Source organism: Corythoichthys intestinalis, chromosome 18, assembly GCF_030265065.1.
Source record: "Corythoichthys intestinalis isolate RoL2023-P3 chromosome 18, ASM3026506v1, whole genome shotgun sequence".
Lineage (NCBI taxonomy): Eukaryota > Metazoa > Chordata > Actinopteri > Syngnathiformes > Syngnathidae > Corythoichthys > Corythoichthys intestinalis.
The window spans coordinates 946,588-1,090,766 of NC_080412.1; positions in this window are offsets into that span (position 1 = coordinate 946,588).

A 144,179-nucleotide genomic window follows, 5' to 3' on the forward strand; every position below is an offset into this window, starting at 1 on the left:
TGAGATCTATGCGATATGGCCGAGAAATGTAATTTTGATGTTAACTCCCAAACCGCTGCGCAGAAGTCAACCAAACTTCACCCATTAGTGTATTGTATCACAATCTAGTAGTTACATGTGGAAATTTGGTTCTAGGACATTTGATTTGAGCGCAATCCTCAAACTTAGGTCAAAAAAGCCATTTAAGCCTTTTCACAGTGAGATCTATGCGATATGGCCGAGAAATGTAATTTTGATGTTAACTCCCAAACCGCTGCGCAGAAGTCAACCAAACTTCACCCAATAGTGTATTGTATCACATTCTAGTAGTTACATTTGAAAATTTCGTTCTAGGACATTTGGTTTGAGCGCAATCATTAAACTTAGGTCAAAAAAGCCATTTAAGCCTTTTCACAGTGAGATCTATGCGATATGGCCGAGAAATGTAATTTTGATGTTAACTCCCAAACCGCTGCGCAGAAGTCAACTAAACTTCACCCAATAGTGTATTATATCACATTCTAGTAGTTACATTTGAAAATTTCGTTCTAGGACATTTGGTTTGAGCGCAATCATTAAACTTAATTAAAAAAGTCATTTAAGCCTTTTCACAGTGAGATCTATGCGATATGGCCGAGAAATTTAATTTTGATGTTAACTCCCAAACCGCTGCGCAGAAGTCAACCAAACTTCACCCATTAGTGTATTGTATCACAATCTAGTAATTACATGTGGAAATTTTGTTCTAGGACATTTGATTTGAGCGCAATCCTCAAACTTAGGTCAAAAAAGCCATTTAAGCCTTTTCACAGTGAGATCTATTCGATATGGCCGAGAAATGTAATTTTGATGTTAACTCCCAAACCGCTGCGCAGAAGTCAACCAAACTTCACCCAATAGTGTATTGTATCACAATCTAGTAGTTACATTTGAAAATTTTGTTCTAGGACATTTTGTTTGAGCGCAATCATCAAACTTAATTAAAAAAGTCATTTAAGCCTTTTCACAGTGAGATCTATGCGATATGGCCGAGAAATGTAATTTTGATGTTAACTCCCAAACCGCTGCGCAGAAGTCAACCAAACTTCACCCATTAGTGTATTGTATCACAATCTAGTAGTTACATGTGGAAATTTGGTTCTAGGACATTTGATTTGAGCGCAATCCTCAAACTTAGGTCAAAAAAGCCATTTAAGCCTTTTCACAGTGAGATCTATGCGATATGGCCGAGAAATGTAATTTTGATGTTAACTCCCAAACCGCTGCGCAGAAGTCAACCAAACTTCACCCAATAGTGTATTGTATCACATTCTAGTAGTTACATTTGAAAATTTTGTTCTAGGACATTTGGTTTGAGCGCAATCATTAAACTTAGGTCAAAAAAGCCATTTAAGCCTTTTCACAGTGAGATCTATGCGATATGGCCGAGAAATGTAATTTTGATGTTAACTCCCAAACCGCTGCGCAGAAGTCAACTAAACTTCACCCATTAGTGTATTGTATCACAATCTAGTAGTTACATTTGAAAATTTTGTTCTATGACATTTTGTTTGAACGCAATCAAACTTAATTAAAAAAGTCATTTAAGCCTTTTCACAGTGAGATCTATGCGATATGGCCGAGAAATGTAATTTTGATGTTAACTCCCAAACCGCTGCGCAGAAGTCAACCAAACTTCACCCATTAGTGTATTGTATCACAATCTAGTAGTTACATGTGGAAATTTGGTTATTGGACATTTGATTTGAGCGCAATCCTCAAACTTAGGTCAAAAAAGCCATTTAAGCCTTTTCACAGTGAGATCTATGCGATATGGCCGAGAAATGTAATTTTGATGTTAACTCCCAAACCGCTGCGCAGAAGTCAACCAAACTTCACCCATTAGTGTATTGTATCACAATCTAGTAGTTACATGTGGAAATTTGGTTCTAGGACATTTGATTTGAGCGCAATCCTCAAACTTAGGTCAAAAAAGCCATTTAAGCCTTTTCACAGTGAGATCTATGCGATATGGCCGAGAAATGTAATTTTGATGTTAACTCCCAAACCGCTGCGCAGAAGTCAACCAAACTTCACCCAATAGTGTATTGTATCACATTCTAGTAGTTACATTTGAAAATTTCGTTCTAGGACATTTGGTTTGAGCGCAATCATTAAACTTAGGTCAAAAAAGCCATTTAAGCCTTTTCACAGTGAGATCTATGCGATATGGCCGAGAAATGTAATTTTGATGTTAACTCCCAAACCGCTGCGCAGAAGTCAACTAAACTTCACCCAATAGTGTATTATATCACATTCTAGTAGTTACATTTGAAAATTTCGTTCTAGGACATTTGGTTTGAGCGCAATCATTAAACTTAATTAAAAAAGTCATTTAAGCCTTTTCACAGTGAGATCTATGCGATATGGCCGAGAAATGTAATTTTGATGTTAACTCCCAAACCGCTGCGCAGAAGTCAACCAAACTTCACCCATTAGTGTATTGTATCACAATCTAGTAATTACATGTGGAAATTTGGTTCTAGGACATTTGATTTGAGCGCAATCCTCAAACTTAGGTCAAAAAAGCCATTTAAGCCTTTTCACAGTGAGATCTATGCGATATGGCCGAGAAATGTAATTTTGATGTTAACTCCCAAACCGCTGCGCAGAAGTCAACCAAACTTCACCCAATAGTGTATTGTATCACAATCTAGTAGTTACATTTGAAAATTTTGTTCTATGACATTTTGTTTGAACGCAATCATCAAACTTAATTAAAAAAGTCATTTAAGCCTTTTCACAGTGAGATCTATGCGATATGGCCGAGAAATGTAATTTTGATGTTAACTCCCAAACCGCTGCGCAGAAGTCAACCAAACTTCACCCATTAGTGTATTGTATCACAATCTAGTAGTTACATGTGGAAATTTGGTTATTGGACATTTGGTTTGAGCGCAATCATTAAACTTAGGTCAAAAAAGCCATTTAAGCCTTTTCACAGTGAGATCTATGCGATATGGCCGAGAAATGTAATTTTGATGTTAACTCCCAAACCGCTGCGCAGAAGTCAACCAAACTTCACCCAATAGTGTATTGTATCACAATCTAGTAGTTACATTTGAAAATTTTGTTCTAGGAAATTTTGTTTGAGCGCAATCATCAAACTTAATTAAAAAAGTCATTTAAGCCTTTTCACAGTGAGATCTATGCGATATGGCCGAGAAATGTAATTTTGATGTTAACTCCCAAACCGCTGCGCAGAAGTCAACCAAACTTCACCCATTAGTGTATTGTATCACAATCTAGTAGTTAAATGTGGAAATTTGGTTCTAGGACATTTGATTTGAGCGCAATCCTCAAACTTAGGTCAAAAAAGCCATTTAAGCCTTTTCACAGTGAGATCTATGCGATATGGCCGAGAAATGTAATTTTGATGTTAACTCCCAAACCGCTGCGCAGAAGTCAACCAAACTTCACCCAATAGTGTATTGTATCACATTCTAGTAGTTACATTTGAAAATTTCGTTCTAGGACATTTGGTTTGAGCGCAATCTTTAAACTTAGGTCAAAAAAGCCATTTAAGCCTTTTCACAGTGAGATCTATGCGATATGGCCGAGAAATGTAATTTTGATGTTAACTCCCAAACCGCTGCGCAGAAGTCAACCAAACTTCACCCAATAGTGTATTGTATCACAATCTAGTAGTTACATTTGGAAATTTGGTTCTTGGACATTTGATTTGAGCGCAATCCTCAAACTTAGGTCAAAAAAGCCATTTAAGCCTTTTCACAGTGAGATCTATGCGATATGGCCGAGAAATGTAATTTTGATGTTAACTCCCAAACCGCTGCGCAGAAGTCAACCAAACTTCACCCAATAGTGTATTGTATCACAATCTAGTAGTTACATTTGAAAATTTTGTTCTAGGACATTTTGTTTGAACGCAATCATCAAACTTAATTAAAAAAGTCATTTAAGCCTTTTCACAGTGAGATCTATGCGATATGGCCGAGAAATGTAATTTTGATGTTAACTCCCAAACCGCTGCGCAGAAGTCAACCAAACTTCACTCAATAGTGTATTTTATCACAATCTAGTAGTTACATTTGGAAATTTAGTTCTAGGACATTTGATTTGAGCGCAATCTTCAAACTTAATTAAAAAAAGTCATTTAAGCCTTTTCACAGTGAGATCTATGCGATATGGACGAGAAATGTAATTTTGATGTTCACTCCCAAACCGCTGCGCAGAAGTCAACCAAACTTCAACCATTAGTGTATTGTATCACAATCAAGTAGTTACATTTGAAAATTTTGTTCTAGGACATTTGATTTGAGCGCAATCATCAAACTTAATTAAAAAAGTCATTTAAGCCTTTTCACAGTGAGATCTATGCGATATGGCCGAGAAATGTAATTTTGATGTTAACTCCCAAACCGCTGCGCAGAAGTCAACCAAACTTCACCCATTAGTGTATTGTATCACAATCTAGTAGTTACATGTGGAAATTTGGTTCTAGGACATTTGATTTGAGCGCAATCCTCAAACTTAGGTCAAAAAAGCCATTTAAGCCTTTTCACAGTGAGATCTATGCGATATGGCCGAGAAATGTAATTTTGATGTTAACTCCCAAACCGCTGCGCAGAAGTCAACCAAACTTCACCCAATAGTGTATTGTATCACATTCTAGTAGTTACATTTGAAAATTTTGTTCTAGGACATTTGGTTTGAGCCCAATCATTAAACTTAGGTCAAAAAAGCCATTTAAGCCTTTTCACAGTGAGATCTATGCGATATGGCCGAGAAATGTAATTTTGATGTTAACTCCCAAACCGCTGCGCAGAAGTCAACCAAACTTCACCCAATAGTGTATTGTATCACATTCTAGTAGTTACATTTGAAAATTTCGTTCTAGGACATTTGGTTTGAGCGCAATCATTAAACTTAGGTCAAAAAAGCCATTTAAGCCTTTTCACAGTGAGATCTATGCGATATGGCCGAGAAATGTAATTTTGATGTTAACTCCCAAACCGCTGCGCAGAAGTCAACCAAACTTCACCCAATAGTGTATTGTATCACAATCTAGTAGTTACATTTGAAAATTTTGTTCTAGGAAATTTTGTTTGAGCGCAATCATTAAACTTAATTAAAAAAGTCATTTAAGCCTTTTCACAGTGAGATCTATGCGATATGGCCGAGAAATGTAATTTTGATGTTAACTCCCAAACCGCTGCGCAGAAGTCAACCAAACTTCACCCATTAGTGTATTGTATCACAATCTAGTAGTTACATGTGAAAATTTTGTTCTATGACATTTTGTTTGAACGCAATCATCAAACTTAATTAAAAAAGTCATTTAAGCCTTTTCACAGTGAGATCTATGCGATATGGCCGAGAAATGTAATTTTGATGTTAACTCCCAAACCGCTGCGCAGAAGTCAACCAAACTTCACCCATTAGTGTATTGTATCACAATCTAGTAGTTACATGTGGAAATTTGGTTATTGGACATTTGATTTGAGCGCAATCCTCAAACTTAGGTCAAAAAAGCCATTTAAGCCTTTTCACAGTGAGATCTATGCGATATGGCCGAGAAATGTAATTTTGATGTTAACTCCCAAACCGCTGCGCAGAAGTCAACCAAACTTCACCCATTAGTGTATTGTATCACAATCTAGTAGTTACATGTGGAAATTTTGTTCTAGGACATTTGATTTGAGCGCAATCCTCAAACTTAGGTCAAAAAAGCCATTTAAGCCTTTTCACAGTGAGATCTATGCGATATGGCCGAGAAATGTAATTTTGATGTTAACTCCCAAACCGCTGCGCAGAAGTCAACCAAACTTCACCCAATAGTGTATTGTATCACAATCTAGTAGTTACATTTGAAAATTTTGTTCTAGGAAATTTTGTTTGAGCGCAATCATCAAACTTAATTAAAAAAGTCATTTAAGCCTTTTCACAGTGAGATCTATGCGATATGGCCGAGAAATGTAATTTTGATGTTAACTCCCAAACCGCTGCGCAGAAGTCAACCAAACTTCACCCATTAGTGTATTGTATCACAATCTAGTAGTTACATGTGGAAATTTGGTTCTAGGACATTTGATTTGAGCGCAATCCTCAAACTTAGGTCAAAAAAGCCATTTAGGCCTTTTCACAGTGAGATCTATGCGATATGGCCGAGAAATGTAATTTTGATGTTAACTCCCAAACCGCTGCGCAGAAGTCAACCAAACTTCACCCAATAGTGTATTGTATCACATTCTAGTAGTTACATTTGAAAATTTCGTTCTAGGACATTTGGTTTGAGCGCAATCTTTAAACTTAGGTCAAAAAAGCCATTTAAGCCTTTTCACAGTGAGATCTATGCGATATGGCCGAGAAATGTAATTTTGATGTTAACTCCCAAACCGCTGCGCAGAAGTCAACCAAACTTCACCCAATAGTGTATTGTATCACAATCTAGTAGTTACATTTGGAAATTTGGTTCTTGGACATTTGATTTGAGCGCAATCCTCAAACTTAGGTCAAAAAAGCCATTTAAGCCTTTTCACAGTGAGATCTATGCGATATGGCCGAGAAATGTAATTTTGATGTTAACTCCCAAACCGCTGCGCAGAAGTCAACCAAACTTCACCCAATAGTGTATTGTATCACAATCTAGTAGTTACATTTGAAAATTTTGTTCTAGGACATTTTGTTTGAACGCAATCATCAAACTTAATTAAAAAAGTCATTTAAGCCTTTTCACAGTGAGATCTATGCGATATGGCCGAGAAATGTAATTTTGATGTTAACTCCCAAACCGCTGCGCAGAAGTCAACCAAACTTCACTCAATAGTGTATTTTATCACAATCTAGTAGTTACATTTGGAAATTTAGTTCTAGGACATTTGATTTGAGCGCAATCTTCAAACTTAATTAAAAAAAGTCATTTAAGCCTTTTCACAGTGAGATCTATGCGATATGGCCGAGAAATGTAATTTTGATGTTCACTCCCAAACCGCTGCGCAGAAGTCAACCAAACTTCAACCATTAGTGTATTGTATCACAATCTAGTAGTTACATGTGGAAATTTGGTTCTAGGACATTTGATTTGAGCGCAATCCTCAAACTTAGGTCAAAAAAGCCATTTAAGCCTTTTCACAGTGAGATCTATGCGATATGGCCGAGAAATGTAATTTTGATGTTAACTCCCAAACCGCTGCGCAGAAGTCAACCAAACTTCACCCAATAGTGTATTGTATCACAATCTAGTAGTTACATTTGAAAATTTTGTTCTATGACATTTTGTTTGAACGCAATCATCAAACTTAATTAAAAAAGTCATTTAAGCCTTTTCACAGTGAGATCTATGCGATATGGCCGAGAAATGTAATTTTGATGTTAACTCCCAAACCGCTGCGCAGAAGTCAACCAAACTTCACCCAATAGTGTATTGTATCAGAATCTAGTAGTTACATTTGAAAATTTTGTTCTAGGACATTTTGTTTGAGCGCAATCATCAAACTTAATTAAAAAAGTCATTTAAGCCTTTTCACAGTGAGATCTATGCGATATGGCCGAGAAATGTAATTTTGATGTTAACTCCCAAACCGCTGCGCAGAAGTCAACCAAACTTCACCCATTAGTGTATTGTATCACAATCTAGTAGTTACATGTGGAAATTTGGTTCTAGGACATTTGATTTGAGCGCAATCATTAAACTTAGGTCAAAAAAGCCATTTAAGCCTTTTCACAGTGAGATCTATGCGATATGGCCGAGAAATGTAATTTTGATGTTAACTCCCAAACCGCTGCGCAGAAGTCAACCAAACTTCACCCAATAGTGTATTGTATCACATTCTAGTAGTTACATTTGAAAATTTCGTTCTAGGACATTTGGTTTGAGCGCAATCATTAAACTTAGGTCAAAAAAGCCATTTAAGCCTTTTCACAGTGAGATCTATGCGATATGGCCGAGAAATGTAATTTTGATGTTAACTCCCAAACCGCTGCGCAGAAGTCAACCAAACTTCACCCAATAGTGTATTGTATCACAATCTAGTAGTTACATTTGAAAATTTTGTTCTAGGAAATTTTGTTTGAGCGCAATCATTAAACTTAATTAAAAAAGTCATTTAAGCCTTTTCACAGTGAGATCTATGCGATATGGCCGAGAAATGTAATTTTGATGTTAACTCCCAAACCGCTGCGCAGAAGTCAACCAAACTTCACCCATTAGTGTATTGTATCACAATCTAGTAGTTACATGTGAAAATTTTGTTCTATGACATTTTGTTTGAACGCAATCATCAAACTTAATTAAAAAAGTCATTTAAGCCTTTTCACAGTGAGATCTATGCGATATGGCCGAGAAATGTAATTTTGATGTTAACTCCCAAACCGCTGCGCAGAAGTCAACCAAACTTCACCCATTAGTGTATTGTATCACAATCTAGTAGTTACATGTGGAAATTTGGTTATTGGACATTTGATTTGAGCGCAATCCTCAAACTTAGGTCAAAAAAGCCATTTAAGCCTTTTCACAGTGAGATCTATGCGATATGGCCGAGAAATGTAATTTTGATGTTAACTCCCAAACCGCTGCGCAGAAGTCAACCAAACTTCACCCATTAGTGTATTGTATCACAATCTAGTAGTTACATGTGGAAATTTTGTTCTAGGACATTTGATTTGAGCGCAATCCTCAAACTTAGGTCAAAAAAGCCATTTAAGCCTTTTCACAGTGAGATCTATGCGATATGGCCGAGAAATGTAATTTTGATGTTAACTCCCAAACCGCTGCGCAGAAGTCAACCAAACTTCACCCAATAGTGTATTGTATCACAATCTAGTAGTTACATTTGAAAATTTTGTTCTAGGAAATTTTGTTTGAGCGCAATCATCAAACTTAATTAAAAAAGTCATTTAAGCCTTTTCACAGTGAGATCTATGCGATATGGCCGAGAAATGTAATTTTGATGTTAACTCCCAAACCGCTGCGCAGAAGTCAACCAAACTTCACCCATTAGTGTATTGTATCACAATCTAGTAGTTACATGTGGAAATTTGGTTCTAGGACATTTGATTTGAGCGCAATCCTCAAACTTAGGTCAAAAAAGCCATTTAGGCCTTTTCACAGTGAGATCTATGCGATATGGCCGAGAAATGTAATTTTGATGTTAACTCCCAAACCGCTGCGCAGAAGTCAACCAAACTTCACCCAATAGTGTATTGTATCACATTCTAGTAGTTACATTTGAAAATTTCGTTCTAGGACATTTGGTTTGAGCGCAATCTTTAAACTTAGGTCAAAAAAGCCATTTAAGCCTTTTCACAGTGAGATCTATGCGATATGGCCGAGAAATGTAATTTTGATGTTAACTCCCAAACCGCTGCGCAGAAGTCAACCAAACTTCACCCAATAGTGTATTGTATCACAATCTAGTAGTTACATTTGGAAATTTGGTTCTTGGACATTTGATTTGAGCGCAATCCTCAAACTTAGGTCAAAAAAGCCATTTAAGCCTTTTCACAGTGAGATCTATGCGATATGGCCGAGAAATGTAATTTTGATGTTAACTCCCAAACCGCTGCGCAGAAGTCAACCAAACTTCACCCAATAGTGTATTGTATCACAATCTAGTAGTTACATTTGAAAATTTTGTTCTAGGACATTTTGTTTGAACGCAATCATCAAACTTAATTAAAAAAGTCATTTAAGCCTTTTCACAGTGAGATCTATGCGATATGGCCGAGAAATGTAATTTTGATGTTAACTCCCAAACCGCTGCGCAGAAGTCAACCAAACTTCACTCAATAGTGTATTTTATCACAATCTAGTAGTTACATTTGGAAATTTAGTTCTAGGACATTTGATTTGAGCGCAATCTTCAAACTTAATTAAAAAAAGTCATTTAAGCCTTTTCACAGTGAGATCTATGCGATATGGCCGAGAAATGTAATTTTGATGTTCACTCCCAAACCGCTGCGCAGAAGTCAACCAAACTTCAACCATTAGTGTATTGTATCACAATCTAGTAGTTACATGTGGAAATTTGGTTCTAGGACATTTGATTTGAGCGCAATCCTCAAACTTAGGTCAAAAAAGCCATTTAAGCCTTTTCACAGTGAGATCTATGCGATATGGCCGAGAAATGTAATTTTGATGTTAACTCCCAAACCGCTGCGCAGAAGTCAACCAAACTTCACCCAATAGTGTATTGTATCACAATCTAGTAGTTACATTTGAAAATTTTGTTCTATGACATTTTGTTTGAACGCAATCATCAAACTTAATTAAAAAAGTCATTTAAGCCTTTTCACAGTGAGATCTATGCGATATGGCCGAGAAATGTAATTTTGATGTTAACTCCCAAACCGCTGCGCAGAAGTCAACCAAACTTCACCCAATAGTGTATTGTATCAGAATCTAGTAGTTACATTTGAAAATTTTGTTCTAGGACATTTTGTTTGAGCGCAATCATCAAACTTAATTAAAAAAGTCATTTAAGCCTTTTCACAGTGAGATCTATGCGATATGGCCGAGAAATGTAATTTTGATGTTAACTCCCAAACCGCTGCGCAGAAGTCAACCAAACTTCACCCATTAGTGTATTGTATCACAATCTAGTAGTTACATGTGGAAATTTGGTTCTAGGACATTTGATTTGAGCGCAATCCTCAAACTTAGGTCAAAAAAGCCATTTAAGCCTTTTCACAGTGAGATCTATGCGATATGGCCGAGAAATGTAATTTTGATGTTAACTCCCAAACCGCTGCGCAGAAGTCAACCAAACTTCACCCAATAGTGTATTGTATCACATTCTAGTAGTTACATTTGAAAATTTTGTTCTAGGACATTTGGTTTGAGCGCAATCATTAAACTTAGCTCAAAAAAGCCATTTAAGCCTTTTCACAGTGAGATCTATGCGATATGGCCGAGAAATGTAATTTTGATGTTAACTCCCAAACCGCTGCGCAGAAGTCAACTAAACTTCAACCAATAGTGTATTGTATCACATTCTAGTAGTTACATTTGAAAATTTTGTTCTAGGACATTTGGTTTGAGCGCAATCATTAAACTTAATTAAAAAAGTCATTTAAGCCTTTTCACAGTGAGATCTATGCGATATGGCCGAGAAATGTAATTTTGATGTTAACTCCCAAACCGCTGCGCAGAAGTCAACTAAACTTCACCCAATAGTGTATTGTATCACATTCTAGTAGTTACATTTGAAAATTTTGTTCTAGGACATTTGGTTTGAGCGCAATCATTAAACTTAATTAAAAAAGTCATTTAAGCCTTTTCACAGTGAGATCTATGCGATATGGCCGAGAAATGTAATTTTGATGTTAACTCCCAAACCGCTGCGCAGAAGTCAACCAAACTTCACCCATTAGTGTATTGTATCACAATCTAGTAATTACATGTGAAAATTTGGTTCAAGGACATTTGATTTGAGCGCAATCCTCAAACTTAGGTCAAAAAAGCCATTTAAGCCTTTTCACAGTGAGATCTATGCGATATGGCCGAGAAATGTAATTTTGATGTTAACTCCCAAACCGCTGCGCAGAAGTCAACCAAACTTCACCCAATAGTGTATTGTATCACAATCTAGTAGTTACATTTGAAAATTTTGTTCTATGACATTTTGTTTGAACGCAATCATCAAACTTAATTAAAAAAGTCATTTAAGCCTTTTCACAGTGAGATCTATGCGATATGGCCGAGAAATGTAATTTTGATGTTAACTCCCAAACCGCTATGCAAGAAGTCAACCAAACTTCACCCATTAGTGTATTGTATCACAATCTAGTAGTTACATGTGGAAATTTGGTTATTGGACATTTGATTTGAGCGCAATCCTCAAACTTAGGTCAAAAAAGCCATTTAAGCCTTTTCACAGTGAGATCTATGCGATATGGCCGAGAAATGTAATTTTGATGTTAACTCCCAAACCGCTGCGCAGAAGTCAACCAAACTTCACCCATTAGTGTATTGTATCACAATCTAGTAGTTACATGTGGAAATTTGGTTCTAGGACATTTGATTTGAGCGCAATCCTCAAACTTAGGTCAAAAAAGCCATCAAGCCTTTTCACAGTGAGATCTATGCGATATGGCCGAGAAATGTAATTTTGATGTTAACTCCCAAACCGCTGCGCAGAAGTCAACCAAACTTCACCCAATAGTGTATTGTATCACATTCTAGTAGTTACATTTGAAAATTTCGTTCTAGGACATTTGGTTTGAGCGCAATCATTAAACTTAGGTCAAAAAAGCCATTTAAGCCTTTTCACAGTGAGATCTATGCGATATGGCCGAGAAATGTAATTTTGATGTTAACTCCCAAACCGCTGCGCAGAAGTCAACCAAACTTCACCCAATAGTGTATTGTATCACAATCTAGTAGTTACATTTGAAAATTTTGTTGTAGGAAATTTTGTTTGAGCGCAATCATCAAACTTAATTAAAAAAGTCATTTAAGCCTTTTCACAGTGAGATCTATGCGATATGGCCGAGAAATGTAATTTTGATGTTAACTCCCAAACCGCTGCGCAGAAGTCAACCAAACTTCACCCATTAGTGTATTGTATCACAATCTAGTAGTTACATGTGGAAATTTGGTTATTGGACATTTGATTTGAGCGCAATCCTCAAACTTAGGTCAAAAAAGCCATTTAAGCCTTTTCACAGTGAGATCTATGCGATATGGCCGAGAAATGTAATTTTGATGTTAACTCCCAAACCGCTGCGCAGAAGTCAACCAAACTTCACCCATTAGTGTATTGTATCACAATCTAGTAGTTACATGTGGAAATTTGGTTCTAGGACATTTGATTTGAGCGCAATCCTCAAACTTAGGTCAAAAAAGCCATTTAAGCCTTTTCACAGTGAGATCTATGCGATATGGCCGAGAAATGTAATTTTGATGTTAACTCCCAAACCGCTGCACAGAAGTCAACTAAACTTCAACCAATAGTGTATTGTATCACATTCTAGTAGTTACATTTGAAAATTTTGTTCTAGGACATTTGGTTTGAGCGCAATCATTAAACTTAATTAAAAAAGTCATTTAAGCCTTTTCACAGTGAGATCTATGCGATATGGCCGAGAAATGTAATTTTGATGTTAACTCCCAAACCGCTGCGCAGAAGTCAACTAAACTTCACCCAATAGTGTATTGTATCACATTCTAGTAGTTACATTTGAAAATTTTGTTCTAGGACATTTGGTTTGAGCGCAATCATTAAACTTAATTAAAAAAGTCATTTAAGCCTTTTCACAGTGAGATCTATGCGATATGGCCGAGAAATGTAATTTTGATGTTAACTCCCAAACGGCTGCGCAGAAGTCAACCAAACTTCACCCATTAGTGTATTGTATCACAATCTAGTAATTACATGTGGAAATTTGGTTCAAGGACATTTGATTTGAGCGCAATCCTCAAACTTAGGTCAAAAAAGCCATTTAAGCCTTTTCACAGTGAGATCTATGCGATATGGCCGAGAAATGTAATTTTGATGTTAACTCCCAAACCGCTGCGCAGAAGTCAACTAAACTTCACCCAATAGTGTATTGTATCACAATCTAGTAGTTACATTTGAAAATTTTGTTCTATGACATTTTGTTTGAACGCAATCATCAAACTTAATTAAAAAAGTCATTTAAGCCTTTTCACAGTGAGATCTATGCGATATGGCCGAGAAATGTAATTTTGATGTTAACTCCCAAACCGCTGCGCAGAAGTCAACCAAACTTCACCCATTAGTGTATTGTATCACAATCTAGTAGTTACATGTGGAAATTTGGTTATTGGACATTTGATTTGAGCGCAATCCTCAAACTTAGGTCAAAAAAGCCATCAAGCCTTTTCACAGTGAGATCTATGCGATATGGCCGAGAAATGTAATTTTGATGTTAACTCCCAAACCGCTGCGCAGAAGTCAACCAAACTTCACCCAATAGTGTATTGTATCACATTCTAGTAGTTACATTTTAAAATTTCGTTCTAGGACATTTGGTTTGAGCGCAATCATTAAACTTAGGTCAAAAAAGCCATTTAAGCCTTTTCACAGTGAGATCTATGCGATATGGCCGAGAAATGTAATTTTGATGTTAACTCCCAAACCGCTGCGCAGAAGTCAACCAAACTTCACCCAATAGTGTATTGTATCACAATCTAGTAGTTACATTTGAAAATTTTGTTCTAGGAAATTTTGTTTGAGCGCAATCATCAAACTTAATTAAAAAAGTCATTTAAGCCTTTTCACAGTGAGATCTATGCGATATGGCCGAGAAATGTAATTTTGATGTTAACTCCCAAACCGCTGCGCAGAAGTCAACCAAACTTCAACCATTAGTGTATTGTATCACAATCTAGTAGTTACATGTGGAAATTTGGTTCTAGGACATTTGATTTAAGCGCAATCCTCAAACTTAGGTCAAAAAAGCCATTTAAGCCTTTTCACAGTGAGATCTATGCGATATGGCCGAGAAATGTAATTTTGATGTTAACTCCCAAACCGCTGCGCAGAAGTCAACCAAACTTCACCCAATAGTGTATTGTATCACAATCTAGTAGTTACATTTGAAAATTTTGTTCTAGGACATTTTGTTTGAGCGCAATCATCAAACTTAATTAAAAAAGTCATTTAAGCCTTTTCACAGTGAGATCTATGCGATATGGCCGAGAAATGTAATTTTGATGTTAACTCCCAAACCGCTGCGCAGAAGTCAACCAAACTTCACCCATTAGTGTATTGTATCACAATCTATAGTTACATGTGGAAATTTGGTTATTGGACATTTGGTATGAGCGCAATCATTAAACTTAGGTCAAAAAAGCCATTTAAGCCTTTTCACAGTGAGATCTATGCGATATGGCCGAGAAATGTAATTTTGATGTTAACTCCCAAACCGCTGCGCAGAAGTCAACCAAACTTCACCCAATAGTGTATTGTATCACAATCTAGTAGTTACATTTGAAAATTTTGTTCTAGGAAATTTTGTTTGAGCGCAATCATTAAACTAAATTAAAAAAGTCATTTAAGCCTTTTCACAGTGAGATCTATGCGATATGGCCGAGAAATGTAATTTTGATGTTAACTCCCAAACCGCTGCGCAGAAGTCAACCAAACTTCACCCATTAGTGTATTGTATCACAATCTAGTAGTTACATGTGGAAATTTGGTTATTGGACATTTGATTTGAGCGCAATCCTCAAACTTAGGTCAAAAAAGCCATTTAAGCCTTTTCACAGTGAGATCTATGCGATATGGCCGAGAAATGTAATTTTGATGTTAACTCCCAAACCGCTGCGCAGAAGTCAACCAAACTTCACCCAATAGTGTATTGTATCACATTCTAGTAGTTACATTTGAAAATTTCGTTCTAGGACATTTGGTTTGAGCGCAATCATTAAACTTAGGTCAAAAAAGCCATTTAAGCCTTTTCACAGTGAGATCTATGCGATATGGCCGAGAAATGTAATTTTGATGTTAACTCCCAAACCGCTGCGCAGAAGTCAACCAAACTTCAACCATTAGTGTATTGTATCACAATCTAGTAGTTACATGTGGTAATTTGGTTCTAGGACATTTGATTTGAGCGCAATCCTCAAACTTAGGTCAAAAAAGCCATTTAAGCCTTTTCACAGTGAGATCTATGCGATATGGCCGAGAAATGTAATTTTGATGTTAACTCCCAAACCGCTGCGCAGAAGTCAACCAAACTTCACCCAATAGTGTATTGTATCAGAATCTAGTAGTTACATTTGAAAATTTTGTTCTAGGACATTTTGTTTGAGCGCAATCATCAAACTTAATTAAAAAAGTCATTTAAGCCTTTTCACAGTGAGATCTATGCGATATGGCCGAGAAATGTAATTTTGATGTTAACTCCCAAACCGCTGCGCAGAAGTCAACCAAACTTCACCCATTAGTGTATTGTATCACAATCTAGTAGTTACATGTGGAAATTTGGTTCTAGGACATTTGATTTGAGCGCAATCCTCAAACTTAGGTCAAAAAAGCCATTTAAGCCTTTTCACAGTGAGATCTATGCGATATGGCCGAGAAATGTAATTTTGATGTTAACTCCCAAACCGCTGCGCAGAAGTCAACCAAACTTCACCCAATAGTGTATTGTATCACATTCTAGTAGTTACATTTGAAAATTTTGTTCTAGGACATTTGGTTTGAGCGCAATCATTAAACTTAGCTCAAAAAAGCCATTTAAGCCTTTTCACAGTGAGATCTATGCGATATGGCCGAGAAATGTAATTTTGATGTTAACTCCCAAACCGCTGCGCAGAAGTCAACTAAACTTCAACCAATAGTGTATTGTATCACATTCTAGTAGTTACATTTGAAAATTTTGTTCTAGGACATTTGGTTTGAGCGCAATCATTAAACTTAATTAAAAAAGTCATTTAAGCCTTTTCACAGTGAGATCTATGCGATATGGCCGAGAAATGTAATTTTGATGTTAACTCCCAAACCGCTGCGCAGAAGTCAACTAAACTTCACCCAATAGTGTATTGTATCACATTCTAGTAGTTACATTTGAAAATTTTGTTCTAGGACATTTGGTTTGAGCGCAATCATTAAACTTAATTAAAAAAGTCATTTAAGCCTTTTCACAGTGAGATCTATGCGATATGGCCGAGAAATGTAATTTTGATGTTAACTCCCAAACCGCTGCGCAGAAGTCAACCAAACTTCACCCATTAGTGTATTGTATCACAATCTAGTAATTACATGTGGAAATTTGGTTCAAGGACATTTGATTTGAGCGCAATCCTCAAACTTAGGTCAAAAAAGCCATTTAAGCCTTTTCACAGTGAGATCTATGCGATATGGCCGAGAAATGTAATTTTGATGTTAACTCCCAAACCGCTGCGCAGAAGTCAACCAAACTTCACCCAATAGTGTATTGTATCACAATCTAGTAGTTACATTTGAAAATTTTGTTCTATGACATTTTGTTTGAACGCAATCATCAAACCTAATTAAAAAAGTCATTTAAGCCTTTTCACAGTGAGATCTATGCGATATGGCCGAGAAATGTAATTTTGATGTTAACTCCCAAACCGCTATGCAAGAAGTCAACCAAACTTCACCCATTAGTGTATTGTATCACAATCTAGTAGTTACATGTGGAAATTTGGTTATTGGACATTTGATTTGAGCGCAATCCTCAAACTTAGGTCAAAAAAGCCATTTAAGCCTTTTCACAGTGAGATCTATGCGATATGGCCGAGAAATGTAATTTTGATGTTAACTCCCAAACCGCTGCGCAGAAGTCAACCAAACTTCACCCATTAGTGTATTGTATCACAATCTAGTAGTTACATGTGGAAATTTGGTTCTAGGACATTTGATTTGAGCGCAATCCTCAAACTTAGGTCAAAAAAGCCATCAAGCCTTTTCACAGTGAGATCTATGCGATATGGCCGAGAAATGTAATTTTGATGTTAACTCCCAAACCGCTGCGCAGAAGTCAACCAAACTTCACCCAATAGTGTATTGTATCACATTCTAGTAGTTACATTTGAAAATTTCGTTCTAGGACATTTGGTTTGAGCGCAATCATTAAACTTAGGTCAAAAAAGCCATTTAAGCCTTTTCACAGTGAGATCTATGCGATATGGCCGAGAAATGTAATTTTGATGTTAACTCCCAAACCGCTGCGCAGAAGTCAACCAAACTTCACCCAATAGTGTATTGTATCACAATCTAGTAGTTACATTTGAAAATTTTGTTGTAGGAAATTTTGTTTGAGCGCAATCATCAAACTTAATTAAAAAAGTCATTTAAGCCTTTTCACAGTGAGATCTATGCGATATGGCCGAGAAATGTAATTTTGATGTTAACTCCCAAACCGCTGCGCAGAAGTCAACCAAACTTCACCCATTAGTGTATTGTATCACAATCTAGTAGTTACATGTGGAAATTTGGTTATTGGACATTTGATTTGAGCGCAATCCTCAAACTTAGGTCAAAAAAGCCATTTAAGCCTTTTCACAGTGAGATCTATGCGATATGGCCGAGAAATGTAATTTTGATGTTAACTCCCAAACCGCTGCGCAGAAGTCAACCAAACTTCACCCATTAGTGTATTGTATCACAATCTAGTAGTTACATGTGGAAATTTGGTTCTAGGACATTTGATTTGAGCGCAATCCTCAAACTTAGGTCAAAAAAGCCATTTAAGCCTTTTCACAGTGAGATCTATGCGATATGGCCGAGAAATGTAATTTTGATGTTAACTCCCAAACCGCTGCGCAGAAGTCAACTAAACTTCAACCAATAGTGTATTGTATCACATTCTAGTAGTTACATTTGAAAATTTTGTTCTAGGACATTTGGTTTGAGCGCAATCATTAAACTTAATTAAAAAAGTCATTTAAGCCTTTTCACAGTGAGATCTATGCGATATGGCCGAGAAATGTAATTTTGATGTTAACTCCCAAACCGCTGCGCAGAAGTCAACTAAACTTCACCCAATAGTGTATTGTATCACATTCTAGTAGTTACATTTGAAAATTTTGTTCTAGGACATTTGGTTTGAGCGCAATCATTAAACTTAATTAAAAAAGTCATTTAAGCCTTTTCACAGTGAGATCTATGCGATATGGCCGAGAAATGTAATTTTGATGTTAACTCCCAAACGGCTGCGCAGAAGTCAACCAAACTTCACCCATTAGTGTATTGTATCACAATCTAGTAATTACATGTGGAAATTTGGTTCAAGGACATTTGATTTGAGCGCAATCCTCAAACTTAGGTCAAAAAAGCCATTTAAGCCTTTTCACAGTGAGATCTATGCGATATGGCCGAGAAATGTAATTTTGATGTTAACTCCCAAACCGCTGCGCAGAAGTCAACTAAACTTCACCCAATAGTGTATTGTATCACAATCTAGTAGTTACATTTGAAAATTTTGTTCTATGACATTTTGTTTGAACGCAATCATCAAACTTAATTAAAAAAGTCATTTAAGCCTTTTCACAGTGAGATCTATGCGATATGGCCGAGAAATGTAATTTTGATGTTAACTCCCAAACCGCTGCGCAGAAGTCAACCAAACTTCACCCATTAGTGTATTGTATCACAATCTAGTAGTTACATGTGGAAATTTGGTTATTGGACATTTGATTTGAGCGCAATCCTCAAACTTAGGTCAAAAAAGCCATCAAGCCTTTTCACAGTGAGATCTATGCGATATGGCCGAGAAATGTAATTTTGATGTTAACTCCCAAACCGCTGCGCAGAAGTCAACCAAACTTCACCCAATAGTGTATTGTATCACATTCTAGTAGTTACATTTTAAAATTTCGTTCTAGGACATTTGGTTTGAGCGCAATCATTAAACTTAGGTCAAAAAAGCCATTTAAGCCTTTTCACAGTGAGATCTATGCGATATGGCCGAGAAATGTAATTTTGATGTTAACTCCCAAACCGCTGCGCAGAAGTCAACCAAACTTCACCCAATAGTGTATTGTATCACAATCTAGTAGTTACATTTGAAAATTTTGTTCTAGGAAATTTTGTTTGAGCGCAATCATCAAACTTAATTAAAAAAGTCATTTAAGCCTTTTCACAGTGAGATCTATGCGATATGGCCGAGAAATGTAATTTTGATGTTAACTCCCAAACCGCTGCGCAGAAGTCAACCAAACTTCAACCATTAGTGTATTGTATCACAATCTAGTAGTTACATGTGGAAATTTGGTTCTAGGACATTTGATTTGAGCGCAATCCTCAAACTTAGGTCAAAAAAGCCATTTAAGCCTTTTCACAGTGAGATCTATGCGATATGGCCGAGAAATGTAATTTTGATGTTAACTCCCAAACCGCTGCGCAGAAGTCAACCAAACTTCACCCAATAGTGTATTGTATCACAATCTAGTAGTTACATTTGAAAATTTTGTTCTAGGACATTTTGTTTGAGCGCAATCATCAAACTTAATTAAAAAAGTCATTTAAGCCTTTTCACAGTGAGATCTATGCGATATGGCCGAGAAATGTAATTTTGATGTTAACTCCCAAACCGCTGCGCAGAAGTCAACCAAACTTCACCCATTAGTGTATTGTATCACAATCTAGTAGTTACATGTGGAAATTTGGTTATTGGACATTTGGTATGAGCGCAATCATTAAACTTAGGTCAAAAAAGCCATTTAAGCCTTTTCACAGTGAGATCTATGCGATATGGCCGAGAAATGTAATTTTGATGTTAACTCCCAAACCGCTGCGCAGAAGTCAACCAAACTTCACCCAATAGTGTATTGTATCACAATCTAGTAGTTACATTTGAAAATTTTGTTCTAGGAAATTTTGTTTGAGCGCAATCATTAAACTAAATTAAAAAAGTCATTTAAGCCTTTTCACAGTGAGATCTATGCGATATGGCCGAGAAATGTAATTTTGATGTTAACTCCCAAACCGCTGCGCAGAAGTCAACCAAACTTCACCCATTAGTGTATTGTATCACAATCTAGTAATTACATGTGGAAATTTGGTTCTAGGACATTTGATTTGAGCGCAATCCTCAAACTTAGGTCAAAAAAGCCATTTAAGCCTTTTCACAGTGAGATCTATGCGATATGGCCGAGAAATGTAATTTTGATGTTAACTCCCAAACCGCTGCGCAGAAGTCAACCAAACTTCACCCATTAGTGTATTGTATCACAATCTAGTAGTTACATGTGGAAATTTGGTTTTTGGACATTTGGTTTGAGCGCAATCATTAAACTTAGGTCAAAAAAGCCATTTAAGCCTTTTCACAGTGAGATCTATGCGATATGGCCGAGAAATGTAATTTTGATGTTAACTCCCAAACCGCTGCGCAGAAGTCAACCAAACTTCACCCAATAGTGTATTGTATCACAATCTAATAGTTACATTTGAAAATTTTGTTCTAGGAAATTTTGTTTGAGCGCAATCATCAAACTTAATTAAAAAAGTCATTTAAGCCTTTTCACAGTGAGATCTATGCGATATGGCCGAGAAATGTAATTTTGATGTTAACTCCCAAACCTCTGCGCAGAGGTCAACCAAACTTCACCCATTAGTGTATTGTATCACAATCTAGTAGTTACATGTGGAAATTTGGTTCTAGGACATTTGATTTGAGCGCAATCCTCAAACTTAGGTCAAAAAAGCCATTTAAGCCTTTTCACAGTGAGATCTATGCGATATGGCCGAGAAATGTAATTTTGATGTTAACTCCCAAACCGCTGCGCAGAAGTCAACCAAACTTCACCCAATAGTGTATTGTATCACAATCTAGTAGTTACATTTGAAAATTTTGTTCTAGGACATTTTGTTTAAACGCAATCATCAAACTTAATTAAAAAAGTCATTTAAGCCTTTTCACAGTGAGATCTATGCGATATGGCCGAGAAATGTAATTTTGATGTTAACTCCCAAACCGCTGCGCAGAAGTCAACCAAACTTCACCCAATAGTGTATTGTATCACATTCTAGTAGTTACATTTGAAAATTTCGTTCTAGGACATTTGGTTTGAGCGCAATCATTAAACTTAGGTCAAAAAAGCCATTTAAGCCTTTTCACAGTGAGATCTATGCGATATGGCCGAGAAATGTAATTTTGATGTTAACTCCCAAACCGCTGCGCAGAAGTCAACCAAACTTCACCCAATAGTGTATTGTATCACAATCTAGTAGTTACATTAGAAAATTTTGTTCTAGGAAATTTTGTTTGAGCGCAATCATCAAACTTAATTAAAAAAGTCATTTAAGCCTTTTCACAGTGAGATCTATACGATATGGCCGAGAAATGTAATTTTGATTTTAACTCCCAAACCGCTGCGCAGAAGTCAACCAAACTTCACCCATTAGTGTATTGTATCACAATCTAGTAGTTACATGTGGAAATTTGGTTATTGGACATTTGGTTTGAGCGCAATCATTAAACTTAGGTCAAAAAAGCCATTTAAGCCTTTTCACAGTGAGATCTATGCGATGTGGCCGAGAAATGTAATTTTGATGTTAACTCCCAAACCGCTGCGCAGAAGTCAACCAAACTTCACCCAATAGTGTATTGTATCACAATCTAGTAGTTACATTTGAAAATTTTGTTCTAGGAAATTTTGTTTGAGCGCAATCATTAAACTTAATTAAAAAAGTCATTTAAGCCTTTTCACAGTGAGATCTATGCGATATGGCCGAGAAATGTAATTTTGATGTTAACTCCCAAACCGCTGCGCAGAAGTCAACCAAACTTCACCCATTAGTGTATTGTATCACAATCTAGTAATTACATGTGGAAATTTGGTTCTAGGACATTTGATTTGAGCGCAATCATCAAACTTAGGTCAAAAAAGCCATTTAAGCCTTTTCACAGTGAGATCTATGCGATATGGCCGAGAAATGTAATTTTGATGTTAACTCCCAAACCGCTGCGCAGAAGTCAACCAAACTTCACCCATTAGTGTATTGTATCACAATCTAGTAGTTACATGTGGAAATTTGGTTTTTGGACATTTGGTTTGAGCGCAATCATTAAACTTAGGTCAAAAAAGCCATTTAAGCCTTTTCACAGTGAGATCTATGCGATATGGCCGAGAAATGTAATTTTGATGTTAACTCCCAAACCGCTGCGCAGAAGTCCACCAAACTTCACCCAATAGTGTATTGTATCACAATCAGTTACATTTGAAAATTTTGTTCTAGGAAATTTTGTTTGAGCGCAATCATTAAACTTAATTAAAAAAGTCATTTAAGCCTTTTCACAGTGAGATCTATGCGATATGGCCGAGAAATGTAATTTTGATGTTAACTCCCAAACCGCTGCGCAGAAGTCAACCAAACTTCACCCATTAGTGTATTGTATCACAATCTAGTAATTACATGTGGAAATTTGGTTCTAGGACATTTGATTTGAGCGCAATCCTCAAACTTAGGTCAAAAAAGCCATTTAAGCCTTTTCACAGTGAGATCTATGCGATATGGCCGAGAAATGTAATTTTGATGTTAACTCCCAAACCGCTGCGCAGAAGTCAACCAAACTTCACCCATTAGTGTATTGTATCACAATCTAGTAGTTACATGTGGAAATTTGGTTTTTGGACATTTGGTTTGAGCGCAATCATTAAACTTAGGTCAAAAAAGCCATTTAAGCCTTTTCACAGTGAGATCTATGCGATATGGCCGAGAAATGTAATTTTGATGTTAACTCCCAAACCGCTGCGCAGAAGTCAACCAAACTTCACCCAATAGTGTATTGTATCACAATCTAATAGTTACATTTGAAAATTTTGTTCTAGGAAATTTTGTTTGAGCGCAATCATCAAACTTAATTAAAAAAGTCATTTAAGCCTTTTCACAGTGAGATCTATGCGATATGGCCGAGAAATGTAATTTTGATGTTAACTCCCAAACCTCTGCGCAGAAGTCAACCAAACTTCACCCATTAGTGTATTGTATCACAATCTAGTAGTTACATGTGGAAATTTGGTTCTAGGACATTTGATTTGAGCGCAATCCTCAAACTTAGGTCAAAAAAGCCATTTAAGCCTTTTCACAGTGAGATCTATGCGATATGGCCGAGAAATGTAATTTTGATGTTAACTCCCAAACCGCTGCGCAGAAGTCAACCAAACTTCACCCAATAGTGTATTGTATCACATTCTAGTAGTTACATTTGAAAATTTCGTTCTAGGACATTTGGTTTGAGCGCAATCTTTAAACTTAGGTCAAAAAAGCCATTTAAGCCTTTTCACAGTGAGATCTATGCGATATGGCCGAGAAATGTAATTTTGATGTTAACTCCCAAACCGCTGCGCAGAAGTCAACCAAACTTCACCCAATAGTGTATTGTATCACAATCTAGTAGTTACATTTGAAAATTTTGTTCTAGGACATTTTGTTTGAACGCAATCATCAAACTTAATTAAAAAAGTCATTTAAGCCTTTTCACAGTGAGATCTATGCGATATGGCCGAGAAATGTAATTTTGATGTTAACTCCCAAACCGCTGCGCAGAAGTCAACCAAACTTCACCCAATAGTGTATTGTATCACAATCTAGTAGTTACATTTGAAAATTTTGTTCTAGGACATTTTGTTTGAACGCAATCATCAAACTTAATTAAAAAAGTCATTTAAGCCTTTTCACGGTGAGATCTATGCGATATGGCCGAGAAATGTAATTTTGATGTTAACTCCCAAACCGCTGCGCAGAAGTCAACCAAACTTCACCCATTAGTGTATTGTATCACAATCTAGTAGTTACATGTGGAAATTTGGTTATTGGACATTTGGTATGAGCGCAATCATTAAACTTAGGTCAAAAAAGCCATTTAAGCCTTTTCACAGTGAGATCTATGCGATATGGCCGAGAAATGTAATTTTGATGTTAACTCCCAAACCGCTGCGCAGAAGTCAACCAAACTTCACCCAATAGTGTATTGTATCACAATCTAGTAGTTACATTTGAAAATTTTGTTCTAGGAAATTTTGTTTGAGCGCAATCATTAAACTAAATTAAAAAAGTCATTTAAGCCTTTTCACAGTGAGATCTATGCGATATGGCCGAGAAATGTAATTTTGATGTTAACTCCCAAACCGCTGCGCAGAAGTCAACCAAACTTCACCCATTAGTGTATTGTATCACAATCTAGTAATTACATGTGGAAATTTGGTTCTAGGACATTTGATTTGAGCGCAATCCTCAAACTTAGGTCAAAAAAGCCATTTAAGCCTTTTCACAGTGAGATCTATGCGATATGGCCGAGAAATGTAATTTTGATGTTAACTCCCAAACCGCTGCGCAGAAGTCAACCAAACTTCACCCATTAGTGTATTGTATCACAATCTAGTAGTTACATGTGGAAATTTGGTTTTTGGACATTTGGTTTGAGCGCAATCATTAAACTTAGGTCAAAAAAGCCATTTAAGCCTTTTCACAGTGAGATCTATGCGATATGGCCGAGAAATGTAATTTTGATGTTAACTCCCAAACCGCTGCGCAGAAGTCAACCAAACTTCACCCAATAGTGTATTGTATCACAATCTAATAGTTACATTTGAAAATTTTGTTCTAGGAAATTTTGTTTGAGCGCAATCATCAAACTTAATTAAAAAAGTCATTTAAGCCTTTTCACAGTGAGATCTATGCGATATGGCCGAGAAATGTAATTTTGATGTTAACTCCCAAACCTCTGCGCAGAGGTCAACCAAACTTCACCCATTAGTGTATTGTATCACAATCTAGTAGTTACATGTGGAAATTTGGTTCTAGGACATTTGATTTGAGCGCAATCCTCAAACTTAGGTCAAAAAAGCCATTTAAGCCTTTTCACAGTGAGATCTATGCGATATGGCCGAGAAATGTAATTTTGATGTTAACTCCCAAACCGCTGCGCAGAAGTCAACCAAACTTCACCCAATAGTGTATTGTATCACAATCTAGTAGTTACATTTGAAAATTTTGTTCTAGGACATTTTGTTTAAACGCAATCATCAAACTTAATTAAAAAAGTCATTTAAGCCTTTTCACAGTGAGATCTATGCGATATGGCCGAGAAATGTAATTTTGATGTTAACTCCCAAACCGCTGCGCAGAAGTCAACCAAACTTCACCCAATAGTGTATTGTATCACATTCTAGTAGTTACATTTGAAAATTTCGTTCTAGGACATTTGGTTTGAGCGCAATCATTAAACTTAGGTCAAAAAAGCCATTTAAGCCTTTTCACAGTGAGATCTATGCGATATGGCCGAGAAATGTAATTTTGATGTTAACTCCCAAACCGCTGCGCAGAAGTCAACCAAACTTCACCCAATAGTGTATTGTATCACAATCTAGTAGTTACATTAGAAAATTTTGTTCTAGGAAATTTTGTTTGAGCGCAATCATCAAACTTAATTAAAAAAGTCATTTAAGCCTTTTCACAGTGAGATCTATACGATATGGCCGAGAAATGTAATTTTGATTTTAACTCCCAAACCGCTGCGCAGAAGTCAACCAAACTTCACCCATTAGTGTATTGTATCACAATCTAGTAGTTACATGTGGAAATTTGGTTATTGGACATTTGGTTTGAGCGCAATCATTAAACTTAGGTCAAAAAAGCCATTTAAGCCTTTTCACAGTGAGATCTATGCGATGTGGCCGAGAAATGTAATTTTGATGTTAACTCCCAAACCGCTGCGCAGAAGTCAACCAAACTTCACCCAATAGTGTATTGTATCACAATCTAGTAGTTACATTTGAAAATTTTGTTCTAGGAAATTTTGTTTGAGCGCAATCATTAAACTTAATTAAAAAAGTCATTTAAGCCTTTTCACAGTGAGATCTATGCGATATGGCCGAGAAATGTAATTTTGATGTTAACTCCCAAACCGCTGCGCAGAAGTCAACCAAACTTCACCCATTAGTGTATTGTATCACAATCTAGTAATTACATGTGGAAATTTGGTTCTAGGACATTTGATTTGAGCGCAATCATCAAACTTAGGTCAAAAAAGCCATTTAAGCCTTTTCACAGTGAGATCTATGCGATATGGCCGAGAAATGTAATTTTGATGTTAACTCCCAAACCGCTGCGCAGAAGTCAACCAAACTTCACCCATTAGTGTATTGTATCACAATCTAGTAGTTACATGTGGAAATTTGGTTTTTGGACATTTGGTTTGAGCGCAATCATTAAACTTAGGTCAAAAAAGCCATTTAAGCCTTTTCACAGTGAGATCTATGCGATATGGCCGAGAAATGTAATTTTGATGTTAACTCCCAAACCGCTGCGCAGAAGTCCACCAAACTTCACCCAATAGTGTATTGTATCACAATCAGTTACATTTGAAAATTTTGTTCTAGGAAATTTTGTTTGAGCGCAATCATTAAACTTAATTAAAAAAGTCATTTAAGCCTTTTCACAGTGAGATCTATGCGATATGGCCGAGAAATGTAATTTTGATGTTAACTCCCAAACCGCTGCGCAGAAGTCAACCAAACTTCACCCATTAGTGTATTGTATCACAATCTAGTAATTACATGTGGAAATTTGGTTCTAGGACATTTGATTTGAGCGCAATCCTCAAACTTAGGTCAAAAAAGCCATTTAAGCCTTTTCACAGTGAGATCTATGCGATATGGCCGAGAAATGTAATTTTGATGTTAACTCCCAAACCGCTGCGCAGAAGTCAACCAAACTTCACCCATTAGTGTATTGTATCACAATCTAATAGTTACATTTGAAAATTTTGTTCTAGGAAATTTTGTTTGAGCGCAATCATCAAACTTAATTAAAAAAGTCATTTAAGCCTTTTCACAGTGAGATCTATGCGATATGGCCGAGAAATGTAATTTTGATGTTAACTCCCAAACCTCTGCGCAGAAGTCAACCAAACTTCACCCATTAGTGTATTGTATCACAATCTAGTAGTTACATGTGGAAATTTGGTTCTAGGACATTTGATTTGAGCGCAATCCTCAAACTTAGGTCAAAAAAGCCATTTAAGCCTTTTCACAGTGAGATCTATGCGATATGGCCGAGAAATGTAATTTTGATGTTAACTCCCAAACCGCTGCGCAGAAGTCAACCAAACTTCACCCAATAGTGTATTGTATCACATTCTAGTAGTTACATTTGAAAATTTCGTTCTAGGACATTTGGTTTGAGCGCAATCTTTAAACTTAGGTCAAAAAAGCCATTTAAGCCTTTTCACAGTGAGATCTATGCGATATGGCCGAGAAATGTAATTTTGATGTTAACTCCCAAACCGCTGCGCAGAAGTCAACCAAACTTCACCCAATAGTGTATTGTATCACAATCTAGTAGTTACATTTGAAAATTTTGTTCTAGGACATTTTGTTTGAACGCAATCATCAAACTTAATTAAAAAAGTCATTTAAGCCTTTTCACAGTGAGATCTATGCGATATGGCCGAGAAATGTAATTTTGATGTTAACTCCCAAACCGCTGCGCAGAAGTCAACCAAACTTCACCCAATAGTGTATTGTATCACAATCTAGTAGTTACATTTGAAAATTTTGTTCTAGGACATTTTGTTTGAACGCAATCATCAAACTTAATTAAAAAAGTCATTTAAGCCTTTTCACGGTGAGATCTATGCGATATGGCCGAGAAATGTAATTTTGATGTTAACTCCCAAACCGCTGCGCAGAAGTCAACCAAACTTCACCCAATAGTGTATTGTATCACAATCTAGTAGTTACATTTGAAAATTTTGTTCTAGGACATTTTGTTTGAACGCAATCATCAAACTTAATTAAAAAAGTCATTTAAGCCTTTTCACAGTGAGATCTATGCGATATGGCCGAGAAATGTAATTTTGATGTTAACTCCCAAACCGCTGCGCAGAAGTCAACCAAACTTCAACCATTAGTGTATTGTATCACAATCTAGTAGTTACATGTGGAAATTTGGTTCTAGGACATTTGATTTGAGCGCAGTCCTCAAACTTAGGTCAAAAAAGCCATTTAAGCCTTTTCACAGTGAGATCTATGCGATATGGCCGAGAAATGTAATTTTGATGTTAACTCCCAAACCGCTGCGCAGAAGTCAACCAAACTTCACCCAATAGTGTATTGTATCACAATCTAGTAGTTACATTTGAAAATTTTGTTTTGGACATTTTGTTTGAGCGCAATCATCAAACTTAATTAAAAAAGTCATTTAAGCCTTTTCACAGTGAGATCTATGCGATATGGCCGAGAAATGTAATTTTGATGTTAACTCCCAAACCGCTGCGCAGAAGTCAACCAAACTTCACCCATTAGTGTATTGTATCACAATCTAGTAGTTACATGTGGAAATTTGGTTATTGGACATTTGGTTTGAGCGCAATCATTAAACTTAGGTCAAAAAAGCCATTTAAGCCTTTTCACAGTGAGATCTATGCGATATGGCCGAGAAATGTAATTTTGATGTTAACTCCCAAACCGCTGCGCAGAAGTCAACAAAACTTCACCCAATAGTGTATTGTATCACAATCTAGTAGTTACATTTGAAAATTTTGTTCTAGGAAATTTTGTTTGAGCGCAATCATTAAACTTAATTAAAAAAGTCATTTAAGCCTTTTCACAGTGAGATCTATGCGATATGGCCGAGAAATGTAATTTTGATGTTAACTCCCAAACCGCTGCGCAGAAGTCAACCAAACTTCACCCATTAGTGTATTGTATCACAATCTAGTAATTACATGTGGAAATTTGGTTCTAGGACATTTGATTTGAGCGCAATCCTCAAACTTAGGTCAAAAAAGCCATTTAAGCCTTTTCACAGTGAGATCTATGCGAAATGGTCGAGAAATGTAATTTTGATGTTAACTCCCAAACCGCTGCGCAGAAGTCAACCAAACTTCACCCATTAGTGTATTGTATCACAATCTAGTAGTTACATGTGGAAATTTGGTTTTTGGACATTTGGTTTGAGCGCAATCATTAAACTTAGGTCAAAAAAGCCATTTAAGCCTTTTCACAGTGAGATCTATGCGATATGGCCGAGAAATGTAATTTTGATGTTAACTCCCAAACCGCTGCGCAGAAGTCAACCAAACTTCACCCAATAGTGTATTGTATCACAATCTAATAGTTACATTTGAAAATTTTGTTCTAGGAAATTTTGTTTGAGCGCAATCATCAAACTTAATTAAAAAAGTCATTTAAGCCTTTTCACAGTGAGATCTATGCGATATGGCCGAGAAATGTAATTTTGATGTTAACTCCCAAACCTCTGCGCAGAAGTCAACCAAACTTCACCCATTAGTGTATTGTATCACAATCTAGTAGTTACATGTGGAAATTTGGTTCTAGGACATTTGATTTGAGCGCAATCCTCAAACTTAGGTCAAAAAAGCCATTTAAGCCTTTTCACAGTGAGATCTATGCGATATGGCCGAGAAATGTAATTTTGATGTTAACTCCCAAACCGCTGCGCAGAAGTCAACCAAACTTCACCCAATAGTGTATTGTATCACATTCTAGTAGTTACATTTGAAAATTTCGTTCTAGGACATTTGGTTTGAGCGCAATCTTTAAACTTAGGTCAAAAAAGCCATTTAAGCCTTTTCACAGTGAGATCTATGCGATATGGCCGAGAAATGTAATTTTGATGTTAACTCCCAAACCGCTGCGCAGAAGTCAACCAAACTTCACCCAATAGTGTATTGTATCACAATCTAGTAGTTACATTTGAAAATTTTGTTCTAGGACATTTTGTTTGAACGCAATCATCAAACTTAATTAAAAAAGTCATTTAAGCCTTTTCACAGTGAGATCTATGCGATATGGCCGAGAAATGTAATTTTGATGTTAACTCCCAAACCGCTGCGCAGAAGTCAACCAAACTTCACCCAATAGTGTATTGTATCACAATCTAGTAGTTACATTTGAAAATTTTGTTCTAGGACATTTTGTTTGAACGCAATCATCAAACTTAATTAAAAAAGTCATTTAAGCCTTTTCACGGTGAGATCTATGCGATATGGCCGAGAAATGTAATTTTGATGTTAACTCCCAAACCTCTGCGCAGAAGTCAACCAAACTTCACCCATTAGTGTATTGTATCACAATCTAGTAGTTACATGTGGAAATTTGGTTCTAGGACATTTGATTTGAGCGCAATCCTCAAACTTAGGTCAAAAAAGCCATTTAAGCCTTTTCACAGTGAGATCTATGCGATATGGCCGAGAAATGTAATTTTGATGTTAACTCCCAAACCGCTGCGCAGAAGTCAACCAAACTTCACCCATTAGTGTATTGTATCACAATCTTGTAGTTACATGTGGAAATTTGGTTATTGGACATTTGGTTTGAGCGCAATCATTAAACTTAGGTCAAAAAAGCCATTTAAGCCTTTTCACAGTGAGATCTATGCGATATGGCCGAGAAATGTAATTTTGATGTTAACTCCCAAACCGCTGCGCAGAAGTCAACCAAACTTCACCCAATAGTGTATTGTATCACAATCTAGTAGTTACATTTAAAAATTTTGTTCTAGGAAATTTTGTTTGAGCGCAATCATCAAACTTAATTAAAAAAGTCATTTAAGCCTTTTCACAGTGAGATCTATGCGATATGGCCGAGAAATGTAATTTTGATGTTAACTCCCAAACCGCTGCGCAGAAGTCAACCAAACTTCACCCATTAGTGTATTGTATCACAATCTTGTAGTTACATGTGGAAATTTGGTTATTGGACATTTGGTTTGAGCGCAATCATTAAACTTAGGTCAAAAAAGTCATTTAAGCCTTTTCACAGTGAGATCTATGCGATATGGCCGAGAAATGTAATTTTGATGTTAACTCCCAAACCGCTGCGCAGAAGTCAACCAAACTTCACCCAATAGTGTATTGTATCACAATCTAGTAGTTACATTTAAAAATTTTGTTCTAGGAAATTTTGTTTGAGCGCAATCATCAAACTTAATTAAAAAAGTCATTTAAGCCTTTTCACAGTGAGATCTATGCGATATGGCCGAGAAATGTAATTTTGATGTTAACTCCCAAACCTCTGCGCAGAAGTCAACCAAACTTCACCCAATAGTGTATTGTATCACAATCTAGTAGTTACATGTGGAAATTTGGTTCTAGGACATTTGATTTGAGAGCAATCTTTAAACTTAGGTCAAAAAAGCCATTTAAGCCTTTTCACAGTGAGATCTATGCGATATGGCCGAGAAATGTAATTTTGATGTTAACTCCCAAACCGCTGCGCAGAAGTCAACCAAACTTCACCCAATAGTGTATTGTATCACAATCTAGTAGTTACATTTGAAAATTTTGTTCTAGGACATTTTGTTTGAACGCAATCATCAAACTTAATTAAAAAAGTCATTTAAGCCTTTTCACAGTGAGATCTATGCGATATGGCCGAGAAATGTAATTTTGATGTTAACTCCCAAACCGCTGCGCAGAAGTCAACCAAAATTCACCCAATAGTGTATTGTATCACAATCTAGTAGTTACATTTGGAAATTTTGTTCTTGGACATTTGATTTGAGTGCAATCCTCAAACTTAGGTCAAAAAAGCCATTTAAGCCTTTTCACAGTGAGATCTATGCGATATGGCCGAGAAATGTAATTTTGATGTTAACTCCCAAACCGCTGCGCAGAAGTCAACCAAACTTCACCCAATAGTGTATTGTATCACAATCTAGTAGTTACATTTGAAAATTTTGTTCTAGGACATTTTGTTTGAACGCAATCATCAAACTTAATTAAAAAAGTCATTTAAGCCTTTTCACAGTGAGATCTATGCGATATGGCCGAGAAATGTAATTTTGATGTTAACTCCCAAACCGCTGCGCAGAAGTCAACCAAACTTCACCCAATAGTGTATTGTATCACAATCTAGTAGTTACATTTGAAAATTTTGTTCTATGACATTTTGTTTGAACGCAATCATCAAACTTAATTAAAAAAGTCATTTAAGCCTTTTCACAGTGAGATCTATGCGATATGGCCGAGAAATGTAATTTTGATGTTAACTCCCAAACCGCCTCGCAGAAGTCAACCAAACTTCACCCATTAGTGTATTGTATCACAATCTAGTAGTTACATGTGGAAATTTGGTTATTGGACATTTGGTTTGAGCGCAATCATTAAACTTAGGTCAAAACAGTCATTTAAGCCTTTTCACAGTGAGATCTATGCGATATGGCCGAGAAATGTAATTTTGATGTTAACTCCCAAACCGCTGCGCAGAAGTCAACCAAACTTCACCCAATAGTGTATTGTATCACATTCTAGTAGTTACATTTGAAAATTTCGTTCTAGGACATTTGGTTTGAGCGCAATCATTAAATTTAGGTCAAAAAAGCCATTTAAGCCTTTTCACAGTGAGATCTATGCGATATGGCCGAGAAATGTAATTTTGATGTTAACTCCCAAACCGCTGCGCAGAAGTCAACTAAACTTCACCCAATAGTGTATTGTATCACATTCTAGTAGTTACATTTGAAAATTTCGTTCTAGGACATTTGGTTTGAGCGCAATCATTAAACTTAATTAAAAAAGTCATTTAAGCCTTTTCACAGTGAGATCTATGCGATATGGCCGAGAAATGTAATTTTGATGTTAACTCCCAAACCGCTGCGCAGAAGTCAACCAAACTTCACCCATTAGTGTATTGTATCACAATCTAGTAATTACATGTGGAAATTTGGTTCTAGGACATTTGATTTGAGCGCAATCCTCAAACTTAGGTCAAAAAAGCCATTTAAGCCTTTTCACAGTGAGATCTATGCGATATGGCCGAGAAATGTAATTTTGATGTTAACTCCCAAACCGCTGCGCAGAAGTCAACCAAACTTCACCCAATAGTGTATTGTATCACAATCTAGTAGTTACATTTGAAAATTTTGTTCTATGACATTTTGTTTGAACGCAATCATCAAACTTAATTAAAAAAGTCATTTAAGCCTTTTCACAGTGAGATCTATGCGATATGGCCGAGAAATGTAATTTTGATGTTAACTCCCAAACCGCCTCCCAGAAGTCAACCAAACTTCACCCATTAGTGTATTGTATCACAATCTAGTAGTTACATGTGGAAATTTGGTTATTGGACATTTGGTTTGAGCGCAATCATTAAACTTAGGTCAAAACAGTCATTTAAGCCTTTTCACAGTGAGATCTATGCGATATGGCCGAGAAATGTAATTTTGATGTTAACTCCCAAACCGCTGCGCAGAAGTCAACCAAACTTCACCCAATAGTGTATTGTATCACATTCTAGTAGTTACATTTGAAAATTTCGTTCTAGGACATTTGGTTTGAGCGCAATCATTAAATTTAGGTCAAAAAAGCCATTTAAGCCTTTTCACAGTGAGATCTATGCGATATGGCCGAGAAATGTAATTTTGATGTTAACTCCCAAACCGCTGCGCAGAAGTCAACTAAACTTCACCCAATAGTGTATTGTATCACATTCTAGTAGTTACATTTGAAAATTTCGTTCTAGGACATTTGGTTTGAGCGCAATCATTAAACTTAATTAAAAAAGTCATTTAAGCCTTTTCACAGTGAGATCTATGCGATATGGCCGAGAAATGTAATTTTGATGTTAACTCCCAAACCGCTGCGCAGAAGTCAACCAAACTTCACCCATTAGTGTATTGTATCACAATCTAGTAATTACATGTGGAAATTTGGTTCTAGGACATTTGATTTGAGCGCAATCCTCAAACTTAGGTCAAAAAAGCCATTTAAGCCTTTTCACAGTGAGATCTATGCGATATGGCCGAGAAATGTAATTTTGATGTTAACTCCCAAACCGCTGCGCAGAAGTCAACCAAACTTCACCCAATAGTGTATTGTATCACAATCTAGTAGTTACATTTGAAAATTTTGTTCTATGACATTTTGTTTGAACGCAATCATCAAACTTAATTAAAAAAGTCATTTAAGCCTTTTCACAGTGAGATCTATGCGATATGGCCAAGAAATGTAATTTTGATGTTAACTCCCAAACCGCTGCGCAGAAGTCAACCAAACTTCACCCATTAGTGTATTGTATCACAATCTAGTAGTTACATGTGGAAATTTGGTTATTGGACATTTGGTTTGAGCGCAATCATTAAACTTAGGTCAAAAAAGCCATTTAAGCCTTTTCACAGTGAGATCTATGCGATATGGCCGAGAAATGTAATTTTTATGTTAACTCCAAAACCGCTGCGCAGAAGTCAACCAAACTTCACCCAATAGTGTATTGTATCACAATCTAGTAGTTACATTTGAAAATTTTTTTCTAGGAAATTTTGTTTGAGCGCAATCATCAAACTTAATTAAAAAAGTCATTTAAGCCTTTTCACAGTGAGATCTATGCGATATGGCCGAGAAATGTAATTTTGATGTTAACTCCCAAACCTCTGCGCAGAAGTCAACCAAACTTCACCCATTAGTGTATTGTATCACAATCTAGTAGTTACATGTGGAAATTTGGTTCTAGGACATTTGATTTGAGCGCAATCCTCAAACTTAGGTCAAAAAAGCCATTTAAGCCTTTTCACAGTGAGATCTATGCGATATGGCCGAGAAATGTAATTTTGATGTTAACTCCCAAACCGCTGCGCAGAAGTCAACCAAACTTCACCCAATAGTGTATTGTATCACAATCTAGTAGTTACATTTGAAAATTTTGTTCTATGACATTTTGTTTGAACGCAATCATCAAACTTAATTAAAAAAGTCATTTAAGCCTTTTCACAGTGAGATCTATGCGATATGGCCAAGAAATGTAATTTTGATGTTAACTCCCAAACCGCCTCGCAGAAGTCAACCAAACTTCACCCATTAGTGTATTGTATCACAATCTAGTAGTTACATGTGGAAATTTGGTTATTGGACATTTGGTTTGAGCGCAATCATTAAACTTAGGTCAAAAAAGCCATTTAAGCCTTTTCACAGTGAGATCTATGCGATATGGCCGAGAAATGTAATTTTGATGTTAACTCCCAAACCGCTGCGCAGAAGTCAACCAAACTTCACCCATTAGTGTATTGTATCACAATCTAGTAATTACATGTGGAAATTTGGTTCTAGGACATTTGATTTGAGCGCAATCATCAAACTTAGGTCAAAAAAGCCATTTAAGCCTTTTCACAGTGAGATCTATGCGATATGGCCGAGAAATGTAATTTTGATGTTAACTCCCAAACCGCTGCGCAGAAGTCAACCAAACTTCACCCATTAGTGTATTGTATCACAATCTAGTAGTTACATGTGGAAATTTGGTTTTTGGACATTTGGTTTGAGCGCAATCATTAAACTTAGGTCAAAAAAGCCATTTAAGCCTTTTCACAGTGAGATCTATGCGATATGGCCGAGAAATGTAATTTTGATGTTAACTCCCAAACCGCTGCGCAGAAGTCCACCAAACTTCACCCAATAGTGTATTGTATCACAATCAGTTACATTTGAAAATTTTGTTCTAGGAAATTTTGTTTGAGCGCAATCATTAAACTTAATTAAAAAAGTCATTTAAGCCTTTTCACAGTGAGATCTATGCGATATGGCCGAGAAATGTAATTTTGATGTTAACTCCCAAACCGCTGCGCAGAAGTCAACCAAACTTCACCCATTAGTGTATTGTATCACAATCTAGTAATTACATGTGGAAATTTGGTTCTAGGACATTTGATTTGAGCGCAATCCTCAAACTTAGGTCAAAAAAGCCATTTAAGCCTTTTCACAGTGAGATCTATGCGATATGGCCGAGAAATGTAATTTTGATGTTAACTCCCAAACCGCTGCGCAGAAGTCAACCAAACTTCACCCATTAGTGTATTGTATCACAATCTAATAGTTACATTTGAAAATTTTGTTCTAGGAAATTTTGTTTGAGCGCAATCATCAAACTTAATTAAAAAAGTCATTTAAGCCTTTTCACAGTGAGATCTATGCGATATGGCCGAGAAATGTAATTTTGATGTTAACTCCCAAACCTCTGCGCAGAAGTCAACCAAACTTCACCCATTAGTGTATTGTATCACAATCTAGTAGTTACATGTGGAAATTTGGTTCTAGGACATTTGATTTGAGCGCAATCCTCAAACTTAGGTCAAAAAAGCCATTTAAGCCTTTTCACAGTGAGATCTATGCGATATGGCCGAGAAATGTAATTTTGATGTTAACTCCCAAACCGCTGCGCAGAAGTCAACCAAACTTCACCCAATAGTGTATTGTATCACATTCTAGTAGTTACATTTGAAAATTTCGTTCTAGGACATTTGGTTTGAGCGCAATCTTTAAACTTAGGTCAAAAAAGCCATTTAAGCCTTTTCACAGTGAGATCTATGCGATATGGCCGAGAAATGTAATTTTGATGTTAACTCCCAAACCGCTGCGCAGAAGTCAACCAAACTTCACCCAATAGTGTATTGTATCACAATCTAGTAGTTACATGTGGAAATTTGGTTCTAGGACATTTGATTTGAGAGCAATCTTTAAACTTAGGTCAAAAAAGCCATTTAAGCCTTTTCACAGTGAGATCTATGCGATATGGCCGAGAAATGTAATTTTGATGTTAACTCCCAAACCGCTGCGCAGAAGTCAACCAAACTTCACCCAATAGTGTATTGTATCACAATCTAGTAGTTACATTTGAAAATTTTGTTCTAGGACATTTTGTTTGAACGCAATCATCAAACTTAATTAAAAAAGTCATTTAAGCCTTTTCACAGTGAGATCTATGCGATATGGCCGAGAAATGTAATTTTGATGTTAACTCCCAAACCGCTGCGCAGAAGTCAACCAAAATTCACCCAATAGTGTATTGTATCACAATCTAGTAGTTACATTTGGAAATTTTGTTCTTGGACATTTGATTTGAGTGCAATCCTCAAACTTAGGTCAAAAAAGCCATTTAAGCCTTTTCACAGTGAGATCTATGCGATATGGCCGAGAAATGTAATTTTGATGTTAACTCCCAAACCGCTGCGCAGAAGTCAACCAAACTTCACCCAATAGTGTATTGTATCACAATCTAGTAGTTACATGTGGAAATTTGGTTATTGGACATTTGGTTTGAGCGCAATCATTAAACTTAGGTCAAAAAAGCCATTTAAGCCTTTTCACAGTGAGATCTATGCGATATGGCCGAGAAATGTAATTTTTATGTTAACTCCAAAACCGCTGCGCAGAAGTCAACCAAACTTCACCCAATAGTGTATTGTATCACAATCTAGTAGTTACATTTGAAAATTTTTTTCTAGGAAATTTTGTTTGAGCGCAATCATCAAACTTAATTAAAAAAGTCATTTAAGCCTTTTCACAGTGAGATCTATGCGATATGGCCGAGAAATGTAATTTTGATGTTAACTCCCAAACCTCTGCGCAGAAGTCAACCAAACTTCACCCATTAGTGTATTGTATCACAATCTAGTAGTTACATGTGGAAATTTGGTTCTAGGACATTTGATTTGAGCGCAATCCTCAAACTTAGGTCAAAAAAGCCATTTAAGCCTTTTCACAGTGAGATCTATGCGATATGGCCGAGAAATGTAATTTTGATGTTAACTCCCAAACCGCTGCGCAGAAGTCAACCAAACTTCACCCAATAGTGTATTGTATCACAATCTAGTAGTTACATTTGAAAATTTTGTTCTATGACATTTTGTTTGAACGCAATCATCAAACTTAATTAAAAAAGTCATTTAAGCCTTTTCACAGTGAGATCTATGCGATATGGCCAAGAAATGTAATTTTGATGTTAACTCCCAAACCGCCTCGCAGAAGTCAACCAAACTTCACCCATTAGTGTATTGTATCACAATCTAGTAGTTACATGTGGAAATTTGGTTATTGGACATTTGGTTTGAGCGCAATCATTAAACTTAGGTCAAAAAAGCCATTTAAGCCTTTTCACAGTGAGATCTATGCGATATGGCCAAGAAATGTAATTTTGATGTTAACTCCCAAACCGCCTCGCAGAAGTCAACCAAACTTCACCCATTAGTGTATTGTATCACAATCTAGTAGTTACATGTGGAAATTTGGTTATTGGACATTTGGTTTGAGCGCAATCATTAAACTTAGGTCAAAAAAGCCATTTAAGCCTTTTCACAGTGAGATCTATGCGATATGGCCGAGAAATGTAATTTTTATGTTAACTCCAAAACCGCTGCGCAGAAGTCAACCAAACTTCACCCAATAGTGTATTGTATCACAATCTAGTAGTTACATTTGAAAATTTTGTTCTAGGAAATTTTGTTTGAGCGCAATCATCAAACTTAATTAAAAAAGTCATTTAAGCCTTTTCACAGTGAGATCTATGCGATATGGCCGAGAAATGTAATTTTGATGTTAACTCCCAAACCTCTGCGCAGAAGTCAACCAAACTTCACCCATTAGTGTATTGTATCACAATCTAGTAGTTACATGTGGAAATTTGGTTCTAGGACATTTGATTTGAGCGCAATCCTCAAACTTAGGTCAAAAAAGCCATTTAAGCCTTTTCACAGTGAGATCTATGCGATATGGCCGAGAAATGTAATTTTGATGTTAACTCCCAAACCGCTGCGCAGAAGTCAACCAAACTTCACCCAATAGTGTATTGTATCACATTCTAGTAGTTACATTTGAAAATTTCGTTCTAGGACATTTGGTTTGAGCGCAATCTTTAAACTTAGGTCAAAAAAGCCATTTAAGCCTTTTCACAGTGAGATCTATGCGATATGGCCGAGAAATGTAATTTTGATGTTAACTCCCAAACCGCTGCGCAGAAGTCAACCAAACTTCACCCAATAGTGTATTGTATCACAATCTAGTAGTTACATTTGAAAATTTTGTTCTATGACATTTTGTTTGAACGCAATCATCAAACTTAATTAAAAAAGTCATTTAAGCCTTTTCACAGTGAGATCTATGCGATATGGCCGAGAAATGTAATTTTGATGTTAACTCCCAAACCGCCTCGCAGAAGTCAACCAAACTTCACCCATTAGTGTATTGTATCACAATCTAGTAGTTACATGTGGAAATTTGGTTATTGGACATTTGGTTTGAGCGCAATCATTAAACTTAGGTCAAAACAGTCATTTAAGCCTTTTCACAGTGAGATCTATGCGATATGGCCGAGAAATGTAATTTTGATGTTAACTCCCAAACCGCTGCGCAGAAGTCAACCAAACTTCACCCAATAGTGTATTGTATCACATTCTAGTAGTTACATTTGAAAATTTCGTTCTAGGACATTTGGTTTGAGCGCAATCATTAAATTTAGGTCAAAAAAGCCATTTAAGCCTTTTCACAGTGAGATCTATGCGATATGGCCGAGAAATGTAATTTTGATGTTAACTCCCAAACCGCTGCGCAGAAGTCAACTAAACTTCACCCAATAGTGTATTGTATCACATTCTAGTAGTTACATTTGAAAATTTCGTTCTAGGACATTTGGTTTGAGCGCAATCATTAAACTTAATTAAAAAAGTCATTTAAGCCTTTTCACAGTGAGATCTATGCGATATGGCCGAGAAATGTAATTTTGATGTTAACTCCCAAACCGCTGCGCAGAAGTCAACCAAACTTCACCCATTAGTGTATTGTATCACAATCTAGTAATTACATGTGGAAATTTGGTTCTAGGACATTTGATTTGAGCGCAATCCTCAAACTTAGGTCAAAAAAGCCATTTAAGCCTTTTCACAGTGAGATCTATGCGATATGGCCGAGAAATGTAATTTTGATGTTAACTCCCAAACCGCTGCGCAGAAGTCAACCAAACTTCACCCAATAGTGTATTGTATCACAATCTAGTAGTTACATTTGAAAATTTTGTTCTATGACATTTTGTTTGAACGCAATCATCAAACTTAATTAAAAAAGTCATTTAAGCCTTTTCACAGTGAGATCTATGCGATATGGCCGAGAAATGTAATTTTGATGTTAACTCCCAAACCTCTGCGCAGAAGTCAACCAAACTTCACCCATTAGTGTATTGTATCACAATCTAGTAGTTACATGTGGAAATTTGGTTCTAGGACATTTGATTTGAGCGCAATCCTCAAACTTAGGTCAAAAAAGCCATTTAAGCCTTTTCACAGTGAGATCTATGCGATATGGCCGAGAAATGTAATTTTGATGTTAACTCCCAAACCGCTGCGCAGAAGTCAACCAAACTTCACCCAATAGTGTATTGTATCACATTCTAGTAGTTACATTTGAAAATTTCGTTCTAGGACATTTGGTTTGAGCGCAATCTTTAAACTTAGGTCAAAAAAGCCATTTAAGCCTTTTCACAGTGAGATCTATGCGATATGGCCGAGAAATGTAATTTTGATGTTAACTCCCAAACCGCTGCGCAGAAGTCAACCAAACTTCACCCAATAGTGTATTGTATCACAATCTAGTAGTTACATTTGAAAATTTTGTTCTAGGACATTTTGTTTGAACGCAATCATCAAACTTAATTAAAAAAGTCATTTAAGCCTTTTCACAGTGAGATCTATGCGATATGGCCGAGAAATGTAATTTTGATGTTAACTCCCAAACCGCTGCGCAGAAGTCAACCAAACTTCACCCAATAGTGTATTGTATCACAATCTAGTAGTTACATTTGAAAATTTTGTTCTAGGACATTTTGTTTGAACGCAATCATCAAACTTAATTAAAAAAGTCATTTAAGCCTTTTCACGGTGAGATCTATGCGATATGGCCGAGAAATGTAATTTTGATGTTAACTCCCAAACCGCTGCGCAGAAGTCAACCAAACTTCACCCAATAGTGTATTGTATCACAATCTAGTAGTTACATTTGAAAATTTTGTTCTAGGACATTTTGTTTGAACGCAATCATCAAACTTAATTAAAAAAGTCATTTAAGCCTTTTCACAGTGAGATCTATGCGATATGGCCGAGAAATGTAATTTTGATGTTAACTCCCAAACCGCTGCGCAGAAGTCAACCAAACTTCAACCATTAGTGTATTGTATCACAATCTAGTAGTTACATGTGGAAATTTGGTTCTAGGACATTTGATTTGAGCGCAGTCCTCAAACTTAGGTCAAAAAAGCCATTTAAGCCTTTTCACAGTGAGATCTATGCGATATGGCCGAGAAATGTAATTTTGATGTTAACTCCCAAACCGCTGCGCAGAAGTCAACCAAACTTCACCCAATAGTGTATTGTATCACAATCTAGTAGTTACATTTGAAAATTTTGTTTTGGACATTTTGTTTGAGCGCAATCATCAAACTTAATTAAAAAAGTCATTTAAGCCTTTTCACAGTGAGATCTATGCGATATGGCCGAGAAATGTAATTTTGATGTTAACTCCCAAACCGCTGCGCAGAAGTCAACCAAACTTCACCCATTAGTGTATTGTATCACAATCTAGTAGTTACATGTGGAAATTTGGTTATTGGACATTTGGTTTGAGCGCAATCATTAAACTTAGGTCAAAAAAGCCATTTAAGCCTTTTCACAGTGAGATCTATGCGATATGGCCGAGAAATGTAATTTTGATGTTAACTCCCAAACCGCTGCGCAGAAGTCAACAAAACTTCACCCAATAGTGTATTGTATCACAATCTAGTAGTTACATTTGAAAATTTTGTTCTAGGAAATTTTGTTTGAGCGCAATCATTAAACTTAATTAAAAAAGTCATTTAAGCCTTTTCACAGTGAGATCTATGCGATATGGCCGAGAAATGTAATTTTGATGTTAACTCCCAAACCGCTGCGCAGAAGTCAACCAAACTTCACCCATTAGTGTATTGTATCACAATCTAGTAATTACATGTGGAAATTTGGTTCTAGGACATTTGATTTGAGCGCAATCCTCAAACTTAGGTCAAAAAAGCCATTTAAGCCTTTTCACAGTGAGATCTATGCGAAATGGTCGAGAAATGTAATTTTGATGTTAACTCCCAAACCGCTGCGCAGAAGTCAACCAAACTTCACCCATTAGTGTATTGTATCACAATCTAGTAGTTACATGTGGAAATTTGGTTTTTGGACATTTGGTTTGAGCGCAATCATTAAACTTAGGTCAAAAAAGCCATTTAAGCCTTTTCACAGTGAGATCTATGCGATATGGCCGAGAAATGTAATTTTGATGTTAACTCCCAAACCGCTGCGCAGAAGTCAACCAAACTTCACCCAATAGTGTATTGTATCACAATCTAATAGTTACATTTGAAAATTTTGTTCTAGGAAATTTTGTTTGAGCGCAATCATCAAACTTAATTAAAAAAGTCATTTAAGCCTTTTCACAGTGAGATCTATGCGATATGGCCGAGAAATGTAATTTTGATGTTAACTCCCAAACCTCTGCGCAGAAGTCAACCAAACTTCACCCATTAGTGTATTGTATCACAATCTAGTAGTTACATGTGGAAATTTGGTTCTAGGACATTTGATTTGAGCGCAATCCTCAAACTTAGGTCAAAAAAGCCATTTAAGCCTTTTCACAGTGAGATCTATGCGATATGGCCGAGAAATGTAATTTTGATGTTAACTCCCAAACCGCTGCGCAGAAGTCAACCAAACTTCACCCAATAGTGTATTGTATCACATTCTAGTAGTTACATTTGAAAATTTCGTTCTAGGACATTTGGTTTGAGCGCAATCTTTAAACTTAGGTCAAAAAAGCCATTTAAGCCTTTTCACAGTGAGATCTATGCGATATGGCCGAGAAATGTAATTTTGATGTTAACTCCCAAACCGCTGCGCAGAAGTCAACCAAACTTCACCCAATAGTGTATTGTATCACAATCTAGTAGTTACATTTGAAAATTTTGTTCTAGGACATTTTGTTTGAACGCAATCATCAAACTTAATTAAAAAAGTCATTTAAGCCTTTTCACAGTGAGATCTATGCGATATGGCCGAGAAATGTAATTTTGATGTTAACTCCCAAACCGCTGCGCAGAAGTCAACCAAACTTCACCCAATAGTGTATTGTATCACAATCTAGTAGTTACATTTGAAAATTTTGTTCTAGGACATTTTGTTTGAACGCAATCATCAAACTTAATTAAAAAAGTCATTTAAGCCTTTTCACGGTGAGATCTATGCGATATGGCCGAGAAATGTAATTTTGATGTTAACTCCCAAACCTCTGCGCAGAAGTCAACCAAACTTCACCCATTAGTGTATTGTATCACAATCTAGTAGTTACATGTGGAAATTTGGTTCTAGGACATTTGATTTGAGCGCAATCCTCAAACTTAGGTCAAAAAAGCCATTTAAGCCTTTTCACAGTGAGATCTATGCGATATGGCCGAGAAATGTAATTTTGATGTTAACTCCCAAACCGCTGCGCAGAAGTCAACCAAACTTCACCCATTAGTGTATTGTATCACAATCTTGTAGTTACATGTGGAAATTTGGTTATTGGACATTTGGTTTGAGCGCAATCATTAAACTTAGGTCAAAAAAGCCATTTAAGCCTTTTCACAGTGAGATCTATGCGATATGGCCGAGAAATGTAATTTTGATGTTAACTCCCAAACCGCTGCGCAGAAGTCAACCAAACTTCACCCAATAGTGTATTGTATCACAATCTAGTAGTTACATTTAAAAATTTTGTTCTAGGAAATTTTGTTTGAGCGCAATCATCAAACTTAATTAAAAAAGTCATTTAAGCCTTTTCACAGTGAGATCTATGCGATATGGCCGAGAAATGTAATTTTGATGTTAACTCCCAAACCGCTGCGCAGAAGTCAACCAAACTTCACCCATTAGTGTATTGTATCACAATCTTGTAGTTACATGTGGAAATTTGGTTATTGGACATTTGGTTTGAGCGCAATCATTAAACTTAGGTCAAAAAAGTCATTTAAGCCTTTTCACAGTGAGATCTATGCGATATGGCCGAGAAATGTAATTTTGATGTTAACTCCCAAACCGCTGCGCAGAAGTCAACCAAACTTCACCCAATAGTGTATTGTATCACAATCTAGTAGTTACATTTAAAAATTTTGTTCTAGGAAATTTTGTTTGAGCGCAATCATCAAACTTAATTAAAAAAGTCATTTAAGCCTTTTCACAGTGAGATCTATGCGATATGGCCGAGAAATGTAATTTTGATGTTAACTCCCAAACCGCTGCGCAGAAGTCAACCAAAATTCACCCAATAGTGTATTGTATCACAATCTAGTAGTTACATTTGGAAATTTTGTTCTTGGACATTTGATTTGAGTGCAATCCTCAAACTTAGGTCAAAAAAGCCATTTAAGCCTTTTCACAGTGAGATCTATGCGATATGGCCGAGAAATGTAATTTTGATGTTAACTCCCAAACCGCTGCGCAGAAGTCAACCAAACTTCACCCAATAGTGTATTGTATCACAATCTAGTAGTTACATTTGAAAATTTTGTTCTAGGACATTTTGTTTGAACGCAATCATCAAACTTAATTAAAAAAGTCATTTAAGCCTTTTCACAGTGAGATCTATGCGATATGGCCGAGAAATGTAATTTTGATGTTAACTCCCAAACCGCTGCGCAGAAGTCAACCAAACTTCACCCAATAGTGTATTGTATCACAATCTAGTAGTTACATTTGAAAATTTTGTTCTATGACATTTTGTTTGAACGCAATCATCAAACTTAATTAAAAAAGTCATTTAAGCCTTTTCACAGTGAGATCTATGCGATATGGCCGAGAAATGTAATTTTGATGTTAACTCCCAAACCGCCTCGCAGAAGTCAACCAAACTTCACCCATTAGTGTATTGTATCACAATCTAGTAGTTACATGTGGAAATTTGGTTATTGGACATTTGGTTTGAGCGCAATCATTAAACTTAGGTCAAAACAGTCATTTAAGCCTTTTCACAGTGAGATCTATGCGATATGGCCGAGAAATGTAATTTTGATGTTAACTCCCAAACCGCTGCGCAGAAGTCAACCAAACTTCACCCAATAGTGTATTGTATCACATTCTAGTAGTTACATTTGAAAATTTCGTTCTAGGACATTTGGTTTGAGCGCAATCATTAAATTTAGGTCAAAAAAGCCATTTAAGCCTTTTCACAGTGAGATCTATGCGATATGGCCGAGAAATGTAATTTTGATGTTAACTCCCAAACCGCTGCGCAGAAGTCAACTAAACTTCACCCAATAGTGTATTGTATCACATTCTAGTAGTTACATTTGAAAATTTCGTTCTAGGACATTTGGTTTGAGCGCAATCATTAAACTTAATTAAAAAAGTCATTTAAGCCTTTTCACAGTGAGATCTATGCGATATGGCCGAGAAATGTAATTTTGATGTTAACTCCCAAACCGCTGCGCAGAAGTCAACCAAACTTCACCCATTAGTGTATTGTATCACAATCTAGTAATTACATGTGGAAATTTGGTTCTAGGACATTTGATTTGAGCGCAATCCTCAAACTTAGGTCAAAAAAGCCATTTAAGCCTTTTCACAGTGAGATCTATGCGATATGGCCGAGAAATGTAATTTTGATGTTAACTCCCAAACCGCTGCGCAGAAGTCAACCAAACTTCACCCAATAGTGTATTGTATCACATTCTAGTAGTTACATTTGAAAATTTCGTTCTAGGACATTTGGTTTGAGCGCAATCTTTAAACTTAGGTCAAAAAAGCCATTTAAGCCTTTTCACAGTGAGATCTATGCGATATGGCCGAGAAATGTAATTTTGATGTTAACTCCCAAACCGCTGCGCAGAAGTCAACCAAACTTCACCCAATAGTGTATTGTATCACAATCTAGTAGTTACATTTGAAAATTTTGTTCTATGACATTTTGTTTGAACGCAATCATCAAACTTAATTAAAAAAGTCATTTAAGCCTTTTCACAGTGAGATCTATGCGATATGGCCGAGAAATGTAATTTTGATGTTAACTCCCAAACCGCCTCGCAGAAGTCAACCAAACTTCACCCATTAGTGTATTGTATCACAATCTAGTAGTTACATGTGGAAATTTGGTTATTGGACATTTGGTTTGAGCGCAATCATTAAACTTAGGTCAAAACAGTCATTTAAGCCTTTTCACAGTGAGATCTATGCGATATGGCCGAGAAATGTAATTTTGATGTTAACTCCCAAACCGCTGCGCAGAAGTCAACCAAACTTCACCCAATAGTGTATTGTATCACATTCTAGTAGTTACATTTGAAAATTTCGTTCTAGGACATTTGGTTTGAGCGCAATCATTAAATTTAGGTCAAAAAAGCCATTTAAGCCTTTTCACAGTGAGATCTATGCGATATGGCCGAGAAATGTAATTTTGATGTTAACTCCCAAACCGCTGCGCAGAAGTCAACTAAACTTCACCCAATAGTGTATTGTATCACATTCTAGTAGTTACATTTGAAAATTTCGTTCTAGGACATTTGGTTTGAGCGCAATCATTAAACTTAATTAAAAAAGTCATTTAAGCCTTTTCACAGTGAGATCTATGCGATATGGCCGAGAAATGTAATTTTGATGTTAACTCCCAAACCGCTGCGCAGAAGTCAACCAAACTTCACCCATTAGTGTATTGTATCACAATCTAGTAGTTACATGTGGAAATTTGGTTCTAGGACATTTGATTTGAGCGCAATCCTCAAACTTAGGTCAAAAAAGCCATTTAAGCCTTTTCACAGTGAGATCTATGCGATATGGCCGAGAAATGTAATTTTGATGTTAACTCCCAAACCGCTGCGCAGAAGTCAACCAAACTTCACCCAATAGTGTATTGTATCACATTCTAGTAGTTACATTTGAAAATTTCGTTCTAGGACATTTGGTTTGAGCGCAATCTTTAAACTTAGGTCAAAAAAGCCATTTAAGCCTTTTCACAGTGAGATCTATGCGATATGGCCGAGAAATGTAATTTTGATGTTAACTCCCAAACCGCTGCGCAGAAGTCAACCAAACTTCACCCAATAGTGTATTGTATCACAATCTAGTAGTTACATTTGAAAATTTTGTTCTATGACATTTTGTTTGAACGCAATCATCAAACTTAATTAAAAAAGTCATTTAAGCCTTTTCACAGTGAGATCTATGCGATATGGCCGAGAAATGTAATTTTGATGTTAACTCCCAAACCGCCTCGCAGAAGTCAACCAAACTTCACCCATTAGTGTATTGTATCACAATCTAGTAGTTACATGTGGAAATTTGGTTATTGGACATTTGGTTTGAGCGCAATCATTAAACTTAGGTCAAAACAGTCATTTAAGCCTTTTCACAGTGAGATCTATGCGATATGGCCGAGAAATGTAATTTTGATGTTAACTCCCAAACCGCTGCGCAGAAGTCAACCAAACTTCACCCAATAGTGTATTGTATCACATTCTAGTAGTTACATTTGAAAATTTCGTTCTAGGACATTTGGTTTGAGCGCAATCATTAAATTTAGGTCAAAAAAGCCATTTAAGCCTTTTCACAGTGAGATCTATGCGATATGGCCGAGAAATGTAATTTTGATGTTAACTCCCAAACCGCTGCGCAGAAGTCAACTAAACTTCACCCAATAGTGTATTGTATCACATTCTAGTAGTTACATTTGAAAATTTCGTTCTAGGACATTTGGTTTGAGCGCAATCATTAAACTTAATTAAAAAAGTCATTTAAGCCTTTTCACAGTGAGATCTATGCGATATGGCCGAGAAATGTAATTTTGATGTTAACTCCCAAACCGCTGCGCAGAAGTCAACCAAACTTCACCCATTAGTGTATTGTATCACAATCTAGTAATTACATGTGGAAATTTGGTTCTAGGACATTTGATTTGAGCGCAATCCTCAAACTTAGGTCAAAAAAGCCATTTAAGCCTTTTCACAGTGAGATCTATGCGATATGGCCGAGAAATGTAATTTTGATGTTAACTCCCAAACCGCTGCGCAGAAGTCAACCAAACTTCACCCAATAGTGTATTGTATCACAATCTAGTAGTTACATTTGAAAATTTTGTTCTATGACATTTTGTTTGAACGCAATCATCAAACTTAATTAAAAAAGTCATTTAAGCCTTTTCACAGTGAGATCTATGCGATATGGCCGAGAAATGTAATTTTGATGTTAACTCCCAAACCGCCTCGCAGAAGTCAACCAAACTTCACCCATTAGTGTATTGTATCACAATCTAGTAGTTACATGTGGAAATTTGGTTATTGGACATTTGGTTTGAGCGCAATCATTAAACTTAGGTCAAAACAGTCATTTAAGCCTTTTCACAGTGAGATCTATGCGATATGGCCGAGAAATGTAATTTTGATGTTAACTCCCAAACCGCTGCGCAGAAGTCAACCAAACTTCACCCAATAGTGTATTGTATCACATTCTAGTAGTTACATTTGAAAATTTCGTTCTAGGACATTTGGTTTGAGCGCAATCATTAAATTTAGGTCAAAAAAGCCATTTAAGCCTTTTCACAGTGAGATCTATGCGATATGGCCGAGAAATGTAATTTTGATGTTAACTCCCAAACCGCTGCGCAGAAGTCAACTAAACTTCACCCAATAGTGTATTGTATCACATTCTAGTAGTTACATTTGAAAATTTCGTTCTAGGACATTTGGTTTGAGCGCAATCATTAAACTTAATTAAAAAAGTCATTTAAGCCTTTTCACAGTGAGATCTATGCGATATGGCCGAGAAATGTAATTTTGATGTTAACTCCCAAACCGCTGCGCAGAAGTCAACCAAACTTCACCCATTAGTGTATTGTATCACAATCTAGTAATTACATGTGGAAATTTGGTTCTAGGACATTTGATTTGAGCGCAATCCTCAAACTTAGGTCAAAAAAGCCATTTAAGCCTTTTCACAGTGAGATCTATGCGATATGGCCGAGAAATGTAATTTTGATGTTAACTCCCAAACCGCTGCGCAGAAGTCAACCAAACTTCACCCAATAGTGTATTGTATCACAATCTAGTAGTTACATTTGAAAATTTTGTTCTATGACATTTTGTTTGAACGCAATCATCAAACTTAATTAAAAAAGTCATTTAAGCCTTTTCACAGTGAGATCTATGCGATATGGCCAAGAAATGTAATTTTGATGTTAACTCCCAAACCGCTGCGCAGAAGTCAACCAAACTTCACCCATTAGTGTATTGTATCACAATCTAGTAGTTACATGTGGAAATTTGGTTATTGGACATTTGGTTTGAGCGCAATCATTAAACTTAGGTCAAAAAAGCCATTTAAGCCTTTTCACAGTGAGATCTATGCGATATGGCCGAGAAATGTAATTTTTATGTTAACTCCAAAACCGCTGCGCAGAAGTCAACCAAACTTCACCCAATAGTGTATTGTATCACAATCTAGTAGTTACATTTGAAAATTTTTTTCTAGGAAATTTTGTTTGAGCGCAATCATCAAACTTAATTAAAAAAGTCATTTAAGCCTTTTCACAGTGAGATCTATGCGATATGGCCGAGAAATGTAATTTTGATGTTAACTCCCAAACCTCTGCGCAGAAGTCAACCAAACTTCACCCATTAGTGTATTGTATCACAATCTAGTAGTTACATGTGGAAATTTGGTTCTAGGACATTTGATTTGAGCGCAATCCTCAAACTTAGGTCAAAAAAGCCATTTAAGCCTTTTCACAGTGAGATCTATGCGATATGGCCGAGAAATGTAATTTTGATGTTAACTCCCAAACCGCTGCGCAGAAGTCAACCAAACTTCACCCAATAGTGTATTGTATCACAATCTAGTAGTTACATTTGAAAATTTTGTTCTATGACATTTTGTTTGAACGCAATCATCAAACTTAATTAAAAAAGTCATTTAAGCCTTTTCACAGTGAGATCTATGCGATATGGCCAAGAAATGTAATTTTGATGTTAACTCCCAAACCGCCTCGCAGAAGTCAACCAAACTTCACCCATTAGTGTATTGTATCACAATCTAGTAGTTACATGTGGAAATTTGGTTATTGGACATTTGGTTTGAGCGCAATCATTAAACTTAGGTCAAAAAAGCCATTTAAGCCTTTTCACAGTGAGATCTATGCGATATGGCCAAGAAATGTAATTTTGATGTTAACTCCCAAACCGCCTCGCAGAAGTCAACCAAACTTCACCCATTAGTGTATTGTATCACAATCTAGTAGTTACATGTGGAAATTTGGTTATTGGACATTTGGTTTGAGCGCAATCATTAAACTTAGGTCAAAAAAGCCATTTAAGCCTTTTCACAGTGAGATCTATGCGATATGGCCGAGAAATGTAATTTTTATGTTAACTCCAAAACCGCTGCGCAGAAGTCAACCAAACTTCACCCAATAGTGTATTGTATCACAATCTAGTAGTTACATTTGAAAATTTTGTTCTAGGAAATTTTGTTTGAGCGCAATCATCAAACTTAATTAAAAAAGTCATTTAAGCCTTTTCACAGTGAGATCTATGCGATATGGCCGAGAAATGTAATTTTGATGTTAACTCCCAAACCTCTGCGCAGAAGTCAACCAAACTTCACCCATTAGTGTATTGTATCACAATCTAGTAGTTACATGTGGAAATTTGGTTCTAGGACATTTGATTTGAGCGCAATCCTCAAACTTAGGTCAAAAAAGCCATTTAAGCCTTTTCACAGTGAGATCTATGCGATATGGCCGAGAAATGTAATTTTGATGTTAACTCCCAAACCGCTGCGCAGAAGTCAACCAAACTTCACCCAATAGTGTATTGTATCACATTCTAGTAGTTACATTTGAAAATTTCGTTCTAGGACATTTGGTTTGAGCGCAATCTTTAAACTTAGGTCAAAAAAGCCATTTAAGCCTTTTCACAGTGAGATCTATGCGATATGGCCGAGAAATGTAATTTTGATGTTAACTCCCAAACCGCTGCGCAGAAGTCAACCAAACTTCACCCAATAGTGTATTGTATCACAATCTAGTAGTTACATTTGAAAATTTTGTTCTATGACATTTTGTTTGAACGCAATCATCAAACTTAATTAAAAAAGTCATTTAAGCCTTTTCACAGTGAGATCTATGCGATATGGCCGAGAAATGTAATTTTGATGTTAACTCCCAAACCGCCTCGCAGAAGTCAACCAAACTTCACCCATTAGTGTATTGTATCACAATCTAGTAGTTACATGTGGAAATTTGGTTATTGGACATTTGGTTTGAGCGCAATCATTAAACTTAGGTCAAAACAGTCATTTAAGCCTTTTCACAGTGAGATCTATGCGATATGGCCGAGAAATGTAATTTTGATGTTAACTCCCAAACCGCTGCGCAGAAGTCAACCAAACTTCACCCAATAGTGTATTGTATCACATTCTAGTAGTTACATTTGAAAATTTCGTTCTAGGACATTTGGTTTGAGCGCAATCTTTAAACTTAGGTCAAAAAAGCCATTTAAGCCTTTTCACAGTGAGATCTATGCGATATGGCCGAGAAATGTAATTTTGATGTTAACTCCCAAACCGCTGCGCAGAAGTCAACCAAACTTCACCCAATAGTGTATTGTATCACAATCTAGTAGTTACATTTGAAAATTTTGTTCTATGACATTTTGTTTGAACGCAATCATCAAACTTAATTAAAAAAGTCATTTAAGCCTTTTCACAGTGAGATCTATGCGATATGGCCGAGAAATGTAATTTTGATGTTAACTCCCAAACCGCTGCGCAGAAGTCAACCAAACTTCACCCAATAGTGTATTGTATCACATTCTAGTAGTTACATTTGAAAATTTCGTTCTAGGACATTTGGTTTGAGCGCAATCATTAAATTTAGGTCAAAAAAGCCATTTAAGCCTTTTCACAGTGAGATCTATGCGATATGGCCGAGAAATGTAATTTTGATGTTAACTCCCAAACCGCTGCGCAGAAGTCAACTAAACTTCACCCAATAGTGTATTGTATCACATTCTAGTAGTTACATTTGAAAATTTCGTTCTAGGACATTTGGTTTGAGCGCAATCATTAAACTTAATTAAAAAAGTCATTTAAGCCTTTTCACAGTGAGATCTATGCGATATGGCCGAGAAATGTAATTTTGATGTTAACTCCCAAACCGCTGCGCAGAAGTCAACCAAACTTCACCCATTAGTGTATTGTATCACAATCTAGTAATTACATGTGGAAATTTGGTTCTAGGACATTTGATTTGAGCGCAATCCTCAAACTTAGGTCAAAAAAGCCATTTAAGCCTTTTCACAGTGAGATCTATGCGATATGGCCGAGAAATGTAATTTTGATGTTAACTCCCAAACCGCTGCGCAGAAGTCAACCAAACTTCACCCAATAGTGTATTGTATCACAATCTAGTAGTTACATTTGAAAATTTTGTTCTATGACATTTTGTTTGAACGCAATCATCAAACTTAATTAAAAAAGTCATTTAAGCCTTTTCACAGTGAGATCTATGCGATATGGCCAAGAAATGTAATTTTGATGTTAACTCCCAAACCGCCTCGCAGAAGTCAACCAAACTTCACCCATTAGTGTATTGTATCACAATCTAGTAGTTACATGTGGAAATTTGGTTATTGGACATTTGGTTTGAGCGCAATCATTAAACTTAGGTCAAAAAAGCCATTTAAGCCTTTTCACAGTGAGATCTATGCGATATGGCCGAGAAATGTAATTTTTATGTTAACTCCAAAACCGCTGCGCAGAAGTCAACCAAACTTCACCCAATAGTGTATTGTATCACAATCTAGTAGTTACATTTGAAAATTTTTTTCTAGGAAATTTTGTTTGAGCGCAATCATCAAACTTAATTAAAAAAGTCATTTAAGCCTTTTCACAGTGAGATCTATGCGATATGGCCGAGAAATGTAATTTTGATGTTAACTCCCAAACCTCTGCGCAGAAGTCAACCAAACTTCACCCATTAGTGTATTGTATCACAATCTAGTAGTTACATGTGGAAATTTGGTTCTAGGACATTTGATTTGAGCGCAATCCTCAAACTTAGGTCAAAAAAGCCATTTAAGCCTTTTCACAGTGAGATCTATGCGATATGGCCGAGAAATGTAATTTTGATGTTAACTCCCAAACCGCTGCGCAGAAGTCAACCAAACTTCACCCAATAGTGTATTGTATCACAATCTAGTAGTTACATTTGAAAATTTTGTTCTATGACATTTTGTTTGAACGCAATCATCAAACTTAATTAAAAAAGTCATTTAAGCCTTTTCACAGTGAGATCTATGCGATATGGCCAAGAAATGTAATTTTGATGTTAACTCCCAAACCGCCTCGCAGAAGTCAACCAAACTTCACCCATTAGTGTATTGTATCACAATCTAGTAGTTACATGTGGAAATTTGGTTATTGGACATTTGGTTTGAGCGCAATCATTAAACTTAGGTCAAAAAAGCCATTTAAGCCTTTTCACAGTGAGATCTATGCGATATGGCCAAGAAATGTAATTTTGATGTTAACTCCCAAACCGCCTCGCAGAAGTCAACCAAACTTCACCCATTAGTGTATTGTATCACAATCTAGTAGTTACATGTGGAAATTTGGTTATTGGACATTTGGTTTGAGCGCAATCATTAAACTTAGGTCAAAAAAGCCATTTAAGCCTTTTCACAGTGAGATCTATGCGATATGGCCGAGAAATGTAATTTTTATGTTAACTCCAAAACCGCTGCGCAGAAGTCAACCAAACTTCACCCAATAGTGTATTGTATCACAATCTAGTAGTTACATTTGAAAATTTTGTTCTAGGAAATTTTGTTTGAGCGCAATCATCAAACTTAATTAAAAAAGTCATTTAAGCCTTTTCACAGTGAGATCTATGCGATATGGCCGAGAAATGTAATTTTGATGTTAACTCCCAAACCTCTGCGCAGAAGTCAACCAAACTTCACCCATTAGTGTATTGTATCACAATCTAGTAGTTACATGTGGAAATTTGGTTCTAGGACATTTGATTTGAGCGCAATCCTCAAACTTAGGTCAAAAAAGCCATTTAAGCCTTTTCACAGTGAGATCTATGCGATATGGCCGAGAAATGTAATTTTGATGTTAACTCCCAAACCGCTGCGCAGAAGTCAACCAAACTTCACCCAATAGTGTATTGTATCACATTCTAGTAGTTACATTTGAAAATTTCGTTCTAGGACATTTGGTTTGAGCGCAATCTTTAAACTTAGGTCAAAAAAGCCATTTAAGCCTTTTCACAGTGAGATCTATGCGATATGGCCGAGAAATGTAATTTTGATGTTAACTCCCAAACCGCTGCGCAGAAGTCAACCAAACTTCACCCAATAGTGTATTGTATCACAATCTAGTAGTTACATTTGAAAATTTTGTTCTAGGACATTTTGTTTGAACGCAATCATCAAACTTAATTAAAAAAGTCATTTAAGCCTTTTCACAGTGAGATCTATGCGATATGGCCGAGAAATGTAATTTTGATGTTAACTCCCAAACCGCTGCGCAGAAGTCAACCAAACTTCACCCAATAGTGTATTGTATCACAATCTAGTAGTTACATTTGAAAATTTTGTTCTAGGACATTTTGTTTGAACGCAATCATCAAACTTAATTAAAAAAGTCATTTAAGCCTTTTCACGGTGAGATCTATGCGATATGGCCGAGAAATGTAATTTTGATGTTAACTCCCAAACCGCTGCGCAGAAGTCAACCAAACTTCACCCAATAGTGTATTGTATCACATTCTAGTAGTTACATTTGAAAATTTTGTTCTAGGACATTTTGTTTGAACGCAATCATCAAACTTAATTAAAAAAGTCATTTAAGCCTTTTCACGGTGAGATCTATGCGATATGGCCGAGAAATGTAATTTTGATGTTAACTCCCAAACCGCTGCGCAGAAGTCAACTAAACTTCACCCAATAGTGTATTGTATCACATTCTAGTAGTTACATTTGAAAATTTTGTTGTAGGAAATTTTGTTTGAGCGCAATCATCAAACTTAATTAAAAAAGTCATTTAAGCCTTTTCACAGTGAGATCTATGCGATATGGCCGAGAAATGTAATTTTGATGTTAACTCCCAAACCGCTGCGCAGAAGTCAACCAAACTTCACCCATTAGTGTATTGTATCACAATCTAGTAGTTACATGTGGAAATTTGGTTATTGGACATTTGATTTGAGCGCAATCCTCAAACTTAGGTCAAAAAAGCCATTTAAGCCTTTTCACAGTGAGATCTATGCGATATGGCCGAGAAATGTAATTTTGATGTTAACTCCCAAACCGCTGCGCAGAAGTCAACCAAACTTCACCCATTAGTGTATTGTATCACAATCTAGTAGTTACATGTGGAAATTTGGTTCTAGGACATTTGATTTGAGCGCAATCCTCAAACTTAGGTCAAAAAAGCCATTTAAGCCTTTTCACAGTGAGATCTATGCGATATGGCCGAGAAATGTAATTTTGATGTTAACTCCCAAACCGCTGCGCAGAAGTCAACTAAACTTCAACCAATAGTGTATTGTATCACATTCTAGTAGTTACATTTGAAAATTTTGTTCTAGGACATTTGGTTTGAGCGCAATCATTAAACTTAATTAAAAAAGTCATTTAAGCCTTTTCACAGTGAGATCTATGCGATATGGCCGAGAAATGTAATTTTGATGTTAACTCCCAAACCGCTGCGCAGAAGTCAACTAAACTTCACCCAATAGTGTATTGTATCACATTCTAGTAGTTACATTTGAAAATTTTGTTCTAGGACATTTGGTTTGAGCGCAATCATTAAACTTAATTAAAAAAGTCATTTAAGCCTTTTCACAGTGAGATCTATGCGATATGGCCGAGAAATGTAATTTTGATGTTAACTCCCAAACCGCTGCGCAGAAGTCAACCAAACTTCACCCAATAGTGTATTGTATCACAATCTAGTAGTTACATTTGAAAATTTTTTTCTAGGAAATTTTGTTTGAGCGCAATCATCAAACTTAATTAAAAAAGTCATTTAAGCCTTTTCACAGTGAGATCTATGCGATATGGCCGAGAAATGTAATTTTGATGTTAACTCCCAAACCTCTGCGCAGAAGTCAACCAAACTTCACCCATTAGTGTATTGTATCACAATCTAGTAGTTACATGTGGAAATTTGGTTCTAGGACATTTGATTTGAGCGCAATCCTCAAACTTAGGTCAAAAAAGCCATTTAAGCCTTTTCACAGTGAGATCTATGCGATATGGCCGAGAAATGTAATTTTGATGTTAACTCCCAAACCGCTGCGCAGAAGTCAACCAAACTTCACCCAATAGTGTATTGTATCACAATCTAGTAGTTACATTTGAAAATTTTGTTCTATGACATTTTGTTTGAACGCAATCATCAAACTTAATTAAAAAAGTCATTTAAGCCTTTTCACAGTGAGATCTATGCGATATGGCCAAGAAATGTAATTTTGATGTTAACTCCCAAACCGCCTCGCAGAAGTCAACCAAACTTCACCCATTAGTGTATTGTATCACAATCTAGTAGTTACATGTGGAAATTTGGTTATTGGACATTTGGTTTGAGCGCAATCATTAAACTTAGGTCAAAAAAGCCATTTAAGCCTTTTCACAGTGAGATCTATGCGATATGGCCAAGAAATGTAATTTTGATGTTAACTCCCAAACCGCCTCGCAGAAGTCAACCAAACTTCACCCATTAGTGTATTGTATCACAATCTAGTAGTTACATGTGGAAATTTGGTTATTGGACATTTGGTTTGAGCGCAATCATTAAACTTAGGTCAAAAAAGCCATTTAAGCCTTTTCACAGTGAGATCTATGCGATATGGCCGAGAAATGTAATTTTTATGTTAACTCCAAAACCGCTGCGCAGAAGTCAACCAAACTTCACCCAATAGTGTATTGTATCACAATCTAGTAGTTACATTTGAAAATTTTGTTCTAGGAAATTTTGTTTGAGCGCAATCATCAAACTTAATTAAAAAAGTCATTTAAGCCTTTTCACAGTGAGATCTATGCGATATGGCCGAGAAATGTAATTTTGATGTTAACTCCCAAACCTCTGCGCAGAAGTCAACCAAACTTCACCCATTAGTGTATTGTATCACAATCTAGTAGTTACATGTGGAAATTTGGTTCTAGGACATTTGATTTGAGCGCAATCCTCAAACTTAGGTCAAAAAAGCCATTTAAGCCTTTTCACAGTGAGATCTATGCGATATGGCCGAGAAATGTAATTTTGATGTTAACTCCCAAACCGCTGCGCAGAAGTCAACCAAACTTCACCCAATAGTGTATTGTATCACATTCTAGTAGTTACATTTGAAAATTTCGTTCTAGGACATTTGGTTTGAGCGCAATCTTTAAACTTAGGTCAAAAAAGCCATTTAAGCCTTTTCACAGTGAGATCTATGCGATATGGCCGAGAAATGTAATTTTGATGTTAACTCCCAAACCGCTGCGCAGAAGTCAACCAAACTTCACCCAATAGTGTATTGTATCACAATCTAGTAGTTACATTTGAAAATTTTGTTCTAGGACATTTTGTTTGAACGCAATCATCAAACTTAATTAAAAAAGTCATTTAAGCCTTTTCACAGTGAGATCTATGCGATATGGCCGAGAAATGTAATTTTGATGTTAACTCCCAAACCGCTGCGCAGAAGTCAACCAAACTTCACCCAATAGTGTATTGTATCACAATCTAGTAGTTACATTTGAAAATTTTGTTCTAGGACATTTTGTTTGAACGCAATCATCAAACTTAATTAAAAAAGTCATTTAAGCCTTTTCACGGTGAGATCTATGCGATATGGCCGAGAAATGTAATTTTGATGTTAACTCCCAAACCGCTGCGCAGAAGTCAACCAAACTTCACCCAATAGTGTATTGTATCACATTCTAGTAGTTACATTTGAAAATTTTGTTCTAGGACATTTTGTTTGAACGCAATCATCAAACTTAATTAAAAAAGTCATTTAAGCCTTTTCACGGTGAGATCTATGCGATATGGCCGAGAAATGTAATTTTGATGTTAACTCCCAAACCGCTGCGCAGAAGTCAACTAAACTTCACCCAATAGTGTATTGTATCACATTCTAGTAGTTACATTTGAAAATTTTGTTGTAGGAAATTTTGTTTGAGCGCAATCATCAAACTTAATTAAAAAAGTCATTTAAGCCTTTTCACAGTGAGATCTATGCGATATGGCCGAGAAATGTAATTTTGATGTTAACTCCCAAACCGCTGCGCAGAAGTCAACCAAACTTCACCCATTAGTGTATTGTATCACAATCTAGTAGTTACATGTGGAAATTTGGTTATTGGACATTTGATTTGAGCGCAATCCTCAAACTTAAGTCAAAAAAGCCATTTAAGCCTTTTCACAGTGAGATCTATGCGATATGGCCGAGAAATGTAATTTTGATGTTAACTCCCAAACCGCTGCGCAGAAGTCAACCAAACTTCACCCATTAGTGTATTGTATCACAATCTAGTAGTTACATGTGGAAATTTGGTTCTAGGACATTTGATTTGAGCGCAATCCTCAAACTTAGGTCAAAAAAGCCATTTAAGCCTTTTCACAGTGAGATCTATGCGATATGGCCGAGAAATGTAATTTTGATGTTAACTCCCAAACCGCTGCGCAGAAGTCAACTAAACTTCAACCAATAGTGTATTGTATCACATTCTAGTAGTTACATTTGAAAATTTTGTTCTAGGACATTTGGTTTGAGCGCAATCATTAAACTTAATTAAAAAAGTCATTTAAGCCTTTTCACAGTGAGATCTATGCGATATGGCCGAGAAATGTAATTTTGATGTTAACTCCCAAACCGCTGCGCAGAAGTCAACTAAACTTCACCCAATAGTGTATTGTATCACATTCTAGTAGTTACATTTGAAAATTTTGTTCTAGGACATTTGGTTTGAGCGCAATCATTAAACTTAATTAAAAAAGTCATTTAAGCCTTTTCACAGTGAGATCTATGCGATATGGCCGAGAAATGTAATTTTGATGTTAACTCCCAAACCGCTGCGCAGAAGTCAACCAAACTTCAACCATTAGTGTATTGTATCACAATCTAGTAGTTACATGTGGAAATTTGGTTCTAGGACATTTGATTTGAGCGCAATCCTCAAACTTAGGTCAAAAAAGCCATTTAAGCCTTTTCACAGTGAGATCTATGCGATATGGCCGAGAAATGTAATTTTGATGTTAACTCCCAAACCGCTGCGCAGAAGTCAACCAAACTTCACCCAATAGTGTATTGTATCACAATCTAGTAGTTACATTTGAAAATTTTGTTCTAGGACATTTTGTTTGAGCGCAATCATCAAACTTAATTAAAAAAGTCATTTAAGCCTTTTCACAGTGAGATCTATGCGATATGGCCGAGAAATGTAATTTTGATGTTAACTCCCAAACCGCTGCGCAGAAGTCAACCAAACTTCACCCATTAGTGTATTGTATCACAATCTAGTAGTTACATGTGGAAATTTGGTTATTGGACATTTGGTATGAGCGCAATCATTAAACTTAGGTCAAAAAAGCCATTTAAGCCTTTTCACAGTGAGATCTATGCGATATGGCCGAGAAATGTAATTTTGATGTTAACTCCCAAACCGCTGCGCAGAAGTCAACCAAACTTCACCCAATAGTGTATTGTATCACAATCTAGTAGTTACATTTGAAAATTTTGTTCTAGGAAATTTTGTTTGAGCGCAATCATTAAACTAAATTAAAAAAGTCATTTAAGCCTTTTCACAGTGAGATCTATGCGATATGGCCGAGAAATGTAATTTTGATGTTAACTCCCAAACCGCTGCGCAGAAGTCAACCAAACTTCACCCATTAGTGTATTGTATCACAATCTAGTAATTACATGTGGAAATTTGGTTCTAGGACATTTGATTTGAGCGCAATCCTCAAACTTAGGTCAAAAAAGCCATTTAAGCCTTTTCACAGTGAGATCTATGCGATATGGCCGAGAAATGTAATTTTGATGTTAACTCCCAAACCGCTGCGCAGAAGTCAACCAAACTTCACCCATTAGTGTATTGTATCACAATCTAGTAGTTACATGTGGAAATTTGGTTCTAGGACATTTGATTTGAGCGCAATCCTCAAACTTAGGTCAAAAAAGCCATTTAAGCCTTTTCACAGTGAGATCTATGCGATATGGCCGAGAAATGTAATTTTGATGTTAACTCCCAAACCGCTGCGCAGAAGTCAACTAAACTTCACCCAATAGTGTATTGTATCACATTCTAGTAGTTACATTTGAAAATTTTGTTCTAGGACATTTGGTTTGAGCGCAATCATTAAACTTAATTAAAAAAGTCATTTAAGCCTTTTCACAGTGAGATCTATGCGATATGGCCGAGAAATGTAATTTTGATGTTAACTCCCAAACCGCTGCGCAGAAGTCAACTAAACTTCACCCAATAGTGTATTGTATCACATTCTAGTAGTTACATTTGAAAATTTTGTTCTAGGACATTTGGTTTGAGCGCAATCATTAAACTTAATTAAAAAAGTCATTTAAGCCTTTTCACAGTGAGATCTATGCGATATGGCCGAGAAATGTAATTTTGATGTTAACTCCCAAACCGCTGCGCAGAAGTCAACCAAACTTCAACCATTAGTGTATTGTATCACAATCTAGTAGTTACATGTGGAAATTTGGTTCTAGGACATTTGATTTGAGCGCAATCCTCAAACTTAGGTCAAAAAAGCCATTTAAGCCTTTTCACAGTGAGATCTATGCGATATGGCCGAGAAATGTAATTTTGATGTTAACTCCCAAACCGCTGCGCAGAAGTCAACCAAACTTCACCCAATAGTGTATTGTATCACAATCTAGTAGTTACATTTGAAAATTTTGTTCTAGGACATTTTGTTTGAGCGCAATCATCAAACTTAATTAAAAAAGTCATTTAAGCCTTTTCACAGTGAGATCTATGCGATATGGCCGAGAAATGTAATTTTGATGTTAACTCCCAAACCGCTGCGCAGAAGTCAACCAAACTTCACCCATTAGTGTATTGTATCACAATCTAGTAGTTACATGTGGAAATTTGGTTCTAGGACATTTGATTTGAGCGCAATCCTCAAACTTAGGTCAAAAAAGCCATTTAAGCCTTTTCACAGTGAGATCTATGCGATATGGCCGAGAAATGTAATTTTGATGTTAACTCCCAAACCGCTGCGCAGAAGTCAACCAAACTTCACCCAATAGTGTATTGTATCACATTCTAGTAGTTACATTTGAAAATTTCGTTCTAGGACATTTGGTTTGAGCGCAATCTTTAAACTTAGGTCAAAAAAGCCATTTAAGCCTTTTCACAGTGAGATCTATGCGATATGGCCGAGAAATGTAATTTTGATGTTAACTCCCAAACCGCTGCGCAGAAGTCAACCAAACTTCACCCAATAGTGTATTGTATCACAATCTAGTAGTTACATTTGAAAATTTTGTTCTAGGACATTTTGTTTGAACGCAATCATCAAACTTAATTAAAAAAGTCATTTAAGCCTTTTCACAGTGAGATCTATGCGATATGGCCGAGAAATGTAATTTTGATGTTAACTCCCAAACCGCTGCGCAGAAGTCAACCAAACTTCACCCAATAGTGTATTGTATCACAATCTAGTAGTTACATTTGAAAATTTTGTTCTATGACATTTTGTTTGAACGCAATCATCAAACTTAATTAAAAAAGTCATTTAAGCCTTTTCACAGTGAGATCTATGCGATATGGCCGAGAAATGTAATTTTGATGTTATATCCCAAACCGCTGCGCAGAAGTCAACCAAACTTCAACCATTAGTGTATTGTATCACAATCTAGTAGTTACATGTGGAAATTTGGTTCTAGGACATTTGATTTGAGCGCAGTCCTCAAACTTAGGTCAAAAAAGCCATTTAAGCCTTTTCACAGTGAGATCTATGCGATATGGCCGAGAAATGTAATTTTGATGTTAACTCCCAAACCGCTGCGCAGAAGTCAACCAAACTTCACCCAATAGTGTATTGTATCACAATCTAGTAGTTACATTTGAAAATTTTGTTCTAGGACATTTTGTTTGAGCGCAATCATCAAACTTAATTAAAAGAGTCATTTAAGCCTTTTCACAGTGAGATCTATGCGATATGGCCGAGAAATGTAATTTTGATGTTAACTCCCAAACCGCTGCGCAGAAGTCAACCAAACTTCACCCATTAGTGTATTGTATCACAATCTAGTAGTTACATGTGGAAATTTGGTTATTGGACATTTGGTTTGAGCGCAATCATTAAACTTAGGTCAAAAAAGCCATTTAAGCCTTTTCACAGTGAGATCTATGCGATATGGCCGAGAAATGTAATTTTGATGTTAACTCCCAAACCGCTGCGCAGAAGTCCACCAAACTTCACCCAATAGTGTATTGTATCACAATCAGTTACATTTGAAAATTTTGTTCTAGGAAATTTTGTTTGAGCGCAATCATTAAACTTAATTAAAAAAGTCATTTAAGCCTTTTCACAGTGAGATCTATGCGATATGGCCGAGAAATGTAATTTTGATGTTAACTCCCAAACCGCTGCGCAGAAGTCAACCAAACTTCACCCATTAGTGTATTGTATCACAATCTAGTAATTACATGTGGAAATTTGGTTCTAGGACATTTGATTTGAGCGCAATCCTCAAACTTAGGTCAAAAAAGCCATTTAAGCCTTTTCACAGTGAGATCTATGCGATATGGCCGAGAAATGTAATTTTGATGTTAACTCCCAAACCGCTGCGCAGAAGTCAACCAAACTTCACCCATTAGTGTATTGTATCACAATCTAGTAGTTACATGTGGAAATTTGGTTTTTGGACATTTGGTTTGAGCGCAATCATTAAACTTAGGTCAAAAAAGCCATTTAAGCCTTTTCACAGTGAGATCTATGCGATATGGCCGAGAAATGTAATTTTGATGTTAACTCCCAAACCGCTGCGCAGAAGTCAACCAAACTTCACCCAATAGTGTATTGTATCACAATCTAATAGTTACATTTGAAAATTTTGTTCTAGGAAATTTTGTTTGAGCGCAATCATCAAACTTAATTAAAAAATTCATTTAAGCCTTTTCACAGTGAGATCTATGCGATATGGCCGAGAAATGTAATTTTGATGTTAACTCCCAAACCTCTGCGCAGAAGTCAACCAAACTTCACCCAATAGTGTATTGTATCACATTCTAGTAGTTACATTTGAAAATTTCGTTCTAGGACATTTGGTTTGAGCGCAATCTTTAAACTTAGGTCAAAAAAGCCATTTAAGCCTTTTCACAGTGAGATCTATGCGATATGGCCGAGAAATGTAATTTTGATGTTAACTCCCAAACCGCTGCGCAGAAGTCAACCAAACTTCACCCAATAGTGTATTGTATCACAATCTAGTAGTTACATTTGAAAATTTTGTTCTAGGACATTTTGTTTGAACGCAATCATCAAACTTAATTAAAAAAGTCATTTAAGCCTTTTCACAGTGAGATCTATGCGATATGGCCGAGAAATGTAATTTTGATGTTAACTCCCAAACCGCTGCGCAGAAGTCAACCAAACTTCACCCAATAGTGTATTGTATCACAATCTAGTAGTTACATTTGAAAATTTTGTTCTAGGACATTTTGTTTGAACGCAATCATCAAACTTAATTAAAAAAGTCATTTAAGCCTTTTCACGGTGAGATCTATGCGATATGGCCGAGAAATGTAATTTTGATGTTAACTCCCAAACCGCTGCGCAGAAGTCAACCAAACTTCACCCAATAGTGTATTGTATCACAATCTAGTAGTTACATTTGAAAATTTTGTTCTAGGACATTTTGTTTGAACGCAATCATCAAACTTAATTAAAAAAGTCATTTAAGCCTTTTCACAGTGAGATCTATGCGATATGGCCGAGAAATGTAATTTTGATGTTAACTCCCAAACCGCTGCGCAGAAGTCAACCAAACTTCAACCATTAGTGTATTGTATCACAATCTAGTAGTTACATGTGGAAATTTGGTTCTAGGACATTTGATTTGAGCGCAGTCCTCAAACTTAGGTCAAAAAAGCCATTTAAGCCTTTTCACAGTGAGATCTATGCGATATGGCCGAGAAATGTAATTTTGATGTTAACTCCCAAACCGCTGCGCAGAAGTCAACCAAACTTCACCCAATAGTGTATTGTATCACAATCTAGTAGTTACATTTGAAAATTTTGTTCTAGGACATTTTGTTTGAGCGCAATCATCAAACTTAATTAAAAAAGTCATTTAAGCCTTTTCACAGTGAGATCTATGCGATATGGCCGAGAAATGTAATTTTGATGTTAACTCCCAAACCGCTGCGCAGAAGTCAACCAAACTTCACCCATTAGTGTATTGTATCACAATCTAGTAGTTACATGTGGAAATTTGGTTATTGGACATTTGGTTTGAGCGCAATCATTAAACTTAGGTCAAAAAAGCCATTTAAGCCTTTTCACAGTGAGATCTATGCGATATGGCCGAGAAATGTAATTTTGATGTTAACTCCCAAACCGCTGCGCAGAAGTCAACCAAACTTCACCCAATAGTGTATTGTATCACAATCTAGTAGTTACATTTGAAAATTTTGTTCTAGGAAATTTTGTTTGAGCGCAATCATTAAACTTAATTAAAAAAGTCATTTAAGCCTTTTCACAGTGAGATCTATGCGATATGGCCGAGAAATGTAATTTTGATGTTAACTCCCAAACCGCTGCGCAGAAGTCAACCAAACTTCACCCATTAGTGTATTGTATCACAATCTAGTAATTACATGTGGAAATTTGGTTCTAAGACATTTGATTTGAGCGCAATCCTCAAACTTAGGTCAAAAAAGCCATTTAAGCCTTTTCACAGTGAGATCTATGCGATATGGCCGAGAAATGTAATTTTGATGTTAACTCCCAAACCGCTGCGCAGAAGTCAACCAAACTTCACCCATTAGTGTATTGTATCACAATCTAGTAGTTACATGTGGAAATTTGGTTTTTGGACATTTGGTTTGAGCGCAATCATTAAACTTAGGTCAAAAAAGCCATTTAAGCCTTTTCACAGTGAGATCTATGCGATATGGCCGAGAAATGTAATTTTGATGTTAACTCCCAAACCGCTGCGCAGAAGTCAACCAAACTTCACCCAATAGTGTATTGTATCACAATCTAATAGTTACATTTGAAAATTTTGTTCTAGGAAATTTTGTTTGAGCGCAATCATCAAACTTAATTAAAAAAGTCATTTAAGCCTTTTCACAGTGAGATCTATGCGATATGGCCGAGAAATGTAATTTTGATGTTAACTCCCAAACCTCTGCGCAGAAGTCAACCAAACTTCACCCATTAGTGTATTGTATCACAATCTAGTAGTTACATGTGGAAATTTGGTTCTAGGACATTTGATTTGAGCGCAATCCTCAAACTTAGGTCAAAAAAGCCATTTAAGCCTTTTCACAGTGAGATCTATGCGATATGGCCGAGAAATGTAATTTTGATGTTAATTCCCAAACCGCTGCGCAGAAGTCAACCAAACTTCACCCAATAGTGTATTGTATCACATTCTAGTAGTTACATTTGAAAATTTCGTTCTAGGACATTTGGTTTGAGCGCAATCTTTAAACTTAGGTCAAAAAAGCCATTTAAGCCTTTTCACAGTGAGATCTATGCGATATGGCCGAGAAATGTAATTTTGATGTTAACTCCCAAACCGCTGCGCAGAAGTCAACCAAACTTCACCCAATAGTGTATTGTATCACAATCTAGTAGTTACATTTGAAAATTTTGTTCTAGGACATTTTGTTTGAACGCAATCATCAAACTTAATTAAAAAAGTCATTTAAGCCTTTTCACAGTGAGATCTATGCGATATGGCCGAGAAATGTAATTTTGATGTTAACTCCCAAACCGCTGCGCAGAAGTCAACCAAACTTCACCCAATAGTGTATTGTATCACAATCTAGTAGTTACATTTGAAAATTTTGTTCTAGGACATTTTGTTTGAACGCAATCATCAAACTTAATTAAAAAAGTCATTTAAGCCTTTTCACGGTGAGATCTATGCGATATGGCCGAGAAATGTAATTTTGATGTTAACTCCCAAACCGCTGCGCAGAAGTCAACCAAACTTCACCCAATAGTGTATTGTATCACATTCTAGTAGTTACATTTGAAAATTTCGTTCTAGGACATTTGGTTTGAGCGCAATCATTAAACTTAGGTCAAAAAAGCCATTTAAGCCTTTTCACAGTGAGATCTATGCGATATGGCCGAGAAATGTAATTTTGATGTTAACTCCCAAACCGCTGCGCAGAAGTCAACCAAACTTCACCCAATAGTGTATTGTATCACAATCTAGTAGTTACATTTGAAAATTTTGTTCTAGGAAATTTTGTTTGAGCGCAATCATCAAACTTAATTAAAAAAGTCATTTAAGCCTTTTCACAGTGAGATCTATACGATATGGCCGAGAAATGTAATTTTGATGTTAACTCCCAAACCTCTGCGCAGAAGTCAACCAAACTTCACCCATTAGTGTATTGTATCACAATCTAGTAGTTACATGTGGAAATTTGGTTCTAGGACATTTGATTTGAGCGCAATCCTCAAACTTAGGTCAAAAAAGCCATTTAAGCCTTTTCACAGTGAGATCTATGCGATATGGCCGAGAAATGTAATTTTGATGTTAACTCCCAAACCGCTGCGCAGAAGTCAACCAAACTTCACCCATTAGTGTATTGTATCACAATCTTGTAGTTACATGTGGAAATTTGGTTATTGGACATTTGGTTTGAGCGCAATCATTAAACTTAGGTCAAAAAAGCCATTTAAGCCTTTTCACAGTGAGATCTATGCGATATGGCCGAGAAATGTAATTTTGATGTTAACTCCCAAACCGCTGCGCAGAAGTCAACCAAACTTCACCCAATAGTGTATTGTATCACAATCTAGTAGTTACATTTAAAAATTTTGTTCTAGGAAATTTTGTTTGAGCGCAATCATCAAACTTAATTAAAAAAGTCATTTAAGCCTTTTCACAGTGAGATCTATGCGATATGGCCGAGAAATGTAATTTTGATGTTAACTCCCAAACCGCTGCGCAGAAGTCAACCAAACTTCACCCATTAGTGTATTGTATCACAATCTTGTAGTTACATGTGGAAATTTGGTTATTGGACATTTGGTTTGAGCGCAATCATTAAACTTAGGTCAAAAAAGCCATTTAAGCCTTTTCACAGTGAGATCTATGCGATATGGCCGAGAAATGTAATTTTGATGTTAACTCCCAAACCGCTGCGCAGAAGTCAACCAAACTTCACCCAATAGTGTATTGTATCACAATCTAGTAGTTACATTTAAAAATTTTGTTCTAGGAAATTTTGTTTGAGCGCAATCATCAAACTTAATTAAAAAAGTCATTTAAGCCTTTTCACAGTGAGATCTATGCGATATGGCCGAGAAATGTAATTTTGATGTTAACTCCCAAACCGCTGCGCAGAAGTCAACCAAACTTCACCCAATAGTGTATTGTATCACATTCTAGTAGTTACATTTGAAAATTTCGTTCTAGGACATTTGGTTTGAGCGCAATCATTAAATTTAGGTCAAAAAAGCCATTTAAGCCTTTTCACAGTGAGATCTATGCGATATGGCCGAGAAATGTAATTTTGATGTTAACTCCCAAACCGCTGCGCAGAAGTCAACTAAACTTCACCCAATAGTGTATTGTATCACATTCTAGTAGTTACATTTGAAAATTTCGTTCTAGGACATTTGGTTTGAGCGCAATCATTAAACTTAATTAAAAAAGTCATTTAAGCCTTTTCACAGTGAGATCTATGCGATATGGCCGAGAAATGTAATTTTGATGTTAACTCCCAAACCGCTGCGCAGAAGTCAACCAAACTTCACCCATTAGTGTATTGTATCACAATCTAGTAATTACATGTGGAAATTTGGTTCTAGGACATTTGATTTGAGCGCAATCCTCAAACTTAGGTCAAAAAAGCCATTTAAGCCTTTTCACAGTGAGATCTATGCGATATGGCCGAGAAATGTAATTTTGATGTTAACTCCCAAACCGCTGCGCAGAAGTCAACCAAACTTCACCCAATAGTGTATTGTATCACAATCTAGTAGTTACATTTGAAAATTTTGTTCTATGACATTTTGTTTGAACGCAATCATCAAACTTAATTAAAAAAGTCATTTAAGCCTTTTCACAGTGAGATCTATGCGATATGGCCGAGAAATGTAATTTTGATGTTAACTCCCAAACCGCCTCGCAGAAGTCAACCAAACTTCACCCATTAGTGTATTGTATCACAATCTAGTAGTTACATGTGGAAATTTGGTTATTGGACATTTGGTTTGAGCGCAATCATTAAACTTAGGTCAAAACAGTCATTTAAGCCTTTTCACAGTGAGATCTATGCGATATGGCCGAGAAATGTAATTTTGATGTTAACTCCCAAACCGCTGCGCAGAAGTCAACCAAACTTCACCCAATAGTGTATTGTATCACATTCTAGTAGTTACATTTGAAAATTTCGTTCTAGGACATTTGGTTTGAGCGCAATCATTAAATTTAGGTCAAAAAAGCCATTTAAGCCTTTTCACAGTGAGATCTATGCGATATGGCCGAGAAATGTAATTTTGATGTTAACTCCCAAACCGCTGCGCAGAAGTCAACTAAACTTCACCCAATAGTGTATTGTATCACATTCTAGTAGTTACATTTGAAAATTTCGTTCTAGGACATTTGGTTTGAGCGCAATCATTAAACTTAATTAAAAAAGTCATTTAAGCCTTTTCACAGTGAGATCTATGCGATATGGCCGAGAAATGTAATTTTGATGTTAACTCCCAAACCGCTGCGCAGAAGTCAACCAAACTTCACCCATTAGTGTATTGTATCACAATCTAGTAATTACATGTGGAAATTTGGTTCTAGGACATTTGATTTGAGCGCAATCCTCAAACTTAGGTCAAAAAAGACATTTAAGCCTTTTCACAGTGAGATCTATGCGATATGGCCGAGAAATGTAATTTTGATGTTAACTCCCAAACCGCTGCGCAGAAGTCAACCAAACTTCACCCAATAGTGTATTGTATCACAATCTAGTAGTTACATTTGAAAATTTTGTTCTATGACATTTTGTTTGAACGCAATCATCAAACTTAATTAAAAAAGTCATTTAAGCCTTTTCACAGTGAGATCTATGCGATATGGCCAAGAAATGTAATTTTGATGTTAACTCCCAAACCGCCTCGCAGAAGTCAACCAAACTTCACCCATTAGTGTATTGTATCACAATCTAGTAGTTACATGTGGAAATTTGGTTATTGGACATTTGGTTTGAGCGCAATCATTAAACTTAGGTCAAAAAAGCCATTTAAGCCTTTTCACAGTGAGATCTATGCGATATGGCCGAGAAATGTAATTTTGATGTTAACTCCAAAACCGCTGCGCAGAAGTCAACCAAACTTCACCCAATAGTGTATTGTATCACAATCTAGTAGTTACATTTGAAAATTTTGTTCTAGGAAATTTTGTTTGAGCGCAATCATCAAACTTAATTAAAAAAGTCATTTAAGCCTTTTCACAGTGAGATCTATGCGATATGGCCGAGAAATGTAATTTTGATGTTAACTCCCAAACCTCTGCGCAGAAGTCAACCAAACTTCACCCATTAGTGTATTGTATCACAATCTAGTAGTTACATGTGGAAATTTGGTTCTAGGACATTTGATTTGAGCGCAATCCTCAAACTTAGGTCAAAAAAGCCATTTAAGCCTTTTCACAGTGAGATCTATGCGATATGGCCGAGAAATGTAATTTTGATGTTAACTCCCAAACCGCTGCGCAGAAGTCAACCAAACTTCACCCAATAGTGTATTGTATCACAATCTAGTAGTTACATTTGAAAATTTTGTTCTAGGACATTTTGTTTGAACGCAATCATCAAACTTAATTAAAAAAGTCATTTAAGCCTTTTCACAGTGAGATCTATGCGATATGGCCGAGAAATGTAATTTTGATGTTAACTCCCAAACCGCTGCGCAGAAGTCAACCAAACTTCACCCAATAGTGTATTGTATCACAATCTAGTAGTTACATTTGAAAATTTTGTTCTAGGACATTTTGTTTGAACGCAATCATCAAACTTAATTAAAAAAGTCATTTAAGCCTTTTCACGGTGAGATCTATGCGATATGGCCGAGAAATGTAATTTTGATGTTAACTCCCAAACCGCTGCGCAGAAGTCAACCAAACTTCACCCAATAGTGTATTGTATCACATTCTAGTAGTTACATTTGAAAATTTTGTTCTAGGACATTTTGTTTGAACGCAATCATCAAACTTAATTAAAAAAGTCATTTAAGCCTTTTCACGGTGAGATCTATGCGATATGGCCGAGAAATGTAATTTTGATGTTAACTCCCAAACCGCTGCGCAGAAGTCAACTAAACTTCACCCAATAGTGTATTGTATCACATTCTAGTAGTTACATTTGAAAATTTCGTTCTAGGACATTTGGTTTAAGCGCAATCATTAAACTTAATTAAAAAAGTCATTTAAGCCTTTTCACAGTGAGATCTATGCGATATGGCCGAGAAATGTAATTTTGATGTTAACTCCCAAACCGCTGCGCAGAAGTCAACCAAACTTCACCCATTAGTGTATTGTATCACAATCTAGTAATTACATGTGGAAATTTGGTTCTAGGACATTTGATTTGAGCGCAATCCTCAAACTTAGGTCAAAAAAGCCATTTAAGCCTTTTCACAGTGAGATCTATGCGATATGGCCGAGAAATGTAATTTTGATGTTAACTCCCAAACCGCTGCGCAGAAGTCAACCAAACTTCACCCAATAGTGTATTGTATCACAATCTAGTAGTTACATTTGAAAATTTTGTTCTATGACATTTTGTTTGAACGCAATCATCAAACTTAATTAAAAAAGTCATTTAAGCCTTTTCACAGTGAGATCTATGCGATATGGCCAAGAAATGTAATTTTGATGTTAACTCCCAAACCGCCTCGCAGAAGTCAACCAAACTTCACCCATTAGTGTATTGTATCACAATCTAGTAGTTACATGTGGAAATTTGGTTATTGGACATTTGGTTTGAGCGCAATCATTAAACTTAGGTCAAAAAAGCCATTTAAGCCTTTTCACAGTGAGATCTATGCGATATGGCCGAGAAATGTAATTTTGATGTTACCTCCAAAACCGCTGCGCAGAAGTCAACCAAACTTCACCCAATAGTGTATTGTATCACAATCTAGTAGTTACATTTGAAAATTTTGTTCTAGGAAATTTTGTTTGAGCGCAATCATCAAACTTAATTAAAAAAGTCATTTAAGCCTTTTCACAGTGAGATCTATGCGATATGGCCGAGAAATGTAATTTTGATGTTAACTCCCAAACCTCTGCGCAGAAGTCAACCAAACTTCACCCATTAGTGTATTGTATCACAATCTAGTAGTTACATGTGGAAATTTGGTTCTAGGACATTTGATTTGAGCGCAATCCTCAAACTTAGGTCAAAAAAGCCATTTAAGCCTTTTCACAGTGAGATCTATGCGATATGGCCGAGAAATGTAATTTTGATGTTAACTCCCAAACCGCTGCGCAGAAGTCAACCAAACTTCACCCAATAGTGTATTGTATCACATTCTAGTAGTTACATTTGAAAATTTCGTTCTAGGACATTTGGTTTGAGCGCAATCTTTAAACTTAGGTCAAAAAAGCCATTTAAGCCTTTTCACAGTGAGATCTATGCGATATGGCCGAGAAATGTAATTTTGATGTTAACTCCCAAACCGCTGCGCAGAAGTCAACCAAACTTCACCCAATAGTGTATTGTATCACAATCTAGTAGTTACATTTGAAAATTTTGTTCTAGGACATTTTGTTTGAACGCAATCATCAAACTTAATTAAAAAAGTCATTTAAGCCTTTTCACAGTGAGATCTATGCGATATGGCCGAGAAATGTAATTTTGATGTTAACTCCCAAACCGCTGCGCAGAAGTCAACCAAACTTCACCCAATAGTGTATTGTATCACAATCTAGTAGTTACATTTGGAAATTTGGTTCTTGGACATTTGATTTGAGCGCAATCCTCAAACTTAGGTAAAAAAAGCCATTTAAGCCTTTTCACAGTGAGATCTATGCGATATGGCCGAGAAATGTAATTTTGATGTTAACTCCCAAACCGCTGCGCAGAAGTCAACCAAACTTCACCCAATAGTGTATTGTATCACAATCTAGTAGTTACATTTGAAAATTTTGTTCTAGGAAATTTTGTTTGAGCGCAATCATCAAACTTAATTAAAAAAGTCATTTAAGCCTTTTCACAGTGAGATCTATGCGATATGGCCGAGAAATGTAATTTTGATGTTAACTCCCAAACCGCTGCGCAGAAGTCAACCAAACTTCACCCATTAGTGTATTGTATCACAATCTAGTAGTTACATGTGAAAATTTGGTTCTAGGACATTTGATTTGAGCGCAATCCTCAAACTTAGGTCAAAAAAGCCATTTAAGCCTTTTCACAGTGAGATCTATGCGATATGGCCGAGAAATGTAATTTTGATGTTAACTCCCAAACCGCTGCGCAGAAGTCAACCAAACTCCACCCAATAGTGTATTGTATCACATTCTAGTAGTTACATTTGAAAATTTCGTTCTAGGACATTTGGTTTGAGCGCAATCATTAAACTTAGGTCAAAAAAGCCATTTAAGCCTTTTCACAGTGAGATCTATGCGATATGGCCGAGAAATGTAATTTTGATGTTAACTCCCAAACCGCTGCGCAGAAGTCAACCAAACTTCACCCAATAGTGTATTGTATCACAATCTAGTAGTTACATTTAAAAATTTTGTTCTAGGAAATTTTGTTTGAGCGCAATCATCAAACTTAATTAAAAAAGTCATTTAAGCCTTTTCACAGTGAGATCTATGCGATATGGCCGAGAAATGTAATTTTGATGTTAACTCCCAAACCTCTGCGCAGAAGTCAACCAAACTTCACCCAATAGTGTATTGTATCACAATCTAGTAGTTACATGTGGAAATTTGGTTCTAGGACATTTGATTTGAGAGCAATCTTTAAACTTAGGTCAAAAAAGCCATTTAAGCCTTTTCACAGTGAGATCTATGCGATATGGCCGAGAAATGTAATTTTGATGTTAACTCCCAAACCGCTGCGCAGAAGTCAACCAAACTTCACCCAATAGTGTATTGTATCACAATCTAGTAGTTACATTTGAAAATTTTGTTCTAGGACATTTTGTTTGAACGCAATCATCAAACTTAATTAAAAAAGTCATTTAAGCCTTTTCACAGTGAGATCTATGCGATATGGCCGAGAAATGTAATTTTGATGTTAACTCCCAAACCGCTGCGCAGAAGTCAACCAAACTTCACCCAATAGTGTATTGTATCACAATCTAGTAGTTACATTTGGAAATTTTGTTCTTGGACATTTGATTTGAGTGCAATCCTCAAACTTAGGTCAAAAAAGCCATTTAAGCCTTTTCACAGTGAGATCTATGCGATATGGCCGAGAAATGTAATTTTGATGTTAACTCCCAAACCGCTGCGCAGAAGTCAACCAAACTTCACCCAATAGTGTATTGTATCACAATCTAGTAGTTACATTTGAAAATTTTGTTCTAGGACATTTTGTTTGAACGCAATCATCAAACTTAATTAAAAAAGTCATTTAAGCCTTTTCACAGTGAGATCTATGCGATATGGCCGAGAAATGTAATTTTGATGTTAACTCCCAAACCGCTGCGCAGAAGTCAACCAAACTTCACCCAATAGTGTATTGTATCACAATCTAGTAGTTACATTTGAAAATTTTGTTCTATGACATTTTGTTTGAACGCAATCATCAAACTTAATTAAAAAAGTCATTTAAGCCTTTTCACAGTGAGATCTATGCGATATGGCCGAGAAATGTAATTTTGATGTTAACTCCCAAACCGCCTCGCAGAAGTCAACCAAACTTCACCCATTAGTGTATTGTATCACAATCTAGTAGTTACATGTGGAAATTTGGTTATTGGACATTTGGTTTGAGCGCAATCATTAAACTTAGGTCAAAACAGTCATTTAAGCCTTTTCACAGTGAGATCTATGCGATATGGCCGAGAAATGTAATTTTGATGTTAACTCCCAAACCGCTGCGCAGAAGTCAACCAAACTTCACCCAATAGTGTATTGTATCACATTCTAGTAGTTACATTTGAAAATTTCGTTCTAGGACATTTGGTTTGAGCGCAATCATTAAATTTAGGTCAAAAAAGCCATTTAAGCCTTTTCACAGTGAGATCTATGCGATATGGCCGAGAAATGTAATTTTGATGTTAACTCCCAAACCGCTGCGCAGAAGTCAACTAAACTTCACCCAATAGTGTATTGTATCACATTCTAGTAGTTACATTTGAAAATTTCGTTCTAGGACATTTGGTTTGAGCGCAATCATTAAACTTAATTAAAAAAGTCATTTAAGCCTTTTCACAGTGAGATCTATGCGATATGGCCGAGAAATGTAATTTTGATGTTAACTCCCAAACCGCTGCGCAGAAGTCAACCAAACTTCACCCATTAGTGTATTGTATCACAATCTAGTAATTACATGTGGAAATTTGGTTCTAGGACATTTGATTTGAGCGCAATCCTCAAACTTAGGTCAAAAAAGCCATTTAAGCCTTTTCACAGTGAGATCTATGCGATATGGCCGAGAAATGTAATTTTGATGTTAACTCCCAAACCGCTGCGCAGAAGTCAACCAAACTTCACGCAATAGTGTATTGTATCACAATCTAGTAGTTACATTTGAAAATTTTGTTCTATGACATTTTGTTTGAACGCAATCATCAAACTTAATTAAAAAAGTCATTTAAGCCTTTTCACAGTGAGATCTATGCGATATGGCCGAGAAATGTAATTTTGATGTTAACTCCCAAACCGCCTCGCAGAAGTCAACCAAACTTCACCCATTAGTGTATTGTATCACAATCTAGTAGTTACATGTGGAAATTTGGTTATTGGACATTTGGTTTGAGCGCAATCATTAAACTTAGGTCAAAACAGTCATTTAAGCCTTTTCACAGTGAGATCTATGCGATATGGCCGAGAAATGTAATTTTGATGTTAACTCCCAAACCGCTGCGCAGAAGTCAACCAAACTTCACCCAATAGTGTATTGTATCACATTCTAGTAGTTACATTTGAAAATTTCGTTCTAGGACATTTGGTTTGAGCGCAATCATTAAATTTAGGTCAAAAAAGCCATTTAAGCCTTTTCACAGTGAGATCTATGCGATATGGCCGAGAAATGTAATTTTGATGTTAACTCCCAAACCGCTGCGCAGAAGTCAACTAAACTTCACCCAATAGTGTATTGTATCACATTCTAGTAGTTACATTTGAAAATTTCGTTCTAGGACATTTGGTTTGAGCGCAATCATTAAACTTAATTAAAAAAGTCATTTAAGCCTTTTCACAGTGAGATCTATGCGATATGGCCGAGAAATGTAATTTTGATGTTAACTCCCAAACCGCTGCGCAGAAGTCAACCAAACTTCACCCATTAGTGTATTGTATCACAATCTAGTAATTACATGTGGAAATTTGGTTCTAGGACATTTGATTTGAGCGCAATCCTCAAACTTAGGTCAAAAAAGACATTTAAGCCTTTTCACAGTGAGATCTATGCGATATGGCCGAGAAATGTAATTTTGATGTTAACTCCCAAACCGCTGCGCAGAAGTCAACCAAACTTCACCCAATAGTGTATTGTATCACAATCTAGTAGTTACATTTGAAAATTTTGTTCTATGACATTTTGTTTGAACGCAATCATCAAACTTAATTAAAAAAGTCATTTAAGCCTTTTCACAGTGAGATCTATGCGATATGGCCAAGAAATGTAATTTTGATGTTAACTCCCAAACCGCCTCGCAGAAGTCAACCAAACTTCACCCATTAGTGTATTGTATCACAATCTAGTAGTTACATGTGGAAATTTGGTTATTGGACATTTGGTTTGAGCGCAATCATTAAACTTAGGTCAAAAAAGCCATTTAAGCCTTTTCACAGTGAGATCTATGCGATATGGCCGAGAAATGTAATTTTGATGTTAACTCCAAAACCGCTGCGCAGAAGTCAACCAAACTTCACCCAATAGTGTATTGTATCACAATCTAGTAGTTACATTTGAAAATTTTGTTCTAGGAAATTTTGTTTGAGCGCAATCATCAAACTTAATTAAAAAAGTCATTTAAGCCTTTTCACAGTGAGATCTATGCGATATGGCCGAGAAATGTAATTTTGATGTTAACTCCCAAACCTCTGCGCAGAAGTCAACCAAACTTCACCCATTAGTGTATTGTATCACAATCTAGTAGTTACATGTGGAAATTTGGTTCTAGGACATTTGATTTGAGCGCAATCCTCAAACTTAGGTCAAAAAAGCCATTTAAGCCTTTTCACAGTGAGATCTATGCGATATGGCCGAGAAATGTAATTTTGATGTTAACTCCCAAACCGCTGCGCAGAAGTCAACCAAACTTCACCCAATAGTGTATTGTATCACAATCTAGTAGTTACATTTGAAAATTTTGTTCTAGGACATTTTGTTTGAACGCAATCATCAAACTTAATTAAAAAAGTCATTTAAGCCTTTTCACAGTGAGATCTATGCGATATGGCCGAGAAATGTAATTTTGATGTTAACTCCCAAACCGCTGCGCAGAAGTCAACCAAACTTCACCCAATAGTGTATTGTATCACAATCTAGTAGTTACATTTGAAAATTTTGTTCTAGGACATTTTGTTTGAACGCAATCATCAAACTTAATTAAAAAAGTCATTTAAGCCTTTTCACGGTGAGATCTATGCGATATGGCCGAGAAATGTAATTTTGATGTTAACTCCCAAACCGCTGCGCAGAAGTCAACCAAACTTCACCCAATAGTGTATTGTATCACATTCTAGTAGTTACATTTGAAAATTTTGTTCTAGGACATTTTGTTTGAACGCAATCATCAAACTTAATTAAAAAAGTCATTTAAGCCTTTTCACGGTGAGATCTATGCGATATGGCCGAGAAATGTAATTTTGATGTTAACTCCCAAACCGCTGCGCAGAAGTCAACTAAACTTCACCCAATAGTGTATTGTATCACATTCTAGTAGTTACATTTGAAAATTTCGTTCTAGGACATTTGGTTTGAGCGCAATCATTAAACTTAATTAAAAAAGTCATTTAAGCCTTTTCACAGTGAGATCTATGCGATATGGCCGAGAAATGTAATTTTGATGTTAACTCCCAAACCGCTGCGCAGAAGTCAACCAAACTTCACCCAATAGTGTATTGTATCACATTCTAGTAGTTACATTTGAAAATTTCGTTCTAGGACATTTGGTTTGAGCGCAATCATTAAATTTAGGTCAAAAAAGCCATTTAAGCCTTTTCACAGTGAGATCTATGCGATATGGCCGAGAAATGTAATTTTGATGTTAACTCCCAAACCGCTGCGCAGAAGTCAACTAAACTTCACCCAATAGTGTATTGTATCACATTCTAGTAGTTACATTTGAAAATTTCGTTCTAGGACATTTGGTTTGAGCGCAATCATTAAACTTAATTAAAAAAGTCATTTAAGCCTTTTCACAGTGAGATCTATGCGATATGGCCGAGAAATGTAATTTTGATGTTAACTCCCAAACCGCTGCGCAGAAGTCAACCAAACTTCACCCATTAGTGTATTGTATCACAATCTAGTAATTACATGTGGAAATTTGGTTCTAGGACATTTGATTTGAGCGCAATCCTCAAACTTAGGTCAAAAAAGCCATTTAAGCCTTTTCACAGTGAGATCTATGCGATATGGCCGAGAAATGTAATTTTGATGTTAACTCCCAAACCGCTGCGCAGAAGTCAACCAAACTTCACGCAATAGTGTATTGTATCACAATCTAGTAGTTACATTTGAAAATTTTGTTCTATGACATTTTGTTTGAACGCAATCATCAAACTTAATTAAAAAAGTCATTTAAGCCTTTTCACAGTGAGATCTATGCGATATGGCCGAGAAATGTAATTTTGATGTTAACTCCCAAACCGCCTCGCAGAAGTCAACCAAACTTCACCCATTAGTGTATTGTATCACAATCTAGTAGTTACATGTGGAAATTTGGTTATTGGACATTTGGTTTGAGCGCAATCATTAAACTTAGGTCAAAACAGTCATTTAAGCCTTTTCACAGTGAGATCTATGCGATATGGCCGAGAAATGTAATTTTGATGTTAACTCCCAAACCGCTGCGCAGAAGTCAACCAAACTTCACCCAATAGTGTATTGTATCACATTCTAGTAGTTACATTTGAAAATTTCGTTCTAGGACATTTGGTTTGAGCGCAATCATTAAATTTAGGTCAAAAAAGCCATTTAAGCCTTTTCACAGTGAGATCTATGCGATATGGCCGAGAAATGTAATTTTGATGTTAACTCCCAAACCGCTGCGCAGAAGTCAACTAAACTTCACCCAATAGTGTATTGTATCACATTCTAGTAGTTACATTTGAAAATTTCGTTCTAGGACATTTGGTTTGAGCGCAATCATTAAACTTAATTAAAAAAGTCATTTAAGCCTTTTCACAGTGAGATCTATGCGATATGGCCGAGAAATGTAATTTTGATGTTAACTCCCAAACCGCTGCGCAGAAGTCAACCAAACTTCACCCATTAGTGTATTGTATCACAATCTAGTAATTACATGTGGAAATTTGGTTCTAGGACATTTGATTTGAGCGCAATCCTCAAACTTAGGTCAAAAAAGACATTTAAGCCTTTTCACAGTGAGATCTATGCGATATGGCCGAGAAATGTAATTTTGATGTTAACTCCCAAACCGCTGCGCAGAAGTCAACCAAACTTCACCCAATAGTGTATTGTATCACAATCTAGTAGTTACATTTGAAAATTTTGTTCTATGACATTTTGTTTGAACGCAATCATCAAACTTAATTAAAAAAGTCATTTAAGCCTTTTCACAGTGAGATCTATGCGATATGGCCAAGAAATGTAATTTTGATGTTAACTCCCAAACCGCCTCGCAGAAGTCAACCAAACTTCACCCATTAGTGTATTGTATCACAATCTAGTAGTTACATGTGGAAATTTGGTTATTGGACATTTGGTTTGAGCGCAATCATTAAACTTAGGTCAAAAAAGCCATTTAAGCCTTTTCACAGTGAGATCTATGCGATATGGCCGAGAAATGTAATTTTGATGTTAACTCCAAAACCGCTGCGCAGAAGTCAACCAAACTTCACCCAATAGTGTATTGTATCACAATCTAGTAGTTACATTTGAAAATTTTGTTCTAGGAAATTTTGTTTGAGCGCAATCATCAAACTTAATTAAAAAAGTCATTTAAGCCTTTTCACAGTGAGATCTATGCGATATGGCCGAGAAATGTAATTTTGATGTTAACTCCCAAACCTCTGCGCAGAAGTCAACCAAACTTCACCCATTAGTGTATTGTATCACAATCTAGTAGTTACATGTGGAAATTTGGTTCTAGGACATTTGATTTGAGCGCAATCCTCAAACTTAGGTCAAAAAAGCCATTTAAGCCTTTTCACAGTGAGATCTATGCGATATGGCCGAGAAATGTAATTTTGATGTTAACTCCCAAACCGCTGCGCAGAAGTCAACCAAACTTCACCCAATAGTGTATTGTATCACAATCTAGTAGTTACATTTGAAAATTTTGTTCTAGGACATTTTGTTTGAACGCAATCATCAAACTTAATTAAAAAAGTCATTTAAGCCTTTTCACAGTGAGATCTATGCGATATGGCCGAGAAATGTAATTTTGATGTTAACTCCCAAACCGCTGCGCAGAAGTCAACCAAACTTCACCCAATAGTGTATTGTATCACAATCTAGTAGTTACATTTGAAAATTTTGTTCTAGGACATTTTGTTTGAACGCAATCATCAAACTTAATTAAAAAAGTCATTTAAGCCTTTTCACGGTGAGATCTATGCGATATGGCCGAGAAATGTAATTTTGATGTTAACTCCCAAACCGCTGCGCAGAAGTCAACCAAACTTCACCCAATAGTGTATTGTATCACATTCTAGTAGTTACATTTGAAAATTTTGTTCTAGGACATTTTGTTTGAACGCAATCATCAAACTTAATTAAAAAAGTCATTTAAGCCTTTTCACGGTGAGATCTATGCGATATGGCCGAGAAATGTAATTTTGATGTTAACTCCCAAACCGCTGCGCAGAAGTCAACTAAACTTCACCCAATAGTGTATTGTATCACATTCTAGTAGTTACATTTGAAAATTTCGTTCTAGGACATTTGGTTTGAGCGCAATCATTAAACTTAATTAAAAAAGTCATTTAAGCCTTTTCACAGTGAGATCTATGCGATATGGCCGAGAAATGTAATTTTGATGTTAACTCCCAAACCGCTGCGCAGAAGTCAACCAAACTTCACCCATTAGTGTATTGTATCACAATCTAGTAATTACATGTGGAAATTTGGTTCTAGGACATTTGATTTGAGCGCAATCCTCAAACTTAGGTCAAAAAAGCCATTTAAGCCTTTTCACAGTGAGATCTATGCGATATGGCCGAGAAATGTAATTTTGATGTTAACTCCCAAACCGCTGCGCAGAAGTCAACCAAACTTCACCCAATAGTGTATTGTATCACAATCTAGTAGTTACATTTGAAAATTTTGTTCTATGACATTTTGTTTGAACGCAATCATCAAACTTAATTAAAAAAGTCATTTAAGCCTTTTCACAGTGAGATCTATGCGATATGGCCAAGAAATGTAATTTTGATGTTAACTCCCAAACCGCCTCGCAGAAGTCAACCAAACTTCACCCATTAGTGTATTGTATCACAATCTAGTAGTTACATGTGGAAATTTGGTTATTGGACATTTGGTTTGAGCGCAATCATTAAACTTAGGTCAAAAAAGCCATTTAAGCCTTTTCACAGTGAGATCTATGCGATATGGCCGAGAAATGTAATTTTGATGTTACCTCCAAAACCGCTGCGCAGAAGTCAACCAAACTTCACCCAATAGTGTATTGTATCACAATCTAGTAGTTACATTTGAAAATTTTGTTCTAGGAAATTTTGTTTGAGCGCAATCATCAAACTTAATTAAAAAAGTCATTTAAGCCTTTTCACAGTGAGATCTATGCGATATGGCCGAGAAATGTAATTTTGATGTTAACTCCCAAACCTCTGCGCAGAAGTCAACCAAACTTCACCCATTAGTGTATTGTATCACAATCTAGTAGTTACATGTGGAAATTTGGTTCTAGGACATTTGATTTGAGCGCAATCCTCAAACTTAGGTCAAAAAAGCCATTTAAGCCTTTTCACAGTGAGATCTATGCGATATGGCCGAGAAATGTAATTTTGATGTTAACTCCCAAACCGCTGCGCAGAAGTCAACCAAACTTCACCCAATAGTGTATTGTATCACATTCTAGTAGTTACATTTGAAAATTTCGTTCTAGGACATTTGGTTTGAGCGCAATCTTTAAACTTAGGTCAAAAAAGCCATTTAAGCCTTTTCACAGTGAGATCTATGCGATATGGCCGAGAAATGTAATTTTGATGTTAACTCCCAAACCGCTGCGCAGAAGTCAACCAAACTTCACCCAATAGTGTATTGTATCACAATCTAGTAGTTACATTTGAAAATTTTGTTCTAGGACATTTTGTTTGAACGCAATCATCAAACTTAATTAAAAAAGTCATTTAAGCCTTTTCACAGTGAGATCTATGCGATATGGCCGAGAAATGTAATTTTGATGTTAACTCCCAAACCGCTGCGCAGAAGTCAACCAAACTTCACCCAATAGTGTATTGTATCACAATCTAGTAGTTACATTTGGAAATTTGGTTCTTGGACATTTGATTTGAGCGCAATCCTCAAACTTAGGTAAAAAAAGCCATTTAAGCCTTTTCACAGTGAGATCTATGCGATATGGCCGAGAAATGTAATTTTGATGTTAACTCCCAAACCGCTGCGCAGAAGTCAACCAAACTTCACCCAATAGTGTATTGTATCACAATCTAGTAGTTACATTTGAAAATTTTGTTCTAGGACATTTTGTTTGAACGCAATCATCAAACTTAATTAAAAAAGTCATTTAAGCCTTTTCACAGTGAGATCTATGCGATATGGCCGAGAAATGTAATTTTGATGTTAACTCCCAAACCGCTGCGCAGAAGTCAACCAAACTTCACCCAATAGTGTATTGTATCACATTCTAGTAGTTACATTTGAAAATTTCGTTCTAGGACATTTGGTTTGAGCGCAATCATTAAACTTAGGTCAAAAAAGCCATTTAAGCCTTTTCACAGTGAGATCTATGCGATATGGCCGAGAAATGTAATTTTGATGTTAACTCCCAAACCGCTGCGCAGAAGTCAACCAAACTTCACCCAATAGTGTATTGTATCACAATCTAGTAGTTACATTTGAAAATTTTGTTCTAGGAAATTTTGTTTGAGCGCAATCATCAAACTTAATTAAAAAAGTCATTTAAGCCTTTTCACAGTGAGATCTATGCGATATGGCCGAGAAATGTAATTTTGATGTTAACTCCCAAACCGCTGCGCAGAAGTCAACCAAACTTCACCCATTAGTGTATTGTATCACAATCTAGTAGTTACATGTGAAAATTTGGTTCTAGGACATTTGATTTGAGCGCAATCCTCAAACTTAGGTCAAAAAAGCCATTTAAGCCTTTTCACAGTGAGATCTATGCGATATGGCCGAGAAATGTAATTTTGATGTTAACTCCCAAACCGCTGCGCAGAAGTCAACCAAACTCCACCCAATAGTGTATTGTATCACATTCTAGTAGTTACATTTGAAAATTTCGTTCTAGGACATTTGGTTTGAGCGCAATCATTAAACTTAGGTCAAAAAAGCCATTTAAGCCTTTTCACAGTGAGATCTATGCGATATGGCCGAGAAATGTAATTTTGATGTTAACTCCCAAACCGCTGCGCAGAAGTCAACTAAACTTCACCCAATAGTGTATTGTATCACATTCTAGTAGTTACATTTGAAAATTTCGTTCTAGGACATTTGGTTTGAGCGCAATCATTAAACTTAATTAAAAAAGTCATTTAAGCCTTTTCACAGTGAGATCTATGCGATATGGCCGAGAAATGTAATTTTGATGTTAACTCCCAAACCGCTGCGCAGAAGTCAACCAAACTTCACCCATTAGTGTATTGTATCACAATCTAGTAATTACATGTGGAAATTTGGTTCTAGGACATTTGATTTGAGCGCAATCCTCAAACTTAGGTCAAAAAAGCCATTTAAGCCTTTTCACAGTGAGATCTATGCGATATGGCCGAGAAATGTAATTTTGATGTTCACTCCCAAACCGCTGCGCAGAAGTCAACCAAACTTCACCCAATAGTGTATTGTATCACAATCTAGTAGTTACATTTGAAAATTTTGTTCTAGGACATTTTGTTTGAACACAATCATCAAACTTAATTAAAAAAGTCATTTAAGCCTTTTCACAGTGAGATCTATGCGATATGGCCGAGAAATGTAATTTTGATGTTAACTCCCAAACCGCTGCGCAGAAGTCAACCAAACTTCACCCAATAGTGTATTGTATCACATTCTAGTAGTTACATTTGAAAATTTCGTTCTAGGACATTTGGTTTGAGCGCAATCATTAAACTTAGGTCAAAAAAGCCATTTAAGCCTTTTCACAGTGAGATCTATGCGATATGGCCGAGAAATGTAATTTTGATGTTAACTCCCAAACCGCTGCGCAGAAGTCAACCAAACTTCACCCAATAGTGTATTGTATCACAATCTAGTAGTTACATTTGAAAATTTTGTTCTAGGAAATTTTGTTTGAGCGCAATCATCAAACTTAATTAAAAAAGTCATTTAAGCCTTTTCACAGTGAGATCTATGCGATATGGCCGAGAAATGTAATTTTGATGTTAACTCCCAAACCGCTGCGCAGAAGTCAACCAAACTTCACCCATTAGTGTATTGTATCACAATCTAGTAGTTACATGTGAAAATTTGGTTCTAGGACATTTGATTTGAGCGCAATCCTCAAACTTAGGTCAAAAAAGCCATTTAAGCCTTTTCACAGTGAGATCTATGCGATATGGCCGAGAAATGTAATTTTGATGTTAACTCCCAAACCGCTGCGCAGAAGTCAACCAAACTTCACCCAATAGTGTATTGTATCACATTCTAGTAGTTACATTTGAAAATTTCGTTCTAGGACATTTGGTTTGAGCGCAATCATTAAACTTAGGTCAAAAAAGCCATTTAAGCCTTTTCACAGTGAGATCTATGCGATATGGCCGAGAAATGTAATTTTGATGTTAACTCCCAAACCGCTGCGCAGAAGTCAACTAAACTTCACCCAATAGTGTATTGTATCACATTCTAGTAGTTACATTTGAAAATTTCGTTCTAGGACATTTGGTTTGAGCGCAATCATTAAACTTAATTAAAAAAGTCATTTAAGCCTTTTCACAGTGAGATCTATGCGATATGGCCGAGAAATGTAATTTTGATGTTAACTCCCAAACCGCTGCGCAGAAGTCAACCAAACTTCACCCATTAGTGTATTGTATCACAATCTAGTAATTACATGTGGAAATTTGGTTCTAGGACATTTGATTTGAGCGCAATCCTCAAACTTAGGTCAAAAAAGCCGTTTAAGCCTTTTCACAGTGAGATCTATGCGATATGGCCGAGAAATGTAATTTTGATGTTCACTCCCAAACCGCTGCGCAGAAGTCAACCAAACTTCACCCAATAGTGTATTTTATCATAATCTAGTAGTTACATTTGTAAATTTAGTTCTAGGACATTTGGTTTGAGCGCAATCTTCAAACTTAATTAAAAAAAGTCATTTAAGCCTTTTCACAGTGAGATCTATGCGATATGGCCGAGAAATGTAATTTTGATGTTAACTCCCAAACCGCTGCGCAGAAGTCAACCAAACTTCACCCAATAGTGTATTTTATCACAATCTAGTAGTTACATTTGAAAATTTTGTTCTATGACATTTTGTTTGAACGCAATCATCAAACTTAATTAAAAAAGTCATTTAAGCCTTTTCACAGTGAGATCTATGCGATATGGCCGAGAAATGTAATTTTGATGTTAACTCCCAAACCGCTGCGCAGAAGTCAACCAAACTTCACCCAATAGTGTATTGTATCACAATCTAGTAGTTACATTTGGAAATTTGGTTCTTGGACATTTGATTTGAGCGCAATCCTCAAACTTAGGTCAAAAAAGCCATTTAAGCCTTTTCACAGTGAGATCTATGCGATATGGCCGAGAAATGTAATTTTGATGTTAACTCCCAAACCGCTGCGCAGAAGTCAACCAAACTTCACCCAATAGTGTATTGTATCACAATCTAGTAGTTACATTTGAAAATTTTGTTCTAGGACATTTTGTTTGAACGCAATCATCAAACTTAATTAAAAAAGTCATTTAAGCCTTTTCACAGTGAGATCTATGCGATATGGCCGAGAAATGTAATTTTGATGTTAACTCCCAAACCGCTGCGCAGAAGTCAACCAAACTTCACCCAATAGTGTATTGTATCACATTCTAGTAGTTACATTTGAAAATTTCGTTCTAGGACATTTGGTTTGAGCGCAATCATTAAACTTAGGTCAAAAAAGCCATTTAAGCCTTTTCACAGTGAGATCTATGCGATATGGCCGAGAAATGTAATTTTGATGTTAACTCCCAAACCGCTGCGCAGAAGTCAACCAAACTTCACCCAATAGTGTATTGTATCACAATCTAGTAGTTACATTTGAAAATTTTGTTCTAGGAAATTTTGTTTGAGCGCAATCATCAAACTTAATTAAAAAAGTCATTTAAGCCTTTTCACAGTGAGATCTATGCGATATGGCCGAGAAATGTAATTTTGATGTTAACTCCCAAACCGCTGCGCAGAAGTCAACCAAACTTCACCCATTAGTGTATTGTATCACAATCTAGTAATTACATGTGGAAATTTGGTTCTAGGACATTTGATTTGAGCGCAATCCTCAAACTTAGGTCAAAAAAGCCATTTAAGCCTTTTCACAGTGAGATCTATGCGATATGGCCGAGAAATGTAATTTTGATGTTCACTCCCAAACCGCTGCGCAGAAGTCAACCAAACTTCACCCAATAGTGTATTTTATCATAATCTAGTAGTTACATTTGTAAATTTAGTTCTAGGACATTTGGTTTGAGCGCAATCTTCAAACTTAATTAAAAAAAGTCATTTAAGCCTTTTCACAGTGAGATCTATGCGATATGGCCGAGAAATGTAATTTTGATGTTAACTCCCAAACCGCTGCGCAGAAGTCAACCAAACTTCACCCAATAGTGTATTTTATCACAATCTAGTAGTTACATTTGAAAATTTTGTTCTATGACATTTTGTTTGAACGCAATCATCAAACTTAATTAAAAAAGTCATTTAAGCCTTTTCACAGTGAGATCTATGCGATATGGCCGAGAAATGTAATTTTGATGTTAACTCCCAAACCGCTGCGCAGAAGTCAACCAAACTTCACCCAATAGTGTATTGTATCACAATCTAGTAGTTACATTTGGAAATTTGGTTCTTGGACATTTGATTTGAGCGCAATCCTCAAACTTAGGTCAAAAAAGCCATTTAAGCCTTTTCACAGTGAGATCTATGCGATATGGCCGAGAAATGTAATTTTGATGTTAACTCCCAAACCGCTGCGCAGAAGTCAACCAAACTTCACCCAATAGTGTATTGTATCACAATCTAGTAGTTACATTTGAAAATTTTGTTCTAGGACATTTTGTTTGAACGCAATCATCAAACTTAATTAAAAAAGTCATTTAAGCCTTTTCACAGTGAGATCTATGCGATATGGCCGAGAAATGTAATTTTGATGTTAACTCCCAAACCGCTGCGCAGAAGTCAACCAAACTTCACCCAATAGTGTATTGTATCACATTCTAGTAGTTACATTTGAAAATTTCGTTCTAGGACATTTGGTTTGAGCGCAATCATTAAACTTAGGTCAAAAAAGCCATTTAAGCCTTTTCACAGTGAGATCTATGCGATATGGCCGAGAAATGTAATTTTGATGTTAACTCCCAAACCGCTGCGCAGAAGTCAACCAAACTTCACCCAATAGTGTATTGTATCACAATCTAGTAGTTACATTTGAAAATTTTGTTCTAGGAAATTTTGTTTGAGCGCAATCATCAAACTTAATTAAAAAAGTCATTTAAGCCTTTTCACAGTGAGATCTATGCGATATGGCCGAGAAATGTAATTTTGATGTTAACTCCCAAACCGCTGCGCAGAAGTCAACCAAACTTCACCCATTAGTGTATTGTATCACAATCTAGTAATTACATGTGGAAATTTGGTTCTAGGACATTTGATTTGAGCGCAATCCTCAAACTTAGGTCAAAAAAGCCATTTAAGCCTTTTCACAGTGAGATCTATGCGATATGGCCGAGAAATGTAATTTTGATGTTCACTCCCAAACCGCTGCGCAGAAGTCAACCAAACTTCACCCAATAGTGTATTTTATCATAATCTAGTAGTTACATTTGTAAATTTAGTTCTAGGACATTTGGTTTGAGCGCAATCTTCAAACTTAATTAAAAAAAGTCATTTAAGCCTTTTCACAGTGAGATCTATGCGATATGGCCGAGAAATGTAATTTTGATGTTAACTCCCAAACCGCTGCGCAGAAGTCAACCAAACTTCACCCAATAGTGTATTTTATCACAATCTAGTAGTTACATTTGAAAATTTTGTTCTATGACATTTTGTTTGAACGCAATCATCAAACTTAATTAAAAAAGTCATTTAAGCCTTTTCACAGTGAGATCTATGCGATATGGCCGAGAAATGTAATTTTGATGTTAACTCCCAAACCGCTGCGCAGAAGTCAACCAAACTTCACCCAATAGTGTATTGTATCACAATCTAGTAGTTACATTTGGAAATTTGGTTCTTGGACATTTGATTTGAGCGCAATCCTCAAACTTAGGTCAAAAAAGCCATTTAAGCCTTTTCACAGTGAGATCTATGCGATATGGCCGAGAAATGTAATTTTGATGTTAACTCCCAAACCGCTGCGCAGAAGTCAACCAAACTTCACCCAATAGTGTATTGTATCACAATCTAGTAGTTACATTTGAAAATTTTGTTCTAGGACATTTTGTTTGAACGCAATCATCAAACTTAATTAAAAAAGTCATTTAAGCCTTTTCACAGTGAGATCTATGCGATATGGCCGAGAAATGTAATTTTGATGTTAACTCCCAAACCGCTGCGCAGAAGTCAACCAAACTTCACCCAATAGTGTATTGTATCACATTCTAGTAGTTACATTTGAAAATTTCGTTCTAGGACATTTGGTTTGAGCGCAATCATTAAACTTAGGTCAAAAAAGCCATTTAAGCCTTTTCACAGTGAGATCTATGCGATATGGCCGAGAAATGTAATTTTGATGTTAACTCCCAAACCGCTGCGCAGAAGTCAACCAAACTTCACCCAATAGTGTATTGTATCACAATCTAGTAGTTACATTTGAAAATTTTGTTCTAGGAAATTTTGTTTGAGCGCAATCATCAAACTTAATTAAAAAAGTCATTTAAGCCTTTTCACAGTGAGATCTATGCGATATGGCCGAGAAATGTAATTTTGATGTTAACTCCCAAACCGCTGCGCAGAAGTCAACCAAACTTCACCCATTAGTGTATTGTATCACAATCTAGTAGTTACATGTGAAAATTTGGTTCTAGGACATTTGATTTGAGCGCAATCCTCAAACTTAGGTCAAAAAAGCCATTTAAGCCTTTTCACAGTGAGATCTATGCGATATGGCCGAGAAATGTAATTTTGATGTTAACTCCCAAACCGCTGCGCAGAAGTCAACCAAACTTCACCCAATAGTGTATTGTATCACATTCTAGTAGTTACATTTGAAAATTTCGTTCTAGGACATTTGGTTTGAGCGCAATCCTCAAACTTAGGTCAAAAAAGCCATTTAAGCCTTTTCACAGTGAGATCTATGCGATATGGCCGAGAAATGTAATTTTGATGTTAACTCCCAAACCGCTGCGCAGAAGTCAACCAAACTTCACCCATTAGTGTATTGTATCACAATCTAGTAGTTACATGTGGAAATTTGGTTTTTGGACATTTGGTTTGAGCGCAATCATTAAACTTAGGTCAAAAAAGCCATTTAAGCCTTTTCACAGTGAGATCTATGCGATATGGCCGAGAAATGTAATTTTGATGTTAACTCCCAAACCGCTGCGCAGAAGTCAACTAAACTTCACCCAATAGTGTATTGTATCACAATCTAATAGTTACATTTGAAAATTTTGTTCTAGGAAATTTTGTTTGAGCGCAATCATCAAACTTAATTAAAAAAGTCATTTAAGCCTTTTCACAGTGAGATCTATGCGATATGGCCGAGAAATGTAATTTTGATGTTAACTCCCAAACCTCTGCGCAGAAGTCAACCAAACTTCACCCATTAGTGTATTGTATCACAATCTAGTAGTTACATGTGGAAATTTGGTTCTAGGACATTTGATTTGAGCGCAATCCTCAAACTTAGGTCAAAAAAGCCATTTAAGCCTTTTCACAGTGAGATCTATGCGATATGGCCGAGAAATGTAATTTTGATGTTAACTCCCAAACCGCTGCGCAGAAGTCAACCAAACTTCACCCAATAGTGTATTGTATCACATTCTAGTAGTTACATTTGAAAATTTCGTTCTAGGACATTTGGTTTGAGCGCAATCTTTAAACTTAGGTCAAAAAAGCCATTTAAGCCTTTTCACAGTGAGATCTATGCGATATGGCCGAGAAATGTAATTTTGATGTTAACTCCCAAACCGCTGCGCAGAAGTCAACCAAACTTCACCCAATAGTGTATTGTATCACAATCTAGTAGTTACATTTGAAAATTTTGTTCTAGGACATTTTGTTTGAACGCAATCATCAAACTTAATTAAAAAAGTCATTTAAGCCTTTTCACAGTGTGATCTATGCGATATGGCCGAGAAATGTAATTTTGATGTTAACTCCCAAACCGCTGCGCAGAAGTCAACCAAACTTCACCCAATAGTGTATTGTATCACAATCTAGTAGTTACATTTGAAAATTTTGTTCTAGGACATTTTGTTTGAACGCAATCATCAAACTTAATTAAAAAAGTCATTTAAGCCTTTTCACAGTGAGATCTATGCGATATGGCCGAGAAATGTAATTTTGATGTTAACTCCCAAACCGCTGCGCAGAAGTCAACCAAACTTCAACCATTAGTGTATTGTATCACAATCTAGTAGTTACATGTGGAAATTTGGTTCTAGGACATTTGATTTGAGCGCAGTCCTCAAACTTAGGTCAAAAAAGCCATTTAAGCCTTTTCACAGTGAGATCTATGCGATATGGCCGAGAAATGTAATTTTGATGTTAACTCCCAAACCGCTGCGCAGAAGTCAACCAAACTTCACCCAATAGTGTATTGTATCACAATCTAGTAGTTACATTTGAAAATTTTGTTCTAGGACATTTTGTTTGAGCGCAATCATCAAACTTAATTAAAAAAGTCATTTAAGCCTTTTCACAGTGAGATCTATGCGATATGGCCGAGAAATGTAATTTTGATGTTAACTCCCAAACCGCTGCGCAGAAGTCAACCAAACTTCACCCATTAGTGTATTGTATCACAATCTAGTAGTTACATGTGGAAATTTGGTTATTGGACATTTGGTTTGAGCGCAATCATTAAACTTAGGTCAAAAAAGCCATTTAAGCCTTTTCACAGTGAGATCTATGCGATATGGCCGAGAAATGTAATTTTGATGTTAACTCCCAAACCGCTGCGCAGAAGTCAACCAAACTTCACCCAATAGTGTATTGTATCACAATCTAGTAGTTACATTTGAAAATTTTGTTCTAGGAAATTTTGTTTGAGCGCAATCATTAAACTTAATTAAAAAAGTCATTTAAGCCTTTTCACAGTGAGATCTATGCGATATGGCCGAGAAATGTAATTTTGATGTTAACTCCCAAACCGCTGCGCAGAAGTCAACCAAACTTCACCCATTAGTGTATTGTATCACAATCTAGTAATTACATGTGGAAATTTGGTTCTAGGACATTTGATTTGAGCGCAATCATCAAACTTAGGTCAAAAAAGCCATTTAAGCCTTTTCACAGTGAGATCTATGCGATATGGCCGAGAAATGTAATTTTGATGTTAACTCCCAAACCGCTGCGCAGAAGTCAACCAAACTTCACCCATTAGTGTATTGTATCACAATCTAGTAGTTACATGTGGAAATTTGGTTTTTGGACATTTGGTTTGAGCGCAATCATTAAACTTAGGTCAAAAAAGCCATTTAAGCCTTTTCACAGTGAGATCTATGCGATATGGCCGAGAAATGTAATTTTGATGTTAACTCCCAAACCGCTGCGCAGAAGTCAACCAAACTTCACCCAATAGTGTATTGTATCACAATCTAATAGTTACATTTGAAAATTTTGTTCTAGGAAATTTTGTTTGAGCGCAATCATCAAACTTAATTAAAAAAGTCATTTAAGCCTTTTCACAGTGAGATCTATGCGATATGGCCGAGAAATGTAATTTTGATGTTAACTCCCAAACCTCTGCGCAGAAGTCAACCAAACTTCACCCATTAGTGTATTGTATCACAATCTAGTAGTTACATGTGGAAATTTGGTTCTAGGACATTTGATTTGAGCGCAATCCTCAAACTTAGGTCAAAAAAGCCATTTAAGCCTTTTCACAGTGAGATCTATGCGATATGGCCGAGAAATGTAATTTTGATGTTAACTCCCAAACCGCTGCGCAGAAGTCAACCAAACTTCACCCAATAGTGTATTGTATCACATTCTAGTAGTTACATTTGAAACTTTCGTTCTAGGACATTTGGTTTGAGCGCAATCTTTAAACTTATGTCAAAAAAGCCATTTAAGCCTTTTCACAGTGAGATCTATGCGGTATGGCCGAGAAATGTAATTTTGATGTTAACTCCCAAACCGCTGCGCAGAAGTCAACCAAACTTCACCCAATAGTGTATTGTATCACAATCTAGTAGTTACATTTGAAAATTTTGTTCGACATTTTGTTTGAACGCAATCATCAAAATTAAAAAAGTCATTTAAGCCTTTTCACAGTGAGATCTATGCGATATGGCCGAGAAATGTAATTTTGATGTTAACTCCCAAACCGCTGCGCAGAAGTCAACCAAACTTCACCCAATAGTGTATTGTATCACAATCTAGTAGTTACATTTGAAAATTTTGTTCTAGGACATTTTGTTTGAACGCAATCATCAAACTTAATTAAAAAAGTCATTTAAGCCTTTTCACGGTGAGATCTATGCGATATGGCCGAGAAATGTAATTTTGATGTTAACTCCCAAACCGCTGCGCAGAAGTCAACCAAACTTCACCCAATAGTGTATTGTATCACATTCTAGTAGTTACATTTGAAAATTTCGTTCTAGGACATTTGGTTTGAGCGCAATCATTAAACTTAGGTCAAAAAAGCCATTTAAGCCTTTTCACAGTGAGATCTATGCGATATGGCCGAGAAATGTAATTTTGATGTTAACTCCCAAACCGCTGCGCAGAAGTCAACCAAACTTCACCCAATAGTGTATTGTATCACATTCTAGTAGTTACATTTAAAAATTTCGTTCTAGGACATTTGGTTTGAGCGCAATCATTAAACTTAATTAAAAAAGTCATTTAAGCCTTTTCACAGTGAGATCTATGCGATATGGCCGAGAAATGTAATTTTGATGTTAACTCCCAAACCGCTGCGCAGAAGTCAACCAAACTTCACCCAATAGTGTATTGTATCACAATCTAGTAGTTACATTTGAAAATTTTGTTCTAGGACATTTTGTTTGAACGCAATCATCAAACTTAATTAAAAAAGTCATTTAAGCTTTTTCACAGTGAGATCTATGCGATATGGCCGAGAAATGTAATTTTGATGTTAACTCCCAAACCGCTGCGCAGAAGTCAACCAAACTTCACCCAATAGTGTATTGTATCACAATCTAGTAGTTACATTTGAAAATTTTGTTCTAGGACATTTTGTTTGAACGCAATCATCAAACTTAATTAAAAAAGTCATTTAAGCCTTTTCACGGTGAGATCTATGCGATTTGGCCGAGAAATGTAATTTTGATGTTAACTCCCAAACCGCTGCGCAGAAGTCAACCAAACTTCACCCAATAGTGTATTGTATCACATTCTAGTAGTTACATTTGAAAATTTCGTTCTAGGACATTTGGTTTGAGCGCAATCATTAAACTTAGGTCAAAAAAGCCATTTAAGCCTTTTCACAGTGAGATCTATGCGATATGGCCGAGAAATGTAATTTTGATGTTAACTCCCAAACCGCTGCGCAGAAGTCAACTAAACTTCACCCAATAGTGTATTGTATCACATTCTAGTAGTTACATTTGAAAATTTCGTTCTAGGACATTTGGTTTGAGCGCAATCATTAAACTTAATTAAAAAAGTCATTTAAGCCTTTTCACAGTGAGATCTATGCGATATGGCCGAGAAATGTAATTTTGATGTTAACTCCCAAACCGCTGCGCAGAAGTCAACCAAACTTCACCCATTAGTGTATTGTATCACAATCTAGTAATTACATGTGGAAATTTGGTTCTAGGACATTTGATTTGAGCGCAATCCTCAAACTTAGGTCAAAAAAGCCATTTAAGCCTTTTCACAGTGAGATCTATGCGATATGGCCGAGAAATGTAATTTTGATGTTAACTCCCAAACCGCTGCGCAGAAGTCAACCAAACTTCACCCAATAGTGTATTGTATCACAATCTAGTAGTTACATTTGAAAATTTTGTTCTATGACATTTTTTTTGAACGCAATCATCAAACTTAATTAAAAAAGTCATTTAAGCCTTTTCACGTTGAGATCTATGCGATATGGCCGAGAAATGTAATTTTGATGTTAACTCCCAAACCGCTGCGCAGAAGTCAACCAAACTTCACCCAATAGTGTATTGTATCACAATCTAGTAGTTACATTTGAAAATTTTGTTCTAGGACATTTTGTTTGAACGCAATCATCAAACTTAATTAAAAAAGTCATTTAAGCCTTTTCACAGTGAGATCTATGCGATATGGCCGAGAAATGTAATTTTGATGTTAACTCCCAAACCGCTGCGCAGAAGTCAACCAAACTTCAACCATTAGTGTATTGTATCACAATCTAGTAGTTACATGTGGAAATTTGGTTCTAGGACATTTGATTTGAGCGCAGTCCTCAAACTTAGGTCAAAAAAGCCATTTAAGCCTTTTCACAGTGAGATCTATGCGATATGGCCGAGAAATGTAATTTTGATGTTAACTCCCAAACCGCTGCGCAGAAGTCAACCAAACTTCACCCAATAGTGTATTGTATCACAATCTAGTAGTTACATTTGAAAATTTTGTTCTAGGACATTTTGTTTGAGCGCAATCATCAAACTTAATTAAAAAAGTCATTTAAGCCTTTTCACAGTGAGATCTATGCGATATGGCCGAGAAATGTAATTTTGATGTTAACTCCCAAACCGCTGCGCAGAAGTCAACCAAACTTCACCCATTAGTGTATTGTATCACAATCTAGTAGTTACATGTGGAAATTTGGTTATTGGACATTTGGTTTGAGCGCAATCATTAAACTTAGGTCAAAAAAGCCATTTAAGCCTTTTCACAGTGAGATCTATGCGATGTGGCCGAGAAATGTAATTTTGATGTTAACTCCCAAACCGCTGCGCAGAAGTCAACCAAACTTCACCCAATAGTGTATTGTATCACAATCTAGTAGTTACATTTGAAAATTTTGTTCTAGGAAATTTTGTTTGAGCGCAATCATTAAACTTAATTAAAAAAGTCATTTAAGCCTTTTCACAGTGAGATCTATGCGATATGGCCGAGAAATGTAATTTTGATGTTAACTCCCAAACCGCTGCGCAGAAGTCAACCAAACTTCACCCATTAGTGTATTGTATCACAATCTAGTAATTACATGTGGAAATTTGGTTCTAGGACATTTGATTTGAGCGCAATCATCAAACTTAGGTCAAAAAAGCCATTTAAGCCTTTTCACAGTGAGATCTATGCGATATGGCCGAGAAATGTAATTTTGATGTTAACTCCCAAACCGCTGCGCAGAAGTCAACCAAACTTCACCCATTAGTGTATTGTATCACAATCTAGTAGTTACATGTGGAAATTTGGTTTTTGGACATTTGGTTTGAGCGCAATCATTAAACTTAGGTCAAAAAAGCCATTTAAGCCTTTTCACAGTGAGATCTATGCGATATGGCCGAGAAATGTAATTTTGATGTTAACTCCCAAACCGCTGCGCAGAAGTCAACCAAACTTCACCCAATAGTGTATTGTATCACAATCTGTTACATTTGAAAATTTTGTTCTAGGAAATTTTGTTTGAGCGCAATCATCAAACTTAATTAAAAAAGTCATTTAAGCCTTTTCACAGTGAGATCTATGCGATATGGCCGAGAAATGTAATTTTGATGTTAACTCCCAAACCTCTGCGCAGAAGTCAACCAAACTTCACCCATTAGTGTATTGTATCACAATCTAGTAGTTACATGTGGAAATTTGGTTCTAGGACATTTGATTTGAGCGCAATCCTCAAACTTAGGTCAAAAAAGCCATTTAAGCCTTTTCACAGTGAGATCTATGCGATATGGCCGAGAAATGTAATTTTGATGTTAACTCCCAAACCGCTGCGCAGAAGTCAACCAAACTTCACCCAATAGTGTATTGTATCACATTCTAGTAGTTACATTTGAAAATTTTGTTCTAGGACATTTGGTTTGAGCGCAATCTTTAAACTTAGGTCAAAAAAGCCATTTAAGCCTTTTCACGGTGAGATCTATGCGATATGGCCGAGAAATGTAATTTTGATGTTAACTCCCAAACCGCTGCGCAGAAGTCAACCAAACTTCACCCAATAGTGTATTGTATCACAATCTAGTAGTTACATGTGGAAATTTGGTTCTAGGACATTTGATTTGAGAGCAATCTTTAAACTTAGGTCAAAAAAGCCATTTAAGCCTTTTCACAGTGAGATCTATGCGATATGGCCGAGAAATGTAATTTTGATGTTAACTCCCAAACCGCTGCGCAGAAGTCAACCAAACTTCACCCAATAGTGTATTGTATCACAATCTAGTAGTTACATTTGAAAATTTTGTTCTAGGACATTTTGTTTGAACGCAATCATCAAACTTAATTAAAAAAGTCATTTAAGCCTTTTCACAGTGAGATCTATGCGATATGGCCGAGAAATGTAATTTTGATGTTAACTCCCAAACCGCTGCGCAGAAGTCAACTAAACTTCACCCAATAGTGTATTGTATCACATTCTAGTAGTTACATTTGAAAATTTCGTTCTAGGACATTTGGTTTGAGCGCAATCATTAAACTTAATTAAAAAAGTCATTTAAGCCTTTTCACAGTGAGATCTATGCGATATGGCCGAGAAATGTAATTTTGATGTTAACTCCCAAACCGCTGCGCAGAAGTCAACCAAACTTCACCCAATAGTGTATTGTATCACAATCTAGTAATTACATGTGGAAATTTGGTTCTAGGACATTTGATTTGAGCGCAATCCTCAAACTTAGGTAAAAAAAGCCATTTAAGCCTTTTCACAGTGAGATCTATGCGATATGGCCGAGAAATGTAATTTTGATGTTAACTCCCAAACCGCTGCGCAGAAGTCAACTAAACTTCACCCATTAGTGTATTGTATCACATTCTAGTAGTTACATTTGAAAATTTTGTTCTAGGACATTTGGTTTGAGCGCAATCATTAAACTTAATTAAAAAAGTCATTTAAGCCTTTTCACAGTGAGATCTATGCGATATGGCCGAAAAATGTAATTTTGATGTTAACTCCCAAACCGCTGCGCAGAAGTCAACCAAACTTCACCCATTAGTGTATTGTATCACAATCTAGTAATTACATGTGGAAATTTGGTTCTAGGACATTTGATTTGAGCGCAATCCTCAAACTTAGGTCAAAAAAGCCATTTAAGCCTTTTCACAGTGAGATCTATGCGATATGGCCGAGAAATGTAATTTTGATGTTAACTCCCAAACCGCTGCGCAGAAGTCAACCAAACTTCACCCAATAGTGTATTGTATCACAATCTAGTAGTTATATTTGAAAATTTCGTTCTAGGACATTTGGTTTGAGCGCAATCTTTAAACTTAGGTCAAAAAAGCCATTTAAGCCTTTTCACAGTGAGATCTATGCGATATGGCCGAGAAATGTAATTTTGATGTTAACTCCCAAACCGCTGCGCAGAAGTCAACCAAACTTCACCCAATAGTGTATTGTATCACAATCTAGTAGTTACATTTGAAAATTTTGTTCTAGGACATTTTGTTTGAACGCAATCATCAAACTTAATTAAAAAAGTCATTTAAGCCTTTTCACAGTGAGATCTATGCGATATGGCCGAGAAATGTAATTTTGATGTTAACTCCCAAACCGCTGCGAAGAAGTCAACCAAACTTCACCCAATAGTGTATTGTATCACATTCTAGTAGTTACATTTGAAAATTTCGTTCTAGGACATTTGGTTTGAGCGCAATCATTAAACTTAGGTCAAAAAAGCCATTTAAGCCTTTTCACAGTGAGATCTATGCGATATGGCCGAGAAATGTAATTTTGATGTTAACTCCCAAACCGCTGCGCAGAAGTCAACCAAACTTCAACCATTAGTGTATTGTATCACAATCTAGTAGTTACATGTGGTAATTTGGTTCTAGGACATTTGATTTGAGCGCAATCCTCAAACTTAGGTCAAAAAAGCCATTTAAGCCTTTTCACAGTGAGATCTATGCGATATGGCCGAGAAATGTAATTTTGATGTTAACTCCCAAACCGCTGCGCAGAAGTCAACCAAACTTCACCCAATAGTGTATTGTATCAGAATCTAGTAGTTACATTTGAAAATTTTGTTCTAGGACATTTTGTTTGAGCGCAATCATTAAACTAAATTAAAAAAGTCATTTAAGCCTTTTCACAGTGAGATCTATGCGATATGGCCGAGAAATGTAATTTTGATGTTAACTCCCAAACCGCTGCGCAGAAGTCAACCAAACTTCACCCATTAGTGTATTGTATCACAATCTAGTAGTTACATGTGGAAATTTGGTTCTAGGACATTTGATTTGAGCGCAATCCTCAAACTTAGGTCAAAAAAGCCATTTAAGCCTTTTCACAGTGAGATCTATGCGATATGGCCGAGAAATGTAATTTTGATGTTAACTCCCAAACCGCTGCGCAGAAGTCAACCAAACTTCACCCAATAGTGTATTGTATCACATTCTAGTAGTTACATTTGAAAATTTTGTTCTAGGACATTTGGTTTGAGCGCAATCATTAAACTTAGCTCAAAAAAGCCATTTAAGCCTTTTCACAGTGAGATCTATGCGATATGGCCGAGAAATGTAATTTTGATGTTAACTCCCAAACCGCTGCGCAGAAGTCAACTAAACTTCAACCAATAGTGTATTGTATCACATTCTAGTAGTTACATTTGAAAATTTTGTTCTAGGACATTTGGTTTGAGCGCAATCATTAAACTTAATTAAAAAAGTCATTTAAGCCTTTTCACAGTGAGATCTATGCGATATGGCCGAGAAATGTAATTTTGATGTTAACTCCCAAACCGCTGCGCAGAAGTCAACTAAACTTCACCCAATAGTGTATTGTATCACATTCTAGTAGTTACATTTGAAAATTTTGTTCTAGGACATTTGGTTTGAGCGCAATCATTAAACTTAATTAAAAAAGTCATTTAAGCCTTTTCACAGTGAGATCTATGCGATATGGCCGAGAAATGTAATTTTGATGTTAACTCCCAAACCGCTGCGCAGAAGTCAACCAAACTTCACCCATTAGTGTATTGTATCACAATCTAGTAATTACATGTGGAAATTTGGTTCAAGGACATTTGATTTGAGCGCAATCCTCAAACTTAGGTCAAAAAAGCCATTTAAGCCTTTTCACAGTGAGATCTATGCGATATGGCCGAGAAATGTAATTTTGATGTTAACTCCCAAACCGCTGCGCAGAAGTCAACCAAACTTCACCCAATAGTGTATTGTATCACAATCTAGTAGTTACATTTGAAAATTTTGTTCTATGACATTTTGTTTGAACGCAATCATCAAACCTAATTAAAAAAGTCATTTAAGCCTTTTCACAGTGAGATCTATGCGATATGGCCGAGAAATGTAATTTTGATGTTAACTCCCAAACCGCTATGCAAGAAGTCAACCAAACTTCACCCATTAGTGTATTGTATCACAGTCTAGTAGTTACATGTGGAAATTTGGTTATTGGACATTTGATTTGAGCGCAATCCTCAAACTTAGGTCAAAAAAGCCATTTAAGCCTTTTCACAGTGAGATCTATGCGATATGGCCGAGAAATGTAATTTTGATGTTAACTCCCAAACCGCTGCGCAGAAGTCAACCAAACTTCACCCATTAGTGTATTGTATCACAATCTAGTAGTTACATGTGGAAATTTGGTTCTAGGACATTTGATTTGAGCGCAATCCTCAAACTTAGGTCAAAAAAGCCATCAAGCCTTTTCACAGTGAGATCTATGCGATATGGCCGAGAAATGTAATTTTGATGTTAACTCCCAAACCGCTGCGCAGAAGTCAACCAAACTTCACCCAATAGTGTATTGTATCACATTCTAGTAGTTACATTTGAAAATTTCGTTCTAGGACATTTGGTTTGAGCGCAATCATTAAACTTAGGTCAAAAAAGCCATTTAAGCCTTTTCACAGTGAGATCTATGCGATATGGCCGAGAAATGTAATTTTGATGTTAACTCCCAAACCGCTGCGCAGAAGTCAACCAAACTTCACCCAATAGTGTATTGTATCACAATCTAGTAGTTACATTTGAAAATTTTGTTGTAGGAAATTTTGTTTGAGCGCAATCATCAAACTTAATTAAAAAAGTCATTTAAGCCTTTTCACAGTGAGATCTATGCGATATGGCCGAGAAATGTAATTTTGATGTTAACTCCCAAACCGCTGCGCAGAAGTCAACCAAACTTCACCCATTAGTGTATTGTATCACAATCTAGTAGTTACATGTGGAAATTTGGTTATTGGACATTTGATTTGAGCGCAATCCTCAAACTTAGGTCAAAAAAGCCATTTAAGCCTTTTCACAGTGAGATCTATGCGATATGGCCGAGAAATGTAATTTTGATGTTAACTCCCAAACCGCTGCGCAGAAGTCAACCAAACTTCACCCATTAGTGTATTGTATCACAATCTAGTAGTTACATGTGGAAATTTGGTTCTAGGACATTTGATTTGAGCGCAATCCTCAAACTTAGGTCAAAAAAGCCATTTAAGCCTTTTCACAGTGAGATCTATGCGATATGGCCGAGAAATGTAATTTTGATGTTAACTCCCAAACCGCTGCGCAGAAGTCAACTAAACTTCAACCAATAGTGTATTGTATCACATTCTAGTAGTTACATTTGAAAATTTTGTTCTAGGACATTTGGTTTGAGCGCAATCATTAAACTTAATTAAAAAAGTCATTTAAGCCTTTTCACAGTGAGATCTATGCGATATGGCCGAGAAATGTAATTTTGATGTTAACTCCCAAACCGCTGCGCAGAAGTCAACTAAACTTCACCCAATAGTGTATTGTATCACATTCTAGTAGTTACATTTGAAAATTTTGTTCTAGGACATTTGGTTTGAGCGCAATCATTAAACTTAATTAAAAAAGTCATTTAAGCCTTTTCACAGTGAGATCTATGCGATATGGCCGAGAAATGTAATTTTGATGTTAACTCCCAAACGGCTGCGCAGAAGTCAACCAAACTTCACCCATTAGTGTATTGTATCACAATCTAGTAATTACATGTGGAAATTTGGTTCAAGGACATTTGATTTGAGCGCAATCCTCAAACTTAGGTCAAAAAAGCCATTTAAGCCTTTTCACAGTGAGATCTATGCGATATGGCCGAGAAATGTAATTTTGATGTTAACTCCCAAACCGCTGCCCAGAAGTCAACTAAACTTCACCCAATAGTGTATTGTATCACAATCTAGTAGTTACATTTGAAAATTTTGTTCTATGACATTTTGTTTGAACGCAATCATCAAACTTAATTAAAAAAGTCATTTAAGCCTTTTCACAGTGAGATCTATGCGATATGGCCGAGAAATGTAATTTTGATGTTAACTCCCAAACCGCTGCGCAGAAGTCAACCAAACTTCACCCATTAGTGTATTGTATCACAATCTAGTAGTTACATGTGGAAATTTGGTTATTGGACATTTGATTTGAGCGCAATCCTCAAACTTAGGTCAAAAAAGCCATCAAGCCTTTTCACAGTGAGATCTATGCGATATGGCCGAGAAATGTAATTTTGATGTTAACTCCCAAACCGCTGCGCAGAAGTCAACCAAACTTCACCCAATAGTGTATTGTATCACATTCTAGTAGTTACATTTTAAAATTTCGTTCTAGGACATTTGGTTTGAGCGCAATCATTAAACTTAGGTCAAAAAAGCCATTTAAGCCTTTTCACAGTGAGATCTATGCGATATGGCCGAGAAATGTAATTTTGATGTTAACTCCCAAACCGCTGCGCAGAAGTCAACCAAACTTCACCCAATAGTGTATTGTATCACAATCTAGTAGTTACATTTGAAAATTTTGTTCTAGGAAATTTTGTTTGAGCGCAATCATCAAACTTAATTAAAAAAGTCATTTAAGCCTTTTCACAGTGAGATCTATGCGATATGGCCGAGAAATGTAATTTTGATGTTAACTCCCAAACCGCTGCGCAGAAGTCAACCAAACTTCAACCATTAGTGTATTGTATCACAATCTAGTAGTTACATGTGGAAATTTGGTTCTAGGACATTTGATTTGAGCGCAATCCTCAAACTTAGGTCAAAAAAGCCATTTAAGCCTTTTCACAGTGAGATCTATGCGATATGGCCGAGAAATGTAATTTTGATGTTAACTCCCAAACCGCTGCGCAGAAGTCAACCAAACTTCACCCAATAGTGTATTGTATCACAATCTAGTAGTTACATTTGAAAATTTTGTTCTAGGACATTTTGTTTGAGCGCAATCATCAAACTTAATTAAAAAAGTCATTTAAGCCTTTTCACAGTGAGATCTATGCGATATGGCCGAGAAATGTAATTTTGATGTTAACTCCCAAACCGCTGCGCAGAAGTCAACCAAACTTCACCCATTAGTGTATTGTATCACAATCTAGTAGTTACATGTGGAAATTTGGTTATTGGACATTTGGTATGAGCGCAATCATTAAACTTAGGTCAAAAAAGCCATTTAAGCCTTTTCACAGTGAGATCTATGCGATATGGCCGAGAAATGTAATTTTGATGTTAACTCCCAAACCGCTGCGCAGAAGTCAACCAAACTTCACCCAATAGTGTATTGTATTACAATCTAGTAGTTACATTTGAAAATTTTGTTCTAGGAAATTTTGTTTGAGCGCAATCATTAAACTAAATTAAAAAAGTCATTTAAGCCTTTTCACAGTGAGATCTATGCGATATGGCCGAGAAATGTAATTTTGATGTTAACTCCCAAACCGCTGCGCAGAAGTCAACCAAACTTCACCCATTAGTGTATTGTATCACAATCTAGTAATTACATGTGGAAATTTGGTTCTAGGACATTTGATTTGAGCGCAATCCTCAAACTTAGGTCAAAAAAGCCATTTAAGCCTTTTCACAGTGAGATCTATGCGATATGGCCGAGAAATGTAATTTTGATGTTAACTCCCAAACCGCTGCGCAGAAGTCAACCAAACTTCACCCATTAGTGTATTGTATCACAATCTAGTAGTTACATGTGGAAATTTGGTTTTTGGACATTTGGTTTGAGCGCAATCATTAAACTTAGGTCAAAAAAGCCATTTAAGCCTTTTCACAGTGAGATCTATGCGATATGGCCGAGAAATGTAATTTTGATGTTAACTCCCAAACCGCTGCGCAGAAGTCAACCAAACTTCACCCAATAGTGTATTGTATCACAATCTAATAGTTACATTTGAAAATTTTGTTCTAGGAAATTTTGTTTGAGCGCAATCATCAAACTTAATTAAAAAAGTCATTTAAGCCTTTTCACAGTGAGATCTATGCGATATGGCCGAGAAATGTAATTTTGATGTTAACTCCCAAACCTCTGCGCAGAAGTCAACCAAACTTCACCCATTAGTGTATTGTATCACAATCTAGTAGTTACATGTGGAAATTTGGTTCTAGGACATTTGATTTGAGCGCAATCCTCAAACTTAGGTCAAAAAAGCCATTTAAGCCTTTTCACAGTGAGATCTATGCGATATGGCCGAGAAATGTAATTTTGATGTTAACTCCCAAACCGCTGCGCAGAAGTCAACCAAACTTCACCCAATAGTGTATTGTATCACAATCTAGTAGTTACATTTGAAAATTTTGTTCTAGGACATTTTGTTTGAACGCAATCATCAAACTTAATTAAAAAAGTCATTTAAGCCTTTTCACAGTGAGATCTATGCGATATGGCCGAGAAATGTAATTTTGATGTTAACTCCCAAACCGCTGCGCAGAAGTCAACCAAACTTCACCCAATAGTGTATTGTATCACATTCTAGTAGTTACATTTGAAAATTTCGTTCTAGGACATTTGGTTTGAGCGCAATCATTAAACTTAGGTCAAAAAAGCCATTTAAGCCTTTTCACAGTGAGATCTATGCGATATGGCCGAGAAATGTAATTTTGATGTTAACTCCCAAACCGCTGCGCAGAAGTCAACCAAACTTCACCCAATAGTGTATTGTATCACAATCTAGTAGTTACATTTGAAAATTTTGTTCTAGGACATTTTGTTTGAACGCAATCATCAAACTTAATTAAAAAAGTCATTTAAGCCTTTTCACAGTGAGATCTATGCGATATGGCCGAGAAATGTAATTTTGATGTTAACTCCCAAACCGCTGCGCAGAAGTCAACCAAACTTCACCCATTAGTGTATTGTATCACAATCTAGTAGTTACATGTGGAAATTTGGTTATTGGACATTTGGTTTGAGCGCAATCATTAAACTTAGGTCAAAAAAGCCATTTAAGCCTTTTCACAGTGAGATCTATGCGATGTGGCCGAGAAATGTAATTTTGATGTTAACTCCCAAACCGCTGCGCAGAAGTCAACCAAACTTCACCCAATAGTGTATTGTATCACAATCTAGTAGTTACATTTGAAAATTTTGTTCTAGGAAATTTTGTTTGAGCGCAATCATTAAACTTAATTAAAAAAGTCATTTAAGCCTTTTCACAGTGAGATCTATGCGATATGGCCGAGAAATGTAATTTTGATGTTAACTCCCAAACCGCTGCGCAGAAGTCAACCAAACTTCACCCATTAGTGTATTGTATCACAATCTAGTAATTACATGTGGAAATTTGGTTCTAGGACATTTGATTTGAGCGCAATCATCAAACTTAGGTCAAAAAAGCCATTTAAGCCTTTTCACAGTGAGATCTATGCGATATGGCCGAGAAATGTAATTTTGATGTTAACTCCCAAACCGCTGCGCAGAAGTCAACCAAACTTCACCCATTAGTGTATTGTATCACAATCTAGTAGTTACATGTGGAAATTTGGTTTTTGGACATTTGGTTTGAGCGCAATCCTCAAACTTAGGTCAAAAAAGCCATTTAAGCCTTTTCACAGTGAGATCTATGCGATATGGCCGAGAAATGTAATTTTGATGTTAACTCCCAAACCGCTGCGCAGAAGTCAACCAAACTTCACCCATTAGTGTATTGTATCACAATCTAGTAGTTACATGTGGAAATTTGGTTTTTGGACATTTGGTTTGAGCGCAATCATTAAACTTAGGTCAAAAAAGCCATTTAAGCCTTTTCACAGTGAGATCTATGCGATATGGCCGAGAAATGTAATTTTGATGTTAACTCCCAAACCGCTGCGCAGAAGTCAACCAAACTTCACCCAATAGTGTATTGTATCACAATCTAATAGTTACATTTGAAAATTTTGTTCTAGGAAATTTTGTTTGAGCGCAATCATCAAACTTAATTAAAAAAGTCATTTAAGCCTTTTCACAGTGAGATCTATGCGATATGGCCGAGAAATGTAATTTTGATGTTAACTCCCAAACCTCTGCGCAGAAGTCAACCAAACTTCACCCATTAGTGTATTGTATCACAATCTAGTAGTTACATGTGGAAATTTGGTTCTAGGACATTTGATTTGAGCGCAATCCTCAAACTTAGGTCAAAAAAGCCATTTAAGCCTTTTCACAGTGAGATCTATGCGATATGGCCGAGAAATGTAATTTTGATGTTAACTCCCAAACCGCTGCGCAGAAGTCAACCAAACTTCACCCAATAGTGTATTGTATCACAATCTAGTAGTTACATTTGAAAATTTTGTTCTAGGACATTTTGTTTGAACGCAATCATCAAACTTAATTAAAAAAGTCATTTAAGCCTTTTCACAGTGAGATCTATGCGATATGGCCGAGAAATGTAATTTTGATGTTAACTCCCAAACCGCTGCGCAGAAGTCAACCAAACTTCACCCAATAGTGTATTGTATCACATTCTAGTAGTTACATTTGAAAATTTCGTTCTAGGACATTTGGTTTGAGCGCAATCATTAAACTTAGGTCAAAAAAGCCATTTAAGCCTTTTCACAGTGAGATCTATGCGATATGGCCGAGAAATGTAATTTTGATGTTAACTCCCAAACCGCTGCGCAGAAGTCAACCAAACTTCACCCAATAGTGTATTGTATCACAATCTAGTAGTTACATTTGAAAATTTTGTTCTAGGACATTTTGTTTGAACGCAATCATCAAACTTAATTAAAAAAGTCATTTAAGCCTTTTCACAGTGAGATCTATGCGATATGGCCGAGAAATGTAATTTTGATGTTAACTCCCAAACCGCTGCGCAGAAGTCAACCAAACTTCACCCATTAGTGTATTGTATCACAATCTAGTAGTTACATGTGGAAATTTGGTTATTGGACATTTGGTTTGAGCGCAATCATTAAACTTAGGTCAAAAAAGCCATTTAAGCCTTTTCACAGTGAGATCTATGCGATGTGGCCGAGAAATGTAATTTTGATGTTAACTCCCAAACCGCTGCGCAGAAGTCAACCAAACTTCACCCAATAGTGTATTGTATCACAATCTAGTAGTTACATTTGAAAATTTTGTTCTAGGAAATTTTGTTTGAGCGCAATCATTAAACTTAATTAAAAAAGTCATTTAAGCCTTTTCACAGTGAGATCTATGCGATATGGCCGAGAAATGTAATTTTGATGTTAACTCCCAAACCGCTGCGCAGAAGTCAACCAAACTTCACCCATTAGTGTATTGTATCACAATCTAGTAATTACATGTGGAAATTTGGTTCTAGGACATTTGATTTGAGCGCAATCATCAAACTTAGGTCAAAAAAGCCATTTAAGCCTTTTCACAGTGAGATCTATGCGATATGGCCGAGAAATGTAATTTTGATGTTAACTCCCAAACCGCTGCGCAGAAGTCAACCAAACTTCACCCATTAGTGTATTGTATCACAATCTAGTAGTTACATGTGGAAATTTGGTTTTTGGACATTTGGTTTGAGCGCAATCATTAAACTTAGGTCAAAAAAGCCATTTAAGCCTTTTCACAGTGAGATCTATGCGATATGGCCGAGAAATGTAATTTTGATGTTAACTCCCAAACCGCTGCGCAGAAGTCCACCAAACTTCACCCAATAGTGTATTGTATCACAATCAGTTACATTTGAAAATTTTGTTCTAGGAAATTTTGTTTGAGCGCAATCATTAAACTTAATTAAAAAAGTCATTTAAGCCTTTTCACAGTGAGATCTATGCGATATGGCCGAGAAATGTAATTTTGATGTTAACTCCCAAACCGCTGCGCAGAAGTCAACCAAACTTCACCCATTAGTGTATTGTATCACAATCTAGTAGTTACATGTGGAAATTTGGTTTTTGGACATTTGGTTTGAGCGCAATCATTAAACTTAGGTCAAAAAAGCCATTTAAGCCTTTTCACAGTGAGATCTATGCGATATGGCCGAGAAATGTAATTTTGATGTTAACTCCCAAACCGCTGCGCAGAAGTCAACCAAACTTCACCCAATAGTGTATTGTATCACAATCTAATAGTTACATTTGAAAATTTTGTTCTAGGAAATTTTGTTTGAGCGCAATCATCAAACTTAATTAAAAAAGTCATTTAAGCCTTTTCACAGTGAGATCTATGCGATATGGCCGAGAAATGTAATTTTGATGTTAACTCCCAAACCTCTGCGCAGAAGTCAACCAAACTTCACCCATTAGTGTATTGTATCACAATCTAGTAGTTACATGTGGAAATTTGGTTCTAGGACATTTGATTTGAGCGCAATCCTCAAACTTAGGTCAAAAAAGCCATTTAAGCCTTTTCACAGTGAGATCTATGCGATATGGCCGAGAAATGTAATTTTGATGTTAACTCCCAAACCGCTGCGCAGAAGTCAACCAAACTTCACCCAATAGTGTATTGTATCACATTCTAGTAGTTACATTTGAAAATTTCGTTCTAGGACATTTGGTTTGAGCGCAATCTTTAAACTTAGGTCAAAAAAGCCATTTAAGCCTTTTCACAGTGAGATCTATGCGATATGGCCGAGAAATGTAATTTTGATGTTAACTCCCAAACCGCTGCGCAGAAGTCAACCAAACTTCACCCAATAGTGTATTGTATCACAATCTAGTAGTTACATTTGAAAATTTTGTTCTAGGACATTTTGTTTGAACGCAATCATCAAACTTAATTAAAAAAGTCATTTAAGCCTTTTCACAGTGAGATCTATGCGATATGGCCGAGAAATGTAATTTTGATGTTAACTCCCAAACCGCTGCGCAGAAGTCAACCAAACTTCACCCAATAGTGTATTGTATCACAATCTAGTAGTTACATTTGAAAATTTTGTTCTAGAACATTTTGTTTGAACGCAATCATCAAACTTAATTAAAAAAGTCATTTAAGCCTTTTCACGGTGAGATCTATGCGATATGGCCGAGAAATGTAATTTTGATGTTAACTCCCAAACCGCTGCGCAGAAGTCAACCAAACTTCACCCAATAGTGTATTGTATCACAATCTAGTAGTTACATTTGAAAATTTTGTTCTAGGACATTTTGTTTGAACGCAATCATCAAACTTAATTAAAAAAGTCATTTAAGCCTTTTCACAGTGAGATCTATGCGATATGGCCGAGAAATGTAATTTTGATGTTAACTCCCAAACCGCTGCGCAGAAGTCAACCAAACTTCAACCATTAGTGTATTGTATCACAATCTAGTAGTTACATGTGGAAATTTGGTTCTAGGACATTTGATTTGAGCGCAGTCCTCAAACTTAGGTCAAAAAAGCCATTTAAGCCTTTTCACAGTGAGATCTATGCGATATGGCCGAGAAATGTAATTTTGATGTTAACTCCCAAACCGCTGCGCAGAAGTCAACCAAACTTCACCCAATAGTGTATTGTATCACAATCTAGTAGTTACATTTGAAAATTTTGTTCTAGGACATTTTGTTTGAGCGCAATCATCAAACTTAATTAAAAAAGTCATTTAAGCCTTTTCACAGTGAGATCTATGCGATATGGCCGAGAAATGTAATTTTGATGTTAACTCCCAAACCGCTGCGCAGAAGTCAACCAAACTTCACCCATTAGTGTATTGTATCACAATCTAGTAGTTACATGTGGAAATTTGGTTATTGGACATTTGGTTTGAGCGCAATCATTAAACTTAGGTCAAAAAAGCCATTTAAGCCTTTTCACAGTGAGATCTATGCGATATGGCCGAGAAATGTAATTTTGATGTTAACTCCCAAACCGCTGCGCAGAAGTCAACCAAACTTCACCCAATAGTGTATTGTATCACAATCTAGTAGTTACATTTGAAAATTTTGTTCTAGGAAATTTTGTTTGAGCGCAATCATTAAACTTAATTAAAAAAGTCATTTAAGCCTTTTCACAGTGAGATCTATGCGATATGGCCGAGAAATGTAATTTTGATGTTAACTCCCAAACCGCTGCGCAGAAGTCAACCAAACTTCACCCATTAGTGTATTGTATCACAATCTAGTAATTACATGTGGAAATTTGGTTCTAGGACATTTGATTTGAGCGCAATCCTCAAACTTAGGTCAAAAAAGCCATTTAAGCCTTTTCACAGTGAGATCTATGCGATATGGCCGAGAAATGTAATTTTGATGTTAACTCCCAAACCGCTGCGCAGAAGTCAACCAAACTTCACCCATTAGTGTATTGTATCACAATCTAGTAGTTACATGTGGAAATTTGGTTTTTGGACATTTGGTTTGAGCGCAATCATTAAACTTAGGTCAAAAAAGCCATTTAAGCCTTTTCACAGTGAGATCTATGCGATATGGCCGAGAAATGTAATTTTGATGTTAACTCCCAAACCGCTGCGCAGAAGTCAACCAAACTTCACCCAATAGTGTATTGTATCACAATCTAATAGTTACATTTGAAAATTTTGTTCTAGGAAATTTTGTTTGAGCGCAATCATCAAACTTAATTAAAAAAGTCATTTAAGCCTTTTCACAGTGAGATCTATGCGATATGGCCGAGAAATGTAATTTTGATGTTAACTCCCAAACCTCTGCGCAGAAGTCAACCAAACTTCACCCATTAGTGTATTGTATCACAATCTAGTAGTTACATGTGGAAATTTGGTTCTAGGACATTTGATTTGAGCGCAATCCTCAAACTTAGGTCAAAAAAGCCATTTAAGCCTTTTCACAGTGAGATCTATGCGATATGGCCGAGAAATGTAATTTTGATGTTAACTCCCAAACCGCTGCGCAGAAGTCAACCAAACTTCACCCAATAGTGTATTGTATCACATTCTAGTAGTTACATTTGAAAATTTCGTTCTAGGACATTTGGTTTGAGCGCAATCTTTAAACTTAGGTCAAAAAAGCCATTTAAGCCTTTTCACAGTGAGATCTATGCGATATGGACGAGAAATGTAATTTTGATGTTAACTCCCAAACCGCTGCGCAGAAGTCAACCAAACTTCACCCAATAGTGTATTGTATCACAATCTAGTAGTTACATTTGAAAATTTTGTTCTAGGACATTTTGTTTGAACGCAATCATCAAACTTAATTAAAAAAGTCATTTAAGCCTTTTCACAGAGAGATCTATGCGATATGGCCGAGAAATGTAATTTTGATGTTAACTCCCAAACCGCTGCGCAGAAGTCAACCAAACTTCACCCAATAGTGTATTGTATCACAATCTAGTAGTTACATTTGAAAATTTTGTTCTAGGACATTTTGTTTGAACGCAATCATCAAACTTAATTAAAAAAGTCATTTAAGCCTTTTCACGGTGAGATCTATGCGATATGGCCGAGAAATGTAATTTTGATGTTAACTCCCAAACCTCTGCGCAGAAGTCAACCAAACTTCACCCATTAGTGTATTGTATCACAATCTAGTAGTTACATGTGGAAATTTGGTTCTAGGACATTTGATTTGAGCGCAATCCTCAAACTTAGGTCAAAAAAGCCATTTAAGCCTTTTCACAGTGAGATCTATGCGATATGGCCGAGAAATGTAATTTTGATGTTAACTCCCAAACCGCTGCGCAGAAGTCAACCAAACTTCACCCATTAGTGTATTGTATCACAATCTTGTAGTTACATGTGGAAATTTGGTTATTGGACATTTGGTTTGAGCGCAATCATTAAACTTAGGTCAAAAAAGCCATTTAAGCCTTTTCACAGTGAGATCTATGCGATATGGCCGAGAAATGTAATTTTGATGTTAACTCCCAAACCGCTGCGCAGAAGTCAACCAAACTTCACCCAATAGTGTATTGTATCACAATCTAGTAGTTACATTTAAAAATTTTGTTCTAGGAAATTTTGTTTGAGCGCAATCATCAAACTTAATTAAAAAAGTCATTTAAGCCTTTTCACAGTGAGATCTATGCGATATGGCCGAGAAATGTAATTTTGATGTTAACTCCCAAACCGCTGCGCAGAAGTCAACCAAACTTCACCCATTAGTGTATTGTATCACAATCTTGTAGTTACATGTGGAAATTTGGTTATTGGACATTTGGTTTGAGCGCAATCATTAAACTTAGGTCAAAAAAGCCATTTAAGCCTTTTCACAGTGAGATCTATGCGATATGGCCGAGAAATGTAATTTTGATGTTAACTCCCAAACCGCTGCGCAGAAGTCAACCAAACTTCACCCAATAGTGTATTGTATCACAATCTAGTAGTTACATTTAAAAATATTGTTCTAGGAAATTTTGTTTGAGCGCAATCATCAAACTTAATTAAAAAAGTCATTTAAGCCTTTTCACAGTGAGATCTATGCGATATGGCCGAGAAATGTAATTTTGATGTTAACTCCCAAACCTCTGCGCAGAAGTCAACCAAACTTCACCCAATAGTGTATTGTATCACAATCTAGTAGTTACATGTGGAAATTTGGTTCTAGGACATTTGATTTGAGAGCAATCTTTAAACTTAGGTCAAAAAAGCCATTTAAGCCTTTTCACAGTGAGATCTATGCGATATGGCCGAGAAATGTAATTTTGATGTTAACTCCCAAACCGCTGCGCAGAAGTCAACCAAACTTCACCCAATAGTGTATTGTATCACAATCTAGTAGTTACATTTGAAAATTTTGTTCTAGGACATTTTGTTTGAACGCAATCATCAAACTTAATTAAAAAAGTCATTTAAGCCTTTTCACAGTGAGATCTATGCGATATGGCCGAGAAATGTAATTTTGATGTTAACTCCCAAACCGCTGCGCAGAAGTCAACCAAACTTCACCCAATAGTGTATTGTATCACAATCTAGTAGTTACATTTGGAAATTTTGTTCTTGGACATTTGATTTGAGTGCAATCCTCAAACTTAGGTCAAAAAAGCCATTTAAGCCTTTTCACAGTGAGATCTATGCGATATGGCCGAGAAATGTAATTTTGATGTTAACTCCCAAACCGCTGCGCAGAAGTCAACCAAACTTCACCCAATAGTGTATTGTATCACAATCTAGTAGTTACATTTGAAAATTTTGTTCTAGGACATTTTGTTTGAACGCAATCATCAAACTTAATTAAAAAAGTCATTTAAGCCTTTTCACAGTGAGATCTATGCGATATGGCCGAGAAATGTAATTTTGATGTTAACTCCCAAACCGCTGCGCAGAAGTCAACCAAACTTCACCCAATAGTGTATTGTATCACAATCTAGTAGTTACATTTGAAAATTTTGTTCTATGACATTTTGTTTGAACGCAATCATCAAACTTAATTAAAAAAGTCATTTAAGCCTTTTCACAGTGAGATCTATGCGATATGGCCGAGAAATGTAATTTTGATGTTAACTCCCAAACCGCCTCGCAGAAGTCAACCAAACTTCACCCATTAGTGTATTGTATCACAATCTAGTAGTTACATGTGGAAATTTGGTTATTGGACATTTGGTTTGAGCGCAATCATTAAACTTAGGTCAAAACAGTCATTTAAGCCTTTTCACAGTGAGATCTATGCGATATGGCCGAGAAATGTAATTTTGATGTTAACTCCCAAACCGCTGCGCAGAAGTCAACCAAACTTCACCCAATAGTGTATTGTATCACATTCTAGTAGTTACATTTGAAAATTTCGTTCTAGGACATTTGGTTTGAGCGCAATCATTAAATTTAGGTCAAAAAAGCCATTTAAGCCTTTTCACAGTGAGATCTATGCGATATGGCCGAGAAATGTAATTTTGATGTTAACTCCCAAACCGCTGCGCAGAAGTCAACCAAACTTCACCCATTAGTGTATTGTATCACAATCTAGTAGTTACATGTGGAAATTTGGTTTTTGGACATTTGGTTTGAGCGCAATCATTAAACTTAGGTCAAAAAAGCCATTTAAGCCTTTTCACAGTGAGATCTATGCGATATGGCCGAGAAATGTAATTTTGATGTTAACTCCCAAACCGCTGCGCAGAAGTCAACCAAACTTCACCCAATAGTGTATTGTATCACAATCTAATAGTTACATTTGAAAATTTTGTTCTAGGAAATTTTGTTTGAGCGCAATCATCAAACTTAATTAAAAAAGTCATTTAAGCCTTTTCACAGTGAGATCTATGCGATATGGCCGAGAAATGTAATTTTGATGTTAACTCCCAAACCTCTGCGCAGAAGTCAACCAAACTTCACCCATTAGTGTATTGTATCACAATCTAGTAGTTACATGTGGAAATTTGGTTCTAGGACATTTGATTTGAGCGCAATCCTCAAACTTAGGTCAAAAAAGCCATTTAAGCCTTTTCACAGTGAGATCTATGCGATATGGCCGAGAAATGTAATTTTGATGTTAACTCCCAAACCGCTGCGCAGAAGTCAACCAAACTTCACCCAATAGTGTATTGTATCACATTCTAGTAGTTACATTTGAAAATTTCGTTCTAGGACATTTGGTTTGAGCGCAATCTTTAAACTTAGGTCAAAAAAGCCATTTAAGCCTTTTCACAGTGAGATCTATGCGATATGGCCGAGAAATGTAATTTTGATGTTAACTCCCAAACCGCTGCGCAGAAGTCAACCAAACTTCACCCAATAGTGTATTGTATCACAATCTAGTAGTTACATTTGAAAATTTTGTTCTAGGACATTTTGTTTGAACGCAATCATCAAACTTAATTAAAAAAGTCATTTAAGCCTTTTCACAGTGAGATCTATGCGATATGGCCGAGAAATGTAATTTTGATGTTAACTCCCAAACCGCTGCGCAGAAGTCAACCAAACTTCACCCAATAGTGTATTGTATCACAATCTAGTAGTTACATTTGAAAATTTTGTTCTAGGACATTTTGTTTGAACGCAATCATCAAACTTAATTAAAAAAGTCATTTAAGCCTTTTCACGGTGAGATCTATGCGATATGGCCGAGAAATGTAATTTTGATGTTAACTCCCAAACCGCTGCGCAGAAGTCAACCAAACTTCACCCAATAGTGTATTGTATCACAATCTAGTAGTTACATTTGAAAATTTTGTTCTAGGACATTTTGTTTGAACGCAATCATCAAACTTAATTAAAAAAGTCATTTAAGCCTTTTCACAGTGAGATCTATGCGATATGGCCGAGAAATGTAATTTTGATGTTAACTCCCAAACCGCTGCGCAGAAGTCAACCAAACTTCAACCATTAGTGTATTGTATCACAATCTAGTAGTTACATGTGGAAATTTGGTTCTAGGACATTTGATTTGAGCGCAGTCCTCAAACTTAGGTCAAAAAAGCCATTTAAGCCTTTTCACAGTGAGATCTATGCGATATGGCCGAGAAATGTAATTTTGATGTTAACTCCCAAACCGCTGCGCAGAAGTCAACCAAACTTCACCCAATAGTGTATTGTATCACAATCTAGTAGTTACATTTGAAAATTTTGTTCTAGGACATTTTGTTTGAGCGCAATCATCAAACTTAATTAAAAAAGTCATTTAAGCCTTTTCACAGTGAGATCTATGCGATATGGCCGAGAAATGTAATTTTGATGTTAACTCCCAAACCGCTGCGCAGAAGTCAACCAAACTTCACCCATTAGTGTATTGTATCACAATCTAGTAGTTACATGTGGAAATTTGGTTATTGGACATTTGGTTTGAGCGCAATCATTAAACTTAGGTCAAAAAAGCCATTTAAGCCTTTTCACGGTGAGATCTATGCGATATGGCCGAGAAATGTAATTTTGATGTTAACTCCCAAACCGCTGCGCAGAAGTCAACCAAACTTCACCCAATAGTGTATTGTATCACAATCTAGTAGTTACATTTGAAAATTTTGTTCTAGGAAATTTTGTTTGAGCGCAATCATTAAACTTAATTAAAAAAGTCATTTAAGCCTTTTCACAGTGAGATCTATGCGATATGGCCGAGAAATGTAATTTTGATGTTAACTCCCAAACCGCTGCGCAGAAGTCAACCAAACTTCACCCATTAGTGTATTGTATCACAATCTAGTAATTACATGTGGAAATTTGGTTCTAGGACATTTGATTTGAGCGCAATCCTCAAACTTAGGTCAAAAAAGCCATTTAAGCCTTTTCACAGTGAGATCTATGCGATATGGCCGAGAAATGTAATTTTGATGTTAACTCCCAAACCGCTGCGCAGAAGTCAACCAAACTTCACCCATTAGTGTATTGTATCACAATCTAGTAGTTACATGTGGAAATTTGGTTTTTGGACATTTGGTTTGAGCGCAATCATTAAACTTAGGTCAAAAAAGCCATTTAAGCCTTTTCACAGTGAGATCTATGCGATATGGCCGAGAAATGTAATTTTGATGTTAACTCCCAAACCGCTGCGCAGAAGTCAACCAAACTTCACCCAATAGTGTATTGTATCACAATCTAATAGTTACATTTGAAAATTTTGTTCTAGGAAATTTTGTTTGAGCGCAATCATCAAACTTAATTAAAAAAGTCATTTAAGCCTTTTCACAGTGAGATCTATGCGATATGGCCGAGAAATGTAATTTTGATGTTAACTCCCAAACCTCTGCGCAGAAGTCAACCAAACTTCACCCATTAGTGTATTGTATCACAATCTAGTAGTTACATGTGGAAATTTGGTTCTAGGACATTTGATTTGAGCGCAATCCTCAAACTTAGGTCAAAAAAGCCATTTAAGCCTTTTCACAGTGAGATCTATGCGATATGGCCGAGAAATGTAATTTTGATGTTAACTCCCAAACCGCTGCGCAGAAGTCAACCAAACTTCACCCAATAGTGTATTGTATCACATTCTAGTAGTTACATTTGAAAATTTCGTTCTAGGACATTTGGTTTGAGCGCAATCTTTAAACTTAGGTCAAAAAAGCCATTTAAGCCTTTTCACAGTGAGATCTATGCGATATGGCCGAGAAATGTAATTTTGATGTTAACTCCCAAACCGCTGCGCAGAAGTCAACCAAACTTCACCCAATAGTGTATTGTATCACAATCTAGTAGTTACATTTGAAAATTTTGTTCTAGGACATTTTGTTTGAACGCAATCATCAAACTTAATTAAAAAAGTCATTTAAGCCTTTTCACAGTGAGATCTATGCGATATGGCCGAGAAATGTAATTTTGATGTTAACTCCCAAACCGCTGCGCAGAAGTCAACCAAACTTCACCCAATAGTGTATTGTATCACAATCTAGTAGTTACATTTGAAAATTTTGTTCTAGGACATTTTGTTTGAACGCAATCATCAAACTTAATTAAAAAAGTCATTTAAGCCTTTTCACGGTGAGATCTATGCGATATGGCCGAGAAATGTAATTTTGATGTTAACTCCCAAACCTCTGCGCAGAAGTCAACCAAACTTCACCCATTAGTGTATTGTATCACAATCTAGTAGTTACATGTGGAAATTTGGTTCTAGGACATTTGATTTGAGCGCAATCCTCAAACTTAGGTCAAAAAAGCCATTTAAGCCTTTTCACAGTGAGATCTATGCGATATGGCCGAGAAATGTAATTTTGATGTTAACTCCCAAACCGCTGCGCAGAAGTCAACCAAACTTCACCCATTAGTGTATTGTATCACAATCTTGTAGTTACATGTGGAAATTTGGTTATTGGACATTTGGTTTGAGCGCAATCATTAAACTTAGGTCAAAAAAGCCATTTAAGCCTTTTCACAGTGAGATCTATGCGATATGGCCGAGAAATGTAATTTTGATGTTAACTCCCAAACCGCTGCGCAGAAGTCAACCAAACTTCACCCAATAGTGTATTGTATCACAATCTAGTAGTTACATTTAAAAATTTTGTTCTAGGAAATTTTGTTTGAGCGCAATCATCAAACTTAATTAAAAAAGTCATTTAAGCCTTTTCACAGTGAGATCTATGCGATATGGCCGAGAAATGTAATTTTGATGTTAACTCCCAAACCGCTGCGCAGAAGTCAACCAAACTTCACCCATTAGTGTATTGTATCACAATCTTGTAGTTACATGTGGAAATTTGGTTATTGGACATTTGGTTTGAGCGCAATCATTAAACTTAGGTCAAAAAAGCCATTTAAGCCTTTTCACAGTGAGATCTATGCGATATGGCCGAGAAATGTAATTTTGATGTTAACTCCCAAACCGCTGCGCAGAAGTCAACCAAACTTCACCCAATAGTGTATTGTATCACAATCTAGTAGTTACATTTAAAAATTTTGTTCTAGGAAATTTTGTTTGAGCGCAATCATCAAACTTAATTAAAAAAGTCATTTAAGCCTTTTCACAGTGAGATCTATGCGATATGGCCGAGAAATGTAATTTTGATGTTAACTCCCAAACCTCTGCGCAGAAGTCAACCAAACTTCACCCAATAGTGTATTGTATCACAATCTAGTAGTTACATGTGGAAATTTGGTTCTAGGACATTTGATTTGAGAGCAATCTTTAAACTTAGGTCAAAAAAGCCATTTAAGCCTTTTCACAGTGAGATCTATGCGATATGGCCGAGAAATGTAATTTTGATGTTAACTCCCAAACCGCTGCGCAGAAGTCAACCAAACTTCACCCAATAGTGTATTGTATCACAATCTAGTAGTTACATTTGAAAATTTTGTTCTAGGACATTTTGTTTGAACGCAATCATCAAACTTAATTAAAAAAGTCATTTAAGCCTTTTCACAGTGAGATCTATGCGATATGGCCGAGAAATGTAATTTTGATGTTAACTCCCAAACCGCTGCGCAGAAGTCAACCAAACTTCACCCAATAGTGTATTGTATCACAATCTAGTAGTTACATTTGGAAATTTTGTTCTTGGACATTTGATTTGAGTGCAATCCTCAAACTTAGGTCAAAAAAGCCATTTAAGCCTTTTCACAGTGAGATCTATGCGATATGGCCGAGAAATGTAATTTTGATGTTAACTCCCAAACCGCTGCGCAGAAGTCAACCAAACTTCACCCAATAGTGTATTGTATCACAATCTAGTAGTTACATTTGAAAATTTTGTTCTAGGACATTTTGTTTGAACGCAATCATCAAACTTAATTAAAAAAGTCATTTAAGCCTTTTCACAGTGAGATCTATGCGATATGGCCGAGAAATGTAATTTTGATGTTAACTCCCAACCCGCTGCGCAGAAGTCAACCAAACTTCACCCAATAGTGTATTGTATCACAATCTAGTAGTTACATTTGAAAATTTTGTTCTATGACATTTTGTTTGAACGCAATCATCAAACTTAATTAAAAAAGTCATTTAAGCCTTTTCACAGTGAGATCTATGCGATATGGCCGAGAAATGTAATTTTGATGTTAACTCCCAAACCGCCTCGCAGAAGTCAACCAAACTTCACCCATTAGTGTATTGTATCACAATCTAGTAGTTACATGTGGAAATTTGGTTATTGGACATTTGGTTTGAGCGCAATCATTAAACTTAGGTCAAAACAGTCATTTAAGCCTTTTCACAGTGAGATCTATGCGATATGGCCGAGAAATGTAATTTTGATGTTAACTCCCAAACCGCTGCGCAGAAGTCAACCAAACTTCACCCAATAGTGTATTGTATCACATTCTAGTAGTTACATTTGAAAATTTCGTTCTAGGACATTTGGTTTGAGCGCAATCATTAAATTTAGGTCAAAAAAGCCATTTAAGCCTTTTCACAGTGAGATCTATGCGATATGGCCGAGAAATGTAATTTTGATGTTAACTCCCAAACCGCTGCGCAGAAGTCAACTAAACTTCACCCAATAGTGTATTGTATCACATTCTAGTAGTTACATTTGAAAATTTCGTTCTAGGACATTTGGTTTGAGCGCAATCATTAAACTTAATTAAAAAAGTCATTTAAGCCTTTTCACAGTGAGATCTATGCGATATGGCCGAGAAATGTAATTTTGATGTTAACTCCCAAACCGCTGCGCAGAAGTCAACCAAACTTCACCCATTAGTGTATTGTATCACAATCTAGTAATTACATGTGGAAATTTGGTTCTAGGACATTTGATTTGAGCGCAATCCTCAAACTTAGGTCAAAAAAGCCATTTAAGCCTTTTCACAGTGAGATCTATGCGATATGGCCGAGAAATGTAATTTTGATGTTAACTCCCAAACCGCTGCGCAGAAGTCAACCAAACTTCACCCAATAGTGTATTGTATCACAATCTAGTAGTTACATTTGAAAATTTTGTTCTATGACATTTTGTTTGAACGCAATCATCAAACTTAATTAAAAAAGTCATTTAAGCCTTTTCACAGTGAGATCTATGCGATATGGCCGAGAAATGTAATTTTGATGTTAACTCCCAAACCGCCTCGCAGAAGTCAACCAAACTTCACCCATTAGTGTATTGTATCACAATCTAGTAGTTACATGTGGAAATTTGGTTATTGGACATTTGGTTTGAGCGCAATCATTAAACTTAGGTCAAAACAGTCATTTAAGCCTTTTCACAGTGAGATCTATGCGATATGGCCGAGAAATGTAATTTTGATGTTAACTCCCAAACCGCTGCGCAGAAGTCAACCAAACTTCACCCAATAGTGTATTGTATCACATTCTAGTAGTTACATTTGAAAATTTCGTTCTAGGACATTTGGTTTGAGCGCAATCATTAAATTTAGGTCAAAAAAGCCATTTAAGCCTTTTCACAGTGAGATCTATGCGATATGGCCGAGAAATGTAATTTTGATGTTAACTCCCAAACCGCTGCGCAGAAGTCAACTAAACTTCACCCAATAGTGTATTGTATCACATTCTAGTAGTTACATTTGAAAATTTCGTTCTAGGACATTTGGTTTGAGCGCAATCATTAAACTTAATTAAAAAAGTCATTTAAGCCTTTTCACAGTGAGATCTATGCGATATGGCCGAGAAATGTAATTTTGATGTTAACTCCCAAACCGCTGCGCAGAAGTCAACCAAACTTCACCCATTAGTGTATTGTATCACAATCTAATAATTACATGTGGAAATTTGGTTCTAGGACATTTGATTTGAGCGCAATCCTCAAACTTAGGTCAAAAAAGCCATTTAAGCCTTTTCACAGTGAGATCTATGCGATATGGCCGAGAAATGTAATTTTGATGTTAACTCCCAAACCGCTGCGCAGAAGTCAACCAAACTTCACCCAATAGTGTATTGTATCACAATCTAGTAGTTACATTTGAAAATTTTGTTCTATGACATTTTGTTTGAACGCAATCATCAAACTTAATTAAAAAAGTCATTTAAGCCTTTTCACAGTGAGATCTATGCGATATGGCCAAGAAATGTAATTTTGATGTTAACTCCCAAACCGCCTCGCAGAAGTCAACCAAACTTCACCCATTAGTGTATTGTATCACAATCTAGTAGTTACATGTGGAAATTTGGTTATTGGACATTTGGTTTGAGCGCAATCATTAAACTTAGGTCAAAAAAGCCATTTAAGCCTTTTCACAGTGAGATCTATGCGATATGGCCGAGAAATGTAATTTTTATGTTAACTCCAAAACCGCTGCGCAGAAGTCAACCAAACTTCACCCAATAGTGTATTGTATCACAATCTAGTAGTTACATTTGAAAATTTTGTTCTAGGAAATTTTGTTTGAGCGCAATCATCAAACTTAATTAAAAAAGTCATTTAAGCCTTTTCACAGTGAGATCTATGCGATATGGCCGAGAAATGTAATTTTGATGTTAACTCCCAAACCTCTGCGCAGAAGTCAACCAAACTTCACCCATTAGTGTATTGTATCACAATCTAGTAGTTACATGTGGAAATTTGGTTCTAGGACATTTGATTTGAGCGCAATCCTCAAACTTAGGTCAAAAAAGCCATTTAAGCCTTTTCACAGTGAGATCTATGCGATATGGCCGAGAAATGTAATTTTGATGTTAACTCCCAAACCGCTGCGCAGAAGTCAACCAAACTTCACCCAATAGTGTATTGTATCACAATCTAGTAGTTACATTTGAAAATTTTGTTCTATGACATTTTGTTTGAACGCAATCATCAAACTTAATTAAAAAAGTAATTTAAGCCTTTTCACAGTGAGATCTATGCGATATGGCCAAGAAATGTAATTTTGATGTTAACTCCCAAACCGCCTCGCAGAAGTCAACCAAACTTCACCCATTAGTGTATTGTATCACAATCTAGTAGTTACATGTGGAAATTTGGTTATTGGACATTTGGTTTGAGCGCAATCATTAAACTTAGGTCAAAAAAGCCATTTAAGCCTTTTCACAGTGAGATCTATGCGATATGGCCAAGAAATGTAATTTTTATGTTAACTCCCAAACCGCCTCGCAGAAGTCAACCAAACTTCACCCATTAGTGTATTGTATCACAATCTAGTAGTTACATGTGGAAATTTGGTTATTGGACATTTGGTTTGAGCGCAATCATTAAACTTAGGTCAAAAAAGCCATTTAAGCCTTTTCACAGTGAGATCTATGCGATATGGCCGAGAAATGTAATTTTTATGTTAACTCCAAAACCGCTGCGCAGAAGTCAACCAAACTTCACCCAATAGTGTATTGTATCACAATCTAGTAGTTACATTTGAAAATTTTGTTCTAGGAAATTTTGTTTGAGCGCAATCATCAAACTTAATTAAAAAAGTCATTTAAGCCTTTTCACAGTGAGATCTATGCGATATGGCCGAGAAATGTAATTTTGATGTTAACTCCCAAACCTCTGCGCAGAAGTCAACCAAACTTCACCCATTAGTGTATTGTATCACAATCTAGTAGTTACATGTGGAAATTTGGTTCTAGGACATTTGATTTGAGCGCAATCCTCAAACTTAGGTCAAAAAAGCCATTTAAGCCTTTTCACAGTGAGATCTATGCGATATGGCCGAGAAATGTAATTTTGATGTTAACTCCCAAACCGCTGCGCAGAAGTCAACCAAACTTCACCCAATAGTGTATTGTATCACAATCTAGTAGTTACATTTGAAAATTTTGTTCTATGACATTTTGTTTGAACGCAATCATCAAACTTAATTAAAAAAGTCATTTAAGCCTTTTCACAGTGAGATCTATGCGATATGGCCAAGAAATGTAATTTTGATGTTAACTCCCAAACCGCCTCGCAGAAGTCAACCAAACTTCACCCATTAGTGTATTGTATCACAATCTAGTAGTTACATGTGGAAATTTGGTTATTGGACATTTGGTTTGAGCGCAATCATTAAACTTAGGTCAAAAAAGCCATTTAAGCCTTTTCACAGTGAGATCTATGCGATATGGCCGAGAAATGTAATTTTTATGTTAACTCCAAAACCGCTGCGCAGAAGTCAACCAAACTTCACCCAATAGTGTATTGTATCACAATCTAGTAGTTACATTTGAAAATTTTGTTCTAGGAAATTTTGTTTGAGCGCAATCATCAAACTTAATTAAAAAAGTCATTTAAGCCTTTTCACAGTGAGATCTATGCGATATGGCCGAGAAATGTAATTTTGATGTTAACTCCCAAACCTCTGCGCAGAAGTCAACCAAACTTCACCCATTAGTGTATTGTATCACAATCTAGTAGTTACATGTGGAAATTTGGTTCTAGGACATTTGATTTGAGCGCAATCCTCAAACTTAGGTCAAAAAAGCCATTTAAGCCTTTTCACAGTGAGATCTATGCGATATGGCCGAGAAATGTAATTTTGATGTTAACTCCCAAACCGCTGCGCAGAAGTCAACCAAACTTCACCCAATAGTGTATTGTATCACATTCTAGTAGTTACATTTGAAAATTTCGTTCTAGGACATTTGGTTTGAGCGCAATCTTTAAACTTAGGTCAAAAAAGCCATTTAAGCCTTTTCACAGTGAGATCTATGCGATATGGCCGAGAAATGTAATTTTGATGTTAACTCCCAAACCGCTGCGCAGAAGTCAACCAAACTTCACCCAATAGTGTATTGTATCACAATCTAGTAGTTACATTTGAAAATTTTGTTCTAGGACATTTTGTTTGAACGCAATCATCAAACTTAATTAAAAAAGTCATTTAAGCCTTTTCACAGTGAGATCTATGCGATATGGCCGAGAAATGTAATTTTGATGTTAACTCCCAAACCGCTGCGCAGAAGTCAACCAAACTTCACCCAATAGTGTATTGTATCACAATCTAGTAGTTACATTTGAAAATTTTGTTCTAGGACATTTTGTTTGAACGCAATCATCAAACTTAATTAAAAAAGTCATTTAAGCCTTTTCACGGTGAGATCTATGCGATATGGCCGAGAAATGTAATTTTGATGTTAACTCCCAAACCGCTGCGCAGAAGTCAACCAAACTTCACCCAATAGTGTATTGTATCACATTCTAGTAGTTACATTTGAAAATTTTGTTCTAGGACATTTTGTTTGAACGCAATCATCAAACTTAATTAAAAAAGTCATTTAAGCCTTTTCACGGTGAGATCTATGCGATATGGCCGAGAAATGTAATTTTGATGTTAACTCCCAAACCGCTGCGCAGAAGTCAACTAAACTTCACCCAATAGTGTATTGTATCACATTCTAGTAGTTACATTTGAAAATTTTGTTGTAGGAAATTTTGTTTGAGCGCAATCATCAAACTTAATTAAAAAAGTCATTTAAGCCTTTTCACAGTGAGATCTATGCGATATGGCCGAGAAATGTAATTTTGATGTTAACTCCCAAACCGCTGCGCAGAAGTCAACCAAACTTCACCCATTAGTGTATTGTATCACAATCTAGTAGTTACATGTGGAAATTTGGTTATTGGACATTTGATTTGAGCGCAATCCTCAAACTTAGGTCAAAAAAGCCATTTAAGCCTTTTCACAGTGAGATCTATGCGATATGGCCGAGAAATGTAATTTTGATGTTAACTCCCAAACCGCTGCGCAGAAGTCAACCAAACTTCACCCATTAGTGTATTGTATCACAATCTAGTAGTTACATGTGGAAATTTGGTTCTAGGACATTTGATTTGAGCGCAATCCTCAAACTTAGGTCAAAAAAGCCATTTAAGCCTTTTCACAGTGAGATCTATGCGATATGGCCGAGAAATGTAATTTTGATGTTAACTCCCAAACCGCTGCGCAGAAGTCAACTAAACTTCACCCAATAGTGTATTGTATCACATTCTAGTAGTTACATTTGAAAATTTTGTTCTAGGACATTTGGTTTGAGCGCAATCATTAAACTTAATTAAAAAAGTCATTTAAGCCTTTTCACAGTGAGATCTATGCGATATGGCCGAGAAATGTAATTTTGATGTTAACTCCCAAACCGCTGCGCAGAAGTCAACCAAACTTCAACCATTAGTGTATTGTATCACAATCTAGTAGTTACATGTGGAAATTTGGTTCTAGGACATTTGATTTGAGCGCAATCCTCAAACTTAATTAAAAAAGTCATTTAAGCCTTTTCACAGTGAGATCTATGCGATATGGCCGAGAAATGTAATTTTGATGTTAACTCCCAAACCTCTGCGCAGAAGTCAACCAAACTTCACCCATTAGTGTATTGTATCACAATCTAGTAGTTACATGTGGAAATTTGGTTCTAGGACATTTGATTTGAGCGCAATCCTCAAACTTAGGTCAAAAAAGCCATTTAAGCCTTTTCACAGTGAGATCTATGCGATATGGCCGAGAAATGTAATTTTGATGTTAACTCCCAAACCGCTGCGCAGAAGTCAACCAAACTTCACCCAATAGTGTATTGTATCACAATCTAGTAGTTACATTTGAAAATTTTGTTCTATGACATTTTGTTTGAACGCAATCATCAAACTTAATTAAAAAAGTCATTTAAGCCTTTTCACAGTGAGATCTATGCGATATGGCCAAGAAATGTAATTTTGATGTTAACTCCCAAACCGCCTCGCAGAAGTCAACCAAACTTCACCCATTAGTGTATTGTATCACAATCTAGTAGTTACATGTGGAAATTTGGTTATTGGACATTTGGTTTGAGCGCAATCATTAAACTTAGGTCAAAAAAGCCATTTAAGCCTTTTCACAGTGAGATCTATGCGATATGGCCGAGAAATGTAATTTTTATGTTAACTCCAAAACCGCTGCGCAGAAGTCAACCAAACTTCACCCAATAGTGTATTGTATCACAATCTAGTAGTTACATTTGAAAATTTTGTTCTAGGAAATTTTGTTTGAGCGCAATCATCAAACTTAATTAAAAAAGTCATTTAAGCCTTTTCACAGTGAGATCTATGCGATATGGCCGAGAAATGTAATTTTGATGTTAACTCCCAAACCTCTGCGCAGAAGTCAACCAAACTTCACCCATTAGTGTATTGTATCACAATCTAGTAGTTACATGTGGAAATTTGGTTCTAGGACATTTGATTTGAGCGCAATCCTCAAACTTAGGTCAAAAAAGCCATTTAAGCCTTTTCACAGTGAGATCTATGCGATATGGCCGAGAAATGTAATTTTGATGTTAACTCCCAAACCGCTGCGCAGAAGTCAACCAAACTTCACCCAATAGTGTATTGTATCACATTCTAGTAGTTACATTTGAAAATTTCGTTCTAGGACATTTGGTTTGAGCGCAATCTTTAAACTTAGGTCAAAAAAGCCATTTAAGCCTTTTCACATTGAGATCTATGCGATATGGCCGAGAAATGTAATTTTGATGTTAACTCCCAAACCGCTGCGCAGAAGTCAACCAAACTTCACCCAATAGTGTATTGTATCACAATCTAGTAGTTACATTTGAAAATTTTGTTCTAGGACATTTTGTTTGAACGCAATCATCAAACTTAATTAAAAAAGTCATTTAAGCCTTTTCACAGTGAGATCTATGCGATATGGCCGAGAAATGTAATTTTGATGTTAACTCCCAAACCGCTGCGCAGAAGTCAACCAAACTTCACCCAATAGTGTATTGTATCACAATCTAGTAGTTACATTTGAAAATTTTGTTCTAGGACATTTTGTTTGAACGCAATCATCAAACTTAATTAAAAAAGTCATTTAAGCCTTTTCACGGTGAGATCTATGCGATATGGCCGAGAAATGTAATTTTGATGTTAACTCCCAAACCGCTGCGCAGAAGTCAACCAAACTTCACCCAATAGTGTATTGTATCACATTCTAGTAGTTACATTTGAAAATTTTGTTCTAGGACATTTTGTTTGAACGCAATCATCAAACTTAATTAAAAAAGTCATTTAAGCCTTTTCACGGTGAGATCTATGCGATATGGCCGAGAAATGTAATTTTGATGTTAACTCCCAAACCGCTGCGCAGAAGTCAACTAAACTTCACCCAATAGTGTATTGTATCACATTCTAGTAGTTACATTTGAAAATTTTGTTGTAGGAAATTTTGTTTGAGCGCAATCATCAAACTTAATTAAAAAAGTCATTTAAGCCTTTTCACAGTGAGATCTATGCGATATGGCCGAGAAATGTAATTTTGATGTTAACTCCCAAACCGCTGCGCAGAAGTCAACCAAACTTCAACCATTAGTGTATTGTATCACAATCTAGTAGTTACATGTGGAAATTTGGTTCTAGGACATTTGATTTGAGCGCAATCCTCAAACTTAATTAAAAAAGTCATTTAAGCCTTTTCACAGTGAGATCTATGCGATATGGCCGAGAAATGTAATTTTGATGTTAACTCCCAAACCTCTGCGCAGAAGTCAACCAAACTTCACCCATTAGTGTATTGTATCACAATCTAGTAGTTACATGTGGAAATTTGGTTCTAGGACATTTGATTTGAGCGCAATCCTCAAACTTAGGTCAAAAAAGCCATTTAAGCCTTTTCACAGTGAGATCTATGCGATATGGCCGAGAAATGTAATTTTGATGTTAACTCCCAAACCGCTGCGCAGAAGTCAACCAAACTTCACCCAATAGTGTATTGTATCACAATCTAGTAGTTACATTTGAAAATTTTGTTCTATGACATTTTGTTTGAACGCAATCATCAAACTTAATTAAAAAAGTCATTTAAGCCTTTTCACAGTGAGATCTATGCGATATGGCCAAGAAATGTAATTTTGATGTTAACTCCCAAACCGCCTCGCAGAAGTCAACCAAACTTCACCCATTAGTGTATTGTATCACAATCTAGTAGTTACATGTGGAAATTTGGTTATTGGACATTTGGTTTGAGCGCAATCATTAAACTTAGGTCAAAAAAGCCATTTAAGCCTTTTCACAGTGAGATCTATGCGATATGGCCGAGAAATGTAATTTTTATGTTAACTCCAAAACCGCTGCGCAGAAGTCAACCAAACTTCACCCAATAGTGTATTGTATCACAATCTAGTAGTTACATTTGAAAATTTTGTTCTAGGAAATTTTGTTTGAGCGCAATCATCAAACTTAATTAAAAAAGTCATTTAAGCCTTTTCACAGTAAGATCTATGCGATATGGCCGAGAAATGTAATTTTGATGTTAACTCCCAAACCTCTGCGCAGAAGTCAACCAAACTTCACCCATTAGTGTATTGTATCACAATCTAGTAGTTACATGTGGAAATTTGGTTCTAGGACATTTGATTTGAGCGCAATCCTCAAACTTAGGTCAAAAAAGCCATTTAAGCCTTTTCACAGTGAGATCTATGCGATATGGCCGAGAAATGTAATTTTGATGTTAACTCCCAAACCGCTGCGCAGAAGTCAACCAAACTTCACCCAATAGTGTATTGTATCACATTCTAGTAGTTACATTTGAAAATTTCGTTCTAGGACATTTGGTTTGAGCGCAATCTTTAAACTTAGGTCAAAAAAGCCATTTAAGCCTTTTCACAGTGAGATCTATGCGATATGGCCGAGAAATGTAATTTTGATGTTAACTCCCAAACCGCTGCGCAGAAGTCAACCAAACTTCACCCAATAGTGTATTGTATCACAATCTAGTAGTTACATTTGAAAATTTTGTTCTAGGACATTTTGTTTGAACGCAATCATCAAACTTAATTAAAAAAGTCATTTAAGCCTTTTCACAGTGAGATCTATGCGATATGGCCGAGAAATGTAATTTTGATGTTAACTCCCAAACCGCTGCGCAGAAGTCAACCAAACTTCACCCAATAGTGTATTGTATCACAATCTAGTAGTTACATTTGAAAATTTTGTTCTAGGACATTTTGTTTGAACGCAATCATCAAACTTAATTAAAAAAGTCATTTAAGCCTTTTCACGGTGAGATCTATGCGATATGGCCGAGAAATGTAATTTTGATGTTAACTCCCAAACCGCTGCGCAGAAGTCAACCAAACTTCACCCAATAGTGTATTGTATCACATTCTAGTAGTTACATTTGAAAATTTTGTTCTAGGACATTTTGTTTGAACGCAATCATCAAACTTAATTAAAAAAGTCATTTAAGCCTTTTCACGGTGAGATCTATGCGATATGGCCGAGAAATGTAATTTTGATGTTAACTCCCAAACCGCTGCGCAGAAGTCAACTAAACTTCACCCAATAGTGTATTGTATCACATTCTAGTAGTTACATTTGAAAATTTTGTTGTAGGAAATTTTGTTTGAGCGCAATCATCAAACTTAATTAAAAAAGTCATTTAAGCCTTTTCACAGTGAGATCTATGCGATATGGCCGAGAAATGTAATTTTGATGTTAACTCCCAAACCGCTGCGCAGAAGTCAACCAAACTTCACCCATTAGTGTATTGTATCACAATCTAGTAGTTACATGTGGAAATTTGGTTATTGGACATTTGATTTGAGCGCAATCCTCAAACTTAGGTCAAAAAAGCCATTTAAGCCTTTTCACAGTGAGATCTATGCGATATGGCCGAGAAATGTAATTTTGATGTTAACTCCCAAACCGCTGCGCAGAAGTCAACCAAACTTCACCCATTAGTGTATTGTATCACAATCTAGTAGTTACATGTGGAAATTTGGTTCTAGGACATTTGATTTGAGCGCAATCCTCAAACTTAGGTCAAAAAAGCCATTTAAGCCTTTTCACAGTGAGATCTATGCGATATGGCCGAGAAATGTAATTTTGATGTTAACTCCCAAACCGCTGCGCAGAAGTCAACTAAACTTCAACCAATAGTGTATTGTATCACATTCTAGTAGTTACATTTGAAAATTTTGTTCTAGGACATTTGGTTTGAGCGCAATCATTAAACTTAATTAAAAAAGTCATTTAAGCCTTTTCACAGTGAGATCTATGCGATATGGCCGAGAAATGTAATTTTGATGTTAACTCCCAAACCGCTGCGCAGAAGTCAACTAAACTTCACCCAATAGTGTATTGTATCACATTCTAGTAGTTACATTTGAAAATTTTGTTCTAGGACATTTGGTTTGAGCGCAATCATTAAACTTAATTAAAAAAGTCATTTAAGCCTTTTCACAGTGAGATCTATGCGATATGGCCGAGAAATGTAATTTTGATGTTAACTCCCAAACCGCTGCGCAGAAGTCAACCAAACTTCAACCATTAGTGTATTGTATCACAATCTAGTAGTTACATGTGGAAATTTGGTTCTAGGACATTTGATTTGAGCGCAATCCTCAAACTTAGGTCAAAAAAGCCATTTAAGCCTTTTCACAGTGAGATCTATGCGATATGGCCGAGAAATGTAATTTTGATGTTAACTCCCAAACCGCTGCGCAGAAGTCAACCAAACTTCACCCAATAGTGTATTGTATCACAATCTAGTAGTTACATTTGAAAATTTTGTTCTAGGACATTTTGTTTGAGCGCAATCATCAAACTTAATTAAAAAAGTCATTTAAGCCTTTTCACAGTGAGATCTATGCGATATGGCCGAGAAATGTAATTTTGATGTTAACTCCCAAACCGCTGCGCAGAAGTCAACCAAACTTCACCCATTAGTGTATTGTATCACAATCTAGTAGTTACATGTGGAAATTTGGTTATTGGACATTTGGTATGAGCGCAATCATTAAACTTAGGTCAAAAAAGCCATTTAAGCCTTTTCACAGTGAGATCTATGCGATATGGCCGAGAAATGTAATTTTGATGTTAACTCCCAAACCGCTGCGCAGAAGTCAACCAAACTTCACCCAATAGTGTATTGTATCACAATCTAGTAGTTACATTTGAAAATTTTGTTCTAGGAAATTTTGTTTGAGCGCAATCATTAAACTAAATTAAAAAAGTCATTTAAGCCTTTTCACAGTGAGATCTATGCGATATGGCCGAGAAATGTAATTTTGATGTTAACTCCCAAACCGCTGCGCAGAAGTCAACCAAACTTCACCCATTAGTGTATTGTATCACAATCTAGTAATTACATGTGGAAATTTGGTTCTAGGACATTTGATTTGAGCGCAATCCTCAAACTTAGGTCAAAAAAGCCATTTAAGCCTTTTCCCAGTGAGATCTATGCGATATGGCCGAGAAATGTAATTTTGATGTTAACTCCCAAACCGCTGCGCAGAAGTCAACCAAACTTCACCCATTAGTGTATTGTATCACAATCTAGTAGTTACATGTGGAAATTTGGTTTTTGGACATTTGGTTTGAGCGCAATCATTAAACTTAGGTCAAAAAAGCCATTTAAGCCTTTTCACAGTGAGATCTATGCGATATGGCCGAGAAATGTAATTTTGATGTTAACTCCCAAACCGCTGCGCAGAAGTCAACCAAACTTCACCCAATAGTGTATTGTATCACAATCTAATAGTTACATTTGAAAATTTTGTTCTAGGAAATTTTGTTTGAGCGCAATCATCAAACTTAATTAAAAAAGTCATTTAAGCCTTTTCACAGTGAGATCTATGCGATATGGCCGAGAAATGTAATTTTGATGTTAACTCCCAAACCTCTGCGCAGAAGTCAACCAAACTTCACCCATTAGTGTATTGTATCACAATCTAGTAGTTACATGTGGAAATTTGGTTCTAGGACATTTGATTTGAGCGCAATCCTCAAACTTAGGTCAAAAAAGCCATTTAAGCCTTTTCACAGTGAGATCTATGCGATATGGCCGAGAAATGTAATTTTGATGTTAACTCCCAAACCGCTGCGCAGAAGTCAACCAAACTTCACCCAATAGTGTATTGTATCACAATCTAGTAGTTACATTTGAAAATTTTGTTCTAGGACATTTTGTTTGAACGCAATCATCAAACTTAATTAAAAAAGTCATTTAAGCCTTTTCACAGTGAGATCTATGCGATATGGCCGAGAAATGTAATTTTGATGTTAACTCCCAAACCGCTGCGCAGAAGTCAACCAAACTTCACCCAATAGTGTATTGTATCACATTCTAGTAGTTACATTTGAAAATTTCATTCTAGGACATTTGGTTTGAGCGCAATCATTAAACTTAGGTCAAAAAAGCCATTTAAGCCTTTTCACAGTGAGATCTATGCGATATGGCCGAGAAATGTAATTTTGATGTTAACTCCCAAACCGCTGCGCAGAAGTCAACCAAACTTCACCCAATAGTGTATTGTATCACAATCTAGTAGTTACATTTGAAAATTTTGTTCTAGGAAATTTTGTTTGAGCGCAATCATCAAACTTAATTAAAAAAGTCATTTAAGCCTTTTCACAGTGAGATCTATACGATATGGCCGAGAAATGTAATTTTGATTTTAACTCCCAAACCTCTGCGCAGAAGTCAACCAAACTTCACCCATTAGTGTATTGTATCACAATCTAGTAGTTGCATGTGGAAATTTGGTTCTAGGACATTTGATTTGAGCGCAATCCTCAAACTTAGGTCAAAAAAGCCATTTAAGCCTTTTCACAGTGAGATCTATGCGATATGGCCGAGAAATGTAATTTTGATGTTAACTCCCAAACCGCTGCGCAGAAGTCAACCAAACTTCACCCAATAGTGTATTGTATCACATTCTAGTAGTTACATTTGAAAATTTCGTTCTAGGACATTTGGTTTGAGCGCAATCTTTAAACTTAGGTCAAAAAAGCCATTTAAGCCTTTTCACAGTGAGATCTATGCGATATGGCCGAGAAATGTAATTTTGATGTTAACTCCCAAACCGCTGCGCAGAAGTCAACCAAACTTCACCCAATAGTGTATTGTATCACAATCTAGTAGTTACATTTGAAAATTTTGTTCTAGGACATTTTGTTTGAACGCAATCATCAAACTTAATTAAAAAAGTCATTTAAGCCTTTTCACAGTGAGATCTATGCGATATGGCCGAGAAATGTAATTTTGATGTTAACTCCCAAACCGCTGCGCAGAAGTCAACCAAACTTCACCCAATAGTGTATTGTATCACAATCTAGTAGTTACATTTGAAAATTTTGTTCTATGACATTTTGTTTGAACGCAATCATCAAACTTAATTAAAAAAGTCATTTAAGCCTTTTCACAGTGAGATCTATGCGATATGGCCGAGAAATGTAATTTTGATGTTATATCCCAAACCGCTGCGCAGAAGTCAACCAAACTTCAACCATTAGTGTATTGTATCACAATCTAGTAGTTACATGTGGAAATTTGGTTCTAGGACATTTGATTTGAGCGCAGTCCTCAAACTTAGGTCAAAAAAGCCATTTAAGCCTTTTCACAGTGAGATCTATGCGATATGGCCGAGAAATGTAATTTTGATGTTAACTCCCAAACCGCTGCGCAGAAGTCAACCAAACTTCACCCAATAGTGTATTGTATCACAATCTAGTAGTTACATTTGAAAATTTTGTTCTAGGACATTTTGTTTGAGCGCAATCATCAAACTTAATTAAAAAAGTCATTTAAGCCTTTTCACAGTGAGATCTATGCGATATGGCCGAGAAATGTAATTTTGATGTTAACTCCCAAACCGCTGCGCAGAAGTCAACCAAACTTCACCCATTAGTGTATTGTATCACAATCTAGTAGTTACATGTGGAAATTTGGTTATTGGACATTTGGTTTGAGCGCAATCATTAAACTTAGGTCAAAAAAGCCATTTAAGCCTTTTCACAGTGAGATCTATGCGATATGGCCGAGAAATGTAATTTTGATGTTAACTCCCAAACCGCTGCGCAGAAGTCCACCAAACTTCACCCAATAGTGTATTGTATCACAATCAGTTACATTTGAAAATTTTGTTCTAGGAAATTTTGTTTGAGCGCAATCATTAAACTTAATTAAAAAAGTCATTTAAGCCTTTTCACAGTGAGATCTATGCGATATGGCCGAGAAATGTAATTTTGATGTTAACTCCCAAACCGCTGCGCAGAAGTCAACCAAACTTCACCCATTAGTGTATTGTATCACAATCTAGTAATTACATGTGGAAATTTGGTTCTAGGACATTTGATTTGAGCGCAATCCTCAAACTTAGGTCAAAAAAGCCATTTAAGCCTTTTCACAGTGAGATCTATGCGATATGGCCGAGAAATGTAATTTTGATGTTAACTCCCAAACCGCTGCGCAGAAGTCAACCAAACTTCACCCATTAGTGTATTGTATCACAATCTAGTAGTTACATGTGGAAATTTGGTTTTTGGACATTTGGTTTGAGCGCAATCATTAAACTTAGGTCAAAAAAGCCATTTAAGCCTTTTCACAGTGAGATCTATGCGATATGGCCGAGAAATGTAATTTTGATGTTAACTCCCAAACCGCTGCGCAGAAGTCAACCAAACTTCACCCAATAGTGTATTGTATCACAATCTAATAGTTACATTTGAAAATTTTGTTCTAGGAAATTTTGTTTGAGCGCAATCATCAAACTTAATTAAAAAAGTCATTTAAGCCTTTTCACAGTGAGATCTATGCGATATGGCCGAGAAATGTAATTTTGATGTTAACTCCCAAACCTCTGCGCAGAAGTCAACCAAACTTCACCCATTAGTGTATTGTATCACAATCTAGTAGTTACATGTGGAAATTTGGTTCTAGGACATTTGATTTGAGCGCAATCCTCAAACTTAGGTCAAAAAAGCCATTTAAGCCTTTTCACAGTGAGATCTATGCGATATGGCCGAGAAATGTAATTTTGATGTTAACTCCCAAACCGCTGCGCAGAAGTCAACCAAACTTCACCCAATAGTGTATTGTATCACATTCTAGTAGTTACATTTGAAAATTTCGTTCTAGGACATTTGGTTTGAGCGCAATCTTTAAACTTAGGTCAAAAAAGCCATTTAAGCCTTTTCACAGTGAGATCTATGCGATATGGCCGAGAAATGTAATTTTGATGTTAACTCCCAAACCGCTGCGCAGAAGTCAACCAAACTTCACCCAATAGTGTATTGTATCACAATCTAGTAGTTACATTTGAAAATTTTGTTCTAGGACATTTTGTTTGAACGCAATCATCAAACTTAATTAAAAAAGTCATTTAAGCCTTTTCACAGTGAGATCTATGCGATATGGCCGAGAAATGTAATTTTGATGTTAACTCCCAAACCGCTGCGCAGAAGTCAACCAAACTTCACCCAATAGTGTATTGTATCACAATCTAGTAGTTACATTTGAAAATTTTGTTCTAGGACATTTTGTTTGAACGCAATCATCAAACTTAATTAAAAAAGTCATTTAAGCCTTTTCACGGTGAGATCTATGCGATATGGCCGAGAAATGTAATTTTGATGTTAACTCCCAAACCGCTGCGCAGAAGTCAACCAAACTTCACCCAATAGTGTATTGTATCACAATCTAGTAGTTACATTTGAAAATTTTGTTCTAGGACATTTTGTTTGAACGCAATCATCAAACTTAATTAAAAAAGTCATTTAAGCCTTTTCACAGTGAGATCTATGCGATATGGCCGAGAAATGTAATTTTGATGTTAACTCCCAAACCGCTGCGCAGAAGTCAACCAAACTTCAACCATTAGTGTATTGTATCACAATCTAGTAGTTACATGTGGAAATTTGGTTCTAGGACATTTGATTTGAGCGCAGTCCTCAAACTTAGGTCAAAAAAGCCATTTAAGCCTTTTCACAGTGAGATCTATGCGATATGGCCGAGAAATGTAATTTTGATGTTAACTCCCAAACCGCTGCGCAGAAGTCAACCAAACTTCACCCAATAGTGTATTGTATCACAATCTAGTAGTTACATTTGAAAATTTTGTTCTAGGACATTTTGTTTGAGCGCAATCATCAAACTTAATTAAAAAAGTCATTTAAGCCTTTTCACAGTGAGATCTATGCGATATGGCCGAGAAATGTAATTTTGATGTTAACTCCCAAACCGCTGCGCAGAAGTCAACCAAACTTCACCCATTAGTGTATTGTATCACAATCTAGTAGTTACATGTGGAAATTTGGTTATTGGACATTTGGTTTGAGCGCAATCATTAAACTTAGGTCAAAAAAGCCATTTAAGCCTTTTCACAGTGAGATCTATGCGATATGGCCGAGAAATGTAATTTTGATGTTAACTCCCAAACCGCTGCGCAGAAGTCAACCAAACTTCACCCAATAGTGTATTGTATCACAATCTAGTAGTTACATTTGAAAATTTTGTTCTAGGAAATTTTGTTTGAGCGCAATCATTAAACTTAATTAAAAAAGTCATTTAAGCCTTTTCACAGTGAGATCTATGCGATATGGCCGAGAAATGTAATTTTGATGTTAACTCCCAAACCGCTGCGCAGAAGTCAACCAAACTTCACCCATTAGTGTATTGTATCACAATCTAGTAGTTACATGTGGAAATTTGGTTTTTGGACATTTGGTTTGAGCGCAATCATTAAACTTAGGTCAAAAAAGCCATTTAAGCCTTTTCACAGTGAGATCTATGCGATATGGCCGAGAAATGTAATTTTGATGTTAACTCCCAAACCGCTGCGCAGAAGTCAACCAAACTTCACCCAATAGTGTATTGTATCACAATCTAATAGTTACATTTGAAAATTTTGTTCTAGGAAATTTTGTTTGAGCGCAATCATCAAACTTAATTAAAAAAGTCATTTAAGCCTTTTCACAGTGAGATCTATGCGATATGGCCGAGAAATGTAATTTTGATGTTAACTCCCAAACCTCTGCGCAGAAGTCAACCAAACTTCACCCATTAGTGTATTGTATCACAATCTAGTAGTTACATGTGGAAATTTGGTTCTAGGACATTTGATTTGAGCGCAATCCTCAAACTTAGGTCAAAAAAGCCATTTAAGCCTTTTCACAGTGAGATCTATGCGATATGGCCGAGAAATGTAATTTTGATGTTAACTCCCAAACCGCTGCGCAGAAGTCAACCAAACTTCACCCAATAGTGTATTGTATCACATTCTAGTAGTTACATTTGAAAATTTCGTTCTAGGACATTTGGTTTGAGCGCAATCTTTAAACTTAGGTCAAAAAAGCCATTTAAGCCTTTTCACAGTGAGATCTATGCGATATGGCCGAGAAATGTAATTTTGATGTTAACTCCCAAACCGCTGCGCAGAAGTCAACCAAACTTCACCCAATAGTGTATTGTATCACAATCTAGTAGTTACATTTGAAAATTTTGTTCTAGGACATTTTGTTTGAACGCAATCATCAAACTTAATTAAAAAAGTCATTTAAGCCTTTTCACAGTGAGATCTATGCGATATGGCCGAGAAATGTAATTTTGATGTTAACTCCCAAACCGCTGCGCAGAAGTCAACCAAACTTCACCCAATAGTGTATTGTATCACAATCTAGTAGTTACATTTGAAAATTTTGTTCTAGGATATTTTGTTTGAACGCAATCATCAAACTTAATTAAAAAAGTCATTTAAGCCTTTTCACGGTGAGATCTATGCGATATGGCCGAGAAATGTAATTTTGATGTTAACTCCCAAACCGCCTCGCAGAAGTCAACCAAACTTCACCCATTAGTGTATTGTATCACAATCTAGTAGTTACATGTGGAAATTTGGTTATTGGACATTTGGTTTGAGCGCAATCATTAAACTTAGGTCAAAACAGTCATTTAAGCCTTTTCACAGTGAGATCTATGCGATATGGCCGAGAAATGTAATTTTGATGTTAACTCCCAAACCGCTGCGCAGAAGTCAACCAAACTTCACCCAATAGTGTATTGTATCACATTCTAGTAGTTACATTTGAAAATTTCGTTCTAGGACATTTGGTTTGAGCGCAATCATTAAATTTAGGTCAAAAAAGCCATTTAAGCCTTTTCACAGTGAGATCTATGCGATATGGCCGAGAAATGTAATTTTGATGTTAACTCCCAAACCGCTGCGCAGAAGTCAACTAAACTTCACCCAATAGTGTATTGTATCACATTCTAGTAGTTACATTTGAAAATTTCGTTCTAGGACATTTGGTTTGAGCGCAATCATTAAACTTAATTAAAAAAGTCATTTAAGCCTTTTCACAGTGAGATCTATGCGATATGGCCGAGAAATGTAATTTTGATGTTAACTCCCAAACCGCTGCGCAGAAGTCAACCAAACTTCACCCATTAGTGTATTGTATCACAATCTAGTAATTACATGTGGAAATTTGGTTCTAGGACATTTGATTTGAGCGCAATCCTCAAACTTAGGTCAAAAAAGCCATTTAAGCCTTTTCACAGTGAGATCTATGCGATATGGCCGAGAAATGTAATTTTGATGTTAACTCCCAAACCGCTGCGCAGAAGTCAACCAAACTTCACCCAATAGTGTATTGTATCACAATCTAGTAGTTACATTTGAAAATTTTGTTCTATGACATTTTGTTTGAACGCAATCATCAAACTTAATTAAAAAAGTCATTTAAGCCTTTTCACAGTGAGATCTATGCGATATGGCCGAGAAATGTAATTTTGATGTTAACTCCCAAACCGCCTCGCAGAAGTCAACCAAACTTCACCCATTAGTGTATTGTATCACAATCTAGTAGTTACATGTGGAAATTTGGTTATTGGACATTTGGTTTGAGCGCAATCATTAAACTTAGGTCAAAACAGTCATTTAAGCCTTTTCACAGTGAGATCTATGCGATATGGCCGAGAAATGTAATTTTGATGTTAACTCCCAAACCGCTGCGCAGAAGTCAACCAAACTTCACCCAATAGTGTATTGTATCACATTCTAGTAGTTACATTTGAAAATTTCGTTCTAGGACATTTGGTTTGAGCGCAATCATTAAATTTAGGTCAAAAAAGCCATTTAAGCCTTTTCACAGTGAGATCTATGCGATATGGCCGAGAAATGTAATTTTGATGTTAACTCCCAAACCGCTGCGCAGAAGTCAACTAAACTTCACCCAATAGTGTATTGTATCACATTCTAGTAGTTACATTTGAAAATTTCGTTCTAGGACATTTGGTTTGAGCGCAATCATTAAACTTAATTAAAAAAGTCATTTAAGCCTTTTCACAGTGAGATCTATGCGATATGGCCGAGAAATGTAATTTTGATGTTAACTCCCAAACCGCTGCGCAGAAGTCAACCAAACTTCACCCATTAGTGTATTGTATCACAATCTAGTAATTACATGTGGAAATTTGGTTCTAGGACATTTGATTTGAGCGCAATCCTCAAACTTAGGTCAAAAAAGCCATTTAAGCCTTTTCACAGTGAGATCTATGCGATATGGCCGAGAAATGTAATTTTGATGTTAACTCCCAAACCGCTGCGCAGAAGTCAACCAAACTTCACCCAATAGTGTATTGTATCACAATCTAGTAGTTACATTTGAAAATTTTGTTCTATGACATTTTGTTTGAACGCAATCATCAAACTTAATTAAAAAAGTCATTTAAGCCTTTTCACAGTGAGATCTATGCGATATGGCCAAGAAATGTAATTTTGATGTTAACTCCCAAACCGCCTCGCAGAAGTCAACCAAACTTCACCCATTAGTGTATTGTATCACAATCTAGTAGTTACATGTGGAAATTTGGTTATTGGACATTTGGTTTGAGCGCAATCATTAAACTTAGGTCAAAAAAGCCATTTAAGCCTTTTCACAGTGAGATCTATGCGATATGGCCGAGAAATGTAATTTTGATGTTAACTCCAAAACCGCTGCGCAGAAGTCAACCAAACTTCACCCAATAGTGTATTGTATCACAATCTAGTAGTTACATTTGAAAATTTTGTTCTAGGAAATTTTGTTTGAGCGCAATCATCAAACTTAATTAAAAAAGTCATTTAAGCCTTTTCACAGTGAGATCTATGCGATATGGCCGAGAAATGTAATTTTGATGTTAACTCCCAAACCTCTGCGCAGAAGTCAACCAAACTTCACCCATTAGTGTATTGTATCACAATCTAGTAGTTACATGTGGAAATTTGGTTCTAGGACATTTGATTTGAGCGCAATCCTCAAACTTAGGTCAAAAAAGCCATTTAAGCCTTTTCACAGTGAGATCTATGCGATATGGCCGAGAAATGTAATTTTGATGTTAACTCCCAAACCGCTGCGCAGAAGTCAACCAAACTTCACCCAATAGTGTATTGTATCACATTCTAGTAGTTACATTTGAAAATTTCGTTCTAGGACATTTGGTTTGAGCGCAATCTTTAAACTTAGGTCAAAAAAGCCATTTAAGCCTTTTCACAGTGAGATCTATGCGATATGGCCGAGAAATGTAATTTTGATGTTAACTCCCAAACCGCTGCGCAGAAGTCAACCAAACTTCACCCAATAGTGTATTGTATCACAATCTAGTAGTTACATTTGAAAATTTTGTTCTAGGACATTTTGTTTGAACGCAATCATCAAACTTAATTAAAAAAGTCATTTAAGCCTTTTCACAGTGAGATCTATGCGATATGGCCGAGAAATGTAATTTTGATGTTAACTCCCAAACCGCTGCGCAGAAGTCAACCAAACTTCACCCAATAGTGTATTGTATCACAATCTAGTAGTTACATTTGAAAATTTTGTTCTAGGACATTTTGTTTGAACGCAATCATCAAACTTAATTAAAAAAGTCATTTAAGCCTTTTCACGGTGAGATCTATGCGATATGGCCGAGAAATGTAATTTTGATGTTAACTCCCAAACCGCTGCGCAGAAGTCAACCAAACTTCACCCAATAGTGTATTGTATCACATTCTAGTAGTTACATTTGAAAATTTTGTTCTAGGACATTTTGTTTGAACGCAATCATCAAACTTAATTAAAAAAGTCATTTAAGCCTTTTCACGGTGAGATCTATGCGATATGGCCGAGAAATGTAATTTTGATGTTAACTCCCAAACCGCTGCGCAGAAGTCAACTAAACTTCACCCAATAGTGTATTGTATCACATTCTAGTAGTTACATTTGAAAATTTCGTTCTAGGACATTTGGTTTGAGCGCAATCATTAAACTTAATTAAAAAAGTCATTTAAGCCTTTTCACAGTGAGATCTATGCGATATGGCCGAGAAATGTAATTTTGATGTTAACTCCCAAACCGCTGCGCAGAAGTCAACCAAACTTCACCCATTAGTGTATTGTATCACAATCTAGTAATTACATGTGGAAATTTGGTTCTAGGACATTTGATTTGAGCGCAATCCTCAAACTTAGGTCAAAAAAGCCATTTAAGCCTTTTCACAGTGAGATCTATGCGATATGGCCGAGAAATGTAATTTTGATGTTAACTCCCAAACCGCTGCGCAGAAGTCAACCAAACTTCACCCAATAGTGTATTGTATCACAATCTAGTAGTTACATTTGAAAATTTTGTTCTATGACATTTTGTTTGAACGCAATCATCAAACTTAATTAAAAAAGTCATTTAAGCCTTTTCACAGTGAGATCTATGCGATATGGCCAAGAAATGTAATTTTGATGTTAACTCCCAAACCGCCTCGCAGAAGTCAACCAAACTTCACCCATTAGTGTATTGTATCACAATCTAGTAGTTACATGTGGAAATTTGGTTATTGGACATTTGGTTTGAGCGCAATCATTAAACTTAGGTCAAAAAAGCCATTTAAGCCTTTTCACAGTGAGATCTATGCGATATGGCCGAGAAATGTAATTTTGATGTTACCTCCAAAACCGCTGCGCAGAAGTCAACCAAACTTCACCCAATAGTGTATTGTATCACAATCTAGTAGTTACATTTGAAAATTTTGTTCTAGGAAATTTTGTTTGAGCGCAATCATCAAACTTAATTAAAAAAGTCATTTAAGCCTTTTCACAGTGAGATCTATGCGATATGGCCGAGAAATGTAATTTTGATGTTAACTCCCAAACCTCTGCGCAGAAGTCAACCAAACTTCACCCATTAGTGTATTGTATCACAATCTAGTAGTTACATGTGGAAATTTGGTTCTAGGACATTTGATTTGAGCGCAATCCTCAAACTTAGGTCAAAAAAGCCATTTAAGCCTTTTCACAGTGAGATCTATGCGATATGGCCGAGAAATGTAATTTTGATGTTAACTCCCAAACCGCTGCGCAGAAGTCAACCAAACTTCACCCAATAGTGTATTGTATCACATTCTAGTAGTTACATTTGAAAATTTCGTTCTAGGACATTTGGTTTGAGCGCAATCTTTAAACTTAGGTCAAAAAAGCCATTTAAGCCTTTTCACAGTGAGATCTATGCGATATGGCCGAGAAATGTAATTTTGATGTTAACTCCCAAACCGCTGCGCAGAAGTCAACCAAACTTCACCCAATAGTGTATTGTATCACAATCTAGTAGTTACATTTGAAAATTTTGTTCTAGGACATTTTGTTTGAACGCAATCATCAAACTTAATTAAAAAAGTCATTTAAGCCTTTTCACAGTGAGATCTATGCGATATGGCCGAGAAATGTAATTTTGATGTTAACTCCCAAACCGCTGCGCAGAAGTCAACCAAACTTCACCCAATAGTGTATTGTATCACAATCTAGTAGTTACATTTGAAAATTTTGTTCTAGGACATTTTGTTTGAACGCAATCATCAAACTTAATTAAAAAAGTCATTTAAGCCTTTTCACGGTGAGATCTATGCGATATGGCCGAGAAATGTAATTTTGATGTTAACTCCCAAACCGCTGCGCAGAAGTCAACCAAACTTCACCCAATAGTGTATTGTATCACATTCTAGTAGTTACATTTGAAAATTTTGTTCTAGGACATTTTGTTTGAACGCAATCATCAAACTTAATTAAAAAAGTCATTTAAGCCTTTTCACGGTGAGATCTATGCGATATGGCCGAGAAATGTAATTTTGATGTTAACTCCCAAACCGCTGCGCAGAAGTCAACCAAACTTCACCCAATAGTGTATTGTATCACATTCTAGTAGTTACATTTGAAAATTTCGTTCTAGGACATTTGGTTTGAGCGCAATCATTAAACTTAGGTCAAAAAAGCCATTTAAGCCTTTTCACAGTGAGATCTATGCGATATGGCCGAGAAATGTAATTTTGATGTTAACTCCCAAACCGCTGCGCAGAAGTCAACTAAACTTCACCCAATAGTGTATTGTATCACATTCTAGTAGTTACATTTGAAAATTTCGTTCTAGGACATTTGGTTTGAGCGCAATCATTAAACTTAATTAAAAAAGTCATTTAAGCCTTTTCACAGTGAGATCTATGCGATATGGCCGAGAAATGTAATTTTGATGTTAACTCCCAAACCGCTGCGCAGAAGTCAACCAAACTTCACCCATTAGTGTATTGTATCACAATCTAGTAATTACATGTGGAAATTTGGTTCTAGGACATTTGATTTGAGCGCAATCCTCAAACTTAGGTCATAAAAGCCATTTAAGCCTTTTCACAGTGAGATCTATGCGATATGGCCGAGAAATGTAATTTTGATGTTAACTCCCAAACCGCTGCGCAGAAGTCAACCAAACTTCACCCAATAGTGTATTGTATCACAATCTAGTAGTTACATTTGAAAATTTTGTTCTATGACATTTTGTTTGAACGCAATCATCAAACTTAATTAAAAAAGTCATTTAAGACTTTTCACAGTGAGATCTATGCGATATGGCCGAGAAATGTAATTTTGATGTTAACTCCCAAACCGCTGCGCAGAAGTCAACCAAACTTCACCCATTAGTGTATTGTATCACAATCTAGTAGTTACATGTGGAAATTTGGTTATTGGACATTTGGTTTGAGCGCAATCATTAAACTTAGGTCAAAAAAGCCATTTAAGCCTTTTCACAGTGAGATCTATGCGATATGGCCGAGAAATGTAATTTTGATGTTAACTCCCAAACCGCTGCGCAGAAGTCAACCAAACTTCACCCAATAGTGTATTGTATCACAATCTAGTAGTTACATTTGAAAATTTTGTTCTAGGAAATTTTGTTTGAGCGCAATCATCAAACTTAATTAAAAAAGTCATTTAAGCCTTTTCACAGTGAGATCTATACGATATGGCCGAGAAATGTAATTTTGATGTTAACTCCCAAACCTCTGCGCAGAAGTCAACCAAACTTCACCCATTAGTGTATTGTATCACAATCTAGTAGTTACATGTGGAAATTTGGTTCTAGGACATTTGATTTGAGCGCAATCCTCAAACTTAGGTCAAAAAAGCCATTTAAGCCTTTTCACAGTGAGATCTATGCGATATGGCCGAGAAATGTAATTTTGATGTTAACTCCCAAACCGCTGCGCAGAAGTCAACCAAACTTCACCCAATAGTGTATTGTATCACATTCTAGTAGTTACATTTGAAAATTTCGTTCTAGGACATTTGGTTTGAGCGCAATCTTTAAACTTGGGTCAAAAAAGCCATTTAAGCCTTTTCACAGTGAGATCTATGCGATATGGC